The sequence below is a fragment of the Thalassophryne amazonica genome, chromosome 6, assembly GCF_902500255.1.
Source record: "Thalassophryne amazonica chromosome 6, fThaAma1.1, whole genome shotgun sequence".
NCBI lineage: Eukaryota > Metazoa > Chordata > Actinopteri > Batrachoidiformes > Batrachoididae > Thalassophryne > Thalassophryne amazonica.
The window spans coordinates 47,707,493-47,851,671 of NC_047108.1; the positions used below are offsets into that span (position 1 = coordinate 47,707,493).

The following is a 144,179-nucleotide window of genomic DNA, read 5'->3' on the forward strand; positions in this document are numbered from 1 at the left end:
TTACTTTGTCATCTGATGGTTAATAATCACATTATTCCCTTTGGGTGACGAGACTCTGTCTTAGACAAGTGGCTGAGCTCCGAAATGACGCATGCACAGTGGAGGCAGGGCGGACCAATTTTTAGGCGGGGACCATTTGGTTTGTGACACCGGGTCACTATGTGAGTCATATATGTGTTATTTTGAGTCCTTGTCAACTCTTGACGGACGTCAGAAATCTCGGCTTGCTCTTGTTTGCATTATAAAGCATAAACAATTATGTTTCTGTGCATCCAGTTTGAATTTTGAAAACAATATTTTTGGCAGCCATTTGGAAAAAAGATGACCAGAATTCTAAAATGAAAGCAGAGCCATGTCCAGTTCAATGGTCAATGAGTTCCCTGCACTGGTCACAGCATAGAGCTTGGACAGCAAAAATGTCGATGAGTGGGTTTGTCCATCCCAGCCAGCTTGTGAAGACAATAATTCAAACTCAAAGAACACTATATTATCTTTTACCTCACAAAATAAAAAGAGTATCTTATGAAAATGGACTGATTAGTTTTGATTAACTTTGATGCATGACATCAACCCAAAAAGCATGTTTATTTTGCCTGTTGTTGTAGACTGCATGGTCACCAAAATGTAAGAAGATTTATACCTTGAAATTGGCTACTTATCACGTGGTAGTATGTTTAATAACCCCACCCTGATTCTAAAGGTGCCTTAACACTTGCACGCATTTTGGCTATGCACTCTCGTACACTTCATCGTGAGAATACCACCTGCTGTGTCACCAGCTGGATGCTGCGCTTTGTGCCGCTGGACGCTGCGTATATTAAATAATTATTTTGTAGTGGATTAATCATTTTCTCTCAGAGTTTGGCTGTTGAAAACACTTCTAATCACTTCCAGAATCACAAGGGACCATTTCAGAAGTAGCTTTCTCTCTCTCTCTCTCCCTCCTGCGCTTCATGACGTGGAGAACACATCTGGAATAGTCTACAATCCCAATTCCAATGTAGTTGGGACGTTGTGTAAAATGTAAATAAAAACAGAATACAATGATTTGCAAATCCTCTTCAACCTATATTCAATGGAATACACCACAAAGACAAGATATTTAATGTTCAAACTGATAAACTTTATTGTTTTTGTGCAAATATGTGCCTATTTTGAAATGGATGCCTGCTACACGTTTCAAAAAAGCTGGGACAGTGGTATGTTTACCACGGGCATTCAATGTTGGTTTTCAGCCTGGCCGCTTACGTGTAGAAAGTTTGCCAGATTCTCTGAATTTTCTGATTATATTATGGACTGTAGATGATGAAATCCCTAAATTCCTTGCAACTGAACATTGAGAAACATTGTTCTTAAACTGTTGGACGATTTTTTTCATGCAGTTGTTCACAACGTGGTGATCCTCGTCCCATCTTTGTTGTAAACAGCTGAGACTTTTGGGGATGCTCGTTTTATACCCAGTCATGAGTGTCCTCAGTTCCCAAACACTTATTGAGTGTTGTTAGAAGGAATGGTGGTGTAACACAGTGGTAACCATACCAATGTCCCAGCTTTAGTGAAATGTGTTGCAGGCATCCATTTCAAAATGAGCAAATATTTGCACAAAAACAATAAGTTTATCAGTTTACCCTTACCAAAAAGTAGTACATGCAAGTATGTTTCAAGTATACTTCCAGTTTACTTTTTATATACTTATCAGTACTATTTTTTGGTAAGGGTAAACATTAAATATCTTGTCTTTGTGGTGTATTCAATTCAATATAGGTTGAAGAGGATTTGCAAATCATTGTATCCATCCATCCATCCATTCATTTTCTTCCGCTTCATCCGAGGTCAGGTCGCGGGGGCAGCAGCTCAAGCAAAGCCGCCCAGACCTCCTGATCCACACACACCTCCCCCAGCTCCTCCGGGGGAACCCTGAGGCGTTCCCAAGCCAGCTGCAAGACGTAGTCCCTCCAGCATTGTCCTGGGTCTTCCCTGGGGCCTCCTCCAGATGGGACATGCTCGGAACACCTCTCCAGCGAGGCGTCCAGCGGCATCCGAAAAAGATGCCCGAGCCACCTCAGCTGGCTCCTTTCGACGTGGAGGAGCAGCGGCTCGACTCCGAGTTCCTCCCGAGTGACCGAGCTCCTCACCCTATCTTTAAGGGAGCACCCAGCCACCCTGCGGAGGAAACTCATCTCGGCCGCTTGTACTCGCGATCTTGTTGTTTCGGTCATGAGCCAAATCTCATGACCATAGGTGAGGGTCGGAACGTAGATCGGTCAGTAAATCGAGAGCTTTGCCCCCCTGCTCAGCTCTCTCTTTACCACACACACACACAAAAAAAACAGAATACAATGATTTGCTCTGGTAGAGCAAATCATAGTATTCTGTTTTTATTTACATTTTACACAATGTCCCAACTTCACTGGAATTGGGGTTGTAAAAGGTAATTATTTGTAATGTTTATATTGCAATAGCTTGGTAAAACAGTTGCATGTTCATTCCTTCTTATGAGTAGCTGTAAAAGTATGTTTATTAGTGATTTAACATGTCGACATGCAGTGTTTTTTAAATGTGCAATGTTCACATGAAGTTCACACAATTAATGCGTGACAGACATTTTGAACATTTCAAAATTTTCTTTGCACACTTGCAACTGCAAGTAACTGCGCACAATTTAGAATGGTTTACAATGGTTTGCGACGAGTTTACTCTCCTGGACAGCAGAGTGCATGCAAGTCCGCGGATCAACGTGCAAGTGTCAATAAGACGCCTTAAGCCTGGCTTTCCCAGTGGCTTGAAAAGACATTTGTGGGGATGTTGTGGATTCCATTGTCACTTGCTGGTTCTGGTTGAGTTTTACCCAGTAGTTTTCCATAAAGCTAGATGAGTAAGTTATTAGTAGAATTGAATAGTGATACTACAAACTGCTTAACAAGCACACCATGAAATGTCTATGTATTTGCTCTGTTGCCAAGTCTTTTTTTCTGGTCTATTTGTAATTCACAGTTTAAAGCAGGAACATTTCCAGGGAGGGCCAGCTGGAGCTATGGACGAGCCATCGAAACTGGAAACTGTCCTGTGAAAAAAGCGATGCCTGGCCACGCTAATTTGGAAACTGATCAAACTATTGGTACTTAACTAAGAAGCTAGGCTCTACAAGCCTTTGGTAGGGAATGCCAAAACCACCCCTACATTCATAATTCTGACTCAGACGGCCAGACTTTGTCAAGGCTGTGGTGTTGGTAATAATAAAGCAACACTTTACTTTTTAATTGAATATGGTGTCTTCTTTGAAGCATAATACACACAGGATGAGTTCAGTCAGTGGTGTAGTTGCTGCGAGAGAACACAACATTAATGGACATGTTGCACCGAAATCATAACAATTTAGACTTAGGCTGTTAGTGACCATCCGATGATCCACCAGAATTACTTTGTGCACTTCCATAACGGTCTCAAAGTTTACAGTATTCAAAACAAACACCTAAGCAGACTGCAGAAAACAAGGTACTCATGAGTATTCATTTTTCTGAATGTTTCTGACAGTGTTTACGTAGCTTTGAGGAAACATCCCAGCACTCTGGTGAATGGAATGTAGCTGCTAACATTAAGAACGGAGCCGCAGATAAATAGAAAACTTTACATAAGTATGATGTTGTGTAATGATGACTAATTTTTAAGTGATAACTGTTCATTATGATGCAGTCATGGTAAACGCAGCAGCCGCTCTCCACTGTGAGAAGACTTAAGCCCCGTTTACACATACAGGGTAAGAGCTCCCGAAAGCATCCCGGAAGAGTTTTTGGCCATCTTAAGGATCAAACACCGTTGTCAACACCGGCACTAGGGGGCTTGGCTTAGTTCCGGCTTTACCGGGAATCGTCGAAAAAATTATTCAACATGTCGAATAATTACGGGAGCGCTCCCGGAGAATTCGCATGACGATGGAGACAATGTGAACAACGGCGTTTAGTGGCGTTTTATCCGCGTATTTGCGGCTAGTACGGCGCTCAAAACGCCGGCGAAATGCTCCGCCCCTTTCCACCATGAAAATAGCCGGAACTACCGCGAACTTTGGTCTACGTACTACCCGCCGACAAACCCGTCTATGTGTAACCTGGGCTTTAGTGCATGTGCACAGCCGTTAGTCATAAACACAGTCTGTTAAAAACAGTTTCTGCTACAGGCTCATCTTTGTGCACACTTATAAGTGTTGTCATCAATATAAGTGTGAAAAATCTAAGAAATACATCTGTGTGATAAGGAAGCATGATCACACAGATATATTTCTTAGATCACATGCACGTTTACGGTGGGAGCTATAATGGGTTAAAACATTGTGCTGTTCGATTTCAGAGAGCAGACTCCACACATATCAAGATCTAAAATGAGACAGACTCTCTCAAAGTACAATAAAAAAATAACAAAGCCTACCAGCTCCACTGAGGAGAACAAAATACAAAAGAAAAAAAACTGAACAGGCCACTCACCCACTTGTAAAATGAATTCCAAGATTAAATATGTAAAATCTACTCCACCTAAGATGTCCTTATGCACAGATCATGCATGATTGCCAGCAGGAGAACAATGTCCAGGTCCACTCTAAGTCCTCACACACGGATTGCTGGCCCAAGAATAATGTCTCACTGCAGCTCCGCAGTCACCTCCTCAAGTTCCCTCATGATTCTGACACATTAGATAGAAAGCCCATTATCTCCTGCAAATAATGTATTCCAATTTTTTCCCATGTAAGAAATACATCTGCATGTTCAGGCAGCCTATAAAAACAGGGTCGGGGAGACACTCCATGTGCACTTAGATATCAGTGTGTACATATTGGTGTGGCAAAATATGAACCCATGAAAATTATTTGTGGGGTACCCCAGGGTTCAGTTCTGGGGCCGTTGTTGTTTCTTCTGTATATTAATGACATATGTTTGGTTTTCAAGTCCGTCAGTTGTATTTTGTTTGCTGATGATACGACTGTGTTATGTAGTGGGGATCACTTGGGACAGACCTGGGACATGATGGAGAAGGAACTACAGAAGTTTAAACAATGGTTTGATTTAAACAAATTATCGCTCCACTTTGGTAAGACAAAGTGTATTATATTTGGAAACAAGTCCAGGATTTCCTGCAGAAATTTATTATTAAATGATATTGAAATTGAAACTGTAACTGATACAAAATTTCTTGGTGTTGTTATTGATGATAAACTGAGCTGGAAAATGCATATTAATTTTGTTAAATCCAAAATGTCAAAAGCCATTGCAATTCTGCATAAAGCACAAGATTTAATTTCCCAACACTAATTAACTATTTTATATCACTCATTGCTCTTTCCATACATGACCTACTGTATTGAAGTATGGGGAAATACATATAAAATTAATACTAATCCAATATTTTTGTTGCAAAAGAAAGCTGTAAGAATTATTTGTAACAAATCACATTGTGAGCCAATGAATCCATTGTTTGCCTGTTTGCATATTCTAAAATTCTGGGACTTGGTTGATTACTTTACAATACAAATTATGTATAAAGTTAAAAATAAACTGCTGCCACAACATGTCCAGGATCTGTTTAAACTGAGGGACTCCAGTTATAATTTGAGAGGAATTTTATTGTTTGAAAAATCAAGGATCCGAACTACTGCAAAAAGTCATTGTGTATCTGTCAAAGGTGTTAACATCTGGAACAACTGTCCCGACAACATTAAAGTACTTGGTACATTAGTAGGCTTTAAAAGACATTACAAGAATAATAAAATTGCATGCTATAGTTGAAGACTTAGGTCTTATTATTACTTTTGGGTTTGTGTGTTGTGTGCCAGTATTGTCTGGTTATATTTTATAAATTTGAGTTCATTGACTAAGTTTGCACGTTTTTTCTTTTTGGTATTGTCATCGTGTGTGCGTATGTATGTATGTACATGTAGGTATGTGTACGTGTATATATCTGCGTATGTGTATGTATTTGTGTATGTATATATATATGTGTGTGATTGTGTAGATATGTATTTATGAAATTTCATTTGTGTGTATATGTTTGTTATTTTTTAGTATAAGGGGTGGATATTTACAAGCTCTGCTTCTGCCCTCACCCTTTCAGCCAAGCAGGACTTTAATAAAGTTGCTTTGTTATGAGTTTTTTGTTTTTGTTGTTGAATTGTGTGCCGAATAAACTCATTCATTCATTCATTCACATTCCTTGTGGCAGCAAAATAGTATCCTGCGACACAACCAGCAGTGTCACCATATGTTAGGTTCCAAATTCCGGCAGACTCTGAAAAAATTAAGAGTTTCTGGGTGAACTGTATCGTCTCCTCTCTGTACATTCTATGTAAATCTGAGCCATCACTTTTGAATGAAAGCTCAGAAGCTTCATTATTGGATATTGCAGCATTTGTTTCACTCTGTCTGTCAGCCATCAGGATGTTTCTGCTTTTCCTAACTTGCAGAGCGAGAAGGATAATTAGCAATAAAATACACCTGCAACCACTAATTATTACCACATTTGCGTGGATAGACTTATAATCCTGAATACTTTCATGTTGTGGTGCTAACCAGGATGTTAAATAATGTGCAACATGTCCTTTAATGTTATCTACCATTAATGTAGCTAGCTATCATAGCTAAAAAAAAAAAAAAACAGTCACTACAACAATAGCTGCTATGGTTAACATTTACACCACTTATGCAGTTTGAAGAAACACTGGAAAAAGTTAGGGTTGTAATATTTTCACACATCCATGCTTCATCTAGCTCAAGGACACAGATTGCAATAGGGCAGCGCAGTCTTGTTTGAACCCTGCGTGATATTGTGGAATTTGACCACTTATGGGGACAGCTGCAATATATACACAGCATAACTTACGATACGATACGATACTTCACATGGGAAAATGGTGTACTGTTTTGTTTTCTGCTGTAATCACCGAAGCAGTCGGGAAAAGTGCAGTTTTTACGGTTCCCAGTGGACAAGGGAAGACAAGGCAAATGGGAGCGGTCGTGTTAGTAAGTGTTAGCCTACACAGCTCACCAGAATACCTGCAGTCTCTCGCCTGCAAAACTGCCTTGACACGCCTGAGCTTTGGGTCATAAACAAACTTCAACACATGAAAATTCAGTAAGGTATATCATATATATTATATTCCTATTCTAAGGTGGAACTATGCTAGTATACTAAGGTATATCTAAATATTTAAAAAGGAAGAGTAAAATAGAAGAGTAGAAAAGAGTAGAGTAGAGCCACTTAGGTGCCTGGTCTTGAGAACCAGTGATGGTAGGTTGAAAAGCTTTTTCATCCCATGGGAACTCTCCCTACCCACCCAAGCAGCTCAAGAAAAAAGGCATATATATATAATAATAAATAATAAGACATAAGAACGATAAGACATCATATATATAACATATTTAAATATTAAGGGTAATAAACAATATATACAGTGAGGAAAATAGGTATTTGAACACCCTGCGATTTTGCAAGTTCTCCCACTTAGAAATCATGGAGGGGTCTGAAATTTTCATCTTAGGTGGATGTCCACTGTGAGAGACATAATCTAAAAAAAAAAAAAAACTCCGGAAATCACAAAGTATGATTTTTTTTAAATAATTTTTTTGTATGTTACTGCTGCAAGTAAGTATTTCAACACCTGTGAAAATCAATGTTAATATTTGGTACAGTAGCCTTTGTTTGCAATTACAGAGCTCAGACGTTTCCTGTAGTTCTTGACCAAGTTTTCACACACTGCAGCAGGGATTTTGGTCCACTCCTCCATACAGATCTTCTCCAAATCTTTCAGGTTTGGAGTTTCAGCTCCCTCCAAAGATTTTCTATTGAGTTCAGGTCTGGAGACTGGCCAGGCCACTCCAGGACCTTGAAATGCTTCTTATGGAGCCCCTCCTTAGCTGCCCTGGCTGTGTGGTTGGGGTCATTGTCATGCTGGAAGACACAGCCATGACCCATCTTCAATGCTCTTACTGAGGGAAGGAGGTTGTTCGCCAGAATCTCACAATACATGATCCCATCCATCCTCAATACAGTGCAATTGTCCTGCCCCCTTTGCAGAAGAGCACCCCCAGAGTATGATGTTTCCACCCCCATGCTTCATGGTTGGGATGGTTTTCTTGGGGTTGTTCTCATCCTCTAAACATGGTAAGTGGAGTTGATTCCAAAAAGCTCTATTCTAGTCTCATCTGACCACATGACCTTCTCCCATGCCTCCTCTGGATCAACCAGATGGTCACTGGTGAACTTCAAACAGGCCTGGACATGTGCTGGCTTGAGCAGGGGGACCTTGCTGCCCTGCAGAATTTTAAACCATGACAGCATCATGTGTTACTAATGTAATCTTTGTGACTGTGGTCCCAGCTCTCTTCAGGTCATTGACCAGGTCCTCCTGTGTAGTTCTGAGCTTTCTTAGAATCATCCTTACCCCAAAGTGAGATCTTGCATGGAATCCCAGACCAAGGGAGATTGACAGCCATCTTGTGTTTCTTCCACTTTCTAATAAATAATCATAACAGTTGTTGTCTTCTACCAAGCTGCTTGCCTGTTGTCCTGTAGTCCATCCCAGCCTTACACAGGTCTGCAGTTTTGTCCCTGGTGTCCTTAGACAGCTCTTTGGTCTTGGCTATGGTGGACAGGTTGGAGTGTGATTGACTGAGTGTGTGAACAGGTGTCTTTTATACAGGTAACAAGTTCAAACAGGTGCAATTAATACAGGTAAAGAGTGCAGAATAAGAGGGCTTCTTAAAGAAAAAATAACAGATCTGTGTGAGCCAGAATTCTTGCTGTTTGGTAGGTGTTCAAATACTTATTTGCAGCAGTAACATACAAATAAATTATTTAAAAAAATCATACATTGTGATTTCCGGATTTTTTTTTTCTTTTTTTTTTTTTTAGATTATGTCTCTCACAGTGGACATGCACCTAAGATGAAAATTTCAGACCCCTCCATGATTTCTAAGTGGGAGAACTTGCAAAATCGCAGGGTGTTCAAAAACTTATTTTCCTCACTGTACAATAAATATGGTCCTATGGTCCTATATGTCCACTTTCCACAGCATCTTCACTTTTTCTTTGCATTTTCACTTTGAGCATAATTTGCCCCAAAACCCAGAGAAAGTGTTGTGTTTACATCCTCGGAAGTAGAGAAATTCCATCATATGCGCCATATTTTCCCCTTTAGCACCCACCCTCAAACGAGACTGCGCTGCCCAATTAGCAGTTCTGACATACCAGATTCAAAGCAAAGCAAAAGCCACACTATAGGATTATTTTCAGTCCAGGATTACCAAAGTGTTCTATTACAAACAGTAAAAATGTGCATGCTGTGAAAAAATTGACAGTAAACTGAGGGCTGTTCAAGATGTTTCCTGAGGATGCAACATAACCTCAATAGAAAACACATATTTGTTTTCAGTTTTCGAATTTGTCCATTTTATTAGTGGATTAATGGGTGCATTAGCTATGTACATTTTCACTGTATTTTTTTTTCTAATCCTTTACACCAGATACTTTCCCACAGTTCACTTGTGTTCAGTGGCAGCTGTTTAAGACCGTTGACTGTATCACTGGGGACCAGCTGCAGTCCAGCATTTCACTGACAGACAACTGGTACAAACCGATCGACCCCGTGGCCAATTCAGATAACGACTCTGGTGGCACATAAGGAGCCAATTTCATATTTGCTCAAAATGTCTTGAAAACAGATTTTTAAATGACCTTTTTGCACTTTTCATTCAGAGCTCTTCTACTCACTTTCATTTCAAGAGAAATTTTCATGTCACTTTGTCCATTTAGTCTGTGAATGTCACATTGTAACCTCAGTCTGTACACCTGTAGTGTGACGTAAAACTTTGGAAAATTGTCTTTTTAGATTTCACTGGAACAAAGCTGTAACAAAAGGAAGAAAAAAAAACCCTTATCGTATCAAACACACATACTTTGTGAATCGCTGAGCTTGCTAAAGTAAGTATGTAACATCTGGTCAGAGGTGATCACACACACACACACATACAAAGACACACACACACACACGAATGCACAAAGAAGATTGACTGGAAAGAAAAACTACACAAATGAAATCAGACAGATAGACAGAAGAATGTGCTGAATCAAAGCCTTCAGGCTGTGTTTTCTTTTCGCCTGCCAGTGTGTTTTAAACATGATCACTGTAAGCATGAGTGCCGAGCATAATTATAAACAAAAGGCTGTCTGTGAAAACTTACCAAACAAATAGAGGAGGCTTCTGCTGAAAGACAACCAATCAGTTCAGCCAATGATGCCAGTGGTGCTTTTACACTGAAAGGTTTATGTATGTTATGTTCAAATATCTATGTAGTTTGACATGCAGTACAAATACAGTGCACACATATATCATTAATGCATTAATGCTGAGTTGGCTCCAGATATGGATACATAGATTTTCAAACCCATACTGTAAACCATCAGATTCCTCACAGTGAGAAGGTCCCAGGTTCACTTCCCACCTGGTCACACAGAATGCTAACCAGTAACCCAAAGCAACAACTGAATGTCTTTAGCATTATGTCTCTTCAGAGGAACCTTGAGTAACACAATATTTTACTAAACTGTATTGTACAGAAGAAAAGTAGGTATTTCTTGTAACTTTGGATCAGAAATAGTCACCTGTGACTTAAGCTACCTTGATAATTGCACAAATTTGATCACTCAATCTTGCATGCCAATGAGTAAACTTGTCGTAAACTGTGCATAAACTGTGTGAGACCCTGCATGCACTGACACACAGTGACATACAGTAGTGTTCAGAATAATAGTAGTGCTATGTGACTAAAAAGATTCATCCAGGTTTTGAGTATATTTCTTATTGTTACATGGGAAACAAGGTACCAGTAGATTCAGTAGATTCTCACAAATCCAACAAGACCAAGCATTCATGATATGCACACTCTTAAGGCTATGAAATTGGGCTATTAGTAAAAAAAAAAAAGTAGAAAAGGGGGTGTTCACAATAATAGTAGCATCTGCTGTTGACACTACAAACTCAAAACTATTATGTTCAAACTGCTTTTTTAGCAATCCTGTGAATCACTAAACTAGTATTTACACTCAACAAATATATAAACGCAACACTTTTGGTTTTGCTCCCATTTTGTATGAGATGAACTCAAAGATCTAAAACTTTTTCCACATACACAATATCACCATTTCCCTCAAATATTGTTCACAAACCAGTCTAAATCTGTGATAGTGAGCACTTCTCCTTTGCTGAGATAATCCATCCCACCTCACAGGTGTGCCATATCAAGATGCTGATTAGACACCATGATTAGTGCACAGGTGTGCCTTAGACTGTCCACAATAAAAGGCCACTCTGAAAGGTGCAGTTTTGTTTTATTGGGGGGGATACCAGTCAGTATCTGGTGTGACCACCATTTGCCTCATGCAGTGCAACACATCTCCTTCGCATAGAGTTGTGTTGGGAAAGTGTAGGAACACGGACCCACAACAGGGGGCGCACATGAACGGACAATGGAGGAAGTCAAATAACAATGCTTTACTGTTGTGAAACACGCACAACAAACACAACCGATTACAATGTCCAAGAATAAGCCGAATTCCAACGGTGTCGTGTGGGCAGGCTCGAAGATAGGAGACGTCTGTCTAAGTTGAACTGGAACCACCCGATTTCCTCCGCCACCGAACCCCGGGAATACTGGAGCCGCCAAGTCCCGAACTCCCAGGTGGCCACTGCCTCCGCTTGTCGGATCCGGTACTGCTGGCGAGGAACAGAAACAGTCAGATGTGGGTGCGTCTGCACCCAGCAACACGTAGGGTGGAAACACCACCTCCACCTCTCGTCAGAAAAATACTGTAGTGTAGGAATGTGAGTACTTATCCAAAAAAGTCCAATACAGTCTCCAGCTGTCCTACACACAAGCAACAAAGTATTATTGTCAAGACGATAACACAATTGGCTGAGTACGTTACCTCCTTGGTAGAGCGATATCTCGGCAGAGAAGTGGAGATGACGTCTTGCAGATATACCGCGGCGGATCAGAAGATTGGTAACAGCTGTCGTAGGTGACAGCTGTCACCCCGGCTGGTCCTGTGAGATGGCAGCGCCCTCTGGTGAGCCCGCACTCCAGGCAAGGTGCCCTCTGGTGGTGGTGGGCCAGCAGTACCTCCTCTTCAGCGGCCCACACAACAGAGTTGATCAGGTTGTCAATTGTGGCCTGTGGAATGTTGGTCCACTCCTCTTCAATGGCTGTGCGAAGTTGCTGGATATTGGCAGGAACTGGTACACGCTGTCATATACACCGGTCCAGAGCATCCCAAACATGCTCAATGGGTGACATGTCCGGTGAGTATGCTGGCCATGCAAAAACTGGGACATTTTCAGCTTCCAAGAATTGTGTACAGATCCTTACAACATGGGGCCGTGCATTATCCTGCTGCAACATGAGGTGATGTTCTTGGATGTATGGCCCAACAATGGGCCTCAGGATCTCGTCACGGTATCTCTGTGCATTCAAAATGCCATCAATAAAATGCACCTGTGTTCTTCATCCATAACAGACGCCTGCCCATACCATAACCACACCGCCACCATGGGCCACTCGATCCACAACATTGACATCAGAAAACCGCTCACCCACACGACGCCACACACGCTGTCTGCCATCTGCCATGGACAGTGTGAACCGGGATTCATCAGTGAAGAGAACACCTCTCCAACGTGCCAAACGCCAGCGGATGTGAGCATTTGCCCACTCAAGTCGGTTACAATGATGAACTGGAGTCAGGTCGAGACCCCGATGAGGATGACGAGCATGCAGATGAGCTTCCCTGAGACGGTTTCTGACAGTTTGTGCAGAAATTCTTTGGTTATGCAAACCAATTGTTTCAGCAGCTGTCCGAGTGGCTGGTCTCAGATGATCTTGGAGGTGAACATGCTGGATGTGGAGTTCCTGGTCTGGTGTGGTTACACGTGGTCTGCGGTTGTGAGGCTGGTTAGATGTACTGCCAAATTCTCTGAAATGCCTTTGGAGATGGCTTATGGTCGAGAAATGAACATTCAATACACGAGCAACAGCTCTGGTTGACATTCCTGCTGTCAGCATGCCAATTGCACGCTCCCTCAAACCTTGCGACATCTGTGGCATTGTGCTGTGTGATAAAACTGCACCTTTCAGAGTGGCCTTTTATTGTGGGCAGTCTAAGGCACACCTGTGCACTAATCATGGTGTCTAGCATCTTCATCTTTATCAGCATCTTGATATGGCACACCTGTGAGGTGGGATGGATTATCTCAGCAAAGGAGAAGTGCTCACTATCACAGATTTAGACTGGTTTGTGAACAATATTTGAGGGAAATGGTGATATTGTGTATGTGGAAAAAGTTTTAGATCTTTGAGTTCATCTCATACAAAATGGGAGCAAAACCAAAAGTGTTGCGTTTACATTTCTGTTGAGTTTAGTTTTATAACCACAGTTTTTCATGATTTCTTCACATCTGCGAGGCATTAATTTTGTTGGTTTGGAACCAAGATTTTGCTCGTTTACTAGTGTGCTTGGGGTCATTGTCTTGTTGAAACACCCATTTCAAGGGCATGTCCTCTTCAGCATAAGGCAACATGACCTCTTCAAGTATTTTGACATATCCAAACTGATCCATGATACCTGGTATGCGATATATAGGCCCAACACCATAGTAGGAGAAACATGCCCATATCATGATGCTTGCACCACCATGCTTCACCTTCTTCACTGTGAACTGTGGCTCGAATTCAGAGTTTGGGGGTCGTCTCACAAACTGTCTGCGGCCCTTGGACCCAAAAAGAACAATTTTACTCTCATCAGTCCACAAAATCTTCCTCCATTTCTCTTTATTTCTCTTTTATTTAACAGAGGGACTTTGCGGGGGATTCTTGCAAACAAATTCACACAGGCGTCTTCTAACTGTCACAGCACTTACAGGTAACTCCAGACTGTCTTTGATCATGTTGGGAAAGTGTCAGTACACGGACCCACAACAGGGGGCGCAAATGAACGGACAATGGAGAAAGTCAAATAACAAGGCTTTACTGTTGTGAACGTGCACAACGAATACAACCAATCACGAAATGGACAACAGTCAATTCACAAAAGTGTTGTGTGGGCAGGCTCGAAGATAGGAGACGCCTCTCCAAGGTAAGACCCGAACCACACGGCTTCCTCCGCCACAGGACCCCGGAAATACTGGAGCCGCCAAGTCCCAAACTCCCAGGTGGCCACTGCCTCCGCGTGTCGGACCTGGTACTGCTGGCGAGGAACAAAGAACAGTTAGATGGGGGCGCGTTTGCACCCAAGACTCCGAACAGCAGGGAAGTTACCTCCACCTCTCGTTGGAACAGTAATCCACAAGCTATACACTAATCCAAAAGGATACACTCCGTCAGCTTTGATACGTTACCTCGTAGGTAGAAACGATATCTCGGCAATGAGGTGGAGGTGCCGTCCTGCTGATATACCCCACAGATGATTGCCGTCAGCTGTCTCAGGTGATGGGTGACAGCTGTCACTGTAGCTGCTCACGTGAGGCGGCGGCGCCCTCTGGTGCCTGGAGCCCGCACTCCAGGCAGGGCGCCCTCTGGTGGTGGTGGGCCAGCAGTACCTCCTCTTCAGCGGCCCACACAACAGATCATCCTGGAGCTGATCAATGGGTGAGCCTTTGCCATTCTGGTTATTCTTCTATCCATTTTGATGGTTGTTTTCTGTTTTCTTCCATGCGTCTCTGTTTTTTTTTGTTTGTTTGTTTTTTGTTTTTTTTTGTCCATTTTACAGCATTGGAGATCATTGTAGATGAACAGCCTATAATTTTTTGCACCTGCGTATAAGTTTTCCCCTCTCCAATCAATTTTTTAATCAAACTATGCTGTTCTTCTGAACAATGTCTTGAACGTCCCATTTTCCTCAGGCTTTCAAAGAGAAAAGCATGTTCAACTGGTGCTGGCTTCATCCTTAAATAGGGGACACCTGATTCACACCTGTTTGTTCCACAAAACTGACTAACTCACTGACTTAATGCCACACTACTATTATTGTGAACACCCCCTTTTCTACTTATTTTTTTTTTACTAATAGCCCAATTTCATAGCCTTAAGAGTGTGCATATCATGAATGCTTGGTCTTGTTGGATTTGTGAGAATCTACTGGTACCTTGTTTCCCATGTAACAATAAGAAATATACTCAAAACCTGGATTAATCTTTTTAGTCACATAGCACTACTATCATTCTGAACACTACTGTACATTGTTTGCAAATAAGGTGCACAATGTTCATGACTATTTCACGCAAGTGGCATGAAATCTATCCGTACCAAAGGTTTTGAACATCTCCAAATATTCTTTGCGCACTGGCATGCAGCCTCGCACAGTTTACGCAGTTTACAAGTTTACCTCTTTGGCACACAATATTACACACCAGTGCGGAGATCAAATTTGTGCAAGTATCAAGGTGGCTTTTGATAAACTCTAAAACATTGCAGCTGCATTTAGTTATGTCTACTTGCTTCTCGCTTTAACATAAAGAGATCTTACAAGTTTTGGATGTTGAACTCAAATTTACAAGTTGAGTTGAGTTGTAAAGTTGAGTTCAACATCCAAAACTTGTAAGATCTCTTTATGTTAAAGCGAGTAGCAAGTAGACATAACTAAACACAGTTGCAATGTTTTAGAGTGTAGCCACTACTGAATAAATGTGCTGTCCTGCTTTAAAAATTCACAATAGAAAGAATAACAGCTGTGTTAATATGTTGAGCACGGTGTGCTGTCTACACCTTTACAAATGTCCTTTTATTTTCAATTGCTGATGATAACACACCCAAACTTGGCACCACACCAGACTGGTGGAAATGTTCTAAAATGACATTTCGTAAATGTCACTTTACCAGGTTGGTATTTTAATTATTTGATGATGTTGAAATGCTCAACACACAAACACTGAGATCACATTTTGAAATGCAGAACGAGGTGACATCCTTTTTTTGTGTTTCAGGCATGTGACAAACACAGCTGAATGCATGTCACATCTACATCTGTACACAAACAGTTCATTGTTTGTCAGAGTTATATGCACTGGCAAAACGCTTAACTAAAATTTAAGGAATCAAAACTGAATGTGAGAAAATGACTTAATACTATTGAAATTTTCTGTCCCTGCAGCAAGATAATTGCTAATTTAATTGACAAGAAATCTTACTAAAATAAGTAGTAACGGACAAATACTTGCTTTTTGATCAATTTACTTGAAGTCAGCCTTGCTACCACAAAATAAGTAAAACACAGTGAGTTGCAGCAAATAAATCTTTGTTCATTCATTTGATTGCATTCTTAATTTCAGTACACTGACAAATTGAAGGTCAAAGTACAAGAAAATAAATCACTACTTTAAAGGTGATAGACAGAGGTTGAATGGGGCATTAGTCCTTGTTCTGTGATGTGATATGTAGCCCCAAAAAACATTGGTTGGGTCTGTAATGGCTCAGAACCTTCCTAAAATGCTCTCTGAAACAGCTATGTTACTATGCTGGATTTAGAATGCCTTGTTTGGCTTTAATGGCGTTGTTTCGGAGCTTATTTGGCAACCTCATTATGAAATGCAAGTAGGTGGCGCTGATCGGCTGCCGTTGTTTCATTGGCTGCCCTTGCTCTCACTGCAGTAAAAGCTGCAGTATTTGTGATTACTCACAGGCTCTTGCTTGCCTCTACTGGTGGTTGGCTCTCACTGCAGTATTGTATCACTTCCTGTTCCGGAGCACAGCGGTGTTTTGCTGTATCTGTTAGCTGTTTAATCTGCGCAGTTAGATTGATCTAGTTACCTAGATAACGATTTGTTTCACAGTGTAATCTTCACGTGCCTTAACTAAAGCACTCCCTCTGCTGAATCACCTCTAAATTATTTACACGTTATTCACTTTGCGTGTTTTTAGGAATCCGCTAGCTTAGCGCAGCTACTAGCTCTTAGCCGGTTTAGCATGGCGGCTTCTCCTGTCTCTCCCGCACTTTTCTGCTCTGGGTGTGAAATGTTTAGTTATTCCTCAGCCTCCTTTAGCAGTAATGGTACTTGTAATAAGTGTAGCTTATTCGTAGCTTTGGAGGCCAGGCTGGGCGAAGTGGAGACTCGGCTCCGCACCGTGGAAAATTCTACAGCTAGCCAGGCCCCTGTAGTCGGTGCGGACCAAGGTAGCTTAGCCGTCGTTTCCCTCTGGCAGATCCCGAGCAGCCGGGAAAGCAGACCGACTGGGTGACTGTGAGGAGGAAGCGTAGCCCTAAACAGAAGCCCCGTGTACACCGCCAACCCGTTCACATTTCTAACCGTTTTTCCCCACTCGACGACACACCCGCCGAGGAACAAACTCTGGTTATTGGCGACTCTGTTTTGAGAAATGTGAAGTTAGCGACACCAGCAACCATAGTCAAATGTCTTCCGGGGGCCAGAGCAGGCGACATTGAAGGAAATTTGAAACTGCTGGCTAAGGCTAAGCGTAAATTTGGTAAGATTGTAATTCACGTCGGCAGTAATGACACCCGGTTACGCCAACTGGAGGTCACTAAAATTAACATTGAATCGGTGTGTAACTTTCCAAAAACAATGTCGGACTCTGTAGTTTTCTCTGGGCCCCTCCCCAATCGGACCGGGAGTGACATGTTTAGACGCATGTTCTCCTTGAATTGCTGGCTGTCTGAGTGGTGTCCAAAAAATGAGGTGGGCTTCATAGATAATTGGCAAAGCTTCTGGGGAAAACCTGGTCTTGTTAGGAGAGACGGCATCCATCCCACTTTGGATGGAGCAGCTCTCATTTCTAGAAATCTGGCCAATTTTCTTAAATCCTCCAAACCGTGACTATCCAGGGTTGGGACCAGGAAGCAGAGTTGTAGTCTTACACACCTCTCTGCAGCTTCTCTCCCCCTGCCATCCCCTCATTACCCCATCCCCGTAGAGACGGTGCCTGCTCCCAGACCACCAATAACCAGCAAAAATCTATTTAAGCATAAAATTCAAAAAGAAAAAATAATATAGCACCTTCAACTGCACCACAGACTAAAACAGTTAAATGTGGTCTATTAAACATTAGGTCTCTCTCTTCTAAGTCCCTGTTAGTAAATGATATAATAATTGATCAACATATTGATTTATTCTGCCTTACAGAAACCTGGTTACAGCAGGATGAATATGTTGTGAGTCAACACCCCCGAGTCACACTAACTGTCAGAATGCTCGTAGCACAGGCCGAGGCAGAGAATTAGCAGCAATCTTCCATTCCAGCTTATTAATTAATCAAAAACCCAGACAGAGCTTTAATTCATTTGAAAGCTTGACTCTTAGTCTTGTCCATCCAAATTGGAAGTCCCAAAAACCAGTTTTATTTGTTGTTATCTATCGTCCTCCTGGACGTTACTGTGAGTTTCTCTGTGAATTTTCAGAACTTTTGTCTGACTTAGTGCTTAGCTCAGATAAGATAATTATAGTGGGCGATTTTAACATCCACACAGATGCTGAGAATGACAGCCTCAACACTGCATTTAATCTATTATTAGACTCAATTGGCTTTGCTCAAAATGTAAATGAGTCCACCCACCACTTTAATCATATCTTAGATCTTGTTCTGACTTATGGTATGGAAATTGAAGACTTAACAGTATTCCCTGAAAACTCCCTTCTGTCTGATCATTTCTTAATAACATTTACATTTACTCTGATGGACTACCCAGCAGTGGGGAATAAGTTTCATTACACTAGAAGTCTTTCAGAAAGCGCTGTAACTAGGTTTAAGGATATGTTTCCTTCTTTATGTTCCCTAATGCCATATACCAACACAGTGCAGAGTAGCTACCTAAACTCTGTAAGGGAGATAGAGTATCTCGTCAATAGTTTTACATCCTCATTGAAGACAACTTTGGATGCTGTAGCTCCTCTGAAAAAGAGAGCTTTAAATCAAAAGTGCCTGACTCCGTGGTATAACTCACAAACTCGCAGCTTAAAGCAGATAACCCGTAAGTTGGAGAGGAAATGTATCTCATTCATTTAGAAGATCTTCACTTAGCCTGGAAAAAGAGTCTGTTGCTCTATAAAAAAGCCCTCCGTAAAGCTAGGACATCTTACTACTCATCACTAATTGAAGAAAATAAGAACAACCCCAGGTTTCTTTTCAGCACTGTAGCCAGGCTGACAAAGAGTCAGAGCTCTATTGAGCCGAGTATTCCATTAACTTTAACTAGTAATGACTTCATGACTTTCTTTGCTAATAAAATTTTAACTATTAGAGAAAATTACTCATAACCATCCCAAAGACGTATCGTTATCTTTGGCTGCTTTCAGTGATGCCGGTATTTGGTTAGACTCTTTCTCTCAGATTGTTCTGTCTGAGTTATTTTCATTAGTTACTTCATCCAAACCATCAACATGTCTATTAGACCCCATTCCTACCAGGCTGCTCAAGGAAGCCCTACCATTATTTAATGCTTCGATCTTAAATATGATCAATCTATCTTTATTAGTTGGCTATGTACCACAGGCTTTTAAGGTGGCAGTAATTAAACCATTACTTAAAAAGCCATCACTTGACCCAGCTATCTTAGCTAATTATAGGCCCATCTCCAACGTTCCTTTTCTCTCAAAAATTCTTGAAAGGATAGTTGTAAAACAGCTAACTGATCATCTGCAGAGGAATGGTCTATTTGAAGAGTTTCAGTCAGGTTTTAGAATTCATCATAGTACAGAAACAGCATTAGTGAAGGTTACAAATGATCTTCTTATGGCCTCAGACAGTGGACTCATCTCTGTGCTTGTTCTGTTAGACCTCAGTGCTGCTTTTGATACTGTTGACCATAAATTTTATTACAGAGATTAGAGCATGCCATAGGTATTAAAGGCACTGCGCTGCGGTGGTTTGAATCATATTTATCTAATAGATTACAATTTGTTCATGTAAATGGGGAATCTTCTTCACAGACTAAGGTTAATTATGGAGTTCCACAAGGTTCTGTGCTAGGACCAATTTTATTCACTTTATACATGCTTCCCTTAGGCAGTATTATTAGACGGCATTGCTTAAATTTTCATTGTTATGCAGATGATACCCAGCTTTATCTATCCATGAAGCCAGAGGACACACACCAATTAGCTAAACTGCAGGATTGTCTTACAGACATAAGGACATGGATGACCTCTAATTTCCTGCTTTTAAACTCAGATAAAACTGAAGTTATTGTACTTGGCCCCACAAATCTTATAAACATGGTGTCTGACCTCTAGTAATACTGTGAGAAATCTTGGAGTCATTTTTGATCAGGATATGTCATTCAAAGCGCATATTAAACAAATATGTATGTACAAATATGCATTTACGCAATATCTCTAAAATTAGAAAGGTCTTGTCTCAGAGTGATGCTGAAAAACTAATTCATGCATTTATTTCCTCTAGGCTGGACTATTGTAATTCATTATTACCAGGTTGTCCTAAAAGTTCCCTGAAAAGCCTTCAGTTAATTCAAAATGCTGCAGCTAGAGTACTGACGGGGACTAGAAGGAGAGAGCATATCTCACCCATATTGGCCTCTCTTCATTGGCTTCCTGTTAATTCTAGAATAGAATTTAAAATTCTTCTTCTTACTTATAAGGTTTTGAATAATCAGGTCCCTTCTTATCTTAGGGACCTCATAGTACCATATCACCCCAATAGAGCGCTTCACTCTCAGACTGCAGGCTTACTTGTAGTTCCTAGGGTTTGTAAGAGTAGAATGGGAGGCAGAGCCTTCAGCTTTCAGGCTCCTCTCCTGTGGAGCCAGCTCCCAATTCGGATCAGGGAGACAGACACCCTCTCTACTTTTAAGATTAGGCTTAAAACGTTCCTTTTTGCTAAAGCTTATAGTTAGGGCTGGATCAGGTGACCCTGAACCATCCCTTAGTTATTCTGCTATAGACTTAGACTGCTGGGGGGTTCCCATAATGCACTGAGTGTTTCTTTCTCTTTTTGCTCTGTATGCACCACTCTGCATTTAATCATTAGTGATTGATCTCTGCTCCCCTCCACAGCATGTCTTTTTCCTGGTTCTCTCCCTCAGCCCCAACCAGTCCCAGCAGAAGACTGCCCCTCCCTGAGCCTGGTTCTGCTGGAGGTTTCTTCCTGTTAAAAGGGAGTTTTTCCTTCCCACTGTCGCCAAGTGCTTGCTCACAGGGGGTCGTTTTGACCATTGGGGTTTTTACGTAATTATTGTATAGCCTTGCCTTACAATATAAAGCGCCTTGGGGCAACTGTTTGATGTGATTTGGCGCTATATAAATAAAACTGATTGATTGATTGAAAAGAAAGCATTATTTGTTTATTTTCATTGCTTTTATATTTTCTGTTGTGTTTCTATTCAGGTTTTTTTTTTTTGCCTCTTTCTCTAAAATTGTATATAATAATCATTAGATTATTAATATATAAACAAAAATAAATTTAAGAAATATTACAATTTGAAAACAAACGCACCCGAACGTGATGACAGCTGCAATGCTAACTTTTAACATTGAAAATGCCATAGACATGCTAACGCGTTAGCATCGCTCCTGTTTTTAAGTTATAAAATACATCTATCAACTGTTTCAGAAGAACATAACAGGTCGGTTTAACATAGAAAAGGTAAATAATACTCACAGATGTAGGCTCTTTAGGGTTTTAGCAGGAGAAAATTAAGCAAAAGAAAGAAAGAATAATCGAAGCATTGCTTCAATCTGCGAAGCACTGCTTCGATTGGTTCAAGGTTCAAAGCAAAGCAAAGTTGTTTACGGACCCGCTGCAGGGTCTGTAATCAATACAGAAATTATCATTTTCCTGACAAACACCCCCCAAAACAACGGCCACTCTGAAGGACTGATAACATAATCGTTAAGCACAAAGCTTATTGATGTTGGTGGATCAAGTCATTTCTTAACAATACCCAAAAGGAACGGGTTCTCGATACACATCCCTAGCTGCTAAGGGGTTAGCTCATTCCCTTTAGAGGAACAAACCAGAGCTAACGTGCCATTCTAACGTGCAATTCTTACAACAGGAATATGGCGCAACACAAATTTAAAACAAAAGAAAATGTGATACTCACAGGCTGTACTGATTGCTGGGGTTGATTTTGTCGCAGAGTCGGAACTGACTCTCTACTGAGTATTAAATGCCGACTGAAGCCAGTTCGAAATCGTGCAAGGTTTGTGAAACAGTGCTCCGTGAAATGAGCAGAGCAAAGAAATAGTTGGCGGTTGTATGTACTGGGGATGCGGTTAAAAATGAATAAAAGCCAGTGATCGCGTACATTGCTTTCCGTGGGAAGATCATAGTCCGCTAAAACAGCCTGGGAAAGCACACCTGTAGCTCGCCATTGCTTCTCTTCGAGTGTTACGAATGGGTGGGCACAACCTTATGAATAATTAATTTCGAAGGGGCGTGTGTGAAAGGGGGTGGGTGTGTGTGGGGGGGGGCTATTGGTGAAAAAGTGACGTAAGTTTTCTCTCAAAAACGGATTGGCCTGTTTTCTAGGGGCAATTCAAAAAAGGAGAAATACTTGAAACAGAGATTCTGAAACTTGCTGGCACTTCGTGTGTTTTCCCCACAGCGGGGAGACTCTGAACTAACACCAAAAACATGAAAAAGATGATTTTGATTCTCTATCCCCTTTAAGATAAAATTACTTTATACTAGTGAGATATGACTGCTGTTATTTTGAACACGTTGTCTTATCCGTTGTCTTATCCAGAAATAGGTACGCCTAAAGCTCATATTTAAATTCAAATGAGTCCTGAATCTCAAAGTATGCAAATTCTTCTCTGTCCAACTCCAGCATGAAGCTATGCATGTTGCACTGTGTAGTTTCTCCAATCCCATCCACAGATTTACAGCTTTCAGAGTTGCCGTGGAAGTTTTGATGGCTTCCCTCACTAGTCTCTCGGTTGCAGTCACTTGTTTTTTTGAAAACTGCCTTCTCCAGACATATTTACCACACAGCACCATACTGAATGTGTATGTTAATGTAAATGAAGTCCAAGACATATTCGGGGACTTGAAAATGTTCATGTATTCACCTTATGTAAGGTGAATATGTGACTTATGTAAAGATAATCCGAAGTGAAAGTGAAGATTTATTGTCAAATGATAAAATGTGCCAATGACTGTGTCTGCTATATTGTACATCTCTTTTCTTTTTCATAAATTTCACCAGATGAAAGCATTTTCTTTTGTTGTACAATAACATTGGTCTTTTCACAAAATATTTTGACCATTGACCATTAGCTGGCATAGGCTCCAGGAAGGATGAATTTTCATTAGGCCCCTTGAAAACAAAACAAAAAAAACATTATTTTATCATCCTTGACATAAAAAGTGATGAGGGAGGGCAATTTTTTTTCTTAGAAACAGAGAACAAACAATACAGTAAAAATTTGAGGCCTAAAGGGGAAGTTTCATTTAGAACTATGACAAAAACCAGCCTCACTGCTCTGCAATAGTATTTGATTAAAATCCACAAAAATATGTACATATGCCGAAGTATCCTAGGAAAAAAAAAACCTCGCAGGCCAGACCAAGCGGATGGAACGACCGACTACAAGTGCTTTTTAGCACTCATGAGTCACCGTGGAAAAAGAAGCGAGTGAGGAATAACTTACCTTGCAACCGTTGTACTTAGCATCCAAGCTACCTTCGTTGTCCAGAATACCACATGCATACTGGCTGTAAATATCGCTCATGATTGCCTCGGAGCGAACCCTAACCCCATACCATGGCTTCAGCTTCTTGACTTTGTTGGCAATCTGTATCACGATAAACAGCATCGTCCTTGCGTCTGTGGTTGTCAATGATGACAAGCAACCACTCGCCACCTGTGGATGTGCTAACTTGCATTAGCTGTACCGCAGTCAATAAAATTCCCCGAAATAAAAAAATGAAAAATTTTGATGCAGGCCAATTTTGGCATGGGGATGCGGGGTGATAAATGAATTTTTTTTTTTTTAATTTTTTTTTTTATGAGGCCTCATACAAACTTGGTTTGCATTTATATAAACATATTAAAAATGTGTACCATATTCTTCGGTGTATCCCTCAGTGTGTCTGTGTGTATATATATATATATATATATAAATCCTGGTAGTCAGGAGGTTAAAAGTCAGGTTTTTTTTCTTTTAATAATTTGGGAGGTCCTGTCACTTATACTCCATGTGTCCTATACACCAACACCCTCCCCAAAACAAAATCCAAAAAATCATGTATTAGGTGTTGTTATTATTTTTAGTTGTAGTAGTATTGTTGTTTGTTGCGTCACCACAGTGCTATGAGACACAGTGAGACGATGTGACTGTGTTAAAGCACTCAGAGTTCTCGGATAAAACAGCAGACTATCGACTCGCCTCATCCAGCGCTAATATACTGAAAATATGGGGTTTGTCAGTATACTGGCACCGTGATAACACCGTAACCCTGTATAGACCCATAGTAGTACTTTGTCATCAAGACATCACACAATCATTATTTTTTATACATGCTTATTCCAGTTAGATGTCACAGTGGAGCTCCAGTCTATCCCAACAGTCATGGGGTGAGAGCTGTGTACACGCTGGACAGGCATAAAGACCTTAATTATCTTAAAATTGAGTAAAATCCAAGAAAACCCCAAAGGGACATTATCTCTTTGAAAAAAGACTCCTGATATTTAGAAGCAGCAGGAGGTCTGAAAGTTGGAAATAACAGGGTGGGTAAACTTCCCATATTATAGTGATGATGATGATGATGATGATGATGATGATGATGATGATGATGATGATGATGATGGTTAGTCAGAAGGGACACTGATTCCCTCCCACTCCCACTCAGTCAGAGGTTTGTGTAAACATTATACCTCTGGAAGTGAACTAGCTCTTGCTCACATGCACATTCACACATTCTGTATTGTTTTGGCAGCCACCCCGGCAGGTAAACTGGGTTTCCTCTGATTACTGCTGCAGAAAAAAAAAAAAAAAACTTGCTTGTACTCTTTGAGATGAAGTTACATATTGCTGCCTCTTCAAATTTTCCATCTCAACCTCCAAAACCTTTGAAAAGTGTTGAGTTGTTTTTTCCCTTTTTTCCACCCTCTGTCCTCCCTGCACAGGCCTGATACTCACTGTAAAGGATTAGAGTGTAGCGTGAAAGGTTGTGGAGGATGCGAACACAGCCTGTGGGACTTGTTTATATGTGGGACTGCTGTCATGTCATGAGTTCATAGGATCAGAGTCCCACTGCAAACAGACAGAAATAAAAAAAAAATGTAACGAGTTTCAAACAGAGCAAATTAAGACAGCAAATATGCACACACACAAAAAAAATGCAGGTCTGTGTGACTACAGTGATGTATTTACACTACTGTATTATTCTGAATATAAGACGATCATGATTATAAGACAGCACCCCTTTTGACAAGACATATTTTTGGGAAATGACTCTTGGAAGATCGTCATCTTAATTTATATAACGAAAATACTTTGATTTGAAAATAATGCTAATAAAAACACATTTGATGGGAAGCCCATCCTTTCTTGCTTTAGGCATACTGACACACTGCTGCTTTTAGGATCTTGGTAAGTTTTCTGACTGTGAGTATTTTTCAGACTTCTTTTTTTTTGGGGGGGGGGGGGTCAACATCGTTGAACATTGCACTCTCACACCATATTTCTTGGCTGCTTTAGAGTTGTTTGAAGACCTTCCTGCATGTATCACCATGAGCTTAAAGTTTTCATGATAATTTATTAGTTAGTTAGTTAGTTTCTACACTCAGTGTTGTAGATATATACAGCGCACCCGGAATGTATTCACAGAGCTTCACTTTTTCCACATTTTGTTATTGTAGCAAGGTGAAGTCCGGATTGAAAAGACGTTTCCACTAGCCTGGCTAACGGGGAATTCCCCTTTGGCTGACCTGGTAGAGTTCTGGTCTTTAGTTCGAGCAGTCAATGGGTTCCATCCCACCACCGTCCTGGTCACATTATGTTACAGCCTTATTCCAAAATGGAGTTAATTCATTTTTCCCTCAAAATTCTACACACAACACTCCATAAGGCAACATAAAATTAAAAATTAAAAACGAACAAATCACATACAGTAGGGAAAATAAGTATTTGACCCCCTGTCAGTTTTGCAGGTTTTCCCACCTACAAAGAATGGACAGCAATTACAGCCTCAGGTAATCTTGAATATGATGCCACAAGCTTGGTGCACCTATCTTTGGGCAGTTTTATCCATTCCTCTTTGCAGCACCTGTCGAGCTCCATTAGTTTTGACGGTGAGCATCGGTGCGCAACCATTTTCAGATCTCTCAGAGATGTTCAATAAGATTCAGGTCGGGGCTCTGGCTGGGTCACTCAAGGACATTCACAGAGTTGTCCTGAAGTCACTCTTTTGATATCTTGGCTGTGTACTTAAGGTCATTGTCCTGCTGAAAGATGAACCGTCACCACAGTCTGAGGTGAAGAGCGCTCTGGAGCAGGTTTTCATCCAGGATGTCTCTGCACATTGCTGCATTCATCTTTCTATCAATCCTGACTAGTCTCCCAGATCTTCCCGCTGATAAACATCCCCACAGCATGATGCTTCCACTACCACACTTCACTGTTGGGATGGTGCCTGATTTCCTCAAAACTTGTTCCCAGGTATTCACTTCACAGAGTTCAATTTTTGTCTTAAGCCCTGGTCATGGGGCACTAATGAAGGACAATGAAGCCCAAACAAAACAAGAAACCTGGACTTACGTTTACTTTCGGAGGTATCGTTTAACCGTAGTCCAGCTTCGTTCGTGCAGCTGGTGCTACATCAGAATTTTCAAACTGTTGAAAAATATGAACAAATCCCGGCGACAACCTCAATTTGTCCATATTCCATTTTGCTGTCTGTGTTGGCGGTTCCTTATAGTCTGCATAGTTTCCGTAAAGTCAGCATTCCATTTGACTGTCATCCAACTTCATCCAACCATCCAAGTCTGATGTATTACAGGAACGATGAAGATATCTGCAAGGACCAATAACTAAAGCTCAGACGAGCTAAACGAAACATTCTTGTATTGCTAATTGCTTGTTTAGCAACTACCATAACTATTTACGTACGTTCCAACCATTTGTGGCTGGTCTACGTGTGCACACGTTGTTGTGAAGACAAACAACATCTCTCACCTGCTGTCAAAACAACTACATCCCACACCTGCAAGTACTGCAGACATGAGGACAGGACTGTCTGTGCTCGGTCTCATACCCGCTGTCGGTCATGTCATCATGCATGTTTCGTTCATTTTTCTTTCGATGGTTTCAGTTTTGTTCCGTTCCTTTTTGCGCTCTTGATTCGCAGGCTTTTTAGTGATGGAAAGGTGCAGGATCATTTGTCCACCTTTTCTCAATGATCCTTGTCCTTCGTTCAGCTATAACCGTGTGCCATGTAACAGGGCCCTTATCAGATGAGACAATTTTGTTTAAGTCCTTCAGGCGCCTTTTGGCAAACTCCAGGTGGGCTGCCATGTGCCTTTTACTAAGTAGTGGCTTCCATCTGGCCACTCTACCATACCATACCATCTGTAGCAATTCACGATGGATTACTACAGAGATGGTTGTCATTCTGAAAAGTTCTCCTGTCTCCACAGAGGAATGCTGTAGCTCTAAGAGAGTGACCATCAGGCCCTTCTCCCTTGATCGCTCAGTTTATATGTGTGGCCAGCTCTAGGAAGAGTCCTGGTGGATCTGAACTTCTTCCATTTACAGATGAAGGAGGCCACTGTGCTCATTGGGACCTTCAGCAGAAGTGTTTCTGTACCTTTCCCCAGCTTTGTTCCTCGGGACAATCCTATCTCTGAGGTCTACAGACAATTCTTTTGACTTCATGCTTGGTTTGTGCTGAGGGACCTTATATATAGATAGGTGTGTGCCTTTCCAAATCATGTCCAATCAACTGAATTTACCCCAGCTGGACTCCAGTTAAGCTGCAGAAACGTCTCAAGGATAATCAGTAGAAACAGGATGCACCTGGCAAAGGCTGTGAATACTTAATTACAAGTGATTTCTTAGGGGCTTTTAAATAAATTAGCAAAACTCAAAAAAAAAAAAAAAAAACTTTTTTCACATTGTCATTATGGTGTGTAGAATTTTGATGAAAAAAAAAAAACAGAATTTCATCCATTTTGGATGCACTGTACAAGGGTAGGCTGAAAAGATCTAAGGCTCACCATGAAGGAGAAATGCCATTTCAATAAAACTTGGCATGCATTAAGTTCAACTCTTCTGATGACTAACTGTGTTATTTTCTTCCAGGTTATGCGGTAGTTTGTGGTTCATAGCCAAGTTTGAAAGTTCATGGTAGAGGGAAATGGCAAAAAAGGACAAAATCTGGCATTGCGGTGTGATTAAGTACCTGCATAAGAAGGGTTTAAATCCCAAGGACATTCATGCGGATATGGGATAGGGGATGAAGCTCACTCCATATCTACAGTGCAGAAGTGGGCAGCTTAATTTAAGAGGGGCAGAGAGAGCCTTGAAGACGACCCAAGGTCTGGGCGGCCTGCAACAGCCACAACCCAGAAAAACACTGACCTTGTTCATGAAATGGTGATGGACGACAGACAATCGATGATTAATCAGCTAGCAGATGCTGTGGGAATATCCCGTGAGAGAATTGAACACATTCTGCATGAAGAACTTGGAATGTCAAAGGTGTCAGCTCAGTGGGTGCCACGTCTTCTGACGCCTGATCAGAAACGCACCAGGCTAGTCATGTCGAAGGCAAACTTGGCGCAATTTGAAGAGGATCCAGCCAATTACATGGAACATTTTCTTACCCAGGATGAGTGTTGGGTTCACCACTTTGAACCAGAGACAAAAAAACAATCAATGCAGTGGAAACACCCAAGGTCACCACCTCCAAAGAAGGCCAAGGTGGTTTCGTCTGCGGGGAAGGTCATGGTTTCAGTTTTCTGGGATGCCAAGGGCATTGTGTTCGTGGACTATCTTGAAAAGGGACAAACCATAAATGGACAGTACTATTCTAACCTACTGAGACAGTTACGTGAGGCTGTCAAAAAGAAGCGACCAGGAAAGCTGACGAAAGGGGTGCTGTTCCATCAAGACAATGCCCCAGCTCACAAGTCAACAGTGGCCATGGCCATTATCCATGAGTGTGGTTTTGAACTGGTAGATTACCCACCATACTCCCCTGACTTGGCACCCTCGGACTTTCATCTGTTCCCAAACCTGGAAAAAAAACTTGGCTGGGAAGCACTATCGGATCAATGATGAGGTGATGGCTGCCGTTGAGGACTATTTTGACTCTCAAGATGAAAGCTTCTATGCCAAGGGAATCAAAGCACTCAAACACCGCTGGAAGAAGTGTGTGGAGTTACGGGGAGACTATGTAGAAAAATAACCCTGAATTTGTTCAATTTGACAACTGCATCATAGTCAGCCTTAGAACTTTTCAGCCTACCCTCGTATGTAGCGGCTGCACCCTGCATTGTGTTGTTAGGAGTCCGCCCATTTGCTCTTCTGTGTGCATCAGCTGGCTATGTTAGCAGAGAGCCAACAGCAGCTAAACACAGAACAGCAGTACACCCGCAGTGAGTAAAATAATTAAAAACAACTAACCCTTTGCTTTTTTCCACATATGTACAAAGTCTCTTTCAGAGGATGGCATAAAATAAAAGAATGGATAAAACCTTCTTAGCTGTCAATCAGGTAGCACATAAATACATGATTCTCCATGACTGCTGCTCACTGTTCAGTTCAGAGGCAGAGCCACAGGGAAAGAGGACGAAAGCCCCCCAACCACAACATCTTTAAAGTAAAGGTCCACATTTGAAGACATTTTTTGCATATACTAAAAATAATAATAATAACAATAATTTTATTACATGTTTAATCAATATTACTCTGCTTACATTTTACTACCATTTTGCACTAAGTGAATTTGATGAGCTGTATAAAACATGTTTACTTAATTATTTTATTTATTTAGAAATGATATAGAGCCCTCATAATTAGAACAATATAGATATGACACATCTTCCATGTTAGCAGTAACAGGTCTTGTAATAATAATTTGTTTGTTGATATGAGTACCGGAATACCACAATATAACTTGAATAACATATAGATTCAAAACATCCACTGTTTTTTCACAATTTTACAATTTTGAGATGGGATTTGATCATTTTTGTTTCCATCAGCACATATTTGATATTTCTGATTTAAAAGTGTTGTGCAAATAACATTCAGTTGTGCAATTAGTTATAGTGTTAGTTATATTGAATACCACTTTTGCAATTACCCTTCTGGGGATTAATAAAGTATTCTGATACTTACGCACTTGGTTTGTTGTATTTAAATGCTGAAACAACGCAGTCAGTTGTCAGAGTGACTTAAATACAGAATGATCAATCATTACTCCACATCAGGATTTTCCAGCAAATAATTCTTCAGTGTGTGTTCCTGTAAATGTTGGGATTTGTAGACTTGCCCAACAGATGATGAAGAGAGAAACACTGATAGGCCACACTGTGGAGCAACTGGCAGATAACTGAAAAATGTTTTGTTTTGTTTTTTTCTTTTCTTTTCTTTATTGTGGGTGAATTTTGTGTGCAGATCACGTAGTAGATGCCACATCATCACCTGATGACACCTTTATGGGAAAACACTCCACCTAAAAACCACATGAGGCAGACTAGTATGGCGCTGACTGGAGTGTTAATCCTGCTAACAACCCCACATGGAGATTCCTGAGGACTGGCAACCACCTGCAGATTAACATAGCAAAAATGAAGTAGTTTGGGATTTCAAGTCTTGTTCAAGAACCCATCCCCTAATACTTTAGTTGGTGAATGACTCACTCTGTACTCACTGTTCCTCAGCTCCATCAAAGTCCCAGTACTGAGGTGCAGCCTGAATGTAAGTTTGCCACGAAAGAACATGAACACTATGAATGTTCAGGGACACAGAATTTTTTTTTATTTAGAGCCAAAGATGTCTGCAAGAAGGAAGAAACTAATGTCTGTCTGTGCAATAATATCGTGGAACTCAAGACAGCCACATGAGCTCATTATTATCCTGGATACTGTCAGGTTTTGGTTTGTGCTCTGTTTTATTGTATTTTATTGTATGAAATTCTTAATGAATGCCAATATGGTTTTAGGAGTAAGCGGTCCACTTCAGTGGCAGTAATTGAAACCATAGAGGAGATAACCAATGCTATAGAGAGAAAGAAATATGCAGCTGGCATTTTTATAGACTTAAAGAAAGCTTTTGATACTCTTAATCATTCAATTTTGATTAAAAAATTAGAAATGTATGGTGTTAGGGGAGTTGCACTGCAATGGATACAGAGTTACTTAACGGAGAGAAAGCAGTTTGTGAAAATGGGTGAGTTTACATCAAATAACTTGGAGATTTTATGCGGAGTACCCCAAGGTTCAATTTTGGGAGCAAAATTATTTAATTTATATATAAATGACATATTTAACATATCCAAAATGATGAGAATGATTTTATTTGTGGATGACACAAACATATTTTATGCAAATGAAAATTATAGTGAACTTACCCGTATTATTAATGAGGAATTGAATAAACTAAAAAGTTGGATGGACACAAATAAATTATCTTTAAATCTAGATAAAACTAAAAAAAAAAAAAAAAATAATGTTTTTCGGAAATTACAAAGTAAACTCTGAGATAAAGATATGTATAAATGGTGTTCAAATTGAAAGTATCAGAATGTAAATTTCTTGGTGTAATAATAGATGAAAAAATAAGCTGGAAAAAGCACATTAGATATATACAGAGTAAAGTTTCCAAAAGTCTCGCAGTTATTAATAAAGTTAAATATTTGTTGGAGCATGATGCCCTTCAAGCGTTATATTGTACATTGATTTTTCCTTATTTAACTTACTGTATAGAAGTATGGAGTAACAACTATAAGAGTTCACTTCATCCCCTCGTTATATTACAATAACGCGCAGTTAGAATTTTGCATAAAGTAGGATATCTAGACCACACAAATGAATTGTTTATCAGGTCAAAATTATTAAAAATGACTGATTTGGTAAAGTTTCATACTGCATTACTAATGTTTAAAGCCAATAAAAATGAACTGCCATGTAATATACAGAAACTGTTCTGTAAGAGAGAAGGACAGTATGGATTGAGGGGATGTGGTAACTTTATAGTAAATTATGTAAGAACTACTCTGAAAAGTTGGTGTGTGTCGGTATGTGGAGTTAAATTATGAAATCATTTGGACAACCACATTAAATTGTGTGGAAACATTTATAAGTTCAAAAAGAAATATAAAGAAATTATGTTAGCACAGTACACAAACAAGTAAAAATGTTTATAGAGTTAGTAAGAAGTGTAGACGATTGTATAGACATTGAACAGTATTTGATGTATGACATTATGTCAGTAATGATCAGGGTGCAAGACTATTTGTAATGGCTTAGAAGGTAAAAATGTGTTAAACTTTAAATTAATTGAAAATAATGGAATGCCATTGATGCAATTGTTAGTACCTAACTATATTCTAATGTAGATATAAAATGTAAATGTAAAATGTAAATATGAAATTGTTCTATTCTGTTTAGTTATGTTATTTTCTGATTTCTATCTTATTTGAGTGTATTTAACTGTGGATAGTAACGGGTGTACGGGGTGGGCGTTTATAAGCTTTTGCTTCAGCCCATGCCTAATTTGAGAAACTGAGTTATTGTTGTATTTTTCTTTTGTTTGTTTTTTAAATTTATGTTAGCAAGAGTTTATGTTGGTATTTTGTTTTGTTTTGTTTATGTGCGTGCTGAATAAACTCATTCATTCATTCATTCATTGTACATTTTGTCTTATTTTTGGGTGTTGTCGGTTCTTTGTCTGTTGCTTTCTGCTTGGGTTCTCTCTGTCTTTCTCTTGGTGGTGGGCGTTTCCCTTTGTCTGACCACACCCCTGTTCTAGTCTCTCCCCTCACACCTGTCCTTGATTTGCAGCTCATCACTTGGGTGAATTTAAGACTCTGTGTTGGCTCTGGTCCTTCGCCAGATCGATGTACCTTGAGCCTTCTTTCCAGCCTTCTCTTGTATCATTACCTTGCTTCGTTTTGCCTCATTGTGTTTTTGACAACCTGCTAGTTTTTCTCGACCACGTCCTGATGATTGTTGTACTTCTGCTCTTGTCTGACTGCCTTACCATGCACCGACCTCTGCTAACCAACCCAGTAAAAGAGTTAAGCCTACAGATCTGTGAGTTTGTGTTCTGCACTTGTGTCCAGCCAGTTGTCAACACCAAGCCTGATAGATACAATTGGTACCACAGATTATAAACCTTCACTTGTTGCTACTTGTGTACAAAATAACAAAAAACAGGTGCACAGATTTTCATCAAACTTGGTAGGAATGTTCTTTGAGTGGGTGTCTCCAGTTGATTAACTTTAGGGGCGGATCAGTCAAAGCTCAAATTCAAGGTCGTCAAAAATATAATCTGAGAAAAAACAATCCAGGATATCTCAAACCAGTAAGGTTGGAGAAACAATGTAAAGCTGGTATTAATCAGTAAATAATTTATAGAATTGTCTGCATTTAACGCAGACAATTCTACAAACAAATCAATGCCAAATATGGGGAGACAAGACACGCATACCTATGGGCTACAGAAGACGGTTTCCTGACATGTTTCAAAGGAGTTATGACCCAAGTGACTGGAATCAGACCAAGACCGAAACATGTGGAGCAAAGCTGTAAATCGACAGCTGAAATGTTGCACAAGCCACAAGCCTTTCCCAAATCTCTTCATAGGCTAGATAAATTAGTCACTGTGTTCCTAGAGCACCTCCTTAAAGAGTCCTAAAGTGCTTTCTATGTGTTACTCTTTGGTGCAAGCCCATCAACACAACACTTTTATTCAAACAGAAAAACATTGTTTTGTTGTATTTTAGCAGAACAGCTCAAAATTCTAATTTATTTATTAACCCCACCCCCACCCCCCCACGAGGGGGGAGTGAAGTATTGTTTTTACTGTATGTGTGCGTGCTCGTGTGCATGCGTGTGCATGTCTGTTTCTGCATCTGGCAATACTTGTATATAGATGATGAATGGATGGCCAGATCTTTATGTCCAGGCAAGTAGCATAATTTGTCACAGCATGAGTCTGTATGATTTTATTTATTTATTTAAAAAATAAATAAATTTAAAAAAGTATTTTTTTTCTTGATCGCTGGCTTTTGAAGATAATACATTGATACTTATTATTTAACTTTTAATAGTATACATCTCAAAATTAATCGCACATGGCCACGCTGCACGGACGACACGAGTCATTGGACTGCTGTGCATGTTGTGACCATAGACCATATATATACTGGGCGGAGCCTGCATGACGTCACCCACTGATTTTCTACAGAGACCCGGTGTCGCCGGCTGAACAGTCCCCCTAAAATTCGGTCTGACTTTTGCATCTGTGCATGCATCATTAGCCGCAGTTCACGGATTAAATTCTCATTTCTGCTTCAAACTGCATTCCAGTCATCATCTGTCTCAGCAACAGATACCTGAAGCTTTTCTGCAACAGTCATTTCCACATAAATTCAGCATTATTTCATCATAAAAGGCTGCGGAAGCGATCAGAGCACTGCAGCTAAACAAGCTGCTATCTGATGCGTTCACTGCACGTCGGCCATTTCAAAGTGCTATGGAATTTCACGAGTTTCTGCTTAAAACTTGATTTTCATCTGATGGTTAATAATCCCATTAATGTTGAGAGCCCCACCCACACTGATTCACGATGAAATTAATGCATAAAGGGGCGGGGCATGGGTTGCTCAGTGTGTGATGGAAAAAGCCTAAACACACCCCCCACCAATTCTGAAGCACAAGCTAACAGCTAACCTCGGTTTGGGTGTTAATTAATTCATATTTTGGGATTTCTCATAAAGGTTTACTTTGGTGTGGACTGTAAATGTTATCCACCTCATATTCCCTCAGTAAGTGTGCATTCAGTCCTACTGACAGCCAGCTAAAAATGCTAACACCATTAGCATTTAATATTAAATAAGACGAGAGTTTCACTCAGCATGAATATTGCAGCAGAGACGTCTTAGAGCTGGCGTGCCCAGCCAGTCGATTGTGGTCGACTGGTTGATCGCCAGCTAAGTTCCAGTCGATTGAAAGACATTGGTGCTGTAAAGGACAGTGCTGCTATAATGGATTGATGCCGAAGGTGGCAGTACTGCACCAATAAGGATACCGACTGCTGTTAAACACCATAAAAGAAGAAGACGGCTCCTCTTCTTCTTCGTCGTCTTCTTCTTCTTCTTCTATGGTACAGGATGCAGAAGAAAAAAATTAAATGAGAAAAAAACATTTTTGAAGCAACATAACAGCTTAAACAGCCAAAATAAGTTACACTGTGGACAAAAACGGTATGTAAACAGTTCAAAAGTCAGTATTTTTATGAATTTATTTTTCTTGCATTTGTTCTGTTTGTGAATGCAAATATTGAGCCATTAGCTTAGTTGAACTGTGACTATTAATTATGTGATTTACTGCTTTTGTTTGTTGTTTTGGATTTTAATTTTTATTTATTTATTTTTCATTCATTTCTTTATGTTTACGAAAGCAACACCATTCCTGTAACAGTTTATAAATATAATACAGAGATAAACTGACTATTAATACTGCATTTTACTGCTTTTGATAAAGATGACAGTGTTTGTGGTTTTATATTTTATTTATTTATTTTTCATTATTCCATGTGCAGGTGCAGGACTGCTGCACACAGACGTTAGGTGGCTCAGCAGAGGTAAATTTCTGGAACAGTTTTCTGAATTGTTGCCCGAAATTAAAGAATTTCTGAGAGGTCTGTAATTTTCATCATAGGTACACTTCAATTATGAGAGACAAAATGAGAAAAAAAAAATCCAGAAAATCACATTGTAGGATTTTTAATAATTTATTTGTAAATTATGGTGGAAAATAAGTATTTGGTCACCCACAAACAAGCCAGATTTCTGGCTCTCACAGACCTGTAACTTCTTCTTTAAGAAGCTCTTCTGTCCTCCACTCGTTACCTGTATTAATGGCACCTGTTGGAACTCGTTATCTGTAGAAAAGACACCTGTCCACAGCCTCAAACAGTCAGACTCCAAACTCAACCATGGCCAAGACCAAAGAGCTGTCGAGGGACACCAGGGAAAAAAAATTGTAGATGTGCACCAGGCTGGGAAGAGTGAATCTACAATAGTCAAGTAGGTTGGTGTGAATAAATCAACTGTGGGAGCAATTGTAAGAAAATGGAAGACATACAAGACCACTGATAATCTCCCTCAATCTAGGGCTCCACGCAAGATCTCATCCTGTGGAGTCAAAATGATCATGAGAACATTGAACAAAAATCCCAGAACTACACAGAGGGACCTGATGAATGACCTGCAGAGAGCTGGGACCAAAGAAACAAAGGCTACACACTACGCAGAGAGGGACTCAAATCCTGCAGTGCCAGGCGTGTCCCCCTGCTTAAGCCAGTACATGTCCAGGCCCGTCTGAAGTTTGCCAGCGAGCATATGGATGATCCAGAAGAGGATTGGGAGAATATCATGTGGTCAGATGAAACCAAAATAGAACTTTTTGGTAAAAACTCAACTCATCGTGTTTGGAGGAATAAGAATGCTGAGTTGCATTCCAAGAACACCATACCTACTGTGAAGCATGGGGGTGGAAACATCATGCTTTGGGGGTGTTTTTCTGCAAAGGGGACAGGACGATTGATCTGTGTTAAGGGAAGAATGAACCGGGCCATGTATCATGAGATTTTAAGCCAAAACCTCCTTCCATCTGTGAGAGCATTGAAGATGCAACATGGCTGGGTCTTCCAGCATGACAACGATCCCAAACACACCACTCGGGCAACGAAGGAGTGGCTCCGTAAAAAGCGTTGCAAGGTCCTGGAGTGGCCAAGCCAGTCTCCAGACCTCAACCCCATAGAAATGTTTTTGAGGGAGTTGAAAGTCCATGTTGCCCAGCAACAGCCCCAGAACATCACTGCTCTAGAGGAGATCTACATGGAGGAATGGGCCAAAATACCAGCTACAGTGTGTGCAAACCTGCTGAAGACTTACAGGAAACGTTTAACCTCTGTCATTGCCAACAAAGATTATGTTACATAGTATTGAGTTGAACTTTTATTATTGACCAAATACGTATTTTCCACCATAATTTACAAATCAATTCTTCAAAAATCCTACAATGTGATTTCCTGGATTTTTTTTTTTTTTTTTGGAATGGGCAGCCCTGTCTTAGATGATCCGTTAGGACTTTTCACTGCACAACAAGCTGTATTATTGCAGGTGTTTCTAATAAAATATTCCAAACACACAGAAATGGAAAGGCTCCATTCCAATCAGAGACAACAACAGGAATCAGTAGACACAGTCACTGTCATTCAAAGCAACCACACCCACACTTATACAGAATTTTATTCATTAAAACGTCTTAAACAAAGACATTAGAAAAAAAAAATTCACCCTCCATACAGCTGTCATGGAGGACGAAACTATCTATAAATACCAAAGCCATTAGGTTTTTTTTTTTTTTTTTTTGTACCAGGCTGTAAACATGTTTATTTCTGCCCTAAAGTTGGACGTTTTAAAATGGGCTTCTATGGGAATACACTCTGTTTTGGAGCCAGACTCAAGCGTCCAGTCGAGGAACTGCACTTCCTGGTTGGGATCAAAATGCTACCTCAAGTGTTGCCACTTCGTTGTGACCAGCCCAGTCTCACGTTTTGTTTGTTTGTTTTTTTCGTACTCCCCTCAGGAAAAGAGTCAAATTTTTGTGACAGGGGTTTTATTTTAACTCACTATTACTAACCCTACTCCTACCCCCAACCCTGACCTTAACCATAACCTACTCCTAATCCTTCCCCCAACCCTAACCATAACCACCCCGACCCCCCGCTTCACTTTTAATTTTGTGCAGCCATCATGGAATGAATTACAATGAATTTGTGCTGCCTTGACGAAAAATAGGGGGTTTTCGTCACAATATCACGAACCAATAGATTAATATATTTCATGCTGCTGAATCACGATTTGCCATGAAACCAGGTTGTTGTGACATGTCCTGGCTGATGACTCATCAATGAGGAAAATATATACAATGTGCATGATATGTTATGGAGATGAGTCATTGGAACATGTCCTGTTTGATGTAATCATTGAAGAGAAAATCATTTTTTTATACTTTAGTAATGCATTGGCAGCATTTCTTCAGTAATAAACAAAACAATCATTGGTAATATGTGGATATTATCTACATAGGAGTTACATTGGAATTTTTTTTCTTTATGATATATATTGGTGAAAATTGTACATACGAGGTCTGTCCAAAAAGTAACGAACCTTTTTATTTTTTTCAAAAACTATATGGATTTGAATCACGTGTGATTGCATCAGCCAAGCTTGAACCTTCGTGCGCATGCGTGAGTTTTTTTCACGCCTGTCGGTTGCGTCATTCGCCTGTGGGCAGGCTTTGAGTGAGCACTGGTCCAGCCCCCTCGTCGCATTTTTATTTTCCGGGAAATGGCAGAGCGACTGCTGCTTTGCTCCATGAAATTTTTTTCAGAAACTGTTAGAGACAGTTAGTTGGAAACCATTCGAAAGATTCAGATGGCTTTCGGTGAAGATTCTGTCGGCGTCACATGGATTAAGTTGTGTTAAAACCTTTTTAAAGATGGCCCACAGCGGCGGAGGGTGCGCGGCACACCGAGCGGCCATTGACAGGCTGGAACGACCAGATCATTTCCAAACTGAACGCTGTGTTGATCCGGGACATCGTGTGACTACCACAGAAATGGCAAGAGAGCTGGACAAAGCACTTTTGCGGCACATTCCGCTGTTACAGGAGATTTTGTAATGAAAGACGTGCGGAGGATTTCACGCGTCGGCACGGAGCCGGTCATGGCGCACAACAAAAAAAAACACCTCCGTGTTGGAAACCATTCGGAAGATTCAGACGGCTTTCGATGGCTTTTCAGTCGAGTGAGTATCCGAGAAATTGTGTAACAGCTGGACATGCCACATGTCCTGTGAGACTTCCAACATGGAGGTGTTTTTTTTTTGTTGCGCACCATGAGCGGCTCCGTGCCGACACACGAAATCCTCTGCACGTCTTTCATTACAAAATCTCCTGTAACAGCGGAATGTGCCGCAAAATTGCTATGTCCAGCTCTCTTGCCATTTCTGTGGTAGTCACACGATGTCCCGGATCAACACAGCGTTCAGTTTAGAAATGATCTGGTCGATCCAGCCTGTCAATGGCCACTTGGTGCACCGCGCGCCCTCCGCCGTTGTGGGCCGTCTTTAAAAAGGTTTTAATAGTCCTTAATCCGCATGACGCCGACAGAATCTTCACCGATATCCATCTGAATCTTTCGAATGGTTTCCAACTGGCTGTCTCTAACAGTTTCTGAAAAAAATTTCATGGAGCAAAGCGGCAGTCTCTCAGCCATTTCCCAGACAAAAGAAATCCGACGAGTGGGGTGGACCAGTGCTCACTCAAAGCCTGCCCACAGGTGAATGACGCAACCGACAGGCATGAAAAAACTCACGCATGCACACGAAGGTTCAAGCTTGGCTGATGCAATCACACATGATTCAAATCCATATAGTTTTTGAAAAAAAATAAAAAGGTCCGTTACTTTTTGGACAGACCTCGTATTCATGAGTATTTATTGATTGTATGTAATGTTTAATTGGTCTCTTTTTGTGTTTGTGTTTTTAGTACCACACTGATATTTATATACAATGTTGAACAATGGCTGGGAAAAAAAAAATCACAGAATATCTCATTAATTGCCTTATTTAAAAGTTACGTCAAACGAAGTTTGCTATCTCTGATCGCCTTGTTTCTTTGAGTGATGAATGCCAGACAATATATATATTTATCATATACCTAGAAATAATATGCCAATATAATTGGATAAAACACTAAAGAATAAATAGGAATACACCCTTTTCGCGGACGGGTAATATTTTTCATACCACCCGAGTAATCAGCCAATCAGGTGTCACGTACAATTCTAAAAAAGAACAATTACAAACAATTCAAAAAAAGAAACAGCACCTTTCAGCTGAAGCATTAGTGGACGTAAAATATTCTGTCTGTTAAGAGCTTCACCTCTTGTTCCATGTGTGTGTTTCCCACCGGTGTCACATACGTACACTAATGTTTCAGCTGAACTGTGCTGTTTCTTTTTTTTTCTCCCTTGTTTCAGAAGCCATAACTGGCAACTGTCTTCTAGTGTTAGCGGAGGTTAGCCTGTAAGATCGCTGTCGTGCTGATAATCATTCGAGTACAATTGTTTAATGAGGCTGCTGTGAATGAAGAAATTCATCAAAATATCAATGTAAATTGCGAAGGTGTTTTGTTTCTTTCATCATCCATCCACCTCAAGTTCCAAGCGCTGTTTCCTAAGCGAGGTGGAAAGAATTGTACGTTACACCGGTTGGTATCACCGCGACTGCTCTCACTGCCTCCGATGCGCTTACTGAGTCTGCGGGCTCGGTTAGCGCCACAGCGGGCCACTCACACCACCCCCCTGTCTGCTGTGCCGAGCTGCATGCAGCAACAGGTCCAGAGACTACGCTCGCTGTTTTGATGCGCAGCACCTTCTGCATGGTCTCGGTAACTGCAGCCGCAGAGCTCCGTGGCCATGACTTGGATTCTTTGCGGGTCCCGCATCCGTACCCCCGGAAGCAGTGAGCGAAGGGAGAGCACGCGCATTGTGTTCTGCGTGCATTTATCATTTATAGGTATATGATAAAATCGTTATCAAGTTGTTTTACCAACTTGATAACTGATAAATATATATATATATATATATATATATATATATATATATATATATATATATATATATATATATATATATATATATATATATATATATATATATATATATATATATTTTTTTTTTTTTTTACTCACTCCATACTCCCGCAGGACCTCCCACAGTATCTCCCAGGGTACCCAATCATACTCCTTCTCCAAGTCCACAAAATACATGTAGACTGGGTGGGCATACTCCCAGGCACCCTCCAGTGAAGAGCTGGTTGGTTGCTCCACAACCAGGACGGAACTCGCATTGTTCCTCTTCAATCAGACATTCGACGATCAGCCGAACCCTCCTTTCCAGCACCCTGGAGTAGACTTTACCAGAGAGACTGAGTCGTGTGGTGCCCTTGTAATTGGCACACACTCTCTGGTCCCCTTTTTAAAATATGGCCATCTCAGGGCCATCCAATCTCTCGTGGTCTTGTTCATGAGTGAGGGGACAATGGAGCATGAGGTTGGCGGGAAATCGGCGCAGCAGGGGCGGTATTGTATTTGCGGTAGTGTACTGTTGTGACAAAAAGGGAGCTGAGCCAAAAGGCGACTCTCTCGATCTAGTGGTCAGTCTTTGTTCCTACTCTCACCTATGGTCATGAGGGTTGGGTCATGACCGAAAGAACTAGATTGCAGGTACAAGCAGACGAAATGGGTTTGCTCAGGAGGGCGGCTGGTGTCTCCCTTCAAGACAGGGTGAGGAGCTCGGAGTAGAGACGCTACTCCTTCGCTTTGAAAGGAGCCAGCTGAGGTGGTTCAGGCATCTGGTAATCTCCACACTGGCCTGGGAACGCCTCAGGATCCCCCAGTCAGAGGTGGTCAATTTGGCTTGGGAAAGGGAAGTCTGGGGTCCCCTGCTGGAGCTGTTGCCCCCCCGGGATGAAATGCTCTAAGGCGCATTCTGGCACACTCTAGGAATCAGATTCTGTCTAGTTTCTGATCAGCAAAAAGTTAGAAATTATAGCAAAAATAATAAAAAAAACAATGGTTTGGTATTATTAGATTTTTTTGCTGGTATTCGAATTCCACAGGGTGGTTCCCTAGTGTGGTGGATGTGTCGAACCATTCCCAGACCTCATCTTGTATTTAGTTTGTCCAACAATTTATAGCCACTGAAAATGGAAGGACAGTGTCTACAAGTGGCTGTGATTCCTAAATGTCTGATGTGATATTTTTGATCAATCCCTTGGATTAAAGATGAAGTTCTGCATGATAAACACCTCTTGTTTAATTTCAGATCCATTGTGGTGGTGTACAGACTCAAAATTACATATACTGTGTCAATGTTCAAATACTTATGGGCCTGGCTGTAAACACTTCAAATAAAGTTGTTTGTTTGAGGTCGGATGGAAGATTAGGGAATTTTGCTGGAAATGTATGAAAGAATGTGTCAGAGCAGTTTTTGCTGAAGAGTCTCATACAATTGAGATGAACAGATAGTGAGAGAAAGACAGAAAGATGGATTTGGAGAGATAAGAGAGGCGAGATGCTGTGCTGCAACAACATGCTAAACTCACACAGCCAACCCAGTTTTGTTTTCCCATAGGATATACTGTGAAAGACACAAATACCATCAAAAACACCGAGATCCCATCTGCCCCTGCGCCTTAATCAGCTTATCAGCGCATGCACGGAGGCCATTCACAATGATAACATCAAGCTGTGACATACATTAGTGCTACCGCTGGGATCAAGCCACATACAGAACCCCCCGCTTCACACATGCACTACTGATGCAAACACACTCGAGCATTTTTACATTGTCTAAAACTGATTAGAAACATCATGTGATTGTAAATATCACTGAAATTCCAACACACAGTTGAGTCTATATCATTTACAAACATTTATGTGCTTAATACATCTTATATGAATTTTATTTAAATGCATACATAAATTGTAGTGTGTGGTGTTGGTGTTTCTCCCATTTTTTTTATATTTTTCTTATACCGCTTAATGTGTGTTGCATTTGTATTTTCTTTTGACACATTTTCAAATTTTCTTTGCTTTTATCCCGACCCAAAATTAACATTACAGTGTGCATGTTTGTTTGACAATTACAAACACAAAACTCTTCATTTTCATTCTTATGGCTTCCCAAACTGACCTGATTTTAATGCTGGAACCTCAGACAGACCCAGTTATGTCATAGCTTATATATTGCTTCAATAAATAAATAAAATAAACATTTGATATGGCTCATCAAGTACACTTAATGCAGAATTGTAGTACTATTGTAATAATAGTAGTAGTAGTAATAGTAGGAGTAGTACTATATGCAAAAAATGTCTAAAGTGTATTCAAAGGGAGCCTTTATTCAAATATTGTTGGGGGGCTATTCCATCCTCTTCCCCTCTGGCTACATCCCTGGTCTGGACAGTTTGTGAGCAGGAAGAATGGGGAATGTTATGTTTCTCACTTACAATAACAGCCTTAAATAATTAGCTGAATCACGCGATACAGTTTCAGGACTTTTACTGTTCAAGTGCAAATTCAGTTAACAGGTATCAATGCGCTGACACATCACTAAACCAAACAGGTACACTGACAACTGTGTTGACAAAAAAACAAAAAGTAGTGCCTTCCCAAACTGTACAAATACTGTTATTTCCTCAAATACATTTTTTTTTTAGTAACTATGACTTAAATCAAAATAAGGCACCATTACCATTATGATAGATGATATACAATTCAAACATTAACCATTTTATAAACCAACATTTTCCCTTTTTTTTTTTCTAAACCAACACTTTCCTTTTAAGTAAACATTAGTTCACTTATCTCTGCTGGAGTTGTCTATAAATCCAGCCTCTGAGGTGGTCTGCGGTTTCTTTCTGGGTAGCGGCGTGCAGAGGATTCAGGGTCAGTTACACTTTGGTGAGTAGAGTCCACAGTTTCTGGAACCTGAGTGTCACTGGTGACAGGAGCACAATCTGGTGTCATGAGGGTCTCCTCTGAGTCCTGAGGAGTGTCGGGACCCTCTGGTTGTGCAGTGACATCTCCAGCTAAGGTATCTAGAAGTTGGTCGACATGCCTGCGCCAGACCATGTTTGGCCCTACAGTAACGGTGTATGTCAGGGGTCCTGTCTGTGATAGTATCTCACCAGACTGCCATTTCTTAGTAGGAGTCCGATAGTCTCTGGCAAGGATGTCAAAGGTTCTCAACTTCCTTTGTAACTGACTGGGAGAACACTGTTTCTCCTGAACATGTTTGCGAATGTCCGGGTTTAATAAATCCAAGCGTGACCTCAGACTTCTTCCCATAAACAGCATTGCCGGTGTCTGTCCTGTTGTAGTATGTACAGTGTTTCTGTATGCAAGAAGAAAATTAGCTACCTTCTGTTGTAACGACAGTCCCTCCTTCCTCCTTGCTTTCATGGACTGTTTGAATGTTTGAACAAAGCGTTCTGCTAGTCCATTAATAGCAGGGTGATGTGGTATTGTCGTGATGTGTTTTATGCCAGTGCTCTTGAGAAAACACTGAAACTTGTCCCCTATGAATTGGCTGCCATTATCACTCATCAGTTGCAGAGGCAAGCCTGTGCGAGCAAAAGGCGTCCGCAGGAGGTTCACTATCTTAGTAACAGTTGCTTTCTTTACAATAAAGACTTCAGGCCACTTTGAATGGGCGTAGACCACAATGAGAAACATATGATCCAAAAATGGGCCTGCATAATCGACATGGATGCATTGCCAAAGGAGTAACTGGCCACTCCCGTGCGTGGACAGGTGCTTGCTGTGGTTGGCGCTGGGTCTGCTGACAACCTGTGCATGACCTGGCAAGATTTTCAATTTGGCTGTCCATGCCAGGCCACCACACATAACTTCTGGCAAGGCTTTTCATTTTAACTACACCAAGTTGCCCTTCATGTAATGACATAAGCACCCTTTGGCGTAGTTTTGGGGGAACAACAACGCGGGACCCCCACAGGATGCACTCTTGGCACACAGAAAGCTGATCTTATCGAGTAGAGTATGCTGGGAACTGGGTGTCTCCATGTAATGGCCATCCATGCACTGTCAGGTCATAGATTTTGGCCAGGACAGGGTCATTTCTTGTCTCTTTTTGAACCTGTGCGTTGGTGACAGGAAGAGGTTCCATCTGCGACATGTGTAGCACTACAGCTGGGTCAATGGCTTTTTCAGATTTTGAGATAACCCATCTGCATTTCCATGGAGCTTAGTACCTTTATATTCAATCATGTATGTGTGTGCTCCTAGAAATAGAGCCCACCGCTGTAGACGTGCAGCTGCCATGGCCGGAACACCTTTCTGGGGACTGAAGATGGATACTAGAGGCTGATGATCAGTTATCAGTATAAAATGTCTTCCATAGAGGTACTGGTTCAACTTTTTCACACCCCATACCAGGCTTAAAGCATCTCTGTCAATTTGTGCATAATTGCTCTCAGCAGATGTTAAGGACCGTGATGCAAATGCAATGGGTTGCTCTGAGCATCAGTCATTTTGTGTAATAACACAGCACCAATGCCATATGGTGATGCATCACAAGCCAGGCAAAGTGGGAGGCATGGGTCATAGTGTGTCAACACTTCATCTGAGGTTATGAGCTGTTTTGGTGCTGCAAATGCCTGTGTACAGTCCCTGTTCCAGCTCCACTTGGTGTTCTGCTGCAGCAGTGCGTTCAGTGGGTGTAACACAGTTGAAAGGTTTGGCAGAAACTTATGGTAGTAGTTGACAAGACCCAGAAATGAGCGTAGCTGGCTCACATTTTCTGGCTCTGGAGCCTTCAGTACAGCGTCAATCTTGTCCTGAGTTTTGTGAAGACCATGTTTAGCGATTTTGTGTCCATAGTACTCAATTGAGTCTTTAAAGAACTCACATTTGCTCCTTTTGGCTCACAGTCCATATTCTTCTAGCCTTGCCAGAACAGCATCCAAGTTTGCCAAATGAGTGGCATCATCTGGGCCTGTCACGATGATGTCATCAAGGTAGCACTGGGTGCCCAGGATCCCTTGCAAAACTTGGTCCATGGCACGTTGCCAAATCACTGGAGCACTGGTGATGCCAAACACTAGCCGGCTATACTAATATAGACCCTTGTGAGTGTTTATGGTCAAATATTTGCATGATGACTCCTCCACTTCCATCTGTAGATAGGCCTGTGCAAGGTCAATCTTGGAGAAACGCTCACCATGTGTCAAGGAAGGAAAAATGTCATCTATCCGTGGGAGTGGATACTGATCTGCATGTATTACAGGGTTTACTGTCACCTTAAAATCACCACAGATATACACACTTTGTCAGTTGTCTTTTTGTTGACAGGCACAATGGGCATGGCCCACTCAGACCAGTCCACCTTGGATAAAATGCCTTGGTCCACCAGGTGCTGGAGCTCTGCATCTTTGTATTGTCCTCAAGCTCAATCTGTGCCTTTGTGTTTTAGGGTACCTATGCCCTCTCTGAACACTTCTGCACGTTTGTCCAGTATTTGTGTCAGTTTTTCATCTGCACACTGGCTTTTCTCTTTGTTGGCATGGCCTTTATTTCTTGCCAATTGAGGCGGATGTGCTTCAGCCACTGTTGTCCAAACAATGGTACACTTCCGTACTTAAGCACATACAGCTCAAGGTTGCACCTTTGGTTCTCATATTTCACCTGTACTTTCAGTTTTCCCAGTGGATTGATTCTCTGACCTGTGTATGTTTTCAGTCTCACTGTTGTATGTTTGAGTTTCAGTTGAGGGAAGTGTTTCTTGTAGTCTTCTAAGGATATGATGGACAATGCTGAGCCAGGGCCAGTTCCATTTTTAGTGGTTCTCCATTAATTTTAGGTGTCAACCATATGACATCACTGTCATCATCTTCTGTGGAGTATAACTCAAGGCAAGACAAATTCTCCTCATTTGATTCACTGGAGTCTGTCTGTGTTACTTCATGTACTTTTTTGTTCCTTTTTCCTGTTTTCTTTCCCTATCTCTCACTATACTTTGATTTACACATTTTCTGTATGTGCCCTTTTTTATAACACAGTCTGCAGTCTTTATCTTTAGATTGCTTTAGATTGCTCGTAAACCAGCAATCTGCAGGATCATGTGACTTTTTCCCGCATCTGAAGCAAGGCTGTATGTTCTCATTGCGTTGTTTTGTGTGTATTTTGTGCACTGAACATGTTGCTGAGTGTTTACCCTGCAACTCGTCAGCATGTTTTGCTGCAGTTTCCACTGACACCGCGATCTCCAATGCACGAGCCAGTGTCAGTCTCTCTTCTGTGAGGAGGCGTTTCTGGGTGTCCTCGTTGTGCAGCCCACACACAAGCCTGTCCCTCAGTGCGTCGGACAGCCATTCCCCAAACTGACAGTGCTCCGCCAGCCTACGAAGCTCTGCCATGTACTCCGATACAGACTCAGTCTTTGATTGATTCCTCTTATGAAACCTGAAGCGCTCCGCTATTACCAGTGGCGTCGGATTTAAATGCTTCTTTAAGGTATCTGTGATCTCATCAAAAGTCTTATCAGCAGGTTTGGTGGGTGCAATGAGGCTGCGGAGCAAGTTGTATGTTTTGGCACCCATAACACTGAGCAGCAACAGCAACTTTTCTCTCATCACTTATTTCGTTGGCCAGGCAATACTGTTCAACTCTTTCAACATATGTTGTCCAGTCTTCCACCGTGCTATCGAAACTGTCCATATGTCCGACACTTCCAGACATTTTCTCTTAGTTTCTTTTCCACAGCGTAATATTTCTTCTGTTACCTCGGTTTTTGTTTAGCATACGTCCTCTCCTCCTGCTAGCTTGTCCGTCAGCACAGCATCCATGCAGGGAGAGCAGACAAATTTCCACAGAAAACCAGGTCGATATAGTCCGTCATGTCCCTATTTAGCCTGTCTTGTGCGCGTTAGGGATTTCTACAGTCTCGTCGCCAATTCTGTTATGTTTCTCACTTACAATAACAGCCTTAAATAATTAGCTGAATCACGAGATACAGTTTCAGGACTTTTACTGTTCAAGTGCAAATTCAGTTAACAGGTATCAATGCGCTGACACATCACTAAACCAGGTAAAACAAACAACTAAACAGGTACACTGACAACTGTGTTGACCAGCAAAAAGTAGTGCCTTCCCAAAGCATACAAGGGCTATTAGAAAAGTATCCGACCTTATTATTTTTTTCAAAAACCATATGGATTTGAATCAGGTGTGATTGTGTCAGACAAGCTTGAACCCTCGTGCGCATGCGTGAGTTTTTCCACGCCTGTCGGTTGCATCATTCACCTGTGAGCAGGCTTTGAGTGAGGAGTGGTCCAGCCCCCTCGTCGTTGTTTCATTGCCAGGAAATGGCAGAATGATTTGGGCTTTTTTTTCCATCAGAATTTTTTCAGAAACTGTTAGAGACTGGCAGCTGGAAACCATTAGAAAAATTTATCTGGCTTTCGGTGAAAATGTTACGGGCTTGGTAGAGAATAAGGATCGTTACTGTCGCTTTAAGGATGGCCCCCAGTGGCTTTGGGGAGCGCGCCGCGCTCCGAAGCCGCCATCGACAGGCTGAACGACCATTTCATTTCTAAACGGATGGCTGTCTGGATCCGTGACCATCGTGTGCCATTTCTCTGGTTATCACAAGAGCTGGACATCAACCATTTTCCGGCAGATTTCACTTTTAACAAGAGATTTTGTCATGGAAAGCTGAGCGCAGGCTTCGCGTGTCATGATGGATTCGCTACTGGAGCGAGACAAAACCACCTCTGTTTTGGTCTCACAGGACAGCTTTGAGATGGCGTTCAGACAGCTGTCGGTGGTTTTTCCATCGAGTGATTATCCGAGAAATTGTGGATGTGCCTGGACATGCCAGAACATGTCCCGTGAGGCTTCATCACGGCGTTGCTTTGTGCCATGCGGCACTGCCGCGACGCGCGGAATTCCTCCGCACGTCTGTCTCAATGTGCCGAAAAAGTGCTGATGTCCACGTCTTTTCACAATTCCTGTGCTAGTCAGACGACGTCTTGGATAAAACAGCGTCCAGTTTGGAAATGAACAGCACATTCCACTGTTACAGGAGTTTTTGTCATGGAAAGAGGAGCGGAGGCTTCGCACGTCACGGCGGTGCCGCATGGCACACAGCAACGGCGTGATGAAGCCGCACGGGACATGTTCTGGCATGTCCAGGCACATCCACAATTTCTCGGATAATCACTCGATGGAAAAACCACTGACAGCTGTCTGAATGCCATCTCAAAGCCGTCCTGTGAGGCCAAAACGGAAGTGGTTTTGTGTCGCTCCAGTAGCGAATCCATCGTGACGCGCGAAACCTCCGCTCGGCTTTCCATGACAAAATCTCTTGTTAAAAGTGAAATCTGCCGGAAAATGGTTGATGTCCAGCTCTTGTGATAACCAGAGAAATGGCACACGATGGTCACGGATCCAGACAGCCATCCGTTTAGAAATGAAATGGTCGCTCAGCCTGTCGATGGCGGCTTCGGAGCACGGCACCCCACAGCCGTTGGGGGCCGTCCTTAAAGCGACAGTAACACTCCTTATTCTCTACCAAGCCCGTAACATTTTCACTGAAAGCCAGATAAATTTTTCTAATGGTTTCCAGCTGCCAGTCTCTAACAGTTTCTGAAAAAATTCTGATGGGGAAAAAAAGCCCAAATCATTCCGCCATTTCCTGGCAATGAAACAACGAGGAGGGGGCTGGACCACTCCTCACTCAAAGCCTGCTCACAGGCGAATGACGTAACCGACAGGCGTGGAAAAACTCACGCATGCGCACGAGGGTTCAAGCTTGTCTGACGCAATCACACGTGATTCAAATCCATATGGTTTTTGAAAAAAATAATAAGGTCGGATACTTTTCTAATAGACCTCGTACAAATACTGTTATTTCCTCAAATACATAACAGAGAACACATGTATTAATGTGGAAAGATCTGCATGATTGACAGGTATGAAGGTTTTATCCATGCTTTTATCATAAGCATCATCAGAAGAAGAAGTTTTTGTGCAAAATAAAATCAAATTTATTAATTTGTATAGTGCCAATTCACGATGGGGTCACGTCAAGGAGCTTCACACAACACAAAGAACAGAACAAACTGAATTAAAAGATTAAAAAAGCACAATAAGAGAATAAAAACATAAAAAGGTAAAAAGAATAAAAGAAAAATACTAACGATAAAACAGGGTAAAAAGATAAGTCTTCAATCTGGACTTGAAATTCTCCACAGAGTCCGATTTCTGTACCTGTGCAGGGAGATCATTCCACAGAGCCAGGGCACAATAAGAAAAAGCTCTGTGACCTGCAGACTTTATATTCAACCTAGGAACACATGGCAGTCCTGCACCCTGCGAACGCAAGGCCCGAGCCGGTACGTAGAGCTTAACCATGTCAGCCAGGTAGGGAGGTGCGAGTCCATGAACAATTTTATAAGCCAGTAACAGCACCTTAAAATCCAATCTCAGAGAGACAGGAAGCCAATGAAGATGGGTGTAATGTTGTCAAACCTTCTGCTTCATGTCAGAAGTCTGGCAGCAGCATTTTGAACCAACTGACGACCCCTAATGCTGGACTGCAGTAAACCAGAAAATAGGGCATTGCAAGTCCAATCTGGAAGAGATAAATGCAAGTATCAGAGTCTCAGCATCAGCCATAGACAGGATGGGATGAATCTTCACTATATTCCGCAGATGGACGAAAGCGGTCCTCGTTATGTCTCTAATGTGGAGGTCATAGGACAACATAGGATCATAGGAGGTTCCTCACTTTGTATGGTGTATAACACACAAACCTAAGCTAAGCGCTAGCTGATCAATTTGATTTCTGTCTCGCTGGACCAAGAACCATCATTTCAGTCTAATCAGAGTTTAACAGTAAGAAGTTACTAGACATCCAGCTTCTCACTGTTGCAAGGCAATCTTCGAAAGATTTTATGTAAATGAGATTACCAGCATGTACAATTGAGTATCATCAGCATAACAATGAAAGGCAATCCCAAAGGGGTGCTAGATAAAGGGAGAAAAGCAGGGAGCCCAAACGGATCCCTCTGGAACCCTGAATGTCATGTCACTAAGTTAGAGGTAGTGTCATTATACAAAACACAGTGAGAACGACCGGACAGGTATGACGTCAGATCTATCAGCACCAAAACTGTAGTGGTGTCCGAGTCCATTGCTCGCAGACTTTAGTGAGTGCTGTCACAGTGCAATGATATTTTCTAAAAGCAGACGATATAAACTCAGCTGCACAGATGACGCACGCCTCCATCCTTACCCCTCCTTTGTGTTTCTGTTCCCACCCCATTCCGGCCCCCGCTCACGCCACTCCCATCCCCCTCTGGGAGGCAGCGCGGCTTTAGCTGCAGCAGCTCCCCATTCCCCCCCAAGCTTGGCTGCATGGCCACATGCTGCTGCGCCACCCCCCCCCCCCCCCAAAGTTTAGCGTACATAAACAATCAAATGTATATGTGCGGTTATTTTAATTCTGATGTGTGCCATTATTGTGTTCAACTAGTAATAATTTTGAATTAATTGCTGTATTTTTATCTGAGGTAACTGGGTGTGAAATGAATTGCCCTTTTAGGGATCAATAAAATTGTCTGAATTTGAATCTGAATCAGACTGCAGTGGCTCAAAAAGATTATTCTCAGCAAGGTGGTCCACGAGCTGCCGTGAAACTACTTTTACCAGAATTTTAGAACAAGATGATAGATTTGATTATCAGCCTATAATTTTTCAATACACTAGGGTCAAGGTTGGATTTCTTAAATAATGGTTTAATCACTGCAGATTTGAAACATTTAGTAACAGTGGTTAATGCACTTGGTTTCAGTTCAGAAGGCGCCGGGTTCAAATCCCACCCCTGCCACATTTCTCCATGTACGTAATATGGAGTTGCATCAGGAAGGGCATCCAGCGTAAAACCTGTGCCAATTCAACATGCAGATCCACCTTGGATTTGCTGTGGCGACCCAGAGTGCAAACAAGGGAGCAGCCGAAGGGACTTACATGTTAGTAACAGATCCAGAAGTTAATGAGAGATGAATAATTTTCAGCACAGTCGGTCCAAGAGTGGGCCATAGGTCCTTTAACAATTTTGTTGGTATGGGATCAAATAAACAGGTTGTGCTTTTTGTAGACTTCAGTGCATCAAATTCTGTAAATCTAGGTAACACCTCAGTGGTAGCACCCACCTCCATAGCAGGGTGCAGTGGCTGGGCCAAGGCATGCTGAGATGTACTCAACCTAATGTCTTCTATTTTTTTCTCAAAATAATCCAAAAAGTCCTGTGCTGAAAAGGGCGAGTGGCCAACAGGTGGCTGTCCATGAATGAGAAATGCTACATTGTCAAACAAAAACTTTGAGTTATGCTTGTTTTTGTTGATCAAATCAGAGTAATAGGTCCACTTTTTAGCCAATAGTGCATGCTTATAATCAAAGACAGCATCACGCCACGCAAGGTGGAACACAATTTGGAGCTACGCCATTTCCGTTCCAAACCTCTAGCCTTGTGTCCGAGGCCACACAAGTAACCACTGAACCAAGGTGACTGTGCCTTGGGAAGGCGTGGCCTTAATAGAGGAGGCACAATCTTATCAAGTGTAGTTCTGAGCACTGAATTTAAGCTATCTACAAGACTGTCTACTGATTGAGCATTCTCCAAACTTGAAGCTAAAATTTCAGACAGTCTAGCTTCAAGTTCAGTCATGGTTGAGGGTTTAATGCATCACCTCAGTAATAGACAAAGTTGTTGCTCCACTAAACACAGCAGCGTAAATGTAAACCTAACAAGTGAGAGGTCAGAGACCACCAATGCAAGAGACAAGATGTCGATATTCGTGACAGCAAAGCCACGCGTAAGAACCAAATCCAGGGTCTTTCCACTAATGTACGTCGAGTCCAGAATGCATTGCTGGAATCCTAATGCATCCACAATTTCCAAAAATGATTTGCAAAGGGGAGTCACCAATAATCAAAATGTTATCCATACTGATTGACAAGTTAGAGATTAAATTTATCTAAGAATTCAGTCTGGGCCTGGAGGAACATCATGGGCAGAGCAGAGAATCAAATGCTCAAACGAATTATATTTGTGACCCCCAACAGCCAATAAGGTAAACCTAGGATAATAAATAAAAGCAATACCCCCGCCTTGCTTTGCACCACGAGAAACGTGACCAAGGTTGGGTAGGATTACTTTGAAAGAATACATGTGGATTACATGTACATATGTATGTACATACATTTGGTTGACTTGTAATCTGATTACTTTTGGATTACATTTCAAAGTAATCCTACCCAACTTTGAACGTGACTAAATATGTATGCTGGTGGGCAGGCCTCATTTAAGGGGAGGACAGCTGTAGGTTTAAGCCAGGTTTCACATAAACCAATCATATCTAATTGATGATCCATAATTAGATCATTAATCAATGGAGATTTTGAGGACAGTGATCTGTTGTTAATGAGACCCAAACTAAAGACCTCAGTAGAGTTAACAATTGGACTGTTCGGGTTTAGGGGTGCGTATTTGAAAGATAGTGTATTTGAAAGTTGGCAAAGCGTGAATATTTTTTTTAAGTCACCATGGGTGAGCTGCTGCTGTTTTTAGCTGCTGCATCTGTTGTGTGCTAACTCAGCCAGATGAGGTGCACAGACATTGTGGGTATTTTAAAGAAAACAAAGTGTAAAACTGTTTCTGAAACTCACCACAGGTGTGCTGTTGTTTTTCATTGCAGCGCCATGAGAGACAGTGAGATGACGAACTGTTTTAAAGCACTAAGAGGTGTCGTTCAAAATAGCTTACTAGCTGGTTGCCTCATCCAGTTCTGATATATCTATAATATGAGGATAGGATTACTGGTACATCAACAATAACGTGATCCAGTGTAGACCCCAACACACATATGTACATACACCGGAGTTCAAACCGCCTGCAATGTAAACATGGGCACGACACACAACACTACAAAGCCAGGCGAACACAATTCATGTATTTGTTCTGACGAAGCACCAAAGCCCAGCTAATCTCTCCAGTATGTAAATATCGACATATGGTCAGCCTCAGTGGCGACATTCACACACGCGTGTATGCACACACACACACACACACACACACACACACACACACACACACACACACACACACACACACACACACACACACACACACACACACACACACACACGAGTGTGAGAACGGCACTCTGGCTATTCTTGTCATGTTTCCTCATGTGTCTGCAGGGATGCAGCAGACAGAGAAATCATGCCCCCTGAGGACATGTGTTCTTTTCCCGCATCTGAGCAGCTTAGCCTTTTTGTGACTCTTCGCATACCCTCAGGAAGCAGAACATGGCTGCAGACTACAGGACATGCAGTACTGAGTTCCTCATTGGGTGAAAGTGAGGAAGCTGACCCTCAAGAATTATGTTTGGATTACATTGTATGTGCGTTCTACCAAATAAAACCTCGTACAGTGTGGAGCAGATCTTTGCAGAGTGCATGCAAGTGTTCACATACAGACGCTGAGTGGCACATTACATATTTCATTGCCACAGGTGATGAAATTTGGCTATTGACTTGTAAGGATTGCCTTATATGTCTGCAGAGTTGTACAGAGCATTTTGCTAAGAACAATTCAAGCATTAAAATGGTGTTCAGGAATCCTTTCAGAGACATTACTTTTTTATGCATTTGTGTAGCTTGGAAATCATTGTCTTACATACATCCATCCGGAGCTAGCAGACAGTGTCAGACAGTATAGGCAGGTTTCCATGACCCTACAAATTGCGTAATTTGAAGGAGCGAATTGAAAATATGCTTAATGGAAGTGTGCATATTAAAAAAAATATATATATATATATAGATCTTAACTTATTTATTTATACTTTTTTTGTATGATTGTATATGTTTTTATGGACCTTTTGTGTCTGGAATAAAGATTGATGATGATAACAAAAAGGTTTTACTGGTGATTTTTACGCAATCTGGAAAAGTCACATTTTGAAAACCTGCAATGGAACCACTTTTTCTGCTATTAAAGGTCACATGATGTACAGAAAAAGTGACATGACATTCTAAAATACATAACACAGTATGCATAAACAGATGAAAGGCAAATTGCATTATTTATCAGGCGATACCCTGCCATCACTGTTACTATTAGAATTACAGTTCTATAATGACAGTTATCATGAGAGAACTTTCCGAAAATATCGCTTAGCTTTTGCACAACTCTGTAATGGCAAATGGTAAATGGACTGCATTTATATAGCACTTTTCCATCTGCATCAGACGCTCAAAGCGTTTTACAATAATGCCTCACATTCACCCCGATGTCAGGGTGCTGCCATACAAGTCACTCACTACACACAGGGAGCAACTAGTGGATTAAGGACCTTGCCCTCCCATCTGCTACTTTACAGATGGTTACAACACTGACCATTAAAAGCAGGAAACATACAGAAGTCCAAAAGGCACTTTAAACTCACACAATCTTAATCTGGGTTCAAGGAAACTTTAATCAAGAATACAAGCCAGGCAGGAGAATAGCTGCTGGCAAAAGACAGGATATTAAATTAGGATTTGAACCTTCACAATGTTTTAGCATAACATGAACCAATCTGTAGGCAGATCTAAGACTTGGCGAATCCTGTTGACGTTGAGCACCATGCCAGGGTATGCTGTGATGCACTATCATGGCCTGCGAGGGCTCACAAAGGGCTACACTGAAATTTTGAAATGTTAAAAAACAGCTATCCACCTTCTTGACATGTCTTGTCACTTGGTCATAATGTATTGATGTGTCCTGTCGATGTCTTGGTAGCTTCATAAACAGCATCTTCCTGAGTCATCAGCACTCTTGGAAACACGTCAGGGAAATAAATGGGCACAGGAGGTGCCTTGTAACACTGCTCCAATGCAGCGGCTGCGGTGCAGTGCTAATGCTGCAATGTCTTCACTCCATGGTAGGTAGGGCCCTTTCCGTGTGTTTGCACTTTCACAAACTACACTTCGTGGTGTTTCTGTATACAGATCTTGATAAATTGTGAAGTGAAAACTGCATTTAAATGTGAAGACCAAGAACACCCAAGACAATTTGACAAAGCTACAAGGAATAGTTAACTGGCTAAATACAGAGGGGATGATGAGATGATTTTTGGCAGGTGTGGTCTTCTAGTGCTAGGAGGAGTAAGGATACGATAAGGAGCACGGAGTGGACTGGACCGATTGCCACAGAAATGACTGTTTAGAGGTTACCATTTATATCTAGGCACGTTAAACAACATAAAACACAACAGTTTTTGTATGAAACTAAGTAAGCTGCTGTAACTGTAAGTCCTTTAGTTACTCTGAGTCACTCACTTACAGTTACTCTCAAGTTACTCAGCCACAAATTACTAAAAGTTGGGACAGTATGAAAAAACAAAACTGGTTTTTATCTTTACTTTGCTTCGCTTTCACAGCACGCAGTATGAACCCAAGATATTTCATGTTTTGTGTGGTCAACGTCTTTTCTGCATTTAAGGCCTGCAACGCATTCCAAAAAAGTTGGGACGCTAAAACATTTACCACTTTATAATGTGGCCATTCCTTCTCGCAACACTTAAAATATGTTTGGACATTGAGGATACCATGGATGATGACGCATTTCCGGTTTGATTTGTCCCAGCAACATCTTTTTGGTTTCTAAATTCTCCACACATTCTCTATTGGGGACAAGTTAGAATTGTAAGCAGGAAAGTCCTGTATCTGTAACCTGTTCTTCCACAGCTTTTGCAGTGTGTACACAACATGGTTTTGCAATTTAAAAAAAAAATGCATGGGTGTCCCTAGAAAAGACCAGATATAGTAGGTCCCTTCAGCTGCAGCTTGTTTCCACTCACATTCGCATCAGCAGGTACAAGGTGGATTTGTAATTTGATATGGCACAAGATTGAAGGCGGATGCCCTTCCTGATACAACTCCTTTTTCTATAGGGAATGGGCAAGGGTGGGTTTGAACCTGAAATTTTCTGCACTGGAAACAAGCACACTTAATCCCTTGGCCAACCCCTGCCCCTTGAAAACAGCATATGGTGCATCCAGAAAGTATCCACAGTGCTTTTGTTTTTCCACATTTTATGTTACAGCCTTATTCCAAAATTGAGTAAATTCATTTTCCCTGTCAAAATTCTACTCACAAAACCTCATAAAGACAACATCAAAAAAACATTTTTTTTTTTTTTTTTTGCAAATTTGTTAAAAATAAAAAAACTCAGAAATCAGATGTACATAAGTCTTCACATCCTTTGCTCAATACTTTGTTGATGCACCTTTAGCAGCAATTACAGTCTCAAGTCTTCTTGAATATGATGCCACAAGCTTGGTGCACCATCAGGTTGGATGGGGAGCATCCGTGCACAGCCATTTTCAGATCTCTCCAGAGATGTTCAATCAGATTCAGGTCTGGGCTCTGGCTGGACCACTCAAGGACATTCACAAAGCTGTCCTGAAGCCACTCCTTTGATATCTTTACTGTGTGCTTAGGGTCATTGTTCTGCTGAAAGTTGAACTGTCTCCCCAGTCTGAGGTCAAGAGTGCTTTGGAGCAGGTTTTCATCCAGGATGACCCTGTACATTGCTGCATTCATCTTTCCCTCAATCCTGACTAGTCTCCCAGTCCCTGCTGCTGAAAAACATCCCCACAGCATGATGCTGCCACCACCATGCTTCACTATAGGGATGGTGCCTGGCATTCACACCAGAGAGTTAAATATCTGTCTCATCAGACCAGATAATTTTCTTTCTCATGGTCTGAGAGTCCTTCAGGTGCCTTTTCAACTTCAGGTGGGCTGCCATGTGCATTTTACTAAGGAGCAGCTTCTGTCTGTCCACTCTATCATATAGGCCTGATTGGTGAATTGCTGCAGAGATGGTTGTCCTTCTGGAAGGTTCTCTTCTCTCCACAGAGGAATGCTAGAGCTCTGGCAGAGTAACTTTCAAGTTCTTGTTCATCTCCCTGACTAAAGCCCTTCTCCCCTGATTGCACTGTTTAGATAGGTGGCCAACTCTAGGAAGAGTCCTGGTGGATCCAAACTGATAACATTTACAGATGCTGGCGACCACTGTGCTCATTGGGACCTTCAAAGCAGCAGAAATGTTTCTGTACCCTTCCCCAGGTTTGTGCCTTAGACAATCCTGTCTCTGAGGTCTACATACAATTCCTTTGACTTCATGCTTGGTTTGTGAAATGTATATTTTGCTGGGCATGATCCAGCATGCTGGTGCCTCCATTTTGAAGAACCCAGAGACCAGAAAATGCCGTGGGGATAGCCATGTTTCACCTAGCTGCAGTAGAAAAACAGTTACTTTCTGGAAGTGGGGATGGACCAGTTGTCTTCCTGGGTCACTGCTTTCCAGGGCCTAAGGCAGTTCTGTCATGTGGTGACACCAGTGCATGTTTTCAGACATAACCTTTGGTTATTGGTCAAAGTCAAGAATCCATACCTAAACCTAACTAGCTCCTCCTTGTCCCAAGTTCGACCTCTCCACCAGATTATTCTATTAGTGCCCATTTGAGAATTCTCACTGAAATCAATCAGGCAGTCAAACAGCAACAAATCTGTAGCATCAGTCATTTCAAAGCATCTTGTAATTTCCGGCCTTGTTTCTGCTTAACTGACTTTAGAATGATTTAAGAAAATCCCAATAATCCATTTGATTGCTTTGGGTGAAGAGACTCAGACGTGCTGCTGTGGTACGAAATGACGCAGATGCAAAAGGCGGAGCGATTTTTAAGGGCAGACCGTTCGGTCTGCAACACCTCACCATTCATGGCTTTTTGTAGTCAACAATAATGTAATCCTGTTGGTTGGTTTGTTTGCAGGGTTCATAAAAATCTAATTACCAGATACTTGTGAGACTTTTAAAGAAATTCATGCATGACCCAGAATAGAAACATTAAACTTTACTAAAGGTCTGCCACAAAAATAGTGGAGTTATAAATTTTTTTTTGTACTTTTTTAACATGACATTCTGGTCCCTGATAAAAGAAATGTCCTGTGACAAGAACCCTCGTGGTCTTTTATTGTTTTGACTAGAGAATTGTAGCTTTGATTTCAAATGTTGAATGAAAGAACACAAGTGTCTCAAACACAGTGAAGCCAAACTGTCAGCTGAAATTTTTACCAAGTCACATTACAGTGTTAAAAATCACAGAAGCTACATTGTTTGTCAAGAAGAAATTACTTATTCAAACTGTTTCTGCCTCTTCAACTCACTTTTCCCACACAGACAAAAATAAATCTGCTCTGAGGCCTCAACCTCTTTAAAGGATCTGATGTCATAAAGTCAACACTGTTGTCATGAGCTGGAAAAGCAAACAGGCCCATAGGCTGTCTTGCTGTATGGTTGTGAGAGTTGGACATTAACCAATGATTTTTACTTTGTTTAGGACCACACTAAGAAAAAGGGCTATTGTAAAATGAATAAATTATAAAACTATGTGATGCACAGCCTTTACAAGTTTGTACAACTTTAAGATGTATCTTGCACTTTTGTTTTTTGTTTGTTTGCTTGTTTTTTGTTTTGTTTTTTGTTTGCTTGTTTTTTGTTTTTTGCAATGTAAGAATTCATGAGTAAGAGGAATTTCCTACAAAGAAAATTTGAAATGTAAGACACAATTTGCTCAAAGGCACATGGGAGACTCAAGTCTAGAGTTGATCTACTTTCTTGTATAAAGATCCTTCTTTGTTCCATTTCACCATGAAGATGTGTACGTAACTGTTGATGGAAACAATGAATTATAAATGTGGAGTGGACATAAAAACTTCCATGGAGGTTTATGAATACCAACAGTCTGTGCATGATAAACCTTGGGTTAGCATTACGCTATTAATTCAACCAGTATTCATCAAGTTGGAGATTTAATGGTGTGATTTGTCAACAGAATTCACTTCATTCAAATGTATGTCTCTTTTTGAAACCAAACTCAATGTCACCATAAATAGGAACTCATCACTACTTTCAAACATTTTATACTTGGTTCTAAGGAAGAACAACATCCTGGTTTTATTTCACTGCACATTCACTGATGTCAGCCATCAGCGCGCCGAGACGATTTCCCGATTTAGACACTAAAGCCTCAGAGACGCACAGATTGTTTGCTCCTCTAATAAAAGTTGTCACCTTGCTTCCTGATATGCATACAAAACACTTTCACGCCTACGTTATCTTTGTCGTCTCCTTAATCTACACCTTTCAGACTCCCTCTGCCAACTTTTTGTCTTCTCTCCCCTTTTCAAAGACTTCTAAGCTGCTGTGATCTGTTTGTTACGTCTCCACGTCTGCCTCTGTTTGGCTGTTAATCAGCGCTGCCTGAGACATCAGGAAGATGCTATCATCCTTTGTGGCCCCAGGCAGCAATATTTATCAGTTTAAACAGCTTCATTCCACCACATGTCTACAGTCCTCCAGGCGCCCGCGCTTCTCAGACCGGTAGCATTTGATCAGGGCTACATCATAACAGCACTGTGATCTCTAATGAACGAGTGGACACAGACATGCAGAGAACTCCAGCTACAGTCCACCCGTCTGAAAATTCACTGATTTCTTATCTCTGAGCTCACAAGTGTCATGTGATCCTCAGAACTAGTCTGTGCATGAAGATCAGTGCAATAAACCCTGGTGGTGCTTATCTATGTATGTGTTTACAAGCTGAAATATGTAGAAGACGACACCATGATGAAGGCTATGTGAGAGATGAGCAGTTGCTCAGGTTAAACGTTCATGTGTGTGTGTCCAAGATGGTGCATGTGACACTTTCTGGCATCTCAATTTAGGATTTAAGAGCATGAGCAAAGAAAACAAAATCCAGCCGCTGAAACTTGGTTGAAGCGCAGAGCATCAATAATTGATGCCAAAAATAAGTTTTGATGGGCCAAACACCTACCTGCCTGTGCTGAGCTGGACTCACACCAGATTTCAGATTATGAAGCATGTGCTTGGCAGCAGCACTGCCAAGTGCCTCCCAAAGCAACGAGCAAATTAGAGGAGCGGCTGTTTGCAGCCTTATGCTGAAACCACAAGGGCTGGTTTGCATATCCACAGCCAAGATGAGTATCAAAGTGCAAATTCAGAAAATAAATACAGCAAGCAGGAACATACTTCACCAAAATTTTATTAATGGTTTAGAATACAACATGGCAAAGTACTGTGGATCTCTTGTTTGAAGACTCTGCAGATCCAGAATTCACAGCACGCTTTTTTGGCCGTTGCTGTGGCCGGGTTGTTGTCTGGCCCTCTGATCTAACTGCCACGCTGAGGACAGAAAAGCAATAACCTGATCGACACTTGTTCTGAATCATCTGAAAGCCCAAACAAGTTGGCAGAATTTTTTTTTTTTAATTGGTGTAACTGATTCTACTGTGCAGCCTGTGCCACCTAGAGCAAATCGAAATGCTGGCATACCTAGGATAAATGTAAAAATTTTACCTGCTGTTAAGTTCACGCACAAAGCACTGCACTGCTGAGAAACCCATGATTTTCAACAGAAAGCACCACACTGAAGCAGGTGTGTCAAGTTCTGCCTGTTGAGAATTGCATGCAGCTCTCAGGAATACACACACACACACACACACACACACACGAGCAGGAAACAAACAGGTGGACTGCTCAAATTTTTAGGGCAAAGTCCGATTTGAAACATATAATCTAAACATCAAAGGCTCGATTTGAAAAATGTTTGCGCATGTAAACAGGTATGCATTATTGATTTTTAAGTTAATTTACTAAACAAAAATAAGTTATTGGAATTTAAGGGTGATTCTTTAACTACGGGCACTATTGGCCTTGTAAATGTAATTTCCACCACACCACTGCCTTACAATATAAAGCGCCTTGGGGCAACTGTTTGTTTTGATTTGGCGCTATATACATGTGCTCTGATGTTACTGTTTATCTCCATAGAAACTACCCAAACAATCTTTCATACAAACTGTTTAGGGACATTACAGTGTTGTGGTGGAAATTACGGCAATGGTGTGGGACAACTACATTTTGTTTAAAAAAAATCACAACAGTTGTATGACATTGAATACCCCAATTATGTTTTGATTATTTTACTGATATTTTATTCAGAGATATTTTAAAACATTAGAAAAAATGTTTCTTTACCATTCATTTTTATCATTGAAGATCAAAAGTCTGGGTGTGGGACAAGCACAAAACGGCAATATTTGCATATAATGATGCTGAAAAAAGGTGAAAAAGTCATCATAGGCTACTAGAACAAATTTCTTAACACACTTTCATTGTAAAGATAACTATAAAAGTGTGAAATTTCCCCTTTTTTCTGTTTTTCATACAATATGATCAAAGGACATAATAAGTGCCCGTAGTCTAAGAATCACCCTTAAATATCTGATCTTAGTGTTACGTCTTTTGAATGCTGCCAATTGAAAACACTGGTTAAATTACTTGATGTATTTCGTATTTTTAGTTGCTTCAACTTACAGTGTTGAGTTAATAGAATTTAACTTTTTTAAGTTACAAAAGGGCAGAATTGCAGATTCTGTTCCTTAATGGGGTTGGAACTTGAGCACACTGAGGTTGACATACAGGAGTACACGGGGATCGATCCATAAACTGGTCACAGTTATAGGTGGGGTACACTCTGGACAGGACAGCCCTATCTCACGCCAAGCTGGAAAAGTAATTTATTCTATTAGTTTGACATACAGTTATGAAATGTTACATTTTTGTGATGGTATCACAACATTTGAGGTGACGTGGGGGTTATGTTATAGTTACGGTTAAATATACTGACCTAAACTTGACTATGTCATGAAAATGTGATGCATTTTGTGACTGCGTCATGAACTATTACTACATATTGGGACAGGATGTTATAGTCTGTCACAAGGCCACATATTTTAAATCCAATTAACCAAGTCCATTTTACTTAAAGAAAATACATTTTGAGTTAGCAGATTGAATTTAGCTGTAATCCAAAAAATTAACATAATGTTGAATCGAAATACTCGAGTTCTAATACATTACTTTTGGTTGCATAAATCTTTTTTAAATGCAACCAGTTACATAATTTTTGAGTCCTGCCAACTTGTGTGGGTTTACAGTAACCCTGAAAATGAAGAGGATGCACGGGGGGAGACGGTGATGTCCTCCTTCACAAACAATTCAGACAAACAGACACTCCTTTGTCATCGCCACTGAACACGACCCGTAACATACATGCAGCATTCCCCTGCTTCCAACATTTAAACATGTGACTGGTACGTGCATGTGCATGTGTGCTTTCCCAGTTGAGTTTAAAATGTGAGTTTAACTATCCTGTGAATGGAATTAGATTGCACTTGAGTACAAATCTTAAAAATACTGTACATTAAATTAGATTTTTTTTTTCAAAATAAATATTGGTCCATCTTCATCTGAATGCCAAAAACATACCTTCCTCAGACACTTTCAGAAGCAGACGCATTTTCATGCAACAGATCTTTCATACCGGCATGTGTGTATTTTTCTTACTCATCCCTTTGAAAATAACTTTTTTCACGCTACACTCACTTCAACCATCCATCATCACATGACTATTTTTGTCTGTGCAGACACAAATGCACTGATTTCTCTCAACACACCGGCACAGCACAATCGTGCACTGTTTCAGAAGCAAACACAGAAATAATGTTACAGTCGGACACGCGGCACTGCTACGTGCTGTAATGTTCCCAACGTACGTCTATGCCATGATGATCTGAGTGAGAGTGAATGTGATGCGGGGGGATCGTGCTTTGTTGAAATGATGAATCCAAAAATAAATATCTACAGATGTTTCACTCACATGCTGACAGCAATTTGTATAAGAACAGTCTTACAGCCGGGAGATTTCTGAAAGTACAAATGTGTTTATGGGCGCTTTTTAGTCAAGTTTCACAGTATCAAAGTGGTCCTCTGACTCACTTCCAAACAGTGTGCTCCTGTGTAAGTCGCTGGCACGTGCGACACACACACACACACACACACACACACACACACACACACACACACACACACACACACACACACACACACACACACACACACACACACACACACACACACAGTACCTTAGCATGAGGAACTATCATTACAAATAACTTCATGCGCACCATCATCATCATCATCATTTACGTCAGTCTATTATTGCTTCCAGATACCAATATTGTTAAACTACATTTTTTTTAAAATGAGAAGGGAAATATATATTGTCCATCTCGTCTCGCAGCGCAGAATTTCAAAAATAATCAGAGTTGCGTAATTTGCACAACAAGAAAACACAATAAACAACTACTGTATTATCCTTAAACGAGATGTAAGGCAGCACAAGATGAACAGATGAAGATCTGATCTGATTTTGTATACATACGCACAAAAAGTTCTGCTTCGCTGTTTTTTTTCCCCATGTCCACGCCTGGTCCTTGTTAGTCTATACGTTAGAGACAGCGTTGCTGGAATCTTTCGCCTGACGGATACCATAGAGCCATTTGATGACTCGAGCGTTCCTCTCAATGACTGAGATGCCGTAAGGGATGCGTTCGTTGGCAGGTCTGTCCTCGTCGTCCTCGTCTCCTCCATCTTCTCTCGCTCTGTCAGCATCTTCTCCACACTCGGAGCTCGGCGTACTGACACTGCGGAGCTTAGAGACGGAGACAATGTCTGAGTTGGCTCTGGTGAAGCGCTCCACTCCGCCCATTCCTTCCACTTCTTCTGGGTCTAGTCCACAGTAGTTGAAGAATCGCTCCAGGTCTGCTGTTGCGCGGGAATAGCGATCGCTCAGGTCTGACTTGGAGCGGTGCAACAATGGATGTTTGCGGGCAGAACCCTTGGAGCTGGCGTTTGATATCCGGGTAAAAGTGGGGGAGGCTGGCGGGATCGTGCCTGTTCGCACTAACATGGGACTTGGGGGCAGGTATGCTGGAGGGGAGGGCAGTGCCTGAGAGGTGGCGTTGACATGAAGGTGTGGTTTTGATTGGTTCTCAGTGGGTGGAGGAGGTGGGGGTGGAAGCTGAGGATGTGCTATTTGACCTTGAGCTGTCTGCCTGGACCTGATCTGGGGCTGCAGATGAGGCCTCTGAAGTTTCCTTGTGTCAGCTTGAGGCCTAACATCCACCCTCCGAACCGTTACTGTATTAGGGGAGCTATAGGGCGCGGGAACCAAAATACGCGGCACCCTTGATGGAACAGGAGGTGGACGACAACTGAGTTCTGCTGCAGGTGTCCGCAGGCTGGTATTAAGAGGAGATGAGGTGCAGGATGAGGTGGATGAGGAGTTGGTGGTCCCATGATTCAATGGTTTGAGGTTATTGAGGAGTCGACTGCTCCTCTCTTGCTCCACTGACAGGCTGCTGCCAATGCTCTTTGCTCCAGATGAAGGAGATGAGGATGACGGAGAGGTGGAGGATGAGGACTGAGAACAGGGCAAAGGTCCATCACAGACATCATTGATTAGATTATTCAGAATGTCCAAGTTGAGGGCAGGACCTCTTCTGCCTGCTGCTCCCTCTCTCCCTCCTCTGTGCTCCACCGTAGCCAGGCAGCGAGGAGCTTTACGGGCAGGAGAAGCACTGATCATCTGTCTCTGGAGCATCATACTTGGAGGAACCAGGGGTTTGCGTATAATTGGGGGTTTGACAGGAGCCTGGCGGGTCAGCGCCACCTGCTGACTCTTAACATATTTGGCCTTGTCAGCCTCCAAGCGTTCTACAGCACTCAGTTTACGAGCTTCAGGCTCAGCCCGGCGACGGAAGTAGTCTGGACCCTTGTTCAATATTCGGAAAGGCATAGCAGAGGTGAAGGGAACCCCGGCGAGACGGCCGTCAGATGGCCGCAGGGTCTCCACTGGCATCCTGAAGGAACTGAGGAAAAGACAGAACAAGAGGATTGTGATTAATCTCAAGGAGATATGAAAGAGTTTAGAAACACTGCTGCAGAGAAACAACGGTGCACATGTGTGAAATGTCAAAATGTCATGTACAGTATGTAGTTAATGATAGAGTTGAGACTGTAGACACACGTAGAGATGGACGAGAGTAAAGCTTGAATGGTGATCCTTTCACACCTCCCACATGTCCTCAGAAAACAGCTCATTGTATTCTGTCCTTTCTTCCCCCACACACCTCCTTTAACTTCCTTACCGGTCGCTGTGCTGCTGCTCTCACTTCTCTCCTCTTGTTCCTCTTTTCTTCTCTGTTATCTTTCTTTTTGCCTGTCCTGGCTCAGTTAACGGCTCCTTGTGCGACGGGGTCAGCTGGGGTCAAATTCCACATTGGGCCCGAGCAGACCCGTTCTGTTGGCTCAGCGGTGGGATGTGGGTCAGGGTCAGCTGATGGGGCACTTTAACCAAAAGACACAGTCTGGTAGATTGCAAAACAGTCCAGCAACAGTGATACAGCTGCTGTGGTCCCCTTCACGACGTCTGTCCAACAATGTGATGCGACGCTAAAAGCTGTCCAAAAACTCAGCCGGAGAGTTTCTCCATCCTGGAAAAGGTAAAGAGAGAGATGTACCGTCCACGTCAGATCATCTTTATGCACACATACACACACACACACACACACTCACATACGTATACAGACACACACACACAGACAGAGAGAGACGCTTGTCCAGCAGACAGATGGACTCTCTTCAAACTGAAGTGGAGCAGGCTTTAATACGACGTATGGCTCCTCCCAGCCGGCCAATCACATGGCAGACTGTGAGCCTCAGCAGGACAGAGTGGGCGGGGTGAGAGGCGGAAGCCGTGTTCCTATTGGCTCATCTCAAAAGTGATTTTGACCAATCGGACCCCTCCCCCCTCACAGCACAACAAAACACTGGGGCAGGATTTTCATTCAAATGAAAATTCTTTGAAAAGGAGAAAGGGAGAGAAAGAGCGCACGATAATGAGCAAAACAGCTGCAATTTTTTTACACAGACTTGCATCAAGCTCAGCGCGAAACAAAACCTACATCCACGTTCCCTTTCTTTAGTTCTTTTTCTTAACTGCAGAGGACAAAGTGTATGAAAAACAGATTATAGCAGATGGTTATTTCACTTTATGTTCACGCTTTAGATGCTTAAACTCCAACTCGTTGACTAACATCCAAACCAGTGGCGTCTACAGTCTAGAGTGGATAACAATTCCAGCACTACTTTTAGAGGAAAAAAAAAAAAACAGAGTGGTCTCTTTATTATTTAATCCTGTTTTATTTCATTGTCTTTGCACAATAAAGAACAATTGCAAACAGATTTCTGACGTCCACTAATCCGGATCCAGATCACCTCCAAAATTCAGTGGAGTCTTCCATGCCTTAATATCTATCTGTGGTGCAAATTTGGTGAGAATCCGTGAAGTAGTTTTGACGTAATCCTTCAAAGCCTATCCTATATAAAGAGAAATCTTGATCTGGAATCCAGATTCGGATCACTTCCAAAATTTAATGATTCTTCCCTGGGCTAGTATATATATCTGTGTTGAAAATTTAGTGAGAATCCATGAAGTAGTTTTGACGTAATCCTGCTAACGGTAATCCTTCAAAGCCTATATAAAGTAAAACTTGATACACAATCCGGATCCAGATCTGGATCACCTCCAAAATTTAGTGAAATCGTCCATGGCCTAATAGCTTTCTGTTGTGAAAATTTCATCTGACAGACAGACAGGCAAATAAATAAACGCCGAATATTTTATTATGTCATTGGCAGACATAAAAATTTCTGTAATACATAATAATGTGTAAATACTACATCTTATGACATAACATGCTGTAAAGCTGACAGATGTCCCATCCGGCCTGCAAAGCCTTTGGGCTCCCCCAGGAGTAGGTGCAGGAGGAGACTCCGAACAACTTAATTATAACCTGCTGCAATCACAACCTGGCCTTGGAGGGAAAATGATGAGATCTGTAAATATATAGCAGGAATGTGGATCTAGGTGTTGGAATGTCAACAAAAAGATGTACAACAGTGGTCTAAGTGGTCTACACTACCAGACTCTGTTGCCAAGTCCACATGGTGAAATGTAGAGAACAAAACAAGCTAACAGCAGCAGGAAAAACTAAAGGAAAAAAGTGGAGTAGAAACAAACAATTTTTTGGATTATAGCAGAAACCCATGTGAGTCTGGTGGAGACATATATGCAGAACAAAAGGAGAAACTTTTATTAATAAGCATGCTACTGCAATGGATGGCGATGGGACTTTAGAAGGCAGCACTACATTTTTTAACCTCGTCCCGGTTTCATAAAGCTGTCTAATCTTGTTTAGTCAAATAAACTCACTTAGTTGACTTTTTTTTTTTTTTACATTAGTTGTTGCACAAAGTGCATAGTCAGCTAAAGTTTCACCATACCCAACCAGTGGCGGTGTCAGGAAATTTTTGTTGGGGGGGCTGAGGGGGAGCTGGGGTAAAAGTTGGAGGGGCTCCACAAAATGTCATCGAAATGAACAATACGAGGTCTGTCCATAAAGTAACGGTCCTTTTTATTTTTTTTATTTTTGACATGCTTGAACCCTCGTGCGCATGCGTGAGTTTTTCCACGCCTGTCGGTGACGTCATTCGCCTGTGAGCACGCCTTGGGAAGGAGTGGTCCCGCCCCCTCGTTGGATTTTCATTGTCTGGAAATGGCGGAATGAAAAGGACTTTTTTTCCATCAGAATTTTTTCAGAAGCTGTTAGAGACTGGCACCTGAAAACCATTGGAAAAATTTATCTGGCTTTCGGTGAAAATTTTACGGGCTTCACAGAGAATAAGGACTTTAACTACAGCTTTAAGGACCCCTTTAAGGATGGTCGGTGCGCCACGCTCCGAGCTGCGACGATGAGGCACAAACCACTGGATCATTTCTAAACGGATGGCTCTGTGGATACGAGACCGTCGTGTGCTCTTTCTCTGGTTATCAGAAGAGCTGGACATCAGCCATTTTCCAGCAGATTTCACTTTTAACAAGAGATTTTGTCATGGAAAGCTGCGCGGAGGCTTTGCGCGTCATGATGGAGCCGCTGATGGAGCGAGACAAAGAACACCTCCGTTTTGGAGTGTCAGAGGACAAGTTGGGACATGCCTATCTCGGCTTTCAGTGCTTACCAGTCGAGTGAGTATAAGAGAAATTGTGGAGAGCTGGTCTCAAGCTCGTTGTAACTCTGCATGGCTTTGTGCACATGCGCAAAGAAAATTTTGAAATCTCCATCACACATTAATTATGTGGCATCATATTCAAGAAGTCTTGGGGCTGTAATTTCTGCCAAAGGTGCATCAACAAAATATTGAGCAAAGGCTGTAAATACTCGTGTGCATGCGATTTCTTATTTTAATAAATGTGAAAAAAAAATGACCAAATACTTTTTTGATGTTGTCATTATGGGGTGTTATGAGAAAAATTAATTTACTCCATTTTGGAATAGGGCTGTAACAAAACAAAATGTGGAAAAAGTGAAGCACTGTGAATACTTTCCAGATGCACAGTCTATCACACCCAGTTAGCAGACCCTTCTCTCACCTGCTTTCTTTCCACACACCTCCATATCCAGCGTGTCTAGCTGCACATTTTTTTTTTTTTTTGTCCCTATCTCTCAACACATGTCCCTGTTTTCCTGCACTCTCTGTCTCATGACCGCCTACAATTGGACATGCTACTGTTTTCAGGTGCTGTAAGCGCATTAAAAACCCAGTCATACACTCAGACACATGCTGCTTTCATCTTGACCATGTGACAAGCCAAAGGAGACATTTAAAAATAGACCATTAACTGGATCTGCAACACTGACAATTAACAATTGTACTGCATTAACGGACTGGTATTTCATGTGTTTAAGTCGTGTGTGTGTGTGTGTGTGGCCCGGGAAAGGGAAGTCTGGGGTCCTCTGCTGGAGGTGTTGCACCCACGACTTGATCCCGGAGAAGCGGTTGAAGATGATTTGAGATAATTCTGCCAACACCCAGCAGCCTCTGTATCTGTAGATCTTTCTGATGCTGTCAGAAAGATCGGTCCATCTTCTATTTCTATTATTACTTCTATAAGACCTTCCCACACAGATACAAAATGAACTTTGTTTTCAAATAGTGTTCCATAAACACAGCATTTTAAGATTCATCTGTGTCCACAGTAAAATGTTCAAATTAACCAAAAAAGCTGTAGTACATATAGTACATATACATATACATATACACACTTTTGGATTATACAACCCCTGGCAATAATTATGGAATCACCGGCCTCGGAGGATGTTCATTCAGTTGTTTAATTTTGTAGAAAAAAAGCAGATCACAGACATGACACAAAACTAAAGTCATTTGAAATGGCAACTTTCTGACTTTAAGAAACACTATAAGAAATCAGGAAAAAAAATTGTGGCAGTCAGTAATGGTTACTTTTTTAGACCAAGCAGAGGGAAAAAATATGGACTCACTCAATTCTGAGGAAAAAATTATGGAATCACCCTGTAAATTTTCATCCCCAAAACTAACACCTGCATCAAATCAGATCTGCTCGTTAGTCTGCATCTAAAAAGGAGTGATCACACCTTGGAGAGCTGTTGCACCAAGTGGACTGACATGAATCATGGCTCCAACACGAGAGACGTCAATTGAAACAAAGGAGAGGATTATCAAACTCTTAAAAGAGGGTAAATCATCACGCAATGTTGCAAAAGATGTTGGTTGTTCACAGTCAGCTGTGTCTAAACTCTGGACCAAATACAAACAACATGGGAAGGTTGTTAAAGGCAAACATACTGGTAGACCAAGGAAGACATCAAAGCGTCAAGACAAAAAACTTAAAGCAATATGTCTCAAAAATCGAAAATGCCAACAAAACAAATGAGGAACAAATGGGAGGAAACTGGAGTCAACGTCTGTGCCCAAAACACTGTTTACATGTGAATGAAATGTCAAAAACATACAAATCTTGTTCAGATACACCTAAATCTGTTCGCGTGTGGATGGGACCTAATACTGTGGCCAAGCACACACTACCTTCAGTACGTGTAACAGCGCACCGCATCCAGATTGTACAAAATTGTGTCATAGCAATGGCGCATAAAACGCACCAATAGATCCAATTGTTTTGCTCATCAATGCCTGTAGTTTTTTCCTTTTCATGTTGTTTTTTTCTTTCCTAAGTAGTTTAGAATTGTTTAGCCAGTAATTACACAATTAAAAAAAAAGAACTACAGAACATAGTTCTGTAGTTCTTTTTTTCTGTAGTTCTGTAGTAGGCTGTTTGTACGGGAATAATAATCTAAAAAACATAAGTGAATTGCTTGTCTAGCAATCACACAATTATAAACTATTTAGGAATGAAAAAAGTACTTGTTAACAAAAACTCCAGGGAATCTTGCTGAAAGAAAAAGGCTTACTACACCTAGCCATTCCTACACTTAAGATACTAGCTGTACTGTAATAGCTATAGTTAAATACAAAAATTGTCATGTATGTGTCCATTCATAGAAACTCATTCCAAATACATCAGAAACCAAAAGAGTAAAGACAAATTACTGGTCACAGAAATGGATTATATGATGAGGCCTTGTCATTACCCTCACTCAGGCCTCCCCTGAAAAACATCACGTTAGTCCAAATTTAGTCATTTCAGGTCCACAAAAGCATATGTGAAGATTGTTTGGAGAATTACTTTGACAAATGTCTCATTTCTTATGTGTAATGATCTGAAAAAAGTACAGATACAAAGAAGAGAGGTTTCACCTGGACTCTTAGACACCATCATTCATCTACCAGCAGTATGCCTGTGGCAGGCCTCTGACACACACAATTACTATACTGGACATAGTCACAGACACGCAAAAAGAAACCCATTGTTCAGGGAATTAAGGGATATCACACAAGTTTAACAAACACGCAGCCACAAGCCCACCACACCCACAGAAACCCATTCCACACAATAAGTAGTCCCATGATCCACTCAGTTACTTTTAAAAAACTTCCAACTATTTCACTGTGAATACTTCTTGAGCAATGCAGCTACACAAAAGTTTACATCAATCACTGCTTTAGAAATGCAGAAGACAGGGTCGTTTTATGGTCTGCATATGAAAAGGTCCAGTAAAGGACTCTAAAAGCTTTCCCATCCCACATCAAATTTGGAAGTATGTAAATGAAAAGCCTGTTACCTCCTATGAAGATCACCGTTGTAAAGAACGATCTTCAGGCAAATATTTTCACCCCAGCCTCCGGTCATGAAAACAGCAGCTATTATGACTGATTGCTACACTATGCAGGGTCAGTCAGCTAAATGGCATGTCTGCTATGAGACTAACGAGTGTGCCAACGGTGCCATAATTCCATCGCCTGCCAATGACCAAAGTGTGTGGGTCAAACTCACTGGTTCCTTAGCTGTGTCGGTATAGAAACAAATCTCAATGAGTCTCTTTTTTCGTCTTTTTTTTAATTTCCATTTGTATTCTGGTGTGTCTATGCAGCTACACAAATAGCTTATGTGTCCAAAAGACAGACGCAAACCACAAGCACAGACGGAGGAATAATATTTCTATTCAGTGATGGAAAATTCTGCGGTTTGATAATCATAAAACTATGATGGATCTCAGCGCTTTCACATTCATTGCTTTTTCCAACCCCAAATTAGATTTATATTCATGTTCGTGGCCTAGTGGCAGGGTACATGTTTCTGTAATCACGTGTCTGTAAGGAGGGACGGAGAAATATAGACGTGTTTCAACCAGAATCCTGTTTTAAAAAAAAAAAATAATAAAAAACAGAGGGAACCTCCAGCTCAGAGGAGAACATGGCCTACACTTTACCACAGCTGACTTTAGACATCTACCGACCAGTCTGCATAAGCCAAATTATAGGGGAAGCCTCAGACTGAGAACAGCATATTCTAACACTTTGTTACTGGTTGACTGATGGTGCAAATATAGCAACAAGTGAAGCCCAGAGTTTTGAATGATTATTATACTGTATGTTTCTGAATTAACAGGGTTTTGTTTTTCTTAGAAATACAACTCAAGAAAACATGGTATTCTTATATTCAGAATCTACACTTTTATATGTTATATATGTCTGTAACAATAGGTGGAACCAAATAGCAGCTCCTTGGTGAAAGATCTGCCCATTTAATGAGCTTACAAGGCTGCATGACAGCGAAACACAGTACTGGTCCAGAAAATCAGCGTGGCTGTAAAGCCAGCAAGTTAACCGGTATCTGAAGAGAAGGTATGCAGCAGTCGTCAAACAACTCTCAAGCAACCATGAAATACAGTGTGACAAAAGCTAATGTTAGAAGACAGCAAGCACAGAAAGCCCATCTAAAAAAAATATGTGCTGCTTCTAAAACACAGACAAGTAAAGGCGCCTTTCTACTACAAAGCTCCAGCACTACTCGGCTCTACTCTACTCGGCTCTACTCAGTTTGGTTCCAAGCGCGTCCTTTTCTACTGCAAACAGTACCTCTTCAATGTGGGCGGGGTCAGCAGAGCAAACTACGGTGATGTCATTTTATACGCGACATAAACAAACAATGGAGGATTCTGTGTGTTTACTGCTCTGTAAGTTTTTAAGAGAAAGTTGTTGGCGGCGAGACAAAACACGCTTGAGAAGTATAGACTCTGAGAATTCATACAACAATATGAAGATGAAGACGAGAAGATACAAGCTGCTAGAGATGAAGAGGCAAAGCATGACAGTAAGCTAATTGTTAGCTTCCTAAGTAGCTCGTAAATAAGTAATAACTGCAGGCTGTCGCTATTAACTATTAAAATTGTGGCTGTCAAAATAACGCGTTAGTTTAGATTAATTACAATACCTATCAGGCCTTCAGTCACACTTTGCTCCGTTTTGTTTTGACATCAGTAACTTGGTCTGTAAATAAAGACGTGTTTCTGAGAGCAATAAACGTGTTAATGTCAGTACTTTTTTTTTACCAAAGCAACTCGCTTTGATAAGTTATTGTTAAATCTCAAATGTGGGAGTTTGTGTGTTTACTGACGTTCACGCACAAAATGTTAATTCGGTTTTAATGACCGTTAATTAACGTCGTCACTGAACTCGAACATTAAAAACGTTTGTTTTTCATCCAGATTTTAATGTTCAATGGACAAATTTAAAATATGAAATCTATTAAGATAATTATTAAAGGAGTCATATTGTGCAGAAAGAATCAGCCTCCAAACTCCCACAATTCTGTTTTTATAGACATTCTTTATAATACAGCCTTTTATTGTCATTGTACACATAAATACAATGAAATTTGTCTGCATTTAACCCATCCAAATTACACTTACAGTTCTCCCAATTTAAGATCAATTTACAGCTTGTTTAATACCTCCTTGATATGTAACAAAAATAACCCTGATCCTTTTTTACCTGATTATTAAGTGCCCCAAACACACACAGATCTGAGTTTTTTTTAAATATACCTGCAATTAAATGATTCATTTAGATTAATCACAAACCCTGTAATCACATTATTTTTTTAATAACCTGACAGCACTAATTAAAATATGTATGCTGTACGAGGGCTGTCCATAAAGTATAGGTCCTTTTTATTTTTTTCAAAAACTATATGGATTTCATTCATATGTTTTTACGTCAGACATGCTTGAACCCTCGTGCGCATGTGTGAGTTTTTCCACGCCTGTCGGTGACGTCATTCGCCTGTGAGCACTCCTTGTGGGAGGAGTCGTCCAGCCCCTCGTCGGAATTCCTTTGTCTGAGAAGTTGCTGAGAGACTGGCGCTTTGTTTGATCAAAATTTTTTCTAAACCTGTGAGACACATCGAAGTGGACACGGTTCGAAAAATTAAGCTAGTTTTCAGTGAAAATTTTAACGGCTGATGAGAGATTTTGAGGTGACACTGTCGCTTTAAGGACTTCCCACGGTGCGAGACGTCGCGCTGCGCTCTCAGGCGCCATCATCAGCCTGTTTCAAGCTGAAAAACTCCACATTTCAGGCTCTATTGATCCAGGACGTCGTGAGAGAACAGAGAAGTTTCAGAAGAAGTTGGTTTCAGCATTTTATCCGGATATTCCACTGTTAAAGGAGATTTTTTTAATGAAAGACGTGCGGACGGGTCCGCGCGTCGGGACGCAGCCGGCGCGGAGCGGCGGCACAGGAAAAACACCTCCGTGTTGATAACCATTTGTAAAATCCAGGCGGCTTTTGATGGCTTTCAGTGGAGTGAGTATATGAGAAATTATTTAACAGCTGGACATGTTCCAACTTGTCCTTAAGGCTTCCAACAGAGGTGTTTTTCCTGTGGTGGAGCGTCGCAGCGGCTGCGAGCCGATGCGCGGACCCGTCCGCACGTCTTTCATTAAAAAAATCTCCTTTAACAGTGGAATATCCGGATAAAATGCTGAAACCGACTTCTTCTGAAACTTCTCTGTTCTCTCACGACGTCCTGGATCAATAGAGCCTGAAATGTGGAGGTTTTCAGCTTGAAACAGGCTGATGACGCCGCCTGAGAGCGCTGCGCGACGTCTCGCTCCGTGGGAAGTCCTTAAAGCGACAGTATCACCTCAAAATCTCTCATCAGCCGTTAAAAGTTTCACTGAAAACCAGCTTAATTTTTCGAACCGTGTCCACTTCGATGTGTCTCACAGGTTTAGAAAAAATTTTGATCAAACAAAGCGCCAGTCTCTCAGCAACTTCTCAGACAAAGGAATTCCGACGAGGGGCTGGACGACTCCTCCCACAAGGAGTGCTCACAGGCGAATGACGTCACCGACAGGCGTGGAAAAACTCACGCATGCGCACGAGGGTTCAAGCATGTCTGACGTAAAAACATATGAATGAAATCCATATAGTTTTTGAAAAAAATTAAAAGGACCGTTACTTTATGGACAGACCTCGTATGTGTGTGTTTCAGATGGTTTTCTCAGAGTCACCGCTGCAGAGGTTCATGCCACAGAATGGGACACCTTTGTCATCATCATCATCATGTTATACATGTTATGTTTCACTATGAATTTTGAATACATTTTTGTACTTTTTGCTAAAATGTCTCCACTTTTGTGTAAGTTTGATTTGTAAAAGTTACCAAGGTTTACTGATTTAAAGGCTAACAGTTTGAAAAGCTGTTTAAGCATAATCCAGTAGTAAAATAAGTTTTACATTTAATGGGGTCATAAATGCAAATTGAAGTAAACAGACAGTAAAACTGGTTGTTCAAAATTCCTTGATGTAATGGTGCCTTCACTGAAGTGCCTAAACCTTTTTATGTTAAATACCATTTGGTAAAATCTCAGTTTAGACATGATTATTCCAGCATCTGTGTAAAGATTCAGCCAGGTGTAGTGCGCAGTGTCTTCTGGAGAGGCTAAAACCCAAATTAAAAATTCTTAAAAATGAACCTTCATTGCACCAAAACATCAATGACAAAATGTTTTTTACTGTTGACTCAGCATGAAATGACAAATTATGGTACAGTCACATGAGTCAAATTGTTTACTGCAACAAAAAAAGAGCAAATACAAAAAAGAAAAAAAAAAGCGCAACACAAACTATACAAAAGTTTCATGTGTCTGTAGTCTGGGTTGGGGGCGCAGGTCACATGCCCCGGTCACGCATCGCGTGCACAAGGTCACCCAGCATGCCAAGATATGCCTGATTAAATGCAGCTTCCACCACCGTTGCTTCCTCAAGGATCAGTTGGATGTGTCGATCACACTGAACCCAGTTCAGCTTCAGCCTCAACGTCACTCAAGATGGTCAGATTCTCCTGCTGGAATAGGCTTCCTTTATCTCTTTCCTGGACAATAATGAAGGTAGAAATGGGAAAGCAAGTAAAAAAAAAAAAAAAAAAAAAACCTTCAGTCTTTGTATGATCATTCCCCAGAGTTTCAGTTATCTTGGTCACTTTGCTTAAAAATGATGTTCTTTCAAAATTATCCTCCAACAAATCAGACCATTTGGAGCATCATGTTGGGAAGGTGTCGTAGCACGGACCCACAACAGGGGGCGCAAATGAACGGACAATGAGTAAGCCAAAAGGTAACAATTTAATGTTGTGATAATACACAACGAAATGTGTCGTAATTTTCACAGTCAATAAACACCAGGTGACGTGTGGGCAGGCTCGAAGATAGAAGACGCCCGACGAGAGAGAAGCCGCGTCCCACACGGCCTCCACCACCAACGGTCTGAAGAACACCGGAGCCGCCAAGTCCCGAGTCCCCAGGTGGCCTCTGTCTTCGGCTGTCGACCCTGGTACTGCTGGCAGAAAACAGAAAGATGATGTATGAGTGTGAGTCCGCACACTCAGTAATTTACAGTCCAAACACAGTTGGGAGGGAGCACCTCCACCTCCAAATCACACACACTCGTGCAGCTCCTGGTCAACCACTTATCTGAGATGGGGTGTGAGGCGAAGCCGTCGCTGTCACACCAAACGCCAATCCTCCAGATAAGGCAACACTCCAGGAAAACGGCTGCAATAGAGGTTCAAGTTATTACACACACACAGTGTTAGTCAGCAGAGAAATTACCTTGGTACTGGTAGTCGATTTCTCGGCGGGGAGGTGGAGTTGCAGTCCGGCTTTTATGGTAGTGATGATAACGAGTGACAGCTGGTGCAGAGGATGAGTGACAGCTGTCACTTCTTCTGGGTCTGGCGCCCTCTCGTGCTTGGAGCCCGCACTCCAAGCAGGGCGCCCTCTGGTGGTGGTGGGCCAGCAGTACCTCCTCTTCAGCGGCCCACACAACACATCATTTTGAAAGAACATGACTTTTATGCAAAGCGACCAAGATAACTGAAACTTTCGGAAGGTCCAGCAAAATTTGTTGGACCTTTGTGGGATTTATTACAATATTTATGGGTTCCTGGTTTTTGTTTTTTGTGGGGGTGGGGGGGTCACCCTGTATATATGGTATTTGGGAAAGTTACATGATGTGAGACACGTTATTCTTACCAGTGATGACACGTTCCTGTGTGGTGCTGGACTTTGATACAGATGTTGAAGCTGGTGTTTGAACCCTCCTCGCTTATGGAACTGGATTCTTCAACAAAAACACAAAATGGCGACATGTCAAAAAAACACACATCACCGTAATGGCACTAAATGAGTCAAATGTACATGTTTGTTGTCTTGCTGACTTGAGGTGTTTTTCTGTCAGAAGTTAATTCTTTAAAGCGGAGCACGGAGTTAGCTAGCTCGCTAGTTAGCAGTCAGCTAGCTCACTGTGTCCGCGTACATGAGACAACGATGTTACTTTAACACAAGGTTAGACTCACAATCTTCGTTTGTTAAAGTGTGCTTCCCACCAATGGGATAAGTAACGTTAAACGGTGCTTTCAAGCAGACTACAGACAGTCACAAAAACACTTACCATCCGTCACTTCTAACAAAGCCCAGTCGCGGTCATCCTGCCTCTGGGTGTTCGCCATTCGGTGTCCATAAACAGCGTTCCTGCGTTCGAACCATTTCCAGCCCTTACGGTCCGACCTACTCCGGGCGTTGTGGTCCTGTGTTCACTTTTAAACTTTTTCAGCTGCTCTCTGCGTTGCTGTAATGTCCGATGAGCCGGGCGCAGCCAAAGACTGGGAGATTTTCTCATTTCGGATCACTTCATCCACCTCTCTGTATTCTCTCCTCCGCCACCAAACACAAACGTCTGTAAATCATCCACAGACCACGGTGTGGTTTTGTGCGAGTAAAAAAAAAAAAAAAAAAAACTCGCCGTGAAAGGAAAGAAAAGGACGGTCGCTGTAACGCCGCTGTGACTATTTAAAAATGGCGGGTTTTGATTTTCCTCTCGGACGGCGCACTCATGACTCATCCAGTGACGACATTCTCTGATCAATCAGTGGCCAGCAGCCTGTTGACGTCACATTTTAGTATCGGCTCGGCTCGCTTGGAACCGCTTCTGAGCAGGTACTAAAAAAGCACCCGGTACCAGGTACTAACCATAGTGGAAAAGCAAAATACCGAGTAGAGTCGAGCCGAGTAGTGTAGAGTAGTGCTACTTTTGTGAAGAAGAAAAGCGCCTTAAGTGTGTCAGTACATAGCTGAAAAATGACTCACCATAAATTTTGTTTTTCTTTGCATTATTTTAAATAAAAGCAATTTCTTAAAATGAAGATTTGGTCTTCGGAAAATCTTTTCTAAAAAAAAAAAAAAAAGGAAAAATACAGTACTCACAAAAAAACCCATCCTAAAAACACAACAAAGCTGTCAGAGCTCAGATTAATGGGAATATGGAGCACTAAACACAGAGGGACAGCTACAAGACTCAGTCAAGTGTGTGTGTCTGGTGACGTCAGTCAGCCGGTCATATCACAGTGGCCTTGTCACAGCCGGCACTGACTGCACATTATATACAAAGCATCAACAAGGTAACAATAGAATGCTTTCTGTCCTCTGACAAACACACAGTACATTTTTTAATGTTGGAAACTAACACTGCATACACATTAATCCATATGTCACAGGTGCGCGTAAACAATGTGCACCCACAGAAGTGTTGTCAGGCTGTTTTTGTAAAAACATCCTTACAATGTATCAAGAAATACAAAGCCCCCACAACCCACAACCGTGACCTCAATGTCTGTGACTCTAACATTGATCTATTGATCTATCTATATCCGACCTCTTACTTTGTATTTTCTAATTGTAATGCCTCCTTCAGGTGTAATGTTACATCACTCACTCTTGTCACGTACGAAGGGCTGGCAGACAGGTGTGAACTTTTTTCAGGTTCTGGTTTTTTGCTGGGCCATCAATCAATTCCTTCTTCTAATCTACTGTCAAATTATAGAGAATGAATTTAGAATTTAAAGCTCTTGCAGAAATGCTGTTATCAAAAAGAGACACTGCTATACTTTTGTTCAGAGACTATTTTGTGCTTTTGTGCTCTATTTCAGGCAGCACGTTGGTTTAGTGGTAAACACTGTTGCCTCACAGCAAGAAAGCTGTGGTCTCATTTCCCACCTGGGATCTTTCTGTGTGGAGTTTGCATGTTCTCCCCGTGTTTGCGTGGGCTCCCTCCAGGTGCTCCGGCTTCCTCCCACATCCAGAAACATGCATGTTAGGTGAATTGAAAACTTGAAATTGACTGTAGTGCGTGCAGGTGTGAATATGTTTGACGTCCTGTCCAGGGTGTACCGCGCCTCATGCCCTTTCACTGCTGAGACAGACTCCAGCTCCCCCCCCACTCCCGTGACCGTAACTAGAGTAAAGGTGCACTGACATGTGGATGACTTTGATTCACGCACTTGCACAACCTGTGTCGTGCAGGAGAGCAAACGTGTCACTAACGGGTGCAGACTGAACGTGAGAGGGGTGCTGGAGCATGCAATTGAATTTTGAAATGTTCACAAAATCCTTCACGCATAAATGTCGTGCTACGTGGTGCAAACTGCTCGCCAACATGACGTGTAACTCATCAAGTGGAGTAAAGAATAAGTGAACAGAACGAATGGTTGCGTCAGCGGATCGCAGCTCATCGGAACGATTATAACGAGATGTTAAATCTATCATAAACATACTTTAACAACTGTTTACAAGAAGGAAAGAACATGCAACTGTTTTACCAAGCCATGACAATGTAAACAAGACAAATAATTACCTTTTTAGATGGTTCCAAATGCTTTCTCCAGCTCATTCACGCGTGAAGAGCTCCGGCAACAAACAGCGGAGCAGTCCTCTGTGATTCAGGAAGCGATTAGAGCAATTTTCAACAGACAACTTGCAGAGAAAATGCTTAATCCGCTCTGAAGTAATTATTTTATATACGCAGCATCCAGCATAGAGCGTGTGGCAGGCGATGGAACAAGGCACGGCCATGAAGCTCAAAATTGAGCTCAGGTACATTCTGTTTCAACTGATCATACTTGAGATGTTGCTACAGCTTAATCGGAGAACACCAATCAGGCCTGAATGGTAGATTGGCCAGATGGAAGCCACTCCTTAGTAAAAGGCACATGGCAGCCTGGAGTTTGCCAAAAGGCAGCTGAAGGACTCTTAAGATCATGAGAAGCAAAATTCTCTGATCTGATGAGACAAAGATTGAACTCTTTGGTGTGAATGCCAGGCATCATGTTTGGAGGAAACCATGCAGGCGCCATCCCTACAGTGAAGCATGGTGGTGACAGCATCATGCTGTGGGGATGTTTTTTAGCGGCAGGAACTGGGACACTAGTCAGGATTGAGGGAAAGATGAATGCAGCAATGTACAGAGATATCCTGGATGAAAACCTGCTCCAGAGCGCTCTTGACGTTAGACTGGGGCGACGGTTCATCTTTCAGCAGGACAATGACCCAAAGTACACAGCCAAGATATCATAGGAGTGGCTTCAGGACAACTTTGAATGTCCTTGAATGGCCCAGCCAGAGCTCAGACCTGAATCCAATTGAACATCTCTGGAGAGATCTGAAAATCTCGCTGAGATCTGAAAATGAATGCTCTCCATCCACCCTGATGGAAATTGAGAGGTGTTGCAAAGAGGAATGGGCAAAATTGCCCAAAGATAGGTGTGCCAAGCTTGTGACATCATATTCAAAAAGACTTGAGCCTGTAATTGCTGCCAAAGGTGCATCAAAAAAGTATTATTTAAAGGTGTGAATACTTACATATATGTGATTTCTTACTTTTTTATTTTTAATAAATTTGCAAAAATTTCAAATAAAACTTTTTCTGTGTTGTCATTATGAGGTGTTGAGTATAATTTTGAGGGTAAAAAAATTAATTTACTCCATTTTGGAATAAGACTGTAACATGACAAAATGTGAAAAACATGAAGCGCAGTGAATACTTTCCGTATGCACCGTAAGCTTTCCACAGATATTGACACTGCCATTTTGTTGTAAAACCTAGGAAGCACTGGACCCACTGAACTCTTAAAGGGTTGACAAAATAAATGATTAATGTTGCTACAGGGGTTTTGACTGCTAACTGCTAACCATGAGCTAACAACAAGGAAACCTAGCAGCGTGCACTCTCTGTTAATGGGGCTGCACTATACACCTTTCAGTTACATGGGTCATTGTTTTTCCATATTTATTACAAGTTAGAGTTACATACTCTGATTCGTATAGTCATGGTTAAATACGGGATGACTGTGTTTGCAATTGTCTCGCATCAAGACTAAGCTCCAGACTTACAATGACTTCCTGGACTTTGCCATTAGAAATGTATCTGTAGGCACCGGTGAAAGTGTTGAACATGTTCAGACATTCATGTCACTGGGTCCTCAACATTTGAGATCAAGAGATCCCTGGGAATGGCTTATGGAATCATGAGGTAACTGGACACAGGTGCTCAGTAAAGCTGATTCCTTTGCAGGAAAAAAAGTCTTGGCCTTGGTCTTGGCATGGCGATAAGACTTGGATGCAAACCACTTATTTAAGGTGGCGACTGGATGTCATTGGTATTAGGTGTCTTCAGAGAATCTTTGTTTCTCGCCGGATTGAGTTTGTGTCAAATGAAGGTTCACTTGGTCAGACTCATTAGAGGCATATCACTTGTACTTTAAGGGAAAGTCAGCTATGACATTTTGGTCATGTAGCGCATCAGTTCTCAGAACCCCAAATGGGATAGGGCCAGGTGCAAAAAAGTGCTTGAAGATATACCTTTCTGAAATATTGGTCCTGTGTATTCCGTATTTTACACAGCATAGGAAAACTATGCTATGGCACGGTACGGCACGGTGGATTAGTGGTTAGCACTGGTGCCTCACAGCAAGAAGGTCATGGAATCGATTCCCACCCTTTCTGTGTGGAGATGGTATGTTCTTCCCGTGCCTGCGTGGGTTTTGCTTGTTTAGGGTCTGTTCCTTTCTCTGACCAAGGCATAGTCTCTATATCTGGAGTTGGTCCCCGGCACCAGACTGTGGCTTCCCGCTGCTCCTAGCGGTTGGATTGTGTCTAACTATAATTAAGATGGGTTAAATGCAGAGGACAAATTTCACTGTATGTATGTACAATGACAATAAAGGCTCTATTTTATTATATTATATTTGAAAGATTTGACCAACCTTAACGCAGCCAGGGAACTTTTTGGGTGTCATGTGAACTAACTGTGTCATGATGTAATAGGCTGTAATCTGAGTTCAATTCATACACACACACGCACGCACACACACACACACACACACACACACACACACACACACACACACACACACACACACACACACATCCTCAACCACTTAGTCCAATTAAGGGTCGCGGGGGGCTGGAGCCTATCCCAGCAGTCATAGAGCGCGAGGTGGGGTACACCCAGGACAGGACACCAGTCTGTCACAGGGCCACAAACAGACAAACAAACACATTCACAACCACTCGCACACCTACGGACAATTTAAAGATTCCAATCCACCTAACCCGCATGTCTTTGGATGTGGGAGGAAACCGGAGCACCCGGAGGAACCCGGAGGAAACCCACACAAACATGGGGAGAACATGCAAACTCCACACAGAAAGACCACAGGCGGGAATTGAACCCAAGACCTTCTCGCTGTGAGGCAACAGTGCTAACTGCTAAGCCACCGTGCTGCCCGAGTTCAATTCAATCATGTTAGAAATGTGGAGCACAAATCCTCACTCATCACCCCACCAGGACATGCCAACATCATTTACTTCTTCTAAACAGGCTTAAAGGCCCCACATCCACCTACTATGTGTATTTTCTCCCGTTATCAGTTCTTTTTGGCTTAATATAAACATTCCTCAGTGAAACCACTCTGACTTGTGAACTTAGTATCTCTTTGCACAGAGAACCAAAACAGAATAGAACCAGTGTTCGATTCTGTTTTGGTTCTCTGTGTTAGCTAATACAATCCAAGTGTGCCTGTTTATAATAACAGGGCGGAGGTACAAGGGGATGTCAAAAGGTTTTGAGCCTCGCACATTTTTCCCAGTCGGATACTACAGAGCATCACACCTGATCTACACAACCCAGTGTCATGGCATGTCGTGATTCAGCAGCACGAAATATACATTAATCTATTGATTTGTGATATTGTCACCAAAAGCACCTAATTTTTATCATGAATTCATTCTAATTCATTCCATGATGGCTGCACGAAATTAAAAGTGAAGCGGGGGGGTCTGGTGATTATGGTTAGGGTTGGGGGAAGGACTAGGGTTAGTAATAGTCAGTTTAAAAAAAACGTGCTCCCATCACAATGATTCAAATTTTTGTGACGGGAGCACGAAAAAAAAAACACGTGAGACTGGGCTGGCTCTACATCAATGCCTTAGTTACGTATTTCATATAGGATCATATTGCTCACTTCAGTTGCTGAGTCATAACACTGTGTGGAAGAGACATACCCTCTAGTGTCAGTCTTGACATTCTGCTTCACCAGGACAACGCATCAGTCCACACCAGCCGGGTTGCCATGGACGCTATGCACAAGTGTGGCTATGAATTTCTTCCTCAGCCACCCTATTCTCCAGACCTAGCCCCTAGTGACTTCCACCTTTTTCCCGGGCTGAAAAAATACCTTTGGGGCCAGAGATTTGAGGATGACGATGAGCTGACTGCTGCAGTGGAGGGCTTGTTAGGGGACCAAGATTTTGACTTCTACCAATCGGGTATCAATGACTGGCAAACTAGATGGAACAAGTGTATGGAGGTGGAAGGGGACTATGTTGAAAAATAAAACATTATAAATCTAAATATCTTGCTCTTTCTGTTTGAGGCTCAAAACTTTTTGATATCCCCTCGTACGATTTTGCACAAGTGCAAAAACGTTTAACCAAGAAGGACATCTGCGGATGAAAACACAGATTGGAAGCTCTATAAAAAATCTGCTGCCAAGGTAATGGAAGCATGAGTACACAACTTAATTTGGGCATTCATTTAATTTATTAGTTGTGATTTTTTGCAGGCTTAAGAACAATTCTTATATTGTGCTGTTACTGTGTGTATTTTTTCGTAGGCTTTGCTGAGCAAGAAAATGGCAACAATAATGAATGATCATGCTAACGAAGGTGAACAGATTTTTTTATTCCAGTTTTGCTTGCATGGATGAATTAATTCAAACCCCCCCACCCCCCCAAAAAATGTCATTGCCTCTGAAATGGTTGTTCCACCCATGTCAATAAATTAACTGTATTGTAATTTAAACTTTTACAACTGACATGTTTCCAGTTATTTCTTTTGTCTCATAAAATATAACACATCTTAGGGCCCGGTCCCACTGGGGAGAGGATTAATTGCGCATGAATTGAGTAAACAAATTACGGGCATTTGTTGTCTCTGCAACAAAAATGGCCAAAAATGACAAATGTCCCAGTATGAATTACGGATATATTAATAATGTATAGCGAATATATGATGAACAATCACGGTTATATAATGCATGTAGTGAGGAAACGGTTCCGACGCATTGCGATTATCATGGCAGTATTATGGGTGTATTATGAATGCATCATGCACGTGTTGCACGTGCACGGCATCTGCATTGCGGTCATAAAAGAAGCGCACTTGGGCCTTTCAGCATCACTATTCACACCAACAATACAGCCTCTGGAGCAAGTGCTGGACTTGGACAAGTTGATTGGAGTAAAGAAGCAGTGAACAGGGCGAGTGGTGACGTCAGCGGATTGCACCAGAGTGCAGCTTGTCTGAACAATTATAACAAGAAGTTAAATCTGTTATAAACATAGGAATAAATACTGTAACAGCTGCAGACAAGAAGGAAAAAACACGCAACTGTTTTATCAAGCCTTGATAATGTAAACAAGTCAAATAATTACCTTTTTAGATGGCGCAAAATGCTTTCTGCAGCTTGTTAGCCGTTCGCGTGTGTGCGCACGTGAACGGCCCAGCTGCAGCTTCCTCTGTGATGCAGGAGGTGATTAGAGCCGTTTTCAACAGCCAATTTGCAGAATAAAATGATTAATCCGCCACAAAATAATTATTTTATATACGCAGCGTCCACCGCAGAGCGCGTGGCAGTTGGTAGAACAAAGAACGGCGTCCAGCTGTGAACACAGCACATCTGATTTGCATCTGATTTGCATCCGACGCAAATCAGATGCAAAGCAGATGTAATACAAACGCTTTATTCATGGCCAATCTTTATGCAGTTGCTACAACTTATTTTAGTCCATGATGTGAACATGATGGGCACACACTGTCCCAGTCCGCTGCCAAGCCGCAAATCCCTGTCAGTTGCAGATATCAGCAGATGACGGTGAATATACAGCACATAGATTGAGTATGTATTGTGTATGTATTGAATATGTATGGAGTATGTCAGGCGGATGTCATCCACAGCCAAAATTTTTTGCAGCTCAAAAATCCTGGCAACGGAAAAACGTGCCTCTGCAGATAATTACGGACATGTGCGGGTGTCGGCCGACTCATACAAGCATGTTTCACACATATTGCAGATGTTAAGCGAATATTAGCCAATTTTATGCGCAATCCATTCGCAAATGTCCAGTGGGACAGGGCCCTTAGATTCAATTTTACTTTTTATTGCAAATCACATCGTATGCCATGAATCATAAATAAATGTTTAAATTTGATCACATTTACTACTTTTCCTCTGTTCGTGTCATCTGTGTCACTGTCGAGCTTTAGACTAGTACCGTGTACCACCACTAGTTAGGCGGAATGTTTACGTTGATGTTGCAATGTGTTTTCCACTCGTGCACAGGAGTGAGCAAATGGTGTCAGAACAACATCTTGACAGATATCTTTATATTTCAGGAAGAAAACACTGCATTCCATGTGTATTTACTGAACCTAGAAATGGACTGGGTACCTTTAAAAGAAATCAGCCACTCCGCCCCATGGCTGATTTACGGAGCTCCAAAGATAATATTTCATAAAGGAAAACCACCAGAGCGACAGCCCTCACAGGAGTTTAACCGTAACACCCTGTCTTCATCACACACCGCTCTGCAGCTATCCTACGGGGTTTGTATTCTACCTAAAACAGCTCACAGCTGAGTGCAGAGCTTGACTGACCTGCATGACTGAAGTGTCTGGACTTACAGAGTTATGCAACTCTTGTGTGCCTGTTCAACTGCAAAAACACTCACTGAGCCATGAGCAGTCAGTTATGACAGCATATAACTCCGTCTTTGTGAGTCCACCTCCTCCGCCCATCACTGTCTGCGGCCCCAAGTAACCCCACATGCACCTTCACCCAAACACCAGAGGAAGGGTCTAATCAAATCCTGCCTCGTGTGTGTGTGGATGAGAGAAAGTTCTGACTGTGTAATCAGTGGAGAGCAGGTGGCCCAGTTCCCCCTCAGGAAAACTAAACCTCACAGTGGAGCCAAACTTCAAACATTTTCCACATCATTCAAACAGAATATCCAAACACCACTTTGTAAAACTGTGATCCAAAACATGCTACATCTAAAAGCAGTGGCGGTTCTACACTCAATTACTCCCCAGGCGAGACCCCCTCTGAGCGCTCCCCACCCCCAAAAAAACACAAAATTTTGCACAAACAGCAATTTTTTATTATTTTACTATTATTTTTAATATTTTAGAAGTGCCTCTGAAATTTCAATTGAAATTGACATCAAAAGACCGCAGACTACAATATAACTCTTATACAAAACATCCATGAATTGCAAATTTGAATAAACATGCCCTTACATGCTAAATGTCTGTCATTAGACACTTTATTAATCAGTCTTTCAGGACGGAATGATTAGCTCTTTTATTAAAGTGCATATTTTTCTCAACATGACATGACAACGAAAAGAGAGTATCCAGCTGCTGGAAAATTATTGTAAAAATTGGATAACACACTCTTGCAGGCACACAAAAAAAGGTCAGATTCAAGTCACTTCAGCTAGAAATGTAAACGGAGCTCCTGTCCTCTCCAGTGAGATTCAAACCTGTTGTTCCACCCTGTCTGTCCGCTTTCAAATGCCTTTTATTTCACTGGATGAGCCACAGAGAAATGTGGCACAGAGTTCTGGTTCTGTTGCATCCTAAGTGGACTTTGCTTTGCCAGAGAGGAGACGCTGTGGAGGCGGAGCAGCAGGGAGCAGGATGCTCTGTCCGTAGGGACCGTAGGGACCGCCCTGAAAAGTGAGTTTGTGGGACCTTTATTCAGGGTCAAGGTATGTACTTCTGACTAGACCTGAAGTCCCACCGGCATGGCTCAATGCTGGTTGGTCAAACTCAAGCACGGGAAGGCGACAACAGCACATTTGTGAAAGTGAAAACAAACCGAAATGAGCAATATATCCTCAATGGGGAGAAAAGCCGACATGAACGGATGAGGAGGTTCAGCCAGGATTCGAATACTTGAGGAGAAAAGAAAAATTCTACATCTGCGAACCAGGATACCACAGCACGGCAAATTGCAGAGATAAAATTTGAAGCAGGGCTGGAAACCTCCAAACCCCGTGGAAACGTGCAGAGAAGTTCTAGCAGGATTACAAGCTTCTGAGTGTCCACAACAATCAAAGTGACTCACACCGCAAAACCAACAGAATATTGTGCCACAGACCTCGGAGCGGCGAAGACAAAAGACTTGCTACTTTTTAAATTTTTTGTTCCATGGGTGTTAAATAATAAAGGAACAGTCTAAATAATTTGCTCTGCTGACACTGGTGGTAAACCATGGTAAACATACCACTGTCCCAGCTTTTATGAAATGTGTTGCAGGCATCCATTTCAAAATTAGCAAATATTTACACAAAAACAATAAAGTTTATCAATTTGAAAATTATATATCTTGTCTTTGTGGTGTATTCAATTGAATATAGGTCGAAGAGGATATGCAAATCATTGTATTCTGTTTTTATTTCATTGGAATTGGGGTTGTACAAATAATTACCTTTGAAACAATTCCAAATGCAAGTCATGAAGCGCACGAGAACAGCTGCAGCTGTAGAAAATTCCTCTGTGATTCCGGAGCGATTAGAGGTGTTTTCATCAGACAAACTGTGAGAACAAATGATTAATCCGCTACAAAATAATTATTTTATATAACGCAGCGTCCAGCGGCACAAAGCGCAGCATCCAGCAGAACACAGTGGGTCACACTGGCAGGACGAATTGTGTGGCAGTGCGCACATCAAATTCATGCAAGGGTCAAGGTACCTTAAGTTTGTCCTTTTTGGGATCCTGTATCAACATGGTGATGCAAAATGGTGACCTCCATGAGAGGCTCCACTCAGGTCGATTTGAAGGGCTCATTCTAAACTTCCATTCCTGCTACTAAACACCCCTAAATCCAACACACTGGACCTTTCAAAATCAAATTTTTACTTGTGTTTTCCTTAATATTGCTTCTTCTCACAAAATGCTCCCCTACACACACACACACACACACACACACACACACACACACACACACACACACACACACCTCCACCCCATCAATCCAGTCTTTCAAAAATGACAGAGAAAAAACTTTTCTGAATCCATTAACCAACAGACACTGACAGTTCTTTCTGCTTTCATTGCTGCTGAGACTTGCAGTGAAATAACTCAGCTGATTTTTTTCTTTTCTTTCTTTTTTTTTTTTTTTTTTTATTATTATTATTGTATTAAAACACCACAAACTGATGTTCTTAGGCTGAGAGATTAAATTTGTGTGTGCATGCGTGCCTGTGTGTGCAAATCATTGGTTCCCTCTTTATGCAGCCACAGGAATCACATGTGGATGAGTTGCATGTGCCCACCAAATCATAATGGAATTCTGAACCAACACAGAGCTTGGTCCTGACCAATTTGATACCCTATGCAACATTTCGATTCAACGCCCCCATCGCAGTTCATTAATCACCATTTACTGTGTTCATACCTTGTGTAGTCCGTCGATTTCGACAACGACGTTCATGTTACTGTTTCTTAGTCTTTGTCTTTGATGTATGAACTCGGGCATGGCTTCGAAGTCCAAAATCCGAGGCACACTGTCTGCCGCATGTCGGACAGCATGGGCCGGCCTTTGGTTTGAGCAAGGCCTCGTGTCGTCTGCTCCGACCCTCCTCCTCCACACGCAGCCACTCGCCATGAAAATACGTCAGGCCCGCTTGAGATGCTTCCCTCCACGCTTCCCTATTGCTGGCTGAACTTTCAAGTGTTTCCGCTGCAATGTTGCAGTGTTGCATTTCTGTGTAAGTGTGTTCACACACTTACACAGAATTGGTATAGATTTCGTCTTTGATTATTTTTTTTTTTTATAAAAAACAAAACCTTATGTAGGTCTTTAAAAGACATTACAAAAAATACAGTCACCTTAATCACAGATGCATCACATTCTTCCAGAACACTAGGTGGCGACATTACTGGATATGTTAGTGGTTGATTTCGCTTTTTAAAGAACTTTGTATTTTTGAAGGTTATTTTGCAGTATTTGCAATTAAATGACCCAGTAAATGTGTGAAAATAGTGTTTGAAAAACAAAGCATAAGCAAAAAAAAAAAAAAAAATCTGCCTTTATTTGGGCACCCCTATGGATGATTCTTGCCTCTAGCATTTGTCTATGTGAGAAGCTCTGCCTGAACATGTGTACAGGAGCTGAAACAAAACTGAATGAGGAAAAATACCTCCTTTCAGGCATCACTGAAGACATTTCAGACATGGAAACAATAATACAGGAGTACAGTGAAGGAGCAACAGAGACCTTACACACACACACACACACACACACACACACACACACACACACACACACACACACACACAAAGTGGTCACTGTACAGTCATCTCAGTGGTTCAGGCTCATTGGTGGCATTGACAAAGACACGCTGATGATGTATTGCCATGAAAAAATACACATAAGAGACATTGTTTTAATGTTAACCTTTTAATCGCTAGTTACCATTCAGTTCCCACAAAGAGTTCAGCTCTGCTGAAAGTGTGAGTTTCAGTTTGTTTAAGCTAACAAATTAACACAATAAGCCATCAGCAATATTCACACTCTCTCAGATAAACTTAGTAACCCTGGTCTCACATCAAACTTGTGTTTTATATGTCCATCTCAGTAACAGCAAAGACAAAACAGTCCCACGTGGGTTTTCTTTATGAAGTGTGTTTACATTCGTCTATACCAGTGGTGTCCAAACTATTCCAGAAAGGGCCGAGAGGGTGCAGGTTTTCTTTGCAGCCACTGACTCCAGCAGGTGATTTCACTGATAAGTTCTTCCCACCTGCTCAAAGTGATGTTAATCACTGAAATCACCTGCTGAAGTCAGTGGCTGCAAAGAAAACCTGCACCCTCTCGGCCCTTTCTGGAATAGTTTGGACACCACTGGTCTATACCCATATGTCTTTATGAAAACCTGTGAATGCAGCATGCGACTGGGGATGACAGATCCTCAAAATGGTTGACATTCTTTCCAAAAACAAACGCCATGAATATCAAATTCCATCTTATCACTTCAGGATGGAGTACAGGCAATCACTTGATCATTTCTACCAAAAGTGATTTTGTGCCATCTTCTCAACACTGTTCCAAGGTCTAAGAAATAAAATATTATATTTGCTTAATCTAATTATACCAAACATTGATTGAGGCTGGAACCCCAGAGGCTGAAAGGTTTTAGCCATGTTAATGCTCCCCAGAACCATTTTACTGAAAAAAGGGGCTTCAATGACACGGTGAGATGGTGATGAACTTCCAGGTCAAGAAGGCCCCGATTGGGGGGTCTGGAGGTGAAGACCCCCAGGGTCTTAGCCATGCTAATGCTCCCCAGAACCATTTTACTGAAAAAGTCTGAAAGACCTAAATGACATGGTGACATGGTGAGGAGCTTCGCTCGTTAATGTCAGCGACATGAACCTATTATTTACTGTTATATCACGGCTGAGTGGATCCTTGTCATTTGATTGATGCTTTGTATGTCGCATGACATGGATTAATTCATCCCATTTGTGTTGCATTGCATTTAGAGTGCAGCTTGGTTCCATTTAGAGTGCAAATTTGGTTCCATGCGTTTGGTATCATTGCACTCTGCACACACATTCATGCACATGCACACACACATGATCATGCACACGCGCACACGTGATCCTTCACACGCATGTGTGTTTGCGCCCACACACACACACACAAAACCAATCCACTGTGCTGTCTGGAGGCTGTTGGCAGGAAGTTGGAATGAAAAGCTGGACTCATTTCTGGTGTGATTTGTTTTATTTTTTTCGCTCCACTGAGGATGTACACAGTCTTTTTTTGGTAGTACACGCATGCACAAGCGCTGACCCGGTTGTGTGTGTGTGCACGCACACACGGGGGACAACGTCTCCACAAGACATAATTTAATTGAGCTAACCGATGCTGCTAATTCTTGTAAGACACACAAACACAAAACAAATCCACTGCGCTGTCTGGAGGCTGTTAGCAGGAAGAAAGAAAGTAAAGCTGGACTAATTTCTGGCGTGATTTTTTTTTCGCTGCACTGAGGATGTACACAGTCTTTTTTTTTTTGGTACAAGTGCGTGTGTGTGTGCGCGCGCACGGGGGGGAAAACAACTCCACCGATACATAATTTGATTGAGCTAACTGACGCTGCTAATTCTTGTAAGACACACCCACACACACACACACACACACAAAACAACGTCATCACTGGACTACACGTCACAATTTGGACTTTAGCAGCAATGGAACACCAAAATGTAAGTCCCTTTTCTGTTGTTTATAAATTAATAAAATGTCAAATGACAATAATCTATTTTAGCCGTTATATGAAACAAATAATGAATGTTTTTACATTCTTTCAATGGAACGAATATTTAATTCGGCGAAAGCTGGAACATACCATTCAACTCGGCATCGCCTCGTTGAATGGTATGTTCCAGCTTTCACCTCATGAAATATTCATACCATTGAACTCATAAACATTCATTATTTGTATATTGTTGTAAATTACATCATTCAGTTAAGCTAACGATCTCAAGAATACAGAACTTTCTGTTGTTGATATTCTACTTAGCAATGATATTTTTGTGACTACCTTTAATAAACCCATATGTATGTACAAGGTTGGGTAGGATTACTTTGAAATGTAATCCAAAAGGAATCAGATTACAAGTAATCCAAATGTATGTACATACTTACATGTAATCCACATGTATTCTTTCAAAGTAATCCTACCCAACCTTGTGTATATACCATTAAAGTCTACAATAGTTTATCATTAACAAACTGTGTCAGTTTATTTAAAGTACCTTCATCTGAAGAACTTCACACACATGTATCACATACAATCAACACGATATATTTACATCAACCTATGTCTATGTTCAGTCCAAGGCTTTGCTTTATTATCAATGGCTGTTTAAATGAGAAAGAAAATATACAATTTACTGGAGCAAGTTGTTACAATTAGGCCCTGCAATAGACTGACCTCTCCAAGGTGTACCCTACCTTTTGCCCAGTGATTGCTGGAATAAGCCCACCTCTGTAACTTCAAGAACTGCTACCTCCCACAATATTTATTGTAATATAACAGACTGACAATAAATTATAAAAGGATTAAGGAGTAGTTTGGAAAGTTTCTGGAGACATCCTGATCCTGTTTCCTTTTCTCTTCCAGTGCGGTCAAAACACCCAACATGTCTCTGCGTGTCAGTGAATATATTGCTGTGGTATATAATAGATTCATGGATAGAATGAGGAAGAAACTTGCCTCATCAATTTTTCATAATTTGAAAATCTCAACTTAAATGATTAATTGTTCTCTTCAGCAACCAAGCCATATAATGTACAGATAAAACCATGAAAATGCTCTGAAATAAATGCCGCTGTTTGTTTGTCAGCATCAGATGTGTCAAAGTTACAATATATCCACAGTGTCAGGTTTTCAGAGTTACAGTGAAGAGCTCTGAAATAGTCCTGAAGAAGAGCTGCTGCATGTTATAATCAAAAGCAATATTTTTAGACTTGACATTCCATGTCAAAGACAAGTAAGCACAGAGCAAGACATGGCAAGAGACAGTAATAGCTGCCTGTCAAAGGTTTTCTACTGTCCTGTAAGGTTCAATACAGCCATCATGCTGGTTTTACTGCTGACATCATAGATTCAAGAAATTACAACTCTAACACCTAAAGAGCAACAAGCTCATATCTACACCCTGCATCTACTGCACAGATACCAGTGATTAAATCTACTTACATGATGTGCATGTGTCAGGCAAAAAGATCATAAACACGATGATGGAGCAGAGGAAAACCAGACGGTTGCCCCAGAGATCGGTGCTGCACTGAAAAAGCGGGTCGTCACTCTGATCCCGATGCTTTCTGCTGGTACGAGTGTCACTGTACGACTGTGGTGTGTTTCTGAGTATTAAAGCCAAATGAACAGTAAAGAGAGTGTGTCACTACTCCTCATGTTCTCCTCCCTCACCTCCCACTGCTCAGGAAGACTCCGCCTCCTCTGACTACGCTCATAGAAGCAGGAAGCAAAACTTTTCCTCACAGTCACGCAGGTTTCCTGACACTTTCTGACTAACCCAGTCAGTCCGCAGGAATACAAATAAAGGAATCAATGAGTCACTTCTTAAACCCACTTATGTTATTGTAAATACACAGTGTGCAAAGTGTTACCTCAGATCACAGATCATCATTGAGCAAACAACTCAGAGGAGACAGGACAAAAATGAGAGAGAGAAGGCTGGATGATGTGGAGAGAGTTAATCAGGAAGTATGGTAGATTAGTGAAGGTGAAGCAAGCACCAAAGCAAGATGACATACCAGCGGAGGCACGGAGACGTTTAGGAGACACGAAATAATCTCACCAAACTTCATGAGTAAGAGGATGCCTGACAGAATTGTATTGTTACAGAGCTGTCTATAAAGCAAGATGCATCTGTGTGTGTGTATCTGACTGTTTGTCAGATCGGCCTCAGTTTTCGGATATAGCTTGTGCATGGCACGATGATGTGTATCCTTTATTTTGAAAATTTTGGGGATTAATTTTCAAAACCTTTATTTTGAAGTCATCATCATCATTGGCACAAGGCAGAATGTTCTCATGTCAGCTTCAACAAAGATCGTCGACAAAGATGAGTCACTCTCTGCCTTAAACAAATGCCTATTTCTAACATGTTCACGGGGGAGATACAGAAGCAACAATAAATAATACACAAACAGTCTGAGAGATATGTGAGCCACAGACGCACAGACGCTTCTTTCTTTATTATCACAAAGCAGAACGATCTCACGCGCCAACTTTGACAAAGATCATCAACAAAGCTCCCACTTTTTGATAAGAATACATACTTACTACAGGCACTGCACTACTTTATAAAACAAGGATGATGTTCAGAGCTGCAGTAACTACAGAGGCATGAATGTGATCAGCTACAGCATGAAGTTACAGAAAGAGTAGTGGAACCAAGGCTGAGAAAAAGGTGAATCTGCAAGCAAGCACTCGAGATGCAGTGTTCGCTGTTAGAGTGTTGAATTAGAAGTACAGTGGTCCACCAACATGGTTCACCTTTCGCGGCCTCGCAGTTTCACAGATTTTTTTTAGTCCAGTTTTGCATGCTTTTTTTTTTTTTACAGCACATCGTGTTCTGCGTCATCATCAAGCAGGCCGGTCACGGCACCGGTCGGCTTCACCGCGAAGGGAGAGCACGTGCATTGTTGCGTGTGTCTGTTTATAAGAATCTTCTCGCTCAGAAGAAAAAAGGGCGCCAACAACTACCCATAACTGTGTTCTTCACTCGGAAGAAGACACCTGCACCGAGGTGTCACTCAGTGTAAAAAACACGCAACAGTGGAGTGGCGCCATGACGAAGAGGCGCGGTCAAAGGAACTGTGAAATACTGGTGAGTTACTATTAATAATTTCGTATATGTCCAACCTCATAGGTTGATCGTTAAAAATTTAATTTGTTAGTTCTAAAAGCCATCATAATTATTTATAGGAAAACATTCTATTTTTTTCTACTAAGGTTTGAACTTTGAGTGTTTACACAGGAGAGAAAAGTGAGAAAATGTTAATGCCTGTTTGAGAATAGTGTATAATGTGTGTAGTGAGGGGTTTTACAGCCTTAAATCATCTATAATAATTGTAAAAAGTAACGCTGACTACTTTGCAGATTTCTCCTATCGCAGGTTATTTTTAGAACGTAACTCCTTCGATAAACGAGGGACCACTGTATACAGTTAAAATTCTATGATTGTGGATTTAGAGAAAACCCCGGTGGGGCAAAAAGGAGTCTTGCTATTGAATGAAGAACTCTAGCGTGACAGAAATGTATGTGTGGGTGGTGCAGATTATGTATAAGGACAGTGGTGAGTGGAGTGGCAGACACATTTAAGGTGAAGGTGGGATTAAATCAAGGATCTGCTCTAAGCCCTTTCTTGTTTACAATGGTGAACAGATTTGCAGACAAGTTTAGATAGGAGCCTTCAGTGACTCTGATGTTTGCAGATAACATTGTGATCTATAGTAATAGTTGAGAGCAGACTGAGATGGGCCTAGAGAGGTGAAGCTATGTTCTGGAGAATAAAAGTCAGTATGTATACAAGATGGAGTACATGTGGTTGAATGAAAGGGAGGACAGTGGAATCTTTTTTTTTTTGCTCGAGGTTTTGAAGGTAGATGAGATTAAATACTTCAGCTGTCCAAAGGATATCAGGTTATCATAGTAGAGAGATTAAGAAGATAAAGCTGGCATGGCGGTCTGTAGTTTCATACTTTTAAATTCAGGGAAGACTAAGATGATGGCCATTGGTCCTGGTAGACACAGACACCAGTTTGATCATTTCACATTAACATTGGATGCAGGAGTCATTTATCACAGTAATGAAGTATTAAATCTCAGGTTGATCTGTAACATGTAGTTAAAGGACAGTAAGGGATTAAAGACACTGCAAAGAACGCTTTCTTTCATTTGTGGAAAATGACAAAAAAAAATCCAGTATATTCTGTTCATGACAGATGCAGAAACAAGTCTTAGTTTAGGCTAGAATGGATTATTACAATTTCCTATTTTCTGGTTTGTCACCCACTAGCAGAAAGGCTTTCAAATGGTTCAAAATGCTGTTTCTAGAGTTCTAACCAGGAGAAGAAAAATTATGTATATTTTCCCAGTTTCAGCTTCCCTTCATTGGCCTCCTGTTCATGTGAGGTCAGAGTTTAAGATTCTGTTATTAGCATATAAAACTCTTCATGGACTAGTGCCATCTTAAACGGCAGATCTTATTTAACCTAATAAACCGGCCCATGCGCTGCTTTCTCAGAATAGAGGATTACTGTGCATTTCAAAGGTAAAGAAGTCAGCAAGATAACAGAAATTTATTAGCTGTTGAAGGGAGGGACTTTTCAAGAGTTCTACGACATGCATTATATACACCGTTTTCAAGTAAATGAATAAGGAAAGGGAATGGCATAACTCAAAAGGCATGGCAGGCAAATAATAAAGAATATCTTAATGAAGGATAGGGTGCCACGGTGGCTTAGTGGTTAGCACTGATGCCACACTCCCCCCCCTTTCTGCGTGGAGTTTGCATGTTCTCCCTGTGTCTGTGTCAGTTCTTTCTGGGTGCTCCGGCTTCCTCCTACATCCAAAGACAGGTTGGGTGAATTGGAAACTTTAAAGCCCCGGTCCCACTGAGTAATGAACTATGAATAATGAGCCACGCAGCATGTTTTTTTTTTTATACAAGTCCAGTTATTCATCATTTGTGGGAGAATAGTGGCTCTGAAAGGCTCTTATGCTGCGTTCACACCAGATGCCATGCGACGCCACAAATTCGCATCCCTTGCCTGGCGATGCAACGTGATATTGCACCACAAATGCACCAATCGCTCAAAAGTGCTTCATTTGCATCGCTTCATTCGCATCCATCGCGTCACATTGCGTGGCTTGGACTTTTGTGGCGGCACAACGCATCCTTCCATAGGGATTACATGGCAACCTGTCTCCACCATTGCTCGCGTGCCATCCAGTGTGAATGCGGCATTAGAGGCACAATATTCAGCTATCGAGGCTCATGTCTGAGCATGGTGCTAATTTCAAGAAGTTCAAAATTTAGCAACAAAAGCGTGGGCAGTTTGTGTATGAGGTAATATGAGGACAAATGAGGATTTTAGAGGGATGTTTGTGGTAAGGACAAGGCTGTTAAAAGCCCATTATCTGAGCACCTGGCAGCTACAAGGACAGGACAGGCTATTTTAGACAGCCTCAGCCCTTGCGCATGATAGTCCCACCTGCTTTGTGCGCCGGAGGCTGCATATAAAATAATTATTTTGTAGCGGATTAATCATTTACTGTTAGAGCTTGGATGTTGAAAACACCTCTAATAGCTTCTGGAATCACAGACGACATTTGGAGGTTTTTCCTTTCTCTCTCTGTCTCATGTTCTGAGGTGGAGAACATATTTGGAACAGCCTAAAAGTTGGAAAAGCCTAAGAAATTGTCATGTTTATATTGTAATAGCTTGGTAAAACAGTTGCATGTTCATTCCTTCTTCATAACCAGCTGTAAAAGTATGTTTATGATAGATTTAACATCTTGTTATAATGGATCAGATGTGTGTGCGAGCTGACACAATGACACACTCAAGACGAGCATTTACACAGAATGCGAGGGCGCAAAAGAGTGATTTTGCTGACACTAGCGGTTGAACACAAAGTTAAAAGTTGGATCACAGCGTCAAAATGACTGTAAGCCATGGAAGAAATAAAGCCAGCGAGAAGAAGCATAGAGGCGACTGTCCAGGAACCCGGGGTTCAGTCCTAGCTGGTCTGGTCATGGATGTGTTTTGTGTTGTGTTTTTTTTTGGGGGGGGGGGGGGTGATTCACACAGTGTATATAATTAAAGCAGCCACCTCATTGTGGTGTCTTTTTTATCAGAGAGCTGGGTGAACCAGCAGGACTGCTGCATTTAATGACTCTGTAACACAGGTGAACAGCAGCCTGGCGCACGGCGCACACCGGCCGGACTCTACAGAAACGTCTTTTTTTGGACTGTGTTTAAAAAATGTGACAACATCTTGAATGGATGCTGTAAATCTGAAAATGCTGAAAATCCACACTTTAAAGGGACCAAGTGTGGGAGGGCTGGAGGTTTGGACCAAACCCATGCCTAAGCATGCACCAATGTCATGTTACATGGCACTACATGTATCATATGTGACTTGATGTGGGTCATATGTGGCGACACGAGTCATTCGAAGTTGGACGGGTCAAATGACAGTTCGGCCATGGCTCACTACAGGCTGATACCTGGCACATGTGAGGTACAGAGAGGCACATAGAGGCACCTTAGTAACGGATACGTGACAGCTTAAAATGTGGATCATTCTTCAAATGATCGTTGACACACCCATGCGTGGCTCATTATTCATGGCTTATTATTCGGTGGGACCAAGGCTTAAATTGTCCATAAATGTGGGTGTGAATGTGTTTCTCTCTCTCTCTCTCTCTCTCTCTCTTCTCTCTCTCTCTCTCTCTCTCTCTCTCTCTCTATATATATATATATATATATATATATATATGTATATATGTATATATATGTATATGTATATATATGTATATATATATATATATATGTATATATATATATATATATATATATATATATATGTATATATATATATATATATATATATGTATATATATGTATATATATATATATATATATATGTATATATATATATATATATATATATATGTATATATATATATATATACATATATATATATATATATGTGTGTGTGTGTGTGTGTGGCCTTGTGACAGACAGGCTACTGGGATACGCTCCCATGACCCTTAATTGGAGTAAGCGGGTATAGAAAATGGATGGATAATGAAGAATATCCTGTCATCAGTGTCTGAAAACACCAGCTCAGGAACAGTTGTAACAGGAATATCTCAGAGTTTGATTTTGTGATTTTAAACACGATGTGTGTCCAGAAAAAAAAAATGTAAATATACTGTACTCGTCTCCATTTGTAGGTGGAGTTAATGAAACTTTGTTCTGTGTCGTCTTTACACCTGAGAATCCAAACACACAGCGGTGCTTATTTAAGGGAGTCAGCAGGGCAGGGTGCAGCAAATCTACCAAACCTTGGTATACACACACGCGCGCATGCGTACATACAAAGCTACACACTGAGTCCAACACTGACACACACTGGAAGACCAAAAACACACACAGTAAGTTATCCACCCGGACACAGCAGCAGGGAGCGGACTTCCACTGCAAAGTAATTGGAAGCTCACCGGTCCAACATACACAGCGGGAGTCGATGGGACATGACAACAAATATTTCAGCTCGGTCAACAAATTCCAGTAGCTTTTTCTGCTTCCTCCAAAACCATCAGTCACCTTCTGCTTCCTCCCCTCCCTTCCTCTTTCAACCTTTCCTTCCGAGGCCCGACCCTGACTGATTATTTCATGTTCAACATATCTGCTTTCTGCCACTCTGCTTCTCGCATTTGGAATAAATGTCATTATTGAATAGTCCATTTGCTGAAGTCACATGCTCGGTTTGAAGTAGTAAAACAGTACTTGAAATGGGTATGTGGAGGCAGTCAGTGTAGGAGAAGGTGGTAACAAATACATTATATATATTCAGTAAATTTGTTGGCTATAAACTACTCTAATTGAACTGGTCGACTGGAGTCGTATGAGTATCTGAAGAGGAAACCTGACAAGTGACAGTCGATGCTCAACATGATGAGTTTGTTTAAAAATCAGTTTAACTCAGAAAGTCAGAAATTAACTCATGCATACTTTCAGTGAGAAGTTTGGTTGGATACCAGTGAAGTGAAGCAGCAGTAAACTACTAAACTTCAGATCAAGTTCAAACACTGTGGACCTGATCCCAGATAACGATTGTTAAATTGCATGAGAAGTCCAAACTTATGTGATTTGGGGAGGAGACAGTTTTGCAGGCGATTCACTGAGAATAAGTGCGCACTTGATAGTGGTTGGTAATGTGAAATAGACAGCAGTATGTAAATGAGTGCAAAATTAAATTAAATCAGCCACTTGCACACTCCTTGTGCTTCGTTACATACAAACGCTGCCAGATAACTGAGCATGTTCACACACTGGCAATTAAAAAAGAAGAAGAAAAGAAAGGTAATTCACTTTATGCACATGGGAAAAAGTGCCTGTTGCCATGGCTAAACAAAAGCTGATAAAGCCACCAATTCAGCAATGAAATCTCTGAAATTAGAGAAAAAGTCCTTAAAAACACTGAAATATAAAATACTTGACAAGTGATGTAATCAGGGCATGAGAAGGCTGTGTTTGATCACAGAAGCTTTTTTTGTACTTTAGTTGGATTGATTTTGTGATTGCAGCATCACAGAATGTCATGCTTGGTCTTATTTGATTCCAGAGAAGGTAAACTTTCTCCAGATATTGAAGTAATAGCTATTTTAATGAAAAACATGATTGTAAAATGCTTTGAGTACTACTAAATATTTCAAAACCAAATGCCGTGTAGCTTAACAATTATCATCTAAGTGCATTTGTCTCGCGTTGACTCCACTTTTTATCAGCACTGTAGGATAGAGGTTGGCAGATCAATCCTAATATCGATAATATTGATACCAACACTGGTATTGATATTGAACGATCCTCGTGTAAAAAGATCGATACTCAAGCTTTTTTTCTCTCCCGCACGCACTGACTGTTGTGCATGCAGATTCATCAAAGTCTGCTCTCTGTCTATAAGAGCAGTGCTGCGCTGTGTCATACAACACAGAGCAGCGTACCCTTGTATTGTGGTTTGTCAGCCCTCTACCTCAGGAGATTTTGTTTTAAGTTGTGTTGAGTGATATTTTTTAAACAAAAATGTTGATTGTGATAATAAAGTATTTTGTTGTCACGTACAATGTTTGGCAAAATCCTATCCTAGGTCTTTTGGATCCTTTGGATCTATGAAGCTTAAATATGAAAAAGTATTGGTATTGGTATTGATATCGGCAATACTGGGCCTGTATTTACTTGGTATCAGATCAATACCAAAATTCCTGGTATCGCCCACCTCTACTGTAGGATAATAGGTGAATCCAAAGCATTGTAAAGCACTTGGAGCTTTGTGATTAGACTAATGGCTAGAAAAACTGACACAGAAATGCAGCTGCTTTTAATCATATGCATTTTCACTTCGTCTCACCTACAGCTTATGTCGAGTTCTTCACACATATTCTTCTCTTTTACACTTTGTCTCTCCTCTTTCTTGTCAGTGTACTCGAAGCCTTCTGTAAGCTATGCAATCATAACACCGGGCTGGGAAGGGGGATTATTTTAAACCTTGTGAGGATCCACCACAGGCTCTGTGGTGTTTGGTAACACACCTCCATGACAAGCTTGGAGACACAGAGGAGGTGGAATGATTAAGGCTGTTAGAGTGTGTGTGTGTGTGTGTGTGTGTGTGTGTGTGTGTGTGTGTGTGTGTGTGTGTGTGTGTGTGTGTGTGTGTGTGTGTGTGTGTGTGTGTGTGTGTGTGTGTGTGTGTGTGTGGTGCTTTATCATTTATCTGCACACTTTATGATTCATGACAGAAACACACACAGACCCACACAACCTCCAGGTTTATACTGCATTCTGTTTTTCCACTCATCAGCTGTGTATTTCTTTTTATAGCAGTCACAGGAACGGGACGAAGGGTGTAAAGTTACAGCAGCTCTTTTCCCTTGTACCAAGACCATGAGCTGTCACTGCACAGACACGTGCAAACGCTTTCCGTGGCAGCAACTACTTGCCAGTCTGACATCTCCTGTTCCTGCTCACATTACACACCAGCGTGCCCGAGCAGGCCCCGTCTCTGTCACCCAGAGTTCACGTGTGGCTCACATTTCATACTGCACCAAAGTGTAATAAATCTCCTGAGAAAGTCTGACTGCTGTAAGAACAATGCTGACAGCAGATGAGGCTTGAAATGCTTCATAAAGCACCATTATGACATCAGCGCCAAGCACAGTGGCCTAAATGTATCTGCTCAGCTATAGATTTTGGTCATGTAATGGCCCTGTCACACCTTGACGATTTAGCCTGCGTATGCCGTCTGTATTAAAAATGCTGGCGTACAACTAATAAAGTAATCCAGCTGTCACACCTTGATGACTTAATCAGCTGGTACTGACAGCCCCGTTTCCCCAGAGTGGTTCGGGTTGGTGCTGCACGGCATTATATGGGTCAGCACAGTTAAGTCTGGCTTGGTTTACGTTTCCACCGCCGTGAGAACCCTTTTGTTTGGCAGGTTAAACACTTAAATATTGACGAGCATGGCATCGAGTGCACACATGGTGTCGCATAGCGTCTCTGCTCCACACGGAGGCAAAATGAGCAATTTGAACTTTTTTTTGTGGCTCACGGGTTTTTAATTTCATCGCGTGCAGACAGAATTGACTGATGACTTTAATGAATGAGGTGCTGTGACTTTCAACTTCTTGTGGTGCAAAGAGAAGCCAGGTTGGGGGGATCAAGGCCCCACTGACAGCAGACAGCAATGGATTCACCTGCAGACGCTGTAGCAGACGGGACACCGGGCAACACCAGGCGCGTCAACGCAACCACTTGATGGACAACCTCCGGCGCACAAACCATGATCTGATGGAGCCAAGTGCGCAAAGGGTACACTGGTTAAATCTTCAAGGTGTGACAGGGCCTTAAACTATTAGTTGAGATTTCATACTGAAGCTGGTGAACATTAACACGTCAATTTATGCTGACAATCTAACAGCAAACATGCCGCCAACAGGTCAAGCAAATATTTTAGATTAATCAGTACATGATTTTTAGGTTAACGTGACTTCTTTCAAGGCATGTGTCGCAATTTCCCAATCAAATATTGCAGCTATTTAATAAATAAATAAACAAACAAATAAATACATAAATAACCCTCTGCTGCACAGAACACCTGCTGATCTTGGACTGCAACAACTAACTGAGTTCATTGATTTTTACCATGGAGTTACGGGGAGGGTTGTTTTTTTTTGTTTGTTTCTTTATATATATATATATATATATATATATATATATATATATATATGTATATATATATATATATAAGAAAATCCTCTCAACCCAAAGTGAAACTAATTTCTTAAATCCCTGCTGAGGTGATCAGTTTTACAAAAAATCATGATCTCAACTCAACTCAAACTTTATTTCTAAAACACATTTAAAACAACAGTGGTCAACCAAAGTCCTGTATAATAAAAATGGCCACCAGGTTATGCCCAATAATAAGTAAATCAATAAATAATTTAAAAATAACAATAAACTTGCAGCAGGCAATAAAAAGCATTTTAAAAACAGAATCAAAAATAGAATAGAAAAGAAGTGGGTTTTTAAAGATGATTTAAAAGTCTCTAGGGTCAGGGACGATTGAATACGGACGGGGAGACTATTCCAGAGCCTGTGGGCAGCCGCCGCAAAGGCCATGTCACGTCTAGTCTTTAGTCTAGTTTTAGGCACCTCCAACAACAGTTGGTCAGAAGACCTTAAGGCTCTGGTTGGGGTGTAACGGATCCTCCTTGGTCCTTTCTGTGTGGTCACACAAATGTTCATTTACAGTTTCAAAGAGGGATGAACACTCAACGCATCCAACACCCGCAATTTACATGTTTAACGCTGATTCATGCAAATTAGTTCTTTGTGATTCACTGGTACTATAATATATGGTTCAGCGTAGCCTTAACATTTGCCCAATTAGGTTTAAAACCGAACACTAACTAAGAAACAACTCTTCTGCCACGTTTAACCCATACTGGCTCCAAACTGTCTGAGTAAAATATGAGTGACCTGTGGTCCTGTCTTGTACCTTGCACAAAGCAGCGCACAACACAAGTATTATTGTTGTTATTTTCATGCCCGCTGTCCGTTTTTCTTCAGTATCAAATTTAATTACGCTCAAACGTGTACCTATGGGTATGTTCATATGTGCACAAGAACGTGCACTTTAGACCACCTAAAAGTAGGTCAAGTCTGCTGCAGTGGTTTTGTCATATGTAAAGAGTGCAGCACTCAGACTCGGCTGACAGGAGCTTCACGCACCATGGAACTAAATTGAACACAAAAATGAATATTGAAATTAAAAAAAAAAAATAAGAAGAACTAATGTAAACAACAATACTTTAATAACTCTGTTTTGTACCATATTTGTGGCCTGCTTTTTCAAAGGTCATGTGACCAATAAAAAAAGCGTTACATGACAGAGTATCAGTAACCATTGGTTTATTATTATCCAGTAGCACAGAATAGCCATTCTGAGTACACACTGGACCCAAATTTTGATATCACACTGTTACCTTGAATTTTTACAGATTTTCCTCAAATTCAAATCACTGTCCTTGACTAACCCTCAGTCATACCACCAACCACCAAGTTTCATTGAAATCCCATCAAACTGAGTTATTTTGTTCCCACACAGACACACAGACAGGCAGGGCCAAAAATAACCCCCCACACCTGCATCAGTTAAAATACAAACAACAAAAATACACAATGCTTTTTTTCATGAAGTTGGTAAATGCACCTTTGTTTGTAGTCTACGTACACACGTGCGTGCATGCCCACACACACACGCACAGAGCTGATCATTTGTGCTCTGTTGTCAGTAGGTCAGTGCAGCGTGGAGGAGGCGGAGCAAATAATGATTAACCACAAGTGTGTTACTCATAAATGACCTCAGTGCACTCAGCCAATGGTAACAAAAACAGACATGAGAGGGACTGTCTCTCAAGTGAAGACAGAAAGCACAGCATTCTGGGATTGAACAAAGTGAAAGCACCATTAAAAAAATATGTTTGCTGTACAGACTGCTGTCTCTTAACTGCCGTTGTTTGACGCAGAAGGGCACCGCAGAAGGTGAACAGAAGAGATCCTCCAAGAGTAAGAGCGAACACACACACACACACACATGGTGTGTCTACCTCACAGCGTGAGTGTGTCACTGAATCAATGGGACTGACTAAGGAGTGCACAGTGTGACGTAACATACACACTCACACACCTGAAAAGCAACTACTGTCCCAATGTCAACTCATCAAACCAGAAATGAGATCCATCCAGTCACTGTTGACTCAGTGTTTTCCCAAAGCAGATAGCTGGCAGTTTCCATCCAGTGCTGTTGTGGTTTTCACTCTCTGACCCCACTTTGTCTAAATACTGAGAAGAATTGTACACATTTGTGTGCGCCTGTTCCCATGTTGGATAAAATTAGGTGTAGTAAGGCACAATTATGATGCATTGGTATCATCTGGCAGTAGATTGGAGATGTACCATCCCAGACAGCAAATAGATCCGGGCCGGATGTAGTCCAACATCTGGTACCAATCCTGAAAACAGATCCAGTCCAGACAGTTTTTGCACCCTGGCCCAGATCAGGCACGGCTCCGCTTTACAGTTCTGGAACAGATCTGGACCAGATCTGAACTGGATCCGCAAAACACCAACCATTTACAGACCATATCTGGCATGGATCTGGGACAGATGTGGTCCGCATCACAGCACCGTGGCAGGAACATGGGGCATAACGATAAGCAATTTTATCTGCACTCGGTAGAAACTATCCATTTGCGGTTGTAAACTCTGTACTCTGTAATCGTGATCGTCACTGAGGCTTTTTTAAATGCATATTGCAAAGCAGTTTGTTTCTTTATGACAATCAAGTTTTATAAGTCCAGGGACACTGATCTGTGTGTTATAGATACAAATCAGTTTCCTCAGATCCACGGAACTTACCCCTGTAAAACTTGTTCCTGCCACGGTGCTGTGATGCGGTCCACATCTGCCCCAGATCCGTGCCAGATATGGTCCAGATATGGCCCGGATCTATTTGCTGTCTGGGATAGACCAGAAAAAAACCTGGTACGGAGTGTAGTGCAGTGTATCTGTAGTAATTAAAGATTGTAAAGGCCCCCTGACACTTGCACGACTTTGATGCACGCACTTCCACACACTGTGTCGTGCAGGAGAGTAAACTCGTCTTTAACTGGTGTAGACTGAACGTGAGAGGGGTGCTAGCACAAATTTTGAAATGTTCAAAAAAATCTCTCAAGCATAAATGTCATGCAACGATGTGCAATCTACTTGCCAACACGATGTGCAGCTCGTCAAGTCGAGTAAAGAAGAAGTGAACAGAGTGAGTGTTTGTGTCAGCTCACTGCATCAGAGTGCAGCTCGTCTGAACGATTATAATGAGATGTTAAATCTATCATAAACATACTTTTACAGCTGCACACAAGAAGGAAAGAATGTGCAACTGTTTTACCAAGCCATGACAATGTAAACATGAGAAATAATTACCTTTTTAGATGGCTCCAAATGCTTTCTCCAGCTTGTTCACACGCGAACAGCTCCGGCTGGAGTGGTCCTCTATGATTCAGGAAGCGATTAGAGCCATTTTCAGCAGCCAACTTGCAGAGAAAATGATCAATCCGCTAAGACAGATGCAGCGTCCAGCGCATAGTGCGTAGCAGCCAGTGGACCAAAGTACAGCGTCCAGCTGGGAACACAGCGGGTGGGATCATTACGACGACATGCGAGCAAGAGCGTGCATCAAAGTCGTGTAAGTGTCAGGGGGCCTTAACACTCAGAAGCATCTTACATTCACAATACACATGCTCCTTGCTTACCGATGACCAAATATGCCATGTTGTTTCTATCAGGAAGCCAACCACAACCTAACAGGATGCATGTGGACACGAGGTTTAAAAGAAATTAACGCAATTTCTCTGAAATTAGTCAATTCGATTTATTTAGTTTATATAGCGCCAAATCACAACAACACTACCTCAAGGTGCTTCACACAAGTAAGGTCTAACCTTATCAACCCCCTGAGCAAGCACACAGTGGTAAGGTAAATCTCCCTCTGATGATATTGTGGAAGAAAACTCAAGCAGGCCAGACTCAAAGGGATGGCCCTCTGCTTGGTCCATTCTACCAAAAAGGTTTACAATACAGAACACAACACAACAACTGACGAGACTCTATGCAAGCGTCCAGTCCACCCCACCATTGGGGGGGGTCATCGAGCCACTCGTTGGATCTGTTCCAACAGTGGAGTCTGTCCCACATTCGCCACAGAAAATCATCCAATCCAGCACGTGGATCCAGCTGCATCTCAGACACAGATAAAAAGAAAACAAAATCAGTCTGCCGGAAAAACTACACTCAAGGTATAATTCATCAGCATTAAGCAACAGGAAAACAGAAGAAATATGAAGGTGATCGCCGGCCACTAGCCCTAAGCTTCACTAACAGACCCAGACCTTAGATCAGGGGTGGGCAACGAGGGCCGAGACACTGCAGGTTTTCCTTGCAACCAATCACCTCAGCAGGTGGGTTGCTGATGAGCTTCTCCCTTGAACATAACCACCTGGTTGTCAATGAAATCACCTGCTGAAACACCTGAACATTAATGAAATCACCTGCTGAGGTGATTGGTAACAAGGAAAACCTGCAGTGCTTCGGCCCTTCATGGCACATGATTGCCCACCCCTGCCTTAGATAAAGCTGAGGCCGAGAGCCGCTCTGTTTACTAATAAAATTAATTTAAAAGCATAGGAAGCATAGTACCATACTATGCCAGTATGCTAGCGAGACAAAAGGGAAAAATGCATCTTAAGTCTGGACTTCAAAGTCTCTACAGAATCTGACTGTTTTATTGAAGCAGGGAGATCATTCCACAGAACAGGGGCACAATAAGAGAAAGTGCCATGTCAAAAATGTATGACAAAAAGTAACAAAACAGTGATGGTTGTGGGTGCGAGCTCATCACACAACAGACACTGCATTCTGAAAATTTATTTTAGTGAACATTTGAACATGACTGCGTATTATAATTGTCATGTTAACTGTCATATATTGTATGAACGAGGGGATATTTTATCTCCTTAAGCTCGCCCTCTCTCACTATCAAAATGCACATGAATGCCCTGTCACATTGTGATTTCGATTGGGGATTGGGAGATAATTTTGATAATTCAATTTCAATTTATATAGCGCCAAATCACAAAAAAACAGAGTTGCCTCAAGGCGCTTCACATAAGCAAGGTCTAACCTTACTAACCCCCAGAGCAACAGTGGTAAGGAAAAACTCCCTCTGAGGAAGAAACCTCAAGCAGACCAGACTCAAAGGGGTGACCCTCTGCTTGGGCCATGCTACAGACATAAATTACAGAACAATTCATAAAACGAAAATACAAGAAATGCTGTTGATGCACAGGACAGAAGCGTCGCCAGCACAGTTACAACTCCCATCTCTGGTTGGTCACGTGACCTGGTACATGACCAGGGAAGAAACTGTACATCAGAATTGAGAGAATTTACACAAAAGAGGGGTCAGTCACTTTAGAATGGAAGATCTTGCTTCTATAGTCAACCTTTGTGCATCCTCAAGTAGATATGTTGTCAAGATGGGAATAGGCTTTTTATCAAATGGTCTATAATCAGTCAAGGGCAAGACCACATCCCTGTGACATACACTTTCAATTTTGTTTTCCACTTTGTCAACCATGTATAAATCTTGGTAGGATGAAATGGGTGATAATGCGACATCAGACTTGCTTTTCAGGGTTGGGGGAAAATACCCAGCACAGGATATCTTACCCCCTACCCAATCATACACTCAACAAAAATATAAATGCAACACTTTTGGTTTTGCTCCCATTTTGTATGAGATGAACTCAAAGATCTAAAACTTTTTCCACATACACAATATCACCATTTCCCTCAAATATTGTTCACAAACCAGTCTAAATCTGTGATAGTGAGCACTTCTCCTTTGCTGAGACAATCCATCCCACTTCACAGGTGTGCCATATCAAGATGCTGATTAGACACCATGATTAGTGCACAGGTGTGCCTTAGACTGTCCACAATAAAAGGCCACTCTGAAAGGTGCAGTTTTGTTTTATTGGGGGGGATACCAGTCAGTATCTGGTGTGACCACTATTTGCCTCATGCAGTCCAACACATCTCCTTCTCATAGAGTTGATCAGGTTGTCAATTGTGGCCTGTGGAATGTTGGTCCACTCCTCTTCAATGGCTGTGCGAAGTTGCTGGATATTGGCAGGAACTGGTACATGCTGTCGTATACGCCGGTCCAAAGCATCCCAAACATGCTCAATGGATGACATGTCCGGTGAGTATGCCGGCCATGCAAGAACTGGGACATTTTCAGCTTCCAAGAATTGTGTACAGATCCTTGCAACATGGGGCCGTGCATTATCCTGCTGCAACATGAGGTGATGTTCTTGGATGTATGGCACAACAATGGGCCTCAGGATCTCGTCACGGTATCTCTGTGCATTCAAAGCAGCTGTCCGAGTGGCTGGTCTCAGACGATCTTGGAGGTGAACATGCTGGATGTGGAGGTCCTGGGCTGGTGTGGTTACACATGGCCTGCGGTTGTGAGGCTGGTTGGATGTACTGCCAAATTCTCTGAAACGCCTTTGGAGACGGCTTATGGTAGAGAAATGAACATTCAATACACGAGCAACAGCTCTGGTTGACATTCCTGCTGTCAGCATGCCAATTGCACGCTCCCTCAAATCTTGCGACATCTGTGGCATTGTGCTGTGTGATAAAACTGCACCTTTCAGAGTGGCCTTTTATTGTGGGCAGTCTAAGGCACACCTGTGCACTAATCATGGTGTCTAATCAGCATCTTGATATGGCACACCTGTGAGGTGGGATGGATTATCTCAGCAAAGGAGAAGTGCTCACTATCACAGATTTAGACTGGTTTGTGAACAATATTTGAGGGAAATGGTGATATTGTGTATGTGGAAAAAGTTTTAGATCTTTGAGTTCATCTCATACAAAATGGGAGCAAAACCAAAAGTGTTGCGTTTAAGCCTCCACTCCTCTTTCCATGACAAAAACTCCTGTAACAGTGGAATGTGCCGTTCATTTCCAAACTGGACGCTGTGTTTTATCCGGGACATCATCTGACTAGCACAGGAATTGTGAAAAGACGTGGACATCAGCACTTTTTCGGCACATTGAGACAGACGTGCGGAGGAATTCCGCGCGTCGCGGCGGTGCCGCATGGCGCACAGCAACGCCGTGATGAAGCCTCATGGGACATGTTCTGGCATGTCCAGGCACATCCACAATTTCTCAGATAATCACTCGATGGAAAAACCTCCGACAGCTGTCTGAACGCCATCTCAAAGCCGTCCTGTGAGACCAAAACGGAGGTGGTTTTGTCTCGCTCCAGTAGCGAATCCATCGTGACACACGAAGCCTCCGCTCGGCTTTCCATGACAAAATCTCTTGTTAAAAGTGAAATCTGCCGGAAAATGGTTGATGTCCAGCTCTTGTGATAACCAGAGAAATGGCACACGATGGTCACGGATCCAGACAGCCATCCATTTAGAAATGAAATGGTCGCTCAGCCTGTCGATGGCGGCTGCAGAGCGCGGCGCACCCCGCAGCCACTGGGGGCCGTCCTTAAAGCAACAGTAACACTCCTTATTCTCTACCAAGCCCGTATATTTTCACCGAAAGCCAGATAAATTTTTCTAATGGTTTCCAGCTGCCAGTCTCTAACAGTTTGTGAAAAAATTCTGATGGAAAAATAGCCCAAATCATTCCGCCATTTCCTGACAATGAAAATCCGACGAGGGGGCTGGACCACTCCTCACTCAAAGCCTGCTCACAGGAGAATGACGCAACCGACAGGCGTGGAAAAACTCACGCATGCGCACGAGGATTCAAGCTTGTCTGACACAATCACACGTGATTCAAATCCATATGGTTTTTGAAAAAAATAATAAGGTCGGATACTTTTCTAATAAACCTCGTATGTCTTCAAGATGGGAATAGGTTTTCTATCAAATGGCCTACAATCAGTCCAGAGCAAGACCACATCATTGAGACATATATTATCAATGTTGTTCCACTCTCTCAGCCATGTACAAATCTGGGTAGGATGAAATGTGTGACAATACTGCAGCAGACTTGCTATGCAGGGGCTAGGGGATAGAGATATCCAGGGTTGGGGTAAGATATCCTAGAACAGCCAGGGAGAGGGGTAGAAGATATCCTGGATATCTGGATATCCCAGTTTATCTTACCCCCTGTCTGTCTTCCGGGAAAATATCCAGGGGAAAAGATAATAAATAAAGTGGCCGGTGCGTGTATATGGGTTTATTTTTTCTTCCTCTTTATGATGCACTTTTTGAGAGAGTCAGCTTGTACTCCAGAACAACTTTCATATATTTTTTTTTAATCTTCCTCTTCATGCTGCATTTTTGATGTATACTCTGGTGTGACTTGTAGTCTAGAAAATACATTTTATAACATGAAATGAAAGAAAATCTAGAATTTGTTATATACTGTATGCAAGGAGAGTATGTGCTACTGTAGCACAGTCCTGCCTTCACCACACAACAGAACCACACTGGCTCCTGTTTGGCAACCATTCAGACAGAACACTGGTCCATTAGCACCCTCCGCGTCCTTGGCCTTTTCCAGTTGCTGGGGTCTTCAGCACTGAGGCAGCTGTGAGCTGGATCATGTTTTGGGAAGTGTGCCACATGGCTGCAATGTCATAGCTGATGTTCCCTCACAGTGCAAGTAGGACAATTTATCTGAGTTTCCCCAATAACAATAACAATAATAACAACTTTATTTACATATATAGCAATTTCAGGGAAAATCACTTCAACTGCTTTACATAATCAAAACACAAGCATATTAGTAAAGATATAGAAGAGATAACACAAGAACACATTAAAAGTCTAAACACTATATGCTTATTTTAAAAAATCAACAAGGCCTAAATAAAATACATTGCAACAGGTCTGTGGTCAGCATTTACAAACCGGGCACTTCTATAGGCCCTGTAATAGGGCAGCATAGTCTCGTTTGAACCCTGCATGACATCATGGGATTTGACCACTTACGGGGACAGCTGCTCTGTTACGCGATATACAAGTATACACAGCATAACTTCACATGGGAAAGTGGTGTACTGTTTTGTTCTTGGCTGTAATCACCAAAGCAGTCAAGAAAGGTGCAGTTTTTTCGGTTCCCATTGGAGAAGGGAAGACGAGGTGAATGGGAGAGGTCGTGTCAGTAAGTGTTTGCCTACACAGCTAACCAGGGGAGCTACGTTCTCTCACCTGCAAAACCACATCGACATGTTTGAACACATGTCCACTTTCCACCGCATTGCCACTGTTTCTTTGTATTTTCACTTTGTTTGCATGTAATTTGCCCAGAATCTCAGAGAAAGTGCTGTGTTTCTGTCCCCGGAGGTAGAGAAATTACATCATATGTGTCATATTTGACCCCTTTAGCACTCACCTTCAAACAAGAGTGTGGTGCCCAATTCTGCAGGATTCTCCAGCATCTGCCTGTTTTGCTACACCACCAGTATGGGAGCAAGTCCAGGATTCTCGGACCAGGATCCAGCAACATGTACTACCTGCCCAACTTTATGCAAAGTTGAGGAACATTGAGCCATTTTCACCTCTGCTTGACCCACAGAGAGTGATACAGAAGCCTTTGCATTAATTCTTTACTTTTTTCCTGCTCTTAAATGTAATAAGACACTGGTTCTCCAGGTAGGGCCTTATGTACGCTCAGAGATTACTTACTTCACCCCAAATTATGCCAAATTGTCTTTCTGAAGCTTTTAAAAGCAATTTCATCCATTTCTAGAATCTTTTGGAACCTTCCATGCTGTTTAAAGAGGCATCCATCTTAGTGTATGTAAACTGTGGATCCACAGAAAATCTGACAATATACATAAAAATAGATATAAATCGAAATTATAACTATATTTTTGAAAAGGTTTATAGTTAAATCAAGTCATGTACATTGTAACTGACCTATGGTTGGATGTAAAGCAAAATGTGCAGTAAGAAAACACTGAGTTTGACCATTATTTTTTTTTTTGCCTGTGTGTATGTACACTTACGTCTACGACTGAATACACAAATGCATGAAATATTTGCTTCACTCGCTCCAGATGAATGGTTGTTGCGTAATGTCAGGCTGTAACTGAGGCTGTGTGTGATGGTGTTGTGTACTCTGACCGCCTGGAACAGATTAGTTGGCCACGCCAGAGAAAAGATGGCAACATGAGATGACCTCACCCTCACATGGTAGCACAAGTAAAAACATACAGCTGTGAATGCACTGAGCCGAATATTTCTCTTCTAAAGGTGTTCTCCTATTGCCCATTTTTCACCCCAGTTTGCATCCCGATTCCAAAACTGAGAGAAATCAGGCTGATTTATTCAAATAAGAGGCAAAATTCGTATTTCCTATTCATGTGACTGCTTATACACAACTGTAATCAATGATTGATGAATATTGCCAGTCAGTGCTCAAAAACACCTACACATGTATGAGTCAAATTACATTAATCCTGTAATTTCCGGACTATAAGCCACTACTTTATTCACACGCTTTGAACACTGCGGCTTTTACAATGATGAGGCTAATTTATGGATTTGTACAGGCTTTTTCATAAGTCAAAATACGTCAGTTGATGCTGTCAGTTGATTTCCTAAAAGCTGCTCCTCATGCAGTGTAAATTCACACAGTGTAAATATAAGGGGCCCTTCACACATAGTGCGAAGTTTGGTCGGCGCCTGGTCGATTACTGTGAAACAGCATGAAACAGTTTGAAATGAGCGCATCACAAAACATCGCATGCACGAACCTAGTGCGAGAATTCATGCACGTGCTGGTGTCTTTCGAGCAGGAACAGTGAGAGGTGCAGCACATGGCGCCGCTTATGTGGAATAATTTTTTTAAAAAGAAGAAAAAACACACCACCCCCCAACGCAAACTCGCGCCTTTCAAAAGCTCTGTTTGTCAGTAAGTGACTTTATCACTGACCTATGGAGGTGTTCTTTGAAATCTGCAGGAATCTGCCTCATATCAGGAAGGACAAGTATTACAAAAAAGTAAATCACACACCATATAAAACACTGCATTTATCAAGTGAGCAATACAAGTATGATCCGTTCTGTTCCTCTGTAAATGACCCATGATCACATGTCATGAAATTAATGAGAAGCAGTTCACTCATCTCATTCATGTCCACATCTGCTGGTGTGTTTCCAACCCACCGTGCGCTCATCTTGTGGACAGCGTGCCGCAGGACACCGCGTCATGTGGAACAGAGCTCACGTGGGTGACGTGACAGTGGGATCGCCTGTTGTGTGTTCTGATCTGACGGTCTGTTTTACCTGGGAGCAGCCTGTCCATGTGTGCGCCATGCGTGCGCTCGCTCGCTGCAGCACATCACCACAGTGATATATGTTTTTATTTATGTCCACTTGATGACAGCAAACACAGTGCGCAGTTGTTTGTCCTTGTCCATCCAAACACAGTGCGTGGTGTCCAGCTGGACTGTCCAGATCCACAGATTGCCACAGCCACTTCAGTGGGAGGACACACCTCCTGTCATCTCAGCACACAGACCAAAGCCACACTCATGTGGGACTTAGACAAATTTCTCTGCGAGTACGAAAGTGACTGTCTGCAGTCTGTTATCGTGCCAAAAGTGCAACTGGAAGCACATTTTATAAGTGCCATGCGAGCGGTGTTAGATATTTGTGCGTCACCTGGAATTTGGCTGGCACCTGCCGCGAGAGGGTGTGATGGGTTCGCACAGCACACACTTTGTCTTTCAGGCACTTGTGTGTGCAAATGGTTGTAGCAACAGGTGTACAAGGCGTTGGAGGCAGGGACGACATTACACGGTTTGCACACGATTCCTGCGTCATGCGCACTAAGTGTGCACTTTGTCTAACCTTTGCACTATGTGTGAAGGGGCCCTAAGGTCTTACCTGTTCATTTTAATGAAGAAAAGTCCATCTCCAGCACTTTGCTCCAGAGTTGCGCCATCAGATCAGTTAGCGGAGCAGAGCCTTCTCCTCCCACCCTTCCAAACCGGTTCTCTGTCTTGGTGCAACAAGTCGAAAAAGTCACAGCACCTCATTAATGTCTCATTTACCACAGACTCCATCCGATCCTGGCTGCATGCAATGAAAGTTAGAAAAAGTAAAAATTACTTGGTTCTCTGTGTGGAGCAGAGACACCATGTGCGCACACTGGATGACGTGCGCGTCAATATTTACATGTAACACTTTAGGGGAAAAAAGCATTTACAGGTTATAGACAATTGCAGCCTATTTATGTACAATTTCTTTTTTCATTTTAAAATTGGTGGGTGCGGCTAATATTCAGGTGCACTCTATAGTCCAGAAATTATGGTACTCCCGCATTATTCCAACACTTTCCCCAAAAGGTAAAATGTATCTGTTAACATCTCAAAACTGTCTTCTGTTGAAGAGCATGACATGACATGTTTCTTCCACCAGGCAGCCAGGCAGTCAGGATGCTCAACTCCCTCCCTGCTCCGCCCCCGTGCCCTTCCACCACTGACTCTGCCCACCCACACACTCACCAACCTCAGGACTGCACACTTCACTTTATCCTCCCACATTGCATTATTGTGTCCACATCAGGACCGCCTATACTGATACTGGTACTTTAGTATATAGTCATTGCACTATTGTATTTAATGCTAGAATATTATACTGTCTACATCAGCATACTGCCACTTGCACCACTGTATTATACTGTTATATTGTATTATACTGTTATCATATTTGATGTCATACTGTTTACATTAGTACACTGCCATTTGCATTACAGCATTATACTGTTATACTTACACTGCCTACACTGTTATACTGTTTTATATTGTTATTTCTATTTTGTAAATCAGTAGTATTTAAGGTAAGTTTTTACTTAGCTTAGTATTAGTTTTTATTCTATACTCTGTACCGTGGGTCTGAGAGGACTGAAATTTCATCTGTGCTCTATGTCGAGCATGTATAGCATATTTGACAATAAAGTTGACTTTGACTTTGACATACTTTATTTGGGAATTTACGTTGCAGAGGAGAATCAGGAGGAGGCTTCTGCTGAGAACACGTGTTCACCATCATCTCCTTTTGCAAAATATTACACCCGATCCGCCAAGCTTACATATTCACTGTTCATTAATATTCACTGTTTTGGATAATGATGTATCCCAGCGTCATGATTTCAAATTCAAAGGATTCAAAAGAATTTTATTGTCATATGCACAGAAGAACATGTTCCCTGCACAATGAAATGTGTCTACTGCATTTAACCCATCCTAATTGCCAGTAGGAGCAGAAGTCGCCATTAGGCGCCCTATTCTTTAAACATGTTCAAAAATTTCCCTGTCGCTCACAGTGTTCTACAATGGTACTTTTACCACCGCTTACACCCAATTTCAGGCCACAATTGGGTATCTAATTTTTTTTCCCTTCACAAATAACATCACAAATCAGCAATGGGAGACACCCCCCCCCCCAGCCCCCCAATGCCAAAACCAAAACACAGGTTATCAGCTGATATAGATGCCAAATTGATAACACTAGCTGGGATTCCATTACAGATTTGTGCAAATGTTTACTGATGTTTTCAGAATATCAGTTAAAAAAAATAGATGAGAAATGACAGCATTCCCATTGAGTTATTGAATGTTGCTGCTGGGTTTTGTCCTCTCGCCAGCACTGCCATTCTAGTGAGGCTCTAACTAGAACTGCAACTCCAATAGTAATGGCGACGGAAGAGTAGATACCTTAAATATTACCATTTTGTTTTTTTAGTTTTAATCCAATATTGCCATAATTTCAACTCTTACCGTGTTTAACAAGTTCTCCATCTCTCGCTCCACAGTGCAGTGTGTATTTTCGAATGTCATGTGACACAATCTGTTGAAACATGCAATACTGAACAGTCTTTAAAATTAAGCCAGCTCTGTAGTAATATGGGCATGAAGACAGACAGGGCTCTGCCCATCTGACATTTGACCCCATTGACCTCAACCTTGTCCTGCACTGTGAACTGCTGTGGAAAGATGCAACCCTCAATGATTAATAAAAAAGAGAGAGAGATTAAATCAACAGATTAATTGATAATGAAAAGTGTCAAGCCGGCACAGCCCCCCCCCCCCCCCCCCCCCCCCCCCACACACACACAGAAAGGAAACAGAGAGACAGGAAGAGACACAGCAAGCAGCACTTGGAACAGTCAGCAAAAACAACACAGCAGCCAGACAGTAACTGTGAGAAGTGACGCTGAGCTACTTATTGAGTCAGTCTGTGAGACAGCGAGTGACGTGCAGCTCAACAGCTAAAGCAATGTGGGATTTTTCCTGCAGCAGCAACAATCCATCATGTTCACACTTGGGGCAAAATAGAAATCATTGTGCCGTGACCTGAAACATGATTCATTTGGATGACTAAAACCAGGAACGGTCATATTGCAATCTGATGATAATTAGATTTTACGTTATTTTATATGATATTTTCAGATGTTGTTAAGTAATCTTGATGCAAGCTCCAGTATTACAGTGTGGCATAAAGCAACACACACTGCACTGTAATTTGATGCATTTAATGGATGCTGTGCAAGTTTGGTCAGAAAAATGTGATATTTTCTAGCTAACCACAGGCTCTCAGTTAAAGGAACATTCTGGATGAGTTGAGAGAAAACAAAACATCACCAGGATTTAGGGTGCTATCTCACTGGGCTGCAACTGTTGGGGGAGTAGATGGAGACAAAAATTCCGGCCAAAATACGCAAATTAGCAACAATTTTTCAATTGGAATCTGACTGAATTGATGCTTCGGCCATGTTAGTGTAAGGATAAGGAGAAGCCACCTCCATTTTGTTTACATAATGTTGTTTATTCTTCTGTTTCCTGTGATTTATCTTGTTCCTTTTTAATTTAATTGCTACAGTTATACACTATAGACCTGTGTAGCCCTACCTCAACACTGGGAGTAGCTACTTAGGTGAGCACAGCTCCCACCTCTGTTGCAAGTGCCGAAGATGTACCTTGGGCGGCAGAGTTGGAAACAGGACAGAATGTCTCATTTTTGCAAGACAATATAAATATCCATCTTTTACAGAATCTTTTACAGAAAATAGGGCCAAAAAATTGCAAGCAGTTCAGTTTCAATTTATTTTCTTTTATATAGCGCCAAATCACAACAGAGTTGCCTCAAGGCGCTTTACACAAGTAAGGTCTAACCTTGCTAACCCCCAGAGCAACAGTGGTAAGGAAAAACTCCCTCTGAGGAAGAAACCTCAAGCAGACCAGACTCAAAGGGGTGACCCTCTGCTTGGGCCATGCTACAGACACAAATTACAGAACAATTCACAGAAACAATTCACAAAATGAATATATGGGAAATGCTGTTGGTGCACAGGACAGGAGGGTCTCCAGCACAAATACAACTCCCATCTCTGGATGGAGCTGCACGTTAAACAGAGAGAAAAAATAATTCACATACATAACACAAGTGCCACTGCTGTGCGGCATTCTCGCGAATCTCGAGTACCACTCGCATGGGTGAAATAATGACATGTTTTGATTGTGGGAGGAAACCGTAGTGCCCAAAGGAAACCCACACAGACACGGGGAGAACATGCAAACTCCACACAGAAAGGGCGGCAAGGGGATCCCACGGCCTTCTTGCTGTGAGGCACCAGTGCTAACTACAAAGATGAATGTCGCCCAATGAAAACCCCGGTTCCACACACACTCATCTTCAACCCCTTATCCAAGATCAGGTCGCAGGATGACTGTGGGCTGTTATTATGTGAAAAGAGGCTGTGGAAATATCTCAGATTGTAACCATGGAAGACAAAGTTTTGTAAATGACAATAAAATAAAATACATTAAATAAAATATAAAATAAATAATAAAATACTAGTAAATAAATAATAATCTTGAATAAGCACAGCGTGGCTCCATGGAGGAGATAAAACAAAACGTAAAAAAAAAGCGTGGACAGTGCACTCACTGACTTGCAGACTGTCCAGGAGTGACAGTCCACTGCGTGTCATCAATACTATTGTCCTCGCTGGATCCACTGTTCTGTCTTCCTGGGAATCTATTTCCTCCTCTCCTTGGGCTCCTGAATCCTCTAAAAGTGCTCATCTACGGCCACCTCTCCACCAGTTGCCGAGAATGATACAATAAAGCAATAAAATTACTTCCATTGTGGTCCTAAAACAAATTATAAACCTGGATTGTGTGCCTCATCCTCCAAACAGGTGTCATCCAGCCTGCTTTCCTTGCAAGGTGGGTCATACCTGGCCCGACAGCATAATAATAATAATAATAATCCAGACCGCTCAGCTCCTCCGCCACCGAAGGAGCACGCATGCACGGCCAGGCAGATGCATAAAGCTTGCTTCCATTGTGGTCCTCAATAAAATTAAAATAAAAGAATAAATCCAGATTGCACAGCTCCACCGCTGCCAGACAGGTGTCATCCAGCCTGCTGACCATTCATAAATTGCAGTTTAGAGCCAGCCCGGCTGCAGAGCCGAGAGGCTGGAGGCTGCTGGACTCACTCAGCCACTTTCAGAAGCACTGTTCTTCTTCAATCATATAAAAGGAAAAGCGTGTTGTCAATCCCTCATAAGATGTTTCACATGTTACATGCTTTCTGACTCATGGAAACTAAATCAAAAAGCATGGATGGTGTACAAACACCAGCCACAGTTTGAAATATGTAATGTCCAGTGGTCCACATCATCAAAGAGGTCTTGGCTGGGACCATCACGCACACATAGCATGTGATCACCAGCCGCAGGATGAACTATGTAATGTCCAGTGGTCCAAGCCATCAAAGACCTCTTGCCTGGATAGCGTGTAACATCCTCCTGTGGACAGATGTCCTCCTTGGTTCTTAGGAATGGTCAGTATTCATCCACAGCTGTACTGAAGCCCACATTTGTGCATCTCATGACTCCATGAGACCTTTTCCCATTTTGGTCCTGATTTAAAAGGGAAAATAAAGATAATCCCAGCTACCATGGACATATGTGTCCAGCCCGGTGACCATACATGCAGGCATCCCAGCTACTGTGGACAGGTGTGTCCAGCCTGCTGACCATGGGTGCACACAGGTTGGTAGTTGATCTGCGGCTGTTAGACTTCCTCAGCCGCTTCCACAAACACTGTCTCTCCAGTCATCTCTGCTATTTTGGCGTGCTCCCAGGGCCATTCATGTGTGACTCCCACAAGGAATGTCAGTTCCTAAAGCCCCTTTCACACTGGGCCAACGTAGAGTTGCATAATGCAGCATACCGACAATGCCGAGCTTATACAGCCCTACATGGCAATACGCTGAGGGATGAAAAGGAGTCCGCGAACATTTGACATAGAGCACTAGACGCAGTGCTCTACGCAGGCCTGTGCAACACTCAGCTACTGTATGCAAGTCTACACCGTGCTACTGTACATCATGCCTTAATCATGCAATTGTACGCTACCCTAAGCCAGTCTGGCGAAAAATCCTTTTAGGTTTTTTTATCAGTACATACCTGCATTGCTACATTTTATTCATCCCACTGGACTCTGCTGAACTTTACTGGCAGTGAAGCTTCAAAACCACAGAAGAAGAAGGTACTGGCCAAGCTTCCCCCTGCGCACAACATACGCAGCCATTCCTGCGTATTAGATACACAGCACAATGCAACTCTACGCAGGCCTGGCATGAAAGGGGCTTAAGTTTTGTCTCCAATCACCCACAATGTAGTTTCATCCATCATCAGCCCCTCACAAAGTTCTCTCATGATTCTTGCACGTTATGAGTCAGGGAGCCTACAATCAGAGGTCTTTGCAATGCTTGCAACAGCTCTGTGAGTACCAGTGATGCCGGTAACGCGTTACTTAGTAACGAGTTACTCTAATCTGACCACTTTTTTTAGTAATGAATAATCAAACGCGTTAATCTTTCCAAATCAGTAATCAGATTAAAGTTACTTCTCCAAGTCACTGTGCATTACTATTATTTTTGCATTGTGGGTCGATAGCAGCATTAAACTTGGTCCGTGAGCAGGTGGTCGGGGTTCGAATGAACTGCCCACTTTAAGCGAGCTGTGAGCTTTTCATCCACGGTTTTCTGCAGCAGCTCGTCCTCACCTCTTAAAGCACGGTGACAACAGCACACCTGCACTGAGCTTTACAAAGACATTTTTATGTTTTTTCCTCCTTTATTTAGAATTCTGAGCTGAGCCGCTCCATATCTGCTTGTTAAAAACAGCTGATCCTCCGCGATGTGTCAACAAGTAACACTATTTTCCACTCAAATGCACCTAAACTCTCTTTCTGAGGACCACATGAAAACGCAATAAAACTTTCTTACCTGTAAATCTGGTCATGTTTTCTGCATAAATAAATGTTATCCATTCTTTGTGCTCAACCACCAAAGCAGGGGTGAATCCAGATGGAATGGGGGCATGGGGCAGGGATGTACCCCCCCCCCAACACCCCTAGGTTAAAGGTCCAGTTTTGAAGCCTTTTTTTACTACAACTACTAATACTACTTATAATAATAATAATAATAATTTCGACAAGTAAAATGTTTAGAGAGAATTTAAATGTTAGAAAAATGTTAGAAAGAATTTAATAGTTACATTTATAAACAATGTAGGCTAGAAATTGCAAGTTTTACTGTTACAGTGCTGTCAACAGTTAAATATGAGATCAAGAAAGATTATTTTACTTTTTATAAAACAAGTATTTATTTTCATGGAAGTCAAGAAAGGGTGACTATAAAGTGAGTTTTGGCTAAACAAGTATCACTGTCATGTTGAGGTGGCAGAGGGTTGTTGTCAGCAGCTGGGGAAAGTAACTAAAAAAGTAACTAGTAATCTAACTTAGTTACTTTTACAATTGAGTAATCAGTAAAGTAACTAAGTTACTTTTTCAAGGAGTAATCAGTAATCAGTAATTGGATTACTTTTTCAAAGTAACTGTGGCAACACTGGTGAGTACTTTGAGAAGAACTTTGTCACCTGGCCGAAGCAACAGCCTGCGACTCATGTGAGGGGATGGCACCACCCAGCAAATGTCACAACCCAGTCAGATAGGACCCTAAAGTTCCTGTGTTAACTGTACCATTGGACATGCAACAAACCAAATAACTGCTGTCTTCTACCAACAGCGGTCAACATTGACATTTGTGATCATTAATTTGACAGAATTCCTCAATTTTAACTTGACAGGTTAAATTTGTTTTAATTATATATGAAAAATAAAGGAGCAAATCCTCATTAATGTGTGGTGCCTTTGCTTGACTATAATCAATAACTGAAAGAGCTGATTGCTATATTTCTTTCAGTGATTTGGGTGACACGTCAAAATATACATTATCTTTAACATACTGAAAAAAGTATTTCAAAGTCCCAAAATCTGAGTCAAATTTTAATGGGTTTGTCCTCACTGAACAGCAAATATTTTGACAATTCTTCATACAGAATCAGGTTTTTCAGTGGTTCTGCTAAAAATCTCCGAGACAGCCGCAAAATATAACCTCCTACAGCGAGGCTATGTTACATTATTAATGTCAGTTTTACAGCCCAAGAGCAAAGACAAGTGCTCCTATGGCAGCCGTAAGAAACCGGAGACAGTTTGGAAGATAAAGATGGCAAAATGCTCAGGATGCGGTCAAACCTGAAAGACAAACTCAGCAAGATCACACAACCGTCGGAAGCAACTTTAACAATTACTGCAAACAGGAAAGGTGTCAAGAAACGAGTGCACCCTTCTAGTCAAACATGATGGTACACTATTATAAGTGTCGACTCACATTGTTTTATTTTTAAGAAAACAGTCAAATGCATTAAAATTTCAGTTTTATTTGAAGATAAATGGATAAAGAAGCTTTCAATTTGATGTTATTTTTTTCCAATACTGTCAAGCTGTATAAATTCATCAAGGAGCCCAACTCCAGGTTTCAATGCGCTGATGTAGAAATGCACCCCCTGGACAGGACACTAGTGGGTTGTGGTGGAGCTTCATTTAAAAAAACCCAAAACCTTTTTTCCAGACATCACCAACCACACTCTTCCTCCCATAAGCCAGATCTTTAAAAAAAACCATAAATAATAAAAAACACAGATATGAACAGCTCAGTGATGCTGCTTAGACAGTCTGTCAAAAACTGTTATTACGTTTTGTGAGGCAGTCTGCTTTCTCCATTAACTCTTATAATACACAGGAAGAATAACTATGTTTGGGGAATTGCCAGCACACTTTTTCTCATGTTTTTCTAAGGTTTAATGCTTTCTCAATGAGGGTCCCATAAAGGCCCCCGGCTGACAAGTAAAGTGCAGGATGCACATTCTTGGGCTGGTAATGATTAAGAGTGGAAATTACAAGGTGTTTTGTTGATTTTTCCTGAACTGAACACCTTTTGCTGTTACAAACAAGGGTGTTAGTCACATACTGTATAAACTGTACATCTGAATTTATTTCCAGTATATTTTATATCAAATTGATGACGTGGCCCAGTGGTTCAGGAGAATGTCTTCCACTAAAAGTCAATGTCAATCATCTCATCTGAAGAAAAAGTGCAAAAATGGAGGAAGGAAGACATAAGTATACATAAGTGCATGTCAAGCCTTAAAGTTACACCAGAAGTAAACACAATGGAAATTTGGTTTACGTAACTAGAGAATTTCCACGAGATGAGATTTTATAAAGGAATTCATTTCAGGACTGATAATAGCTGAGTCTTTAAGATGGAAAAATGTCAAAATTCTTACAAACTAGGCAATTCTACAGACCCACAGTTCTATAGGAATCTTCACTGTCTTCCCACAAGAACCTAATCAGTCTTCTAAGCTGCACCATCAGCATTGAAGCACCACGTCTAGCTGTATCAGTCTGGGTACTCGCGAGAGGTGGGCGATACCGGGAATTTTGGTATTGATCCAATACCAAGTAAATACAAGCCCAGTATCACCGATATCGATACCGATACTTTTACATATTTAAGCTTCATAGATCCAAAGAATACAAAAGACCTAGGATAGAATTTCGCCAAACATTGTATGTGACAACAAAATACTTTATTATCACAATCAACATTTTTGTTTAAAAAAATCACTCAACACAACTTAAAACAAAATCTCCTGAGGTAGAGGGCTGACAAACCACAATACAAGGGTGCGTTGCTCTGTGTTGTGTAACACAGCACAGTGCTGCTCTTACAGACAGAGAGTAGACTTTGATGAATCTGCGTGCACAGCAGTCAGTGCATGCAGGAGAGAAAAAAGCTTGAGTATCGATCTTTTTACACGAGGATCATTCAATATCAATACCAGCATTGGTATCGATATTATCGATATTAGGATCGATCCGCCCACCTCTAGTACTCGCACCTGAATCTGGCAACTCATATCTGATGACAAAGTCAAGCTGCACTGAGCCTTTTTCTGGGCCAATACAGCCATAGACTATGTGTGTGTAATATATATATATATATATATATATATATATATATATATATATATATATATATATATATATATATATATATATATATATATATATATATATATATATATATATATATATATATAGGACAAACTCTCCATGATGTCACCCATAGACCTTCTGTAGAGCAGTGCTGAAGCTCAAATGTGGCAGCTCTGGAGATTGATGCCTTGACAGTGCTTAACTCCTAGTCATCCCATAAATGGACAAAGATGTGGGTCTTGGGCAAGACCAGTGGGACCTGAGCAGGTTAAATGAAGCCTGTACATGCACCCCTCAGTTTGAATTCCAAAACAAGGAAAGCTACAGCTAAACAACTTTGGTTTGGGTGTTTGAGGAATGCATATACAGTAGTGTTCAGAATAATAGTAGTACTATGTGACTAAAAAAATTAATCCAGGTTTTGAGTATATTTCTTATTGTTGCATGGGAAACAAGGTACCAGTAGATTCAGTAAATTCTCACAAATCCAACAAGACCAAGCATTCATGATATGCACACTCTTAAGGCTATGAAATTGGGCTATTAGTAAAAAAAAAAGTAGAAAAGGGGGTGTTCACAATAATAGTAGTGTAGCATTCAGTCAGTGAGTTCGTCAATTTTGTGGAACAAACAGGTGTGAATCAGGTGTCCCCTATTTAAGAATGAAGCAAGCACCTGTTGAACATGCTTTTCTCTTTGAAAGCCTGAGGAAAATGGGACGTTCAAGATATTGTTCAGAAGAACAGCGTAGTTTGATTAAAAAGTTGATTGGAGAGGGGAAAACTTATACGCACGTGCAAAAAATTATAGACTGTTCATCTACAATGATCTCCAATGGTTTAAAATGGACAAAAAACAAACGCGTATAAGAAAACGGAAAACAACCATCAAAATGGATAGAAGAATAACCAGAATGGCAAAGGCTCACCCATTGATCAGCTCCAGGATGATCAAAGACAGTCTGGAGTTACCTGTAAGTGCTGTGACAGTTAGAAGCTAATTTATTTGCAAGAATCCCCCGCAAAATCCCTCTGTTAAATAAAAGACGTGCAGAAGAGGTTACAATTTGCCAAAGAACACATCAACTGGCCTAAAGAGATAATGAGAGTAAAATTGTTCTTTTTGGGTCCAAGGGCCACAGACAGTTTGTGAGACAACCCCCAAACTCTGAATTCAAGCCACAGTTCACAGTGAAGACAGTGAAGCATGGTGGTGCAAGCATCATGATATGGGCATGTTTCTCCTACTATGGTGTTGGGCCTATATATCGCATACCAGGTATCATGGATCAGTTTGGATATGTCAAAATACTTGAAGAGGTCATGTTGCCTTATGCTGAAGAGGACATGCCCTTGAAATGGGTGTTTCAACAAGACAGTGACCCCAAGCACACAAGTAAACGAGAAAGATCTTGGTTCCAAACCAACAAAATTAATGCCTCACAGATGTGAAGAAATCATGAAAAACTGTGGTTATACAACTAAATACTAGTTTACTGATTCACAGGATTGCTAAAAAAAAAAAAAAAGCAGTTTGAACATAATAGTTTTGAGTTTGTAGCATCAGCAGCAGATGCTACTATTATTGTGAACACCCCTTTTCTACTTTTTTTACTAATAGCCCAATTTCATAACCTTAAGAGTGTGCATATCATGAATGCTTGGTGTTGTTGGATTTGTGAGAATCTACTGAATCTACTGGTACCTTGTTTCCCATGTAACAATAAGAAATATGCTCAGAACCTGGATTAATCTTTTTAGTCACATAGCACTACTATTATTCTGAACACTACTGTATTTGTGGATGGATTGAGTGTGGGCATTCAAGTGTATAACCAACATATTGCCTTTGTAACTGTCACACCATCAGTGGACATAATGTCACCAAGCCACATGCCAAATAGAGCTAACCTGGTGCTAACATAGAGCATAAGAGTGCTAACATATAAAGTGAATAATACTAAAACATCACTTAATGGAACTACTGGAAAATTAACTTCGTTGATGGTCTGTTAGTAGAATTAACTGCACAGGAAGCCATATTATCTCAGATATTTGCAAGAAAATACCCAGAGGAAACACTTAGCTAGCAGCCACTACCAGCAGGCCAACAACGGCATCCAGTGGTCCCTCAAAATGACCACATCCCTAATTATTCACAACTTTATGGCTTAAAATAGAATAAATTGATGAATTTTTGTTAACCTTGGTGAAGGAAAGGGACGTTTTGCATGACCTTTAATCCAGACTCTAATGTGAGACTCTCATGCTCACATGGGTTTCCTCTATTTATACAACATGTTACAACATTTTCATCTTTTCTGTGATTCAGCCAGTTCACGAGACAAAAGAAAGCACATTTCCCAACATCACATTCCTGAAAAACTATGATTACAGCTGTGCAGTGTCCAATGGAGCCATTTCAGACCATTCATAAATCATCCGTTATCTATACTCGCTTACTCCAATTAAGGGTCATGGGGGGCTGGAGCCTATCCCAGCAGTCACAGGGCGTGAGGGGCGGTACACCCTAAACAGGGTGCCAGACAAACACATTCACATACCTATGGACAATTTAAAGTTTCTAGTTCACCTAACCTGCATGTCTTTGGATGTGGGAGGAAGCCGGAGCATGCGGAGGGAACCCACACAAACACGAGGAGAACATGCAAACTCCACACAGAAAGGCCACAGGTGGGAATCGATCAAATGACCTTCTTGCTGTGAGGCAACAGTGCTAACCACTAAACCACGTACTGCCCATTCATAAATCACTAAACTCAAAATACTGGCATCATGAACAAAAGTCGATATGTTTTACTTGTGACTGGAAAGAATTTGGGTTTTGATTTGTGGTTACAAGACACAGGATAAAAGAAAAGAATGAGTGGTGTCTCTAAACTCTGTATTTCAGTGAAGCATAAACTGACCTTAAAAACTAGTTCATTTGTGCCATTGGAGGTGCTGGACAAGCATTGTGTCAAGTGGCTGAATTCTGGAGGTGCTCTCATTTGTAGCCTCGGCATGTAAAGACTTGTGTCTGGTTTTGGCTTCAGTGACAACACTGCTGTGCGGAGGCCTACATTTAGACTTTTCTACAGTCATAGACCTCGTGTGCAACTCCAAAAGTAGAAAGTTCAAAAACATTTTGTCAGATATTTCAGAAAGTGAAAATTTTGCATATTCTAGAGTCATTACACATACTGTAACTTAAAATGTTTCAAGCATTTTTTCACATCCACCAAGGACGTAATAAAATCATTATTTATTTGTCTGTCTGTCTGACTTTTAGCAGGATTATGTCGAAACTACTGCACGGATTTTGACGAAATTTACTCCATTAAATTTTGGAGTTGATCCAGATCCAGATTCTGGATCAAGATTTCACTTTATATAGGCTTCAAAACTACGTCATGGATTCTCACCAAATTTGCACCACAGATAGATATTAGGCTATGGAAGACTCCACTGAATTTTGGAGGTGATCCAGATCCTGACCCGGATTCTGGCTAAGGATTTCACTTTATAGGTTTTGAAAGATTACGCCAAAACTACTTCACAGATTCTCAGCAATTTGCAGCATTGATACTTATTATGCAATGGAAGACTTCATTAAATTTTGGAGGTGATCAAGATCCTGATTCTGGATCAAGTTCCACTTTATAGGCTTTTAAGGATTACTTTCAAACTACTTCACACATTCTCACCAAATTTGCACCACAGATAGATATTAGGGCATGGAAGACTTCACTGAATTTGGGGGGGTGATCCGGGTCAAGATTCTATCAAGATTTCACTTTATATAGGCTTTGAAGGATTACGTCAAAAATATGTCACGGATTCTCACCAAATTTGCACCACAGATACATATTACGCCATGGAAGACTCCACTGAATTTTGGAGGTGATCCAGATCTGGATTCTGTATCAAGTTTCATTTTATAGGCTTTGAAGGATTACGTCAAAACTACGTCAAGCATTCTCGCCAAATTTGCACCACAGATAGCTAATAGGCAGTGTTGTATAGTAACAAAGTAAAAATACTTCACTACTGTACTTAAGTACATTTTGGGAGACTTTGTACTTTACTTGAGTTTTTTAAATTCAGCTTACTTTCACTTTTACTTCACTACATTCCCGACGTTAATTGCATACTTCTACTCCGATACATTTTCCATGTTACCAAAAAAAAAAAAAAAACACACACACACACACACACCAAAAAAGTCGTGTTTTCACCCAGAGACAACTAGTGTCTGCAATGAAGTCAGGCCGATTTGTCATGAGGCATGTCTGGTAGGCTTTTTTGCAGTTGCGCACTTGCGCACTTGGGGGGTGTTTGTCAGGAAAATGATAGTTTTTCTACATTGATTACAGACCTGCAGCGGGTCTGTAATCAACGTTTCTGCAACGCGGCTTTGCTTTGAACCTTGAACCAATCAAAGCAATGATTCGCAGATCAAAGCAGTGCTTCGATCTATGATTCATGGATTCATTGTTTAATTTCGCTTTATCCTAATTTTTCCCCGCTAAAACCCTGAAGAGCAAATGTCTGTGAGTAATATTTAATATTTTTATGTTAAATCGACCTGTTATGGTCTTCTGAAACAGTTGATAGATGTATTTTATAACTTAAGAACGGGACCGATGCTAACGCGGTAGCATGTCTATGGCATTTTCAATGTTAAAGTTAGCATTAAGGTGTTCGCATCAGCACGTTTGTGTTGATTTGTTTTCTGTATAATTAATGGCTCAGCGTTCATTGTCGTAAAAGAGTCAAATTGTAATTTTTTTTAATTTATTTTTATTCATATATTAATAATAGCAACAACAATAATAGTCTACATAATAGACAATAATAGTCAATAATAATAGACTAATAATGTTACAATACAATTTTAAAGAAAGAGACAAAAAGAACCTAATGGAACAAAACACAACAGAAAAGATAAAACCTTTTAACATGTAACTGAAGTGTTTGGTGTGATGTGCACAATTTTCAGTATTTTAACTAATACTACCAGTCATTTACAAGCCTAGATAAACTTTGTAATATAAAAAAATCAGTCCGTTTTTGATTATTAACATTTACTTGTACTTTTACTTTCAATACTTGAGTACATTTAGTTGTACATTACTTGTCATACTTAAGTACAATAAATACTAGATACTTTAAGACTTTTACTTGAGTAGCATTTCAATCGGTGACTTGAACGTCTACCAAAGGCATTTTTTTAATGGGTATCTTGTTGTGTGGGCCGCCAGAAGAGGAGGTACTGCTGGCCCACCACCAGAGGGCGCCCTGCCTGAAGTGCGGGCTTCAGGCACGAGAGGGCGCTGCCGCCACGGACACAGCCGGGGGTGACAGCTGTCACTCATTATCTCATGACAGCTGTCTCCCATCTATGCTTCATCATACTACTCCATAAAACCCGGACGTCATCTCCACCTCATTGCCGACATATCATCTACCTGTGAAGGTAATTCTCTGCTAAACTGAAAACACTGACTAATAGTCTGAACTTCTTTGCAGCTGTTTTCCTGTAAGTGTTTCGTTATCTGTGGGATTGGCGTTTGGTGTGATCAGCGACGGCTTCGCTTCACACTCCAACCAGATAAGTGGTTAACAGGAGCTGCACGAGTGTGTGATTAGAGGTGGAGGTGACTTTCCACCTTCTGACTGTTTTTGTTACTGGGTGTGCACACACCCACATCTCACTGTTTGTGCTCCTCACCAGCAGTACCAGATCCGACAGTCGGGGACGGTGATCACCTGGGAATTCGGGACTTGGCGGCTCCAGTATTCACCAGGTTCGGTGGCGGCGGAAATCGTGTGGTTCCGGCTCTTCTCAGGACAAACGCCTTCTATCCTCGAGCCTGCCCACACGTCACCTTTGTGTATTGACTGCTATCATATTCTGAGATTGTCTGTATAGTCGTTGTGCACATTCACAACATTAAATTGTTACCTTTTGGCTCATCTATTGACCGTTCATTTGCGCCCCCTGTTGTGGGTCCGTGTCACTACACTTTCCCCAACAGGATATCTCGGCCAATGTCATGGATCCCGAGGGGCGTCAACCATCTGTTGGACAGCCAATGGAAGAGCAGGGTGCACAGGCGTCGGCTGGAGGCGTAATTGATGAGTTGCAGCATATCCTCACCGCTCGGATGGACCTGATGACCGAGCAAAACGTCATCCTTAATCGCAGGATGGAGGCTCTCACCGCGTAGGTGGAAGCGCGCGCTCAGGGCACTGCTGCAGCTCCTCCTCCTGCAGACCCGGTGCCGAATACAGACATTCCACTAGTCATTCAACGACCCCCCCCCCACCATTCCCTGAAGCATACATAAGCCCCCCAGAGCCGTACGGAGGTTGTGTGGAGACGTGCACGGACTTTCTTATGCAGTGTTTGCTCGTCTTTGTACAACGTCCCGTCATGTACACGTCTGATGCCAGCAAGGTGGCTTACGTGATTAATTTGCTTCGGGGTGAGGCACGCGCTTGGGCTACAGCGCTTTGGGAGCAAGGTTCACGGCTCCTTACCACTTATACTGGGTTTGTGAGGGAGCTCAGGACCGTTTTTGATCACCCTAACAGAGGCGAAACCGCGTCTACCGTGCTGCTGTCAACGAGACAGGGGCGTCGGAGCGCAGCCGAATATGCAGTCGACTTCCGCATCACGGCTGCGAGGTCCGGCTGGAATATGACTGCGCTCCACGCCGCCTTCATAAACGGACTGTCGTCGGTCCTGAAGGAGCACCTGGTGGCTAAGGAGGAACCGCGGGATTTGGCTGAGCTTATCGAGTTGGTTATACGGTTGGACAACCGGTTAGAAGAACGCCGACGGGAGTGAGGCGAAGGGCGTGGTCAGGCACAAGCCGTCCCTCTTCCTCCCGGGTCCGAAAGGGAGCCGTCTTCCCCACGCTCCACAGCCACAGCGATCCGTGTGGCTACAGCTCCCCCTGCTGACGGTGCTAGGGACACGAGCAGGGCCGCATTCAGACAGAGGAGGCTGGTCCGTGGGGAGTGCTTTGTCTGCGGCTCGAGTGAGCATCAGCAGAGAGACTGCCCCAAATGGTCAAAACACAAACGCCCGCCCTTAGAGACTGGGCTGAGGGGGGGTCAAAACATTCACGTGGGTCATACACATCTGTCTACACGACTCCCAGTTAAAATCCTGAGCGGGGATTTAACCCTTCAAGCCCCAGCACTGGTGGACACGGGGTCAGAAGGGAATCTGCTGGATAGCAGATGGGCAAGGGAGGTAGGGCTCCCTCTGGTGGCACTTTCGTCGCCAGTGTAGGTGCGAGCACTAGATGGCACTCTTCTCCCTTTTATCACACACAAGACACTACCTGTAACCCTGGTAGTGTCTGGGAATCACTGGGAGGAGATTGAGTTTTTTGTAACTCCTTCTACCTCCCACGTGATTTTGGGCTTCCCATGGATGATTAAACACAATCCCCGGATTGATTGGCCATCTGGGGTTGTGACTCAGTGGAGCGAAACCTGCCACCGGAATTGTTTAGGATCCTCGGTTCCTCCCGGTGTAAATGCTAATGAGGAGGTTAAAGTCCCTCCCAATCTGACGGCGGTGCCGGTTGAGTACCACGACCTTGCTGACGTCTTCAGCAAGGATCTGGCGCTCACCCTTCCCCCGCACCGTCCGTACGATTGTGCCATTGATTTGGTCCCGGGCGCTGAGTACCCGTCCAGCAGGCTGTACAACCTCTCACGTCCTGAGCGCGAATCAATGGAGACCTACATCCGGGACTCATTAGCTGCCGGGCTGATCCGGAATTCCACCTCCCCGATGGGTGCAGGTTTCTTTTTTGTGGGCAAGAAAGACGGCGGACTCTGTCCATGCATTGATTACAGGGGGCTGAACGATATAACGGTTCGCAATCAATACCCTTTACCCCTGTTGGATTCAGTGTTCACGCCCCTGCATGGAGCCCAAATTTTCACCAAACTGGACCTTAGGAATGCGTATCACCTGGTTCGGATCCGGAAGGGAGACGAATGGAAGACGGCATTCAACACCCCATTAGGTCATTTTGAGTACCTGGTCATGCCGTTCGGCCTCACCAATGCCCCCGCGACGTTCCAAGCTTTGGTAAATGACGTCTTGCGGGACTTCCTGCACCGATTCGTCTTCGTATATCTGGATGACATACTCATCTTTTCCCCGGATCCTGAGACTCATGTCCAGCATGTACGTCAGGTCCTGCAGCGGTTGTTGGAGAACCGGCTGTTTGTGAAGGGCGAGAAGTGTGAGTTTCACCGCACCTCTTTGTCCTTCCTGGGGTTCATCATCTCCTCCAACTCCGTCGCCCCTGATCCGGCCAAGGTTGCGGCGGTGAGAGATTGGCCCCAACCAACAAGCCGTAGGAAGCTGCAACAGTTCCTCGGCTTTGCAAATTTCTACAGGAGGTTCATTAAGGGCTACAGTCAGGTAGTTAGCCCCCTGACAGCCCTGACCTCTCCAAAAGTCCCCTTCACCTGGTCGGATCGGTGCGAAGCCGCGTTCAAGGAGTTGAAATGCCGGTTCTCGTCTGCACCAGTTCTGGTGCAGCCCGACCCTAGCCGCCAGTTTGTGGTTGAAGTGGACGCCTCTGACTCAGGGATAGGAGCCGTGCTATCCCAGAGCGGGGAGACTGATAAGGTTCTTCACCCGTGTGCCTACTTTTCTCGCAGGTTGACCCCCGCTGAATGGAACTATGATGTCAGCAATCGAGAACTCCTTGCAGTGAAAGAGGCTGTTGAGGAGTGGAGACACCTGTTGAAGGGAGCGTCTGTGCCGTTCACGGTTTTCACTGACCATCGGAACCTGGAGTATATCAGGACCGCCAAGCGGCTGAACCCCAGGCAAGCCCGCTGGTCACTGTTCTTCGGACGTTTTGACTTCTGGATCACCTATTGCCCCGGGACCAAGAACCAGAGATAGGATGCCTTGTCCCAGGTACACGAAGACGAAGTCAAAACTGTGCTGTCGGATCCACCGGACACCATCATTCCGGAGTCCACTATCGTGGCCACCCTCACCTGGGACGTGGAGAAGACCGTCCGGGAGGCCCTGGCATGGAGCCCGGACCCCGGAACTGGTCCGAAGACTCATATGTACGTCCCACCAGAAGCCAGAGCTGCAGTCTTGGATTTCTGTCACGGTTCCAAGCTCTCCTGTCATCCAGGGGTGCAAAGGACCGTGGCAGTTGTCCGGCAGCGCTTCTGGTGGGCGTCTATGGAGGCCGACGTCTGGGAGTATATCCAGGCCTGCACCACCTGTGCCAGGGCAAGGCAGACCACAAACGGTCCCAAGGACTTCTCCAGCCGCTTCCTGTGCCTCATCGCCCCTGGTCCCATATCAGCCTGGATTTCGTCACGGGCCTCCCACTGTCCCAGGGCAACACCACCATCCTCACGATAGTGGACCGATTCTCCAAGGTGGCCCACTTCGTGGCCCTCCCAAAGCTCCCAACGGCCCAGGAGACAGCAGACCTCCTGGTCCACCACGTCGTCCGTCTGCATGGGATACCAACTGACGTAGTCTCGGATCGTGGTCCCCAGTTTTCCTCTCAAGTCTGGAGGAGTTTCTGCAGAGAACTGGTGGCCACCATGAGCCTCTCGTCCGGGTACCACCCACAGACGAACGGACAGGCAGAACGGGCCAACCAAGAGTTGGAACAGACCCTCCGCTGTGTGACATCCGCGCACCCGACGGCCTGGAGTAACCATCTGGCCTGGATCGAGTATGCACATAACAGCCAGGTGTCTTCTGCCACCGGCCTCTCCCCATTTGAGGTGTGTCTGGGGTACCAGCCCCCATTGTTTCCCGTGGTGGAGGGAGAGGTTGGTGTGCCCTCGGTCCAGGCCCACCTGCGGAGGTGCCGTCGGGTGTGGCGCACCGCCCGTTCTGCCTTGTTAAAGGCCCGAACGAGGGCCAAGGCCCATGCAGACCGCCGGCGGTCCCCGGCCCCTGCATACCAGCCCGGGCAGGAGGTGTGGTTATCAACCAAGGACATTCCCCTGCAGGTGGACTCCCCCAAACTGATGGACAGGTTCATTGGACCATTCAAGATCGTCAAAATCCTCAGTCCTGCTGCAGTGACGCTCCAGCTCCCGGCTTCACTGCGGATCCACCCTGTTTTTCATGTCTCCTGGATTAAACCACACCTCACCTCACCCCTCTGTGCTCCCGGTCCGGCACCGCCTCCTGCCTGGATCATTGACGGGGAGCCGGCTTCTGGACGTCCGTCGAATGGGCCGGGGGTTCCAGTATTTGGTGGACTGGGAGGGGTATGGACCCGAAGAACGCTCCTGGGTGAAGAGGAGCTTCATCCTGGACCCGGCCCTCCTGGCCGATTTCTACCGCCGACACCCGGATAAACCTGGTCGGGCGCCAGGAGGCGCCCGTTGAGGGGGGGTCCTGTTGTGTGGGCTGCCAGAAGAGGAGGTACTGCTGGCCCACCACCAGAGGGCGCCCTGCCTGAAGTGCGGGCTTCAGGCACGAGAGGGCGCTGCCGCCATGGACACAGCCGGGGGTGACAGCTGTCACTCATTATCTCATGACAGCTGTCACCCATCTATGCTTCATCATACTACTCCATAAAACCCGGACGTCATCTCCACCTCATTGCCGACATATCATCTACCTGTGAAGGTAATTCTCTGCTAAACTGAAAACACTGACTAATAGTCTGAACTTCTTTGCAGCTGTTTTCCTGTAAGTGTTTCGTTATCTGTGGGATTGGCGTTTGGTGTGATCAGCGACGGCTTCGCTTCACACTCCAACCAGATAAGTGGTTAACAGGAGCTGCACGAGTGTGTGATTAGAGGTGGAGGTGACTTTCCACCTTCTGACTGTTTTTGTTACTGGGTGTGCACACACCCACATCTCACTGTTTGTGCTCCTCACCAGCAGTACCAGATCCGACAGTCGGGGACGGTGATCACCTGGGAATTCGGGACTTGGCAGCTCCAGTATTCACCAGGTTCGGTGGCGGCGGAAATCGTGTGGTTCCGGCTCTTCTCAGGACAGACGTCTTCTATCCTCGAGCCTGCCCACACGTCACCTTTGTGTATTGACTGCTATCATATTCTGAGATTGTCTGTATAGTCGTTGTGCACATTCACAACATTAAATTGTTACCTTTTGGCTCATCTATTGACCGTTCATTTGCGCCCCCTGTTGTGGGTCCATGTCACTACACTTTCCCCAACATATCTGTAGTTTTATTTAAGTGTGATTTTCCGGTGCTTTATACAACACTGATAATAGGCCATGGAAGATTCCACTGAATTTTGGAAGTGATCCTGATCCAGACCCGGATTCTGGCTCAGGATTTCACTTTATATAGGCTTTGAAGGATTACATCAAAACTACTTCACAGATTCTTACCAGATTTGCAACACTGATACATATTACGCCATGGAAGACATTATATTAAATTAAATTTTGTAGGTGATCTGGATTGGAGGAGGTCAGAAATCTCTGATTGCTCTTGTTTTGTTTATTGTTTCACTGTGAATGTAACTTGTCATTCTCCAGGGAAATTGTGAAAAGTCTGATGTGACCTTTAAGCCAGACTATTCTCACACACTGATGCTCACAAGGATTTCCTCTTTTTGTGCAATATGTTCCCTCTCACAAAGCCTTTTTAGCTCTTCTGTGATTCAGAAGGTCCATGTGAGACAACAGAACACATTTCCCAACATCACATTCCTGCATCACTCAGATTATATCTCTGTAGTGCTTCACAGAAGAACGAAGAGAAGAGAGAAGACATGGAACAACAAAAGAAAGTAACTTCTGCTTTTGAGTGGAAAGAAGTTGGGGTTTGATTATTGCCTATAAGAAATATTGTTGTTTGTCTTTCAATTGTTCAGGGACGCCAGTATGGATTCAGTACAGATCTGCATTGGGATTTGGCACAAGTTTTACATTAAATGCCCTTATTGACACAACTCCAGTGCTTCATGGAGAACCAGAAACAACCCCTGTTTTTCCTAAGCACTCTTCCAGCCAAGTACGAATCAGGACCTACTGCTTCACCTCTGAGATCTGATGGGATCAGATCTCAATAGTAGTGTGGCATTCAGTCAGTGAGTTTGTCAATTTTGTGGAACAAACAGGTGTGAATCAGGTGTCCCCTATTTAAGGATGAAGCCAGCACCTGTTGAACATGCTTTTCTCTTTGAAAGCCTGAGGAAAATGGGACGTTCAAGACATTGTTCAGAAGAACAGCGTAGTTTGATTAAAAAGTTGATTGGAGAGGGGAAAACTTATACGCAGGTGCTAAACATTATACGCTGTTCATCTACAATGATCTCCAATGCTTTAAAATGGACAAAAAAAACCAGAGACGCGTGGAAGAAAATAGAAAACAACCAACAAAATGGATAGAAGAATAACCAGAATGGCAAAGGCTCACCCATTGATCAGCTCCAGGATGATCAAAGACAGTCTGGAGTTACCTGTAAGTGCTGTGACAGTTAGAAGACGCCTGTGTGAAGCTAATTTATTTGCAGGAATCCCCCACAAAGTACCTCTGTTAAATAAAAGATGTGCAGAAGAGGTTACAATTTGCCAAAGAACACATCAACTGGCCTAAAGAGAAATGGAGGAATATTTTGTGGACTGATGAGAGTAAAATTGTTCTTTTTGGGTCCAAGGGCCACAGACAGTTTGTGAGATGACCCCCAAACTCTGAATTCAAGCCACAGTTCACAGTGAAAACAGTGAAGCATGGTGGTGCAAGCATCATGATATGGGCATGTTTCTCCTAGTATGGTGTTGGGCCTATATATCGCATACCAGGTATGATGGATCAGTTTGGATATGTCAAAGTACTTGAAGAGGTCATGTTGCCTTATGCTGAAGAGGACATACCCTTGAAATGGGTGTTTCAACAAGACAATGGGCCTCATGTATCAACGTGCGTATGGTGATATTTGAGCGTATATGGGGTGTACGCCAAAATGGCTGCGCCACTTGGCATTTATCAATGTGGTTGTTGGCGTACGGTGCACTGAAAATATACACCAGGTCGAGAGGTGGTGTAAATTATGAGCCAAAATGAACTAGCGCTGGAATCCACATAAAAATGAAAATGATCGGCCTGATAAACAGTGCTATTATACAAATCAATGCATATGTTACATAAATAACACTTTCCTGATTATACTACATAATAATCAATAGAAATCCCACTTTTGCGGGATTGCTGGTCTATCGAGCACGATCCGTGGCCATAGCGCTGACCGCAAAGAAAGCTCTGCTCGCCTTTTTCTCCAGAGCCTGGAGCCAGAGCAGCGCTGAGCTTAACTTTATGTGGTGTGATCGTTTTAGACAATGAAATTGATAATTACAACTGTAGTGTTGTCATTCCCTTCGACCGTGCTGCAATCAGGTTTTGTCTTCTCCATTCGTTTGTCACAATAAAATAAATAAAGAAATACATCTTAAGAATAAAGAAATCTGAAAAATTAGACGTGTCTTATTACTTGAGCGAGCAAATATCCACATGTTAAGAATTATTGACATGTGAAAAGAGAATACAGTGGTCCCTCGCTATAATGCGGTTCACCTTTCGCGGCCTCGCCGTTTCACAGAGTTTTTAGTCCAATTTTGCATGCCATGCCTTTTTTTTTTACAGTGTTCTGTGTTCTGCGTGTCTGTTTATAAGAATCTTCTCACCCAGAAGAAAAATGAGCGCCAACAACTACTCATAACTGTGTTTGTCACTCGGAAACAGACACCTGCAGCCAGGTGTGAGTGGAAAAAGGCACGGCGTCAGGACGAAAAGGCACGATCTGTGAAATACTGGTCAGTCACTATTAATAATTTCTTATGTGTCCAACCTCGTAGGTTGATCGTTAAAATTAAATTTGTTAGTTCTAAAAGTCAACATAATTATTTATAGGAAAACGTTCTATTTTTATTTCTCAAACAAATGTTTGGGCCTGAAAACAGTTTGGTCTTATTTTTCTACTAAGGTTTGAACTTTGAGAGTGTTTACACACGAGAGAAAAGTGAGAAAATGTAAATGCCTGATTGAGAAAGTGTATAAAGTGGTTTTACAGGGGTTTTACAGCTTTAAAACGTCTATAATAATTGTAAAAAAATAACGCTGACTACGTCGCGGTTTCGCGTATTACAGACTATTTTTAGATTGTAACTCCCGCGATAAATGAGGGACCACTGTAACACTTTTTTGATTATACTACAAAACAATTAATATGACGGCCGCTTTTGACGCTCTATTGTGATTGGTGGAGTTCTTTTTCTTTGCCGTCTTCCTGGCTTCCATGTCGTAAAATGAGGGTGTGTCTGAAGTGAAGTCTGAATATTTATGGGCGTGTTTATTATAATTACGATTGTTTTCACCCGCCGCATTTATCAAGGTCGCTTCAGGCGTACGCTGGAAATGGGCAGGTGCGCACTGCTTGATACATGTCACGGCAACTTTGGTGTACTTCGGTGCCCAGCTCTCCACAATTTCTCTTATACTCACTCGACTGGTAAGCACTGAAAGCCGAGACAGACATGTCCCAACTTGTCCTCTGGCACTCCGAAACGGAGGTGTTCCTTTGTCTCGCTTCATCAGCGAATCGGTCGTGACGCGCGAAGCCTCCAGAGAAACTGCACACGACGGTCCTGGCTCCACACAGCGATCCGTTTAGAAATGATGTGGTGGTTTCTGCCTCTCGATGGCGGCTTGGAGCACGGCGCGCCGTGCGCCATTGTGGGCCGTCCTTAAAGCTGTAGTAACAGTCCTTATTCTCTGTGAAGCCCGTAAAATTTTCACCGAAAGCCAGATACATTTTTCGAATGGTTTCCAGCTACCTGTCTCTAACAGTTTCTGAAAAAATTCTGATGGAAAAAAGCCCAAATCATTCCGCCATTTCCTCGCAATGAAACGACGAGAGAGGTGGAGCAGTGCTCACTCAAACCCTGCCCACAGGCGAATGACGCAACCGACAGGCGTGGAAAAACTCACGCATGCGCACGAAGGTTCAAGCTTGGCTGACGTAAAAACATATGAATCAAATCCATATAGTTTTTGAAAAAAATAAAAAGGTACGATACTTTTCTAACAGACCTCGTATATGGTCTGGTAATGGAAATTTATGTTCCAGTGGGTCATTTCATTATTATGTCCAGTGAAAATCCATCTTACTTTGGTATTACTGTACTTTAAGCAAACAAGGTTCCCTATCAGTGAAATAATTGATGAAAGTATGGCAAAACTGGAGCCCCAGGTCCATCCCAAAATTTTTCCAATGAACCTTGGGACTAAATTTTTCCAAAAGGTCTTCAGAAGTCAAATATGAATTGTTATTAATTAATTATGAATTATATGATAATGTACTCTTTGCAGAGCACAAGATAAGTGTGTGTTTTTTTAAATTCCTCTCTGCAGTAGTTCAACCTGATTACAACAAATTACTGATCTTTATTTCACAGTACTCCATAATATTATGTAGGTTCAACATAATCTTATATAATTTTCACTATATGTGTACTCAACTGGATGAACATACTTAATCCCTTTAATATATTATTAATGGAATTATATAATTGCAGGATTTGTATTGACATGAAGGAGAACATAATACGCAAGAATAGTGGGAAGAAGATATTCTGACTACATTTCTGTGTCAGTTCAAAGTTAAACAACAAATTATGGAGCTGAAAGAGATGCAAGAAACGTATTATGTTTACAGTGACTTTTCCAAACCATAGACACTGTCAGCAAACATGCACTGCCTCCATTATGTTCCAAGGGGCCAGTGGAGGGACCTAGGTTCAGTTAATGACAAAACAAGCTGAGGGATGATCTAATGTTTTGGCAACAACCTGCTTTAATTAACTAAATCAGGATGACTTCAGCTGGAAGCAGAGAGGAGCATTTTTCCTTCTTTCTCCGCGTGTGTGCAGAGAGGATGCGCCATGTGTCGCACGATTCCCATGAGGACAGTAATTGTTCTCTTCTGAAGCCAAATTGTTATTCCTGTGCACGTCTGTCTTTAAGTTAAAGAGGAGACGTTGAACTCCTGGATAAGTGTTGATAAGAGGGAAGCAATGAATATCCAAGCCACACATCAAAGAGGAGCCGAGGGCTGCATGGGAGGCGATCATTGCACAATCCCATTATAATTGTGGGTACTCAGTGGGTGATACTTAAAATCTCAAAATGCATTCATGTGAGAATATGAAAGGAGGGCAGAAAGAGAGAGAGAGAGAGAGAGCAGGACCTTATCTTGTCATTACACCAATGTCCATTAAAACTCTCACAAATACTACACCCATGGCAAAATGTCATGTTTCCCAACATCTGTGTGTACTGACTGAACAGAGGTACAACAAAGTTATTGTTCAGTCTCTCTCAAGTTGTGGTACTGCAGGACCCATTTTAAGGTATCTCCTAGTTCATGGGACCAGACTTGAGAGTGGCTTTGCTCCATCCCATCTGCAAAGCATCAGCCATTCCAAGCAAAATTAAGTTACTATAATTGGTACTACATGCTGTACAGTACAATGTGTTTTTGAAATCAGAATGAAGTATATTACACCCATGGGCCACATAGGTTTTCGGTACCATTTAAGGGGACTAAACAGTACTTACAATCCAGCCTCACTATACCATCACCTTCACAAAAATGTATAATAGCCTTCCAAGAATGGCAGTTTTGACCAGGTGGGGGTCAGTGAAGGATTACATAGGGGTCAACATTTAACAATGCTCCAACAATTTTTGAAAACATTATTATTACTCATCTGTTCATAAAGATTCTAAAAGGGTATAGTTTGGATGACCTGTGACTGAATGTTATGGTAAAAACAACAAAAATGTGACAAAAGTCAAGGAATAATCAACATGGAGGAAAATCCACTAGGAGACACGAGACAACAAAGATACAAACTAATAACATGTCACAATAAAGGTATAACAGTACAGCATCAGTAGGAGAAAACTACCAGGAAAAAACCCACACAGGACATCAGAGGGACGCAGAGAACAAAGACAGACAGAGATGCAAATCATCACAAATTAAAATCCAATCCCTTTGCACCTTGTGCCCTACTTTGTGCTCAGAATGAATGCCACGTAAAAAGATTTACTGTTGAACATATCCCAAATGCTCTTGCACTCTGTGCTTTAGACTGTGGACTGTACTGAGTGAAGATAGGTCCCAAACATGCAGCTGATAACAGTCTAGATCTTCTTTTTCATCCTTGGTCCTGAGCACACAAGGTCCAAGTCTTCGAAAAATATGTGGAATACCGATTGGTCTGACCACAATACATTTTTCCACTTTGTGATGGTTGAAATCAGATGTATCCAAGCACCAAGGTGCTTCTGGCGGACCATGAGGCAACTCAGGAGGGGAAAACGGGGGACTTCAACGCACACGTGGGCAATGACAGAGACACCTGGAGAGGCGTGATTGGGATCTAAACCCGAATGGTCGTTTGTTATTGGACTTCTGTGCTAGTCACGGACTGTCCATAATGAACACCATGTTCAAACATAAGAATGCTCATAAGTGTACGTGGTACCAGAGCACCCAAGGCCGAAGATCGATGATCAATTTTGTGATCATATCATCTGACCTGAGGCCACATGTTCTGGACACTCGGGTGAAGAGAGGAACAGAGCTGTCAACTGATCACCATCTGTTGGTGAGTTGGATCATAGGATGTGGAGGACTTTGGACAGACCTGCTAAGTCCAAACAGATAGTTCGGGTGAACTGGGAATGTCTGGAGAGCCCACTATCCCACAGATCTTCAACTCACACCTGCGGCAGAGCTTCTCTAGCATCCCTGTGGAGGTTGGGGGGCAATAAACCAGAATGGGCAATGTTCAAAGCTTCCATTGCTGAAACTGCAGTGGGGAGCTGTGGCAGCAACCCTCGAACACCGTGGTAGACACTGGTGGTCAGGGAAACCGTCTGACTGAAGAAGGAGTCCTTCTGGGATATGTTATCTTGGAGGACTCCGGAGGCAGTTGCAAGGTACTGACAGGCCGGAAGGACAGCAGCCTCTGCTGTGGGGGAGGCAAAGCAGTGGGTGTGGGAGGAGTTTAGAGCAGTCATGGAGAAGGACTTTCGGTCAGCACCAAGGTGCTTCTAGCGGACCGTGAGGCACCTCAGGAGGGGAAAACAGGGAACCATTCAAGCTGTCTACAGTAAGGATGGGACTCTGTTGACCTCAACTGAGGATATAATCCGGCGCAGAAAGGAACACTTTGAGGAACTCCTGCATCAGACCAGAGCACCCTCTATAGTAGGGGCAGAACTGAAAGCTGATGCAGTATTTTCATCAATTTCCCTGGTGGAAGTCACTGAGGTAGTCAAACAACTCTGCAGTGGCAAGGCCCTGGGGGTTGATGAGAAATGCTGAAGGCTCTGGGTGTGGAGGGAATGTCTTGGATGAGACATCTCTTCAACATTGTGTTGAGGCCTGGGACAGTGCCTAAGGAGTGGCAAACTGGGGTGGTGGTCCCCATATTTAAAAAGGGGGACCAGAGAGTGTGTGTCAATTACAGGGGCATCACATTACTCAGCCTCCCTGCTAAAGTCTATTCCAGGGTGCTGGAAAGGAGGGTTCAGCCGATAGTCAAACCTCTGATTGAAGAGGAACAATGTGGGTTCCGTCCAGGTTGTGAAACAACCGACCAGTTCTTCACTCTCACAAGGATCCTGGCGGGTTCTCAGGGCCATCCAAGCTCTTTACTCACAAAGCGAGAGCTGTGTTCGGGTGCTTGGCAGTAAGTCAGACTCTTTTCCGGTGGGGGTTGACCTCTGCCAGGGCTGTGCCTTGTCGCCAACCCTGTTTGTGATATTCATGGACAGGATATCGAGGCATAGTCAAGGGGAGGAGGGTTTCCAATTTGGTGGGCTCAGGATCTCATCACTGCCTTTTGCAGATGATGTGGTCCTGCCGGTGACCTCCAACACTCACTGGATTGGTTTGCAGCCGAGTGTGAAGCAGCTGGAATGAGGACCAGCAAATCTAAATCTGAGGCCATGGTTCTCAGCAGGAAACTGATGGCTTGCCAACTACAGGTAGGGAGGGAATACAGTCTTGCCCCAAGTGAAGGAG

General features: G+C 42.1%; 1 protein-coding gene and 1 long non-coding RNA gene across 2 annotated transcripts; one reads left to right on the forward strand and one right to left on the reverse strand.

Annotated features, from left to right (window-relative positions):
* Positions 1-30,234: 30,234 nt before the first annotated feature.
* Positions 30,235-50,264, forward strand: LOC117511618. The gene is made up of 4 exons (XR_004561000.1): positions 30,235-30,245; positions 32,796-32,800; positions 36,266-36,273; positions 50,118-50,264. It is a non-coding gene; the product is annotated as an uncharacterized LOC117511618 (long non-coding RNA).
* Positions 50,265-62,948: 12,684 nt separating this feature from the next.
* wu:fa11c10 (protein FAM110B) lies at positions 62,949-94,066 on the reverse strand. The gene is made up of 3 exons (XM_034172128.1): positions 93,904-94,066; positions 66,031-66,375; positions 62,949-65,751 (listed from the first exon to the last, which is right to left on the reverse strand). The coding sequence occupies exon 3, from the start codon at positions 65,739-65,741 to the stop codon at positions 64,323-64,325; it is 1,419 nt and encodes a 472-aa protein (XP_034028019.1). The 5' UTR covers positions 65,742-65,751; positions 66,031-66,375; positions 93,904-94,066; the 3' UTR covers positions 62,949-64,322.
* Between the last annotated feature and the right edge of the window lie 50,113 nt (positions 94,067-144,179).

Coding starts and splice junctions, on each gene's coding strand:
- wu:fa11c10 (XM_034172128.1), bottom strand. CDS start 65,741: ATGCCAGTGGAGACCCTGCGGCCATCTGACGGCCGTCTCGCCGGGGTT.